General features: G+C 34.5%; 9 protein-coding genes across 11 annotated transcripts; 3 read left to right on the forward strand and 6 right to left on the reverse strand.

Moving 5' to 3' along the window:
• The first annotated feature begins 2,480 nt into the window (after positions 1 to 2,480).
• On the forward strand, positions 2,481 to 6,136 carry LOC109165604 (oxygen-dependent coproporphyrinogen-III oxidase, chloroplastic-like). The gene is made up of 8 exons (XM_019314447.1): positions 2,481 to 3,202; positions 3,293 to 3,368; positions 3,699 to 3,793; positions 4,342 to 4,425; positions 5,135 to 5,222; positions 5,392 to 5,516; positions 5,598 to 5,696; positions 5,784 to 6,136. The coding sequence occupies exons 1-8, from the start codon at positions 2,627 to 2,629 to the stop codon at positions 5,850 to 5,852; spliced, it is 1,212 nt and encodes a 403-aa protein (XP_019169992.1). The 5' UTR covers positions 2,481 to 2,626; the 3' UTR covers positions 5,853 to 6,136.
• A 25-nt stretch (positions 6,137 to 6,161) lies between these two features.
• LOC109165603 (CTP synthase-like) lies at positions 6,162 to 12,565 on the reverse strand. The gene is made up of 22 exons (XM_019314445.1): positions 12,254 to 12,565; positions 11,934 to 12,120; positions 11,101 to 11,180; positions 10,529 to 10,615; positions 10,328 to 10,378; positions 10,073 to 10,190; positions 9,930 to 9,986; positions 9,704 to 9,768; positions 9,514 to 9,597; positions 9,332 to 9,382; positions 9,158 to 9,220; positions 9,019 to 9,065; positions 8,822 to 8,891; positions 8,665 to 8,727; positions 8,063 to 8,152; positions 7,942 to 7,980; positions 7,611 to 7,838; positions 7,441 to 7,526; positions 7,274 to 7,322; positions 7,085 to 7,165; positions 6,905 to 6,998; positions 6,162 to 6,787 (listed from the first exon to the last, which is right to left on the reverse strand). The coding sequence occupies exons 2-22, from the start codon at positions 12,049 to 12,051 to the stop codon at positions 6,612 to 6,614; spliced, it is 1,797 nt and encodes a 598-aa protein (XP_019169990.1). The 5' UTR covers positions 12,052 to 12,120; positions 12,254 to 12,565; the 3' UTR covers positions 6,162 to 6,611.
• A 46,860-nt stretch (positions 12,566 to 59,425) lies between these two features.
• Positions 59,426 to 63,127, forward strand: LOC109165767 (leucine-rich repeat receptor-like serine/threonine-protein kinase BAM3). The gene is made up of 2 exons (XM_019314686.1): positions 59,426 to 62,295; positions 62,590 to 63,127. Exons 1-2 carry the CDS (start codon positions 59,700 to 59,702, stop codon positions 62,928 to 62,930), a joined length of 2,937 nt encoding a protein of 978 aa, XP_019170231.1. The 5' UTR covers positions 59,426 to 59,699; the 3' UTR covers positions 62,931 to 63,127.
• A 7,564-nt stretch (positions 63,128 to 70,691) lies between these two features.
• On the reverse strand, positions 70,692 to 72,340 carry LOC109165611 (plasma membrane-associated cation-binding protein 1-like). Of its 2 annotated transcripts, XM_019314454.1 has the most exons (5): positions 72,210 to 72,340; positions 72,018 to 72,133; positions 71,840 to 71,929; positions 71,646 to 71,730; positions 70,692 to 71,292 (listed from the first exon to the last, which is right to left on the reverse strand). In XM_019314454.1, exons 2-5 carry the CDS (start codon positions 72,126 to 72,128, stop codon positions 70,937 to 70,939), a joined length of 642 nt encoding a protein of 213 aa, XP_019169999.1. In that variant the 5' UTR covers positions 72,129 to 72,133; positions 72,210 to 72,340; the 3' UTR covers positions 70,692 to 70,936. The 2 variants fall into 2 exon arrangements, with proteins under 2 accessions (XP_019169999.1, XP_019169998.1); XM_019314453.1 differs by having other exon boundaries at positions 72,018 to 72,338.
• Positions 72,341 to 83,775: 11,435 nt separating this feature from the next.
• LOC109165610 (galactan beta-1,4-galactosyltransferase GALS3-like) lies at positions 83,776 to 85,883 on the reverse strand. The gene is made up of 2 exons (XM_019314452.1): positions 84,503 to 85,883; positions 83,776 to 84,370 (listed from the first exon to the last, which is right to left on the reverse strand). The coding sequence occupies exons 1-2, from the start codon at positions 85,699 to 85,701 to the stop codon at positions 84,025 to 84,027; spliced, it is 1,545 nt and encodes a 514-aa protein (XP_019169997.1). The 5' UTR covers positions 85,702 to 85,883; the 3' UTR covers positions 83,776 to 84,024.
• Positions 85,884 to 94,109: 8,226 nt separating this feature from the next.
• Positions 94,110 to 95,736, reverse strand: LOC109164779 (DELLA protein GAI-like). Its single transcript, XM_019313328.1, has 3 exons — positions 95,592 to 95,736; positions 94,699 to 94,954; positions 94,110 to 94,500 (listed from the first exon to the last, which is right to left on the reverse strand). Exons 1-3 carry the CDS (start codon positions 95,734 to 95,736, stop codon positions 94,110 to 94,112), a joined length of 792 nt encoding a protein of 263 aa, XP_019168873.1.
• Positions 95,737 to 98,270: 2,534 nt separating this feature from the next.
• On the reverse strand, positions 98,271 to 101,831 carry LOC109164780 (serine/threonine-protein kinase pakD-like). The gene is made up of 7 exons (XM_019313329.1): positions 100,773 to 101,831; positions 100,502 to 100,617; positions 99,617 to 100,414; positions 99,194 to 99,521; positions 98,863 to 99,016; positions 98,650 to 98,767; positions 98,271 to 98,573 (listed from the first exon to the last, which is right to left on the reverse strand). The coding sequence occupies exons 1-7, from the start codon at positions 101,829 to 101,831 to the stop codon at positions 98,456 to 98,458; spliced, it is 2,691 nt and encodes an 896-aa protein (XP_019168874.1). The 3' UTR covers positions 98,271 to 98,455.
• Positions 101,832 to 105,598: 3,767 nt separating this feature from the next.
• LOC109164612 (peroxidase 7) lies at positions 105,599 to 107,089 on the forward strand. The gene is made up of 3 exons (XM_019313131.1): positions 105,599 to 105,862; positions 106,129 to 106,474; positions 106,558 to 107,089. Exons 1-3 carry the CDS (start codon positions 105,620 to 105,622, stop codon positions 106,962 to 106,964), a joined length of 996 nt encoding a protein of 331 aa, XP_019168676.1. The 5' UTR covers positions 105,599 to 105,619; the 3' UTR covers positions 106,965 to 107,089.
• A 7,422-nt stretch (positions 107,090 to 114,511) lies between these two features.
• Positions 114,512 to 116,112, reverse strand: LOC109164613 (transcription factor MYB86-like). 2 transcript variants are annotated; one of them, XM_019313132.1, is made up of 2 exons: positions 115,780 to 116,112; positions 114,512 to 115,542 (listed from the first exon to the last, which is right to left on the reverse strand). In XM_019313132.1, exons 1-2 carry the CDS (start codon positions 115,907 to 115,909, stop codon positions 114,680 to 114,682), a joined length of 993 nt encoding a protein of 330 aa, XP_019168677.1. In that variant the 5' UTR covers positions 115,910 to 116,112; the 3' UTR covers positions 114,512 to 114,679. The 2 variants fall into 2 exon arrangements, with proteins under 2 accessions (XP_019168677.1, XP_019168678.1); XM_019313133.1 differs by having other exon boundaries at positions 114,512 to 115,534; positions 115,780 to 115,865.
• Positions 116,113 to 142,468: the final 26,356 nt, after the last annotated feature.

Genomic DNA, 142,468 nt, shown 5'->3' on the forward strand with positions numbered 1-142,468 from the left:
TTTATTCAATTTTAAGGAGATTTCGCTAAAGTGGAAGAGAGATAATGATGAGAGGGAAGGTTTTTGAACTTCGACATTGGTTTTTGGTCTCTGAAGTGGGCTATACCAAAACAAAGAAGCAGTGTTGTTGGGCGCGTTAACATACATTGAGGCGCCTAGTCGGGTGCGTTAACATGCATATATTTTTTACAAATTTTACTTTTCAATTTTTTCCCGATCCCTTGCCCTTCCCTCTCATCTTCTCTTTTCTAATTACACCTGCAAATACTCTTCAAAAATTACAACTATCGAGAATGCTCTAAGAGATTTTTGAATGAAAACTTATACTAAGAGTAGGTTTGGTTCAAACATTAGAATTAGAATGATAATGAGAATTTTTTAAAAGAATGATAATGAGAATCACATTTTGTTAGAATTAGAATTAGAATGATAATGAGAATCACATTTGGTTATCATAATTTTATGAGTAAATATTCAAAATGGTCCCTCGACTATAGCTAAATTCATAAATTGGTCCTCAATTTTCAATTTCAACTAATTAAGTCCTTAACTTTGCAATTTTGACACGATTTGATCCTCCATCTATTTGACCGTTTGTTGACCGTGATCGACGATCTTCAGAAGAACCTTCAGGGGTCGTTTGGTTCACGGAATGTCAGATTACCTTAGGGAATGTTAGATTGGTGGGAATGTTAGATTACTGGGAATGTTAGATTCCTGTGTTTGGTTAAAATTGGAGTATGTAATATAATCCTGTTTGGTTTAGGGTTATCTTCTATACACACTATAATATCCTTAACATATTTTCATATATTTTAATATATTTTAAAATTAAAATAAATAAATAAGATAACGGTATCATATATAATTACATGATTTTAAAATATTAACTAAAATCTTGAACTTGAGAAACAAAATTATTTTATATGCTAACATAACATAATAAAAATTAAAAAATATATAATTACAAATACATACACACATATATATATATATATATATATATATATATATATATATAAAATAATAATAATAATAATAATAATAATAATAATAATAATAATAATAATAAACTAACATAACCAAGGTTATCTTACATTACCTAAGATTTTGAAGGAATCACATTCCCTTCAAAATCCTATGTGGAGGGAATGTGACATTCCTTGGGAATGTTAGATTCCCTAAGATAATATGAACCAAACACCGGAATGTGAGTTTTGGAATGTCACATTCCCTTGGTTATGTTATATAACCTGAACCAAACGCCCCCTCAGCTCTCGTCGGAGCACGTGGAAGCCTCTAGGATGACGTTGCACCGGTTCGGAAACACGTCGTTTTCTTCGCTCTGGTACGAACTCAACTACATTGAATCCAAAGGAAGGATGAAGAAAGGTGACCGGATTTGGTAGATTGCTTTCGGCAGTGAATTTGAATGTAACAGTGCGGTCTGAAAATGCAACCGGAACCTTAAAAAACCAATGATGGACCATGAAATTACATATATATCCTCAAAAATCATAGTCAACAAACGGTCAAATAGACAGATGACCAGATTGTGTTAAAATTACAAAGTTAAGGACTTAATTAGTTGAAATCGAAAGTCGAGGACCAATTTGTGAATTTAGCTATAGTCGAGGGACCATTTTGGGTATTTACTCTAATTTTATCCATGGAAACATTAAAAGAATAAAATTAAATAAGAATTTGATTAATTTAAGTGGAGTTTATAATAAGGACCGAATGGAATTTTTTGCACTTTTAGTCCCACGACTATAGTGGCACTGGCGGAATTGATCCATGACTTTTGAACCTTGCAATTTTAGTCCATGACTATTGTTTTTTTTGCAAAAATGGTCCTTCTGGCCACTTTTCCGTCAAAATTTCACCGGGAAAAAAAAATTCTCTATTTTTATCCGGGTTAAAATTGACATTTTACTTATCTCAAAAAATTAAAAGAAAAAATTGATATTTGACTACATACAATATTACTGGGCTACATACTACTGCCGCAGGCGGCGGAGTACATGTACCACTCCAATGCTGCTGCCGGATAACCTAACTAGCCCGGGGAACGCCACGGCCGCTCCGTCGCTTACTGACAGCCCTGCCTGCTCTAGGAACTCCGCCGCCTGGGGCGGTAGTATGTAGCCCAGTAATATTGTATGTAGTCAAATATCAATTTTTTTCTTTTAATTTTTTGAGATAAATAAAATGTCAATTTTAACCCGGCTAAAAATGGAGAATTTTTTTTTCCAGTGAAATTTTGACGGAAAAGTGGCCGGAAGGACCATTTTTGCAAAAAAATTAGTAGTCGTGGATTAAGATTGCAAGGGTCAAAAGTCGTGGATCAATTCTGCCAGTGACACTATAATCGATGGAATTAAAAGTGAAAAAAAACTCGGACAGAATGTATGCAATAAAATATAGGAGTAATAAAGAAGACAAATATATCCATTGTGATGAAAAAAGGTGGATCGCGGTTGGATATTTGGATTCTCAGTACGCCTTATCAGTTATCATCCACGCCCACCATTAATGCCTTCAACTGAATACAATAGAATAGAATAGACTGTCACAACTAACCGGCCGCTGTTCCCCCATCTCCGGCGACCTCTATCAATAGGAAATGCTTAGCACCGCCATTCTCTCCGCCGCGTTCTCTTCTTCAGCTCCCGTCTTACCACTATCCAATTCCACTGCATTACATTCCTCTTCCTCTGTAACTAGACATTTGAATCTTCCTAGTCTAGCAATCGGTAGCAAATGCTTCAGACCGAATTCGCAGCGTTTGCGTGTCCAGGCTTCAATGTCATCGTCCCCGTTGATCGAAAAGGAAACGGCCGAGGCAGAGCGCCCCCCGACTTTCCTGCGAGAATCTGATAACGGCGCCGGGAATGAGTCCACCACCGTGAGGGCTCGTTTCGAGAAGATGATTAGGGAGGTCCAGGACAGCGTCTGCTCGGCGTTGGAGGCCGCGGATGGAGGAGGCAGCTTCAAGGAGGACGTTTGGTCCCGCCCCGGCGGTGGCGGCGGGATCAGTAGGGTTTTGCAGGACGGGGCCGTCTTTGAGAAGGCCGGTGTAAACGTCTCCGTCGTTTACGGCTTAATGCCTCCCGACGCCTATCGAGCTGCCAAGCCCTCCACCGACAACGGCAATACCAAGCCCGGCCCTATTCCCTTTTTCGCTGCTGGGATTAGCTCTGTAAGTAAACCTTCCACATCCTTAACTTATTAAGTCTCTGATGAAAATTGAAATCAGTTCTAATGTTGTAATATTTTGATTAATCCTCAGGTTCTGCATCCGAAGAACCCTTTTGCACCAACTCTGCATTTCAACTATCGGTATTTTGAAACTGATGCTCCAAAAGGTAATAAGTCTCTTCAATGTAAACATATTTGATGAAGAAACAATCAAAGATTTTACTTTACTTATCAACAACATTTTGAAGTCCACTAGCTATGACCAAAATAATCATAAAGTAGTCTATCTTTTTATATTAGAATTAGAAATTGTAAATAGCATGAAAGCATTGACCTTGAAACCCTAGAGAAACCAGGGATGTTCCTTCAACGTCTTCATGAGTTACTAGAACTAGGCATTAATGCATGATTCCAGAAATTTATTATGATCAGTGTACTTACTTAATGCTTGACCATATCCAAATAATGAAACTATCCCTTATTTATCTTGTGTGCAGATGCTCCTGGAGCACCAAGGCAGTGGTGGTTTGGTGGCGGTACTGATTTGACACCTGCTTATATTTTTGACGAGGATGTAAAGCATTTCCATTCGGTAAAGTGCATATATGAGGATGAATAAGTTTCTTTTTAATAGAATTTGTCACTAAAATTTCGACAAATATCAAATATGCTGTAAGGTATAACAACAGAAAACTAATGTTTCTCTTTCACCTCTTATAATTGCACTATGTGCAACAACTCAACAAGTTGAGTACAATGAGAGAGAAATAGAGTTCAATTTATTTGCATTTAAAAGTGAAAGCTTGTTGCTTTGAGGATAGGGTAGCAAATCAATCAGCTGCATAGGTTTTGTATTTGAAGAACAAACAATTTGTTAGGATTGCTTAGATTTTATAGAAAATCTGTTTAGTAGTATATTTTTACAAGACATCCATCTTCTCATTTTATTTATGTTTTACTCTTTCTTTACTAATTTAATTTTAAATTCTCTATCCTTTAGAAAATTTTCTTAATCTTGAATGTGTCCAGATATACTCTGTAGTTGTTTACCTCCAAAATACAAATGAAATGATACATATATTTCTTTGTATATTCAAACAATAAATCTCTTGAAGATATTGTCATTGGCTTGGTTGTTAGGTTCAAAAAAGTGCCTGTGACAAGTTTGATCCCAGCTTCTATCCTCGATTCAAGAAATGGTGTGATGATTATTTTTACATTAAGGTATGTATTTCATGATCTTGTGCTTGTTTTAAAATAATCGCACCTTATTAATTTCACTATGAAAGCAAATCTGTTATCCAGCAAAATAGTGTCGACATTCATTTGCAAAGTTCTATGAACCTTCATGTATTCGTGTATATATCCTTTCAACTGTCATTGATTTACAAAGTTTGCTTATATGTAGCAATCCATGTTATTCACCTTCACAACAATATTGTTACACCCAACTACCCAAGTTAAGTAGTCCATCTCACACCTGCAGAAAAAAAAATCAATGTTTGGTTATGCATAAGAAATGTGAGAGAGTGTGAATTTTTCGTTTAGGATCCTCTTCAAAAAAACCATCAGTATAATTCTGCTATAGTCAGCATCTTACAATGGCTTACTGTAAATCTCCATAGTGCCTCAAAACTCCAGAAAGAATTTGCAGTGCTGTTGACATCCCTACAGTTGTCAAAAATATTCGATGTCTATTTCTGCCTAAATGACTGAAGATTGAAATCTTAAAGAATGAATGCCTAAATGAATGAGTAGGACAGGACTGAATTGCTTTCTCTTGCCCTTCTGGTTCGATAAATAGGTCTCTGAGCCGGTTTTAAGTAGGAATTAAGACAATCCCCACCATTCCCCTAAAATTCCTTTTCACTGAAAGTATATAAGTATTGTTATATTAAGCTAATCTATGGCACGATTTCAATGTTTTATGCAGCACCGTGGTGAGAGGCGTGGTCTTGGAGGAATATTTTTTGATGATTTAAATAACTATGACCAAGATATGCTTCTTTCCTTTGCTACAGGTAAATTTGCTTGTAAGGACTTGGGCACGGCCTTTCTTTTCCTCAAATATGAGACAAGCTTGCAAACCAAAATCCCATATTAAGTGGTGAATTGAACAAAAGAAATAAATAAAACATGAGATGGGGAATCAAAATTAGCTTTATTTAATTGTGCATTTTTGGATTGCAGAGTGTGCAAATTCTGTTATTCCTGCATATATACCCATTATAGAGAAGAGAAAGGATACGCCATTCACAGCCAGTCACAAGGAATGGCAACAAGTACGTAGGGGACGCTATGTGGAATTCAACTTGGTATGAAATTCAGCTCCAGTTTCTTCAAGTTCAATTTTTACAAGCATTTTATAACTTTAAGTGTTCTACTTTGAATTGAAGGTCTACGATCGTGGAACTACATTTGGACTGAAGACAGGTGGTCGGATAGAGAGCATCCTTGTTTCACTTCCACTAACTGCTAGATGGGAATATGGCCATGTAAGTCTACCTCAACTCTATTCTTTCATCTCTTAGAAATAAAAAGCAGAAATAATCTCAATCACAAGAAATTGCCACCCATTGCAGCAACCAGCAGAGGGGACTGAAGAATGGCGACTATTGGATGCATGTATCAACCCTAAGGAATGGATCTGAATGCTTCAAAACATTTTGGTGTAGGTATGTAAAGCTCTGAGACTGCCTTGTTTTCTCTGCCTGTGACACGGTCAAGCGCTTCTCTTTCTTGATCTTACTACATTCATTAGTTACATAGGCTGATGGAGACATGACCTGTTTCAAAGATAGCTGTAAATTGTTTCATGAGGTGAGGTTAGGTTAGGTTTTGTGATAACACAAAAACACACCTCACAACCAAGATGGATGGATAGAATCAGGCAGGAAGAAACACTTGGATACATTAATATGCTTCATTCTTGATATATATAAAAAAAAAAAAAAAAAAACAAAAAAATTACAGACATTAATACATTATTGGCCACTCAAATAGGATTACATCATTTAACTAATCCCCACTGGGAATGAGTTCACAGTTTTTACATCATATCCAGATCAAGCTATATAAATCAACATATGCAAACATCTCCATCCTTCAAGCACCTAATGTATACTAGAAAGAGTGAGATCAGAAGAACCAACCCCCCTTTTCTGCTGGATATATAACTCCCTTCTTTTCTGCTTCATACATATGGAAGAGCTACAACAGGTTTGTTCCGTGAAAAAATGACCGGAATTCTGCTCTACCTTTTGATTGGGTTAAATGATACGCTGTAAACCTATATCACTCTAGTCATAATATGCCTATACATAAAATAGGTGGTACGAAAAAGATGGCCGCAAAACTGACAAATGGAAGAAACTCAATCTCAAGACCAGAGGCATTCAGCCAGAAAAAGGTCAGGCACGTATTCCTTTACCATTCCGGTATATGCCAGGTTCAAAGGATCCATTTGTGAGCTTGGTTCCATTTACATGAGGCCGGAATGGCTTTTTTGCCGAATTGTTTACAACTCCATTTGGCACACCCTTCTTTAGATGGGCTTCCAGTTGTCCGCTTGCTGCAGCTATGAGTCCTGTTTTAAATGAGACAAGTACGACAATGTTTAGGAAAAAAAGTTGGCCTGGTGTTGTCATTCTGGTACAGAAACACAAGACACCAAAGGTGAGGTTCAGAGAGAATATAGATCTACCTAAGAAGAGAGCGGAAGGTTTTCCAGGTCTTGATTTGAACTCGGGATGAAATTGAACACCAACAAAGTAAGGATGTTCAAGCAGTTCAACAATCTGCAAAACAAAGATATCAAATGCCAACTTAAAACAGCCTGAATAAAGTTAGTCGCCAATTTCTGATTGTATTTGAAAAAATATACCTCCATGCGGTGACCAGTGTCATCTTTGCCTGTAAAACATAGACCAGCAGATTCAAGCTGTTCTACCATTTCAGGGTTTACCTAGGCAACAGAGAACAATTTCTTTAGTAAAAAAGAACCTCATCTGAGCATTTACAATCACTCTCAACTATGCCATAACAGAAACAAAAAGTGAGAAGTGAGATGTACCTCATATCTGTGGCGATGTCTTTCATCGACAAATTTCTTACTTCCATATCTGGCAACAAAATACAATTTTATCATTGAAGAGATAGTATTGAAACAGGTTGCCTTAATCTGTTTTGTTAGAAAATCAAATGCTTTTAACCCCAATCCAATAGAGAAAGTAGACATACAATTTTGCAGATTTAGAGTCTGTGACCTGAAAATATGTCCTCCTAGACCCTAGTCGCATAGTCGCTCCCATATGAGTTTTTGATCCCTGATGATGTAGAAAAAAACTTAGAGTGCTAGAACACCAATATTACAGCAATCACCATTGTGACATAATATAACAAATACTAACCTCTGGCATAAAGATAACAAAGGGATTCTCTGTGTCAGGTTCAAACTCGGTGCTGTTTGCATCTTTGAAACCAAGAACAGATCGAGCAAACTCAATTACTGCGATCTGCATTCCTAGACATATTCCAAGGTAAGGAATTTTGTTTTCACGAGCATACTTAGCAGCAAGTATTTTACCCTCCACACCTCTGTCACCAAATCCTCCAGGAACGAGTACAGCATCTGCACCCTGTGGGGCAGTTCTAAGTAAGCTTTTGGACATACAATTGAAAGCACATAGCCACAAGAAACCATTCCTATAAAGCATGATTAGGCAGTGTAACTGAACAAACCTTCAATAATTTCCAGGCATTCCTATAATTATCAGGACTCTGCAAATAGGAAATGGTTATGAAACTTGACAGATCATAAAGGAACGATTGAAACTGAGGTAGATAAGGTATCTGAAAATACCTCCTTTTCGGTAGCCTCTTCAAGGTCTCCAGCTGGAACCCAATCTATACAAAGTTTCCTGTGGCAAGCAACAGAAGCATGCAAAAGAGCCTGCAAACAATTTTTAATGTTTTATATATTGACAGAAGAATGAGAAAATATATGGAAGTAAACATTTCCTCAAATGTTTGCCAACTAAAAGGAAGATTTAAAAATAGACAGTAGCAGTATCAACCACAAAACAATCTAAATTAGAGTGTTTGTATAGGTTATTGCTAACTGATGAAGAATTGTATTTTGAACTGCTAATTCTTTATACATTTATCTATGCACACACTTAACCTATTTTGTAAAGTTAGCATGCATATATGCAGTAAGAATGAGCAGTTCAAGCAAATCTTCATTTAGGGGGTTGGCAACGCTCGAATGACATTGCATCAAGGATAATAAGTTAATTCACAAAAGCAAGAATAGGAAGACCAAATAGTATTCAGTCAGCAGCTCTAAAGGGCAAACATGCCAAAGAAAAAGGACAAGAAAGGAGAATGAAGAAGAAAGAGAAGATAGTCACACCTTATTGCACTTTTAAATTTCAGTTTAGAAAGCAAAGTTAAGTAACTAACCTTAAGAACAGAGAGATAAGAATCTGAGAGGCCAGTGTATTTTCCAACCATGGCAACCCTAACCTGTTAAGCAGATAGCAGTATAGCACAAAGTTCAAAATGACGAAAACAAATAACGTGGATCTCATTCAACAATAAAGAAATTCCTGGAACATACTGGCTCATGTAACATATCGCAGAGTTTAGCCCTAGATGTCCAGATCTTCAAGTCAGGTTCCTGAGCAACACTGCAGACATAAAAGAAGGAAAGCATCAGTAGAGAGGATTGACAACTAAAGACAACAACTCCTAACTAAAACCAAATAAAAGGAGAAACAGATCCATCACAAAGAGAGTTGAGCTGATTAGACTAACCCTTTAAGGTTCAGAACACGCAACATTGCCTTATGTGCCTTCTGGTCCTAAAACAAGAAAAGCAAAGCTTATGAGTGCTTGATATAACAAAATGTAAAGCAATCATTAAATGTACATTGTATCTTCTGCAATCACTTACTCTTAAAAGCAAAGGAATATGCCAGATGTTTGAAACATCATATAGGTTAATAATGTTCTCAGCCTGGGATTGGAAACAATATTAAAACCTCAGACACACATACGCATAGTCTCTTACAAATGTAAACCATATATACAATCATAATTATGTATATTAAATGTTCTAATCTCATACCGGAACATGGCAAAATCGGGAAAGTTTATCCTTGACATTCTCATCAAGTTCCTGATAAAATAGGAAACCAACATCAAAACCTGATCATGATATATCAACAAAATATGCACAAGCATGTGTTGCTCGCACAACAGTATAAAAGACACACATGGAGAGAGAGAGAGAGAGAGAGAGAGAGAGACCGTTGCGCTGCGGCATGCTAAAATATTTGGTGTCAATCCCAGGCTTCTCAATCCCCTAACACTGTGCTGAGTTGGTTTCGTTTTCTAAAGATTTGAATACAAATACGATTTTCACAATCAGGTGTTCAGAATGTGAATTATTTAAAAAAGCACAAATAATAATAACAGTGAAATGAAAAATCACATTTACCTGTTCACCAACCACATTCAGAACTGGCACAAGGCTGACATGTATCAGGCAAAAGTTTCCAGCACCTAATAAGCACAAGAATTGTTATGTAAAAAGCCAAACCAGCTAATCTAGAATTTACTTTGAATTGGAAGAAAGAGATTTATTTTGGGCAGTAGTACAAGCTATCATTCAAATCTGGAAGCATATCTTCTCTAAACAGTAAAATTCAAGTGCATAATCTTACCAACACGATATGAGAATTGTCCTAAAGCTTCAATAAATGGCATTGATTCAATGTCCCCTGGCATAAGGAGAGGAAGTTCTCAGACCAAGCAATAAAATGAAATAATTCATGGTGCACCATGTGAAGAATAATTGTTAGTATACCTATGGTGCCACCCAGTTCTATGACACAAACATCAGCTGGGCCATCTTTTCCATCAACAGGAATGACTGCTACGCGTTCAATCCATTCTTGAATGGCATCTGTTATGTGAGGGACAACCTAACAAGGGAAAAAGCATATAAAAATAACACTAAATAAGATAAAGCCCTAAACCATGTATTGTATATATATACGTGTGCATATATATATATATATATACACACACACACACACACACTCTAAAAGTAAAAACAAACCTGAACAGTGGTTCCCAAATAATCTCCTCTTCTCTCCTTATCAATAACAGCCTATGCAAAACAAAGAAACAATTTCTCTTATTATTATTATTTTGATAAGTACTCAAATTATTACATGGTCAGCCAAAGAAAATATAAGAATTCAAAGAAGCAATAAACAGTAGAAGTTTCTGAGATAAACTTTTGAGGTTAAGCACATGCCTGGTAAATTTTTCCAGTAGTTATGTTGTTGTCACGTGTTAGCTTAATATCTAGGAAACGTTCATAGTTCCCAAGATCAAGGTCAACCTGAAAAAAGAGAGGGAAAAATGAGAGCAAATGTTTGTGTTTCCATCAAAGAAAAAACATGTACAGAGTATTTTATATTCCCCCCAGGTCACTTTATCCTAGGTAGAGATGAAAGCATGGAACATTCATATATAACCAAACCGAAGAGAAGGTATACACTACTAATTCTGAGTAGATTATATTTTTTAAGTTGAGTCAAGAAGAGTTGTATTATGCCCTCCCAATAGTTGATTAGAATGCGAATTTTCTCTGGATAACAGAACACATCTACCAAGGCACTGCCGTCCAACAAATCAGTGAGCTCCTTTTAGCTTTGTCCCATATTTAAGGGGATCTATCAAGTTAGATCCCACTATGAACAAAGAACTTAAATCTCATGAAACAGAATCAAATTAAATTCGAAACTTTAATTTTCCTTCATCCCTCTCCAAATTTGCATGCATGACATATCTTTACAGTATTCTTAAAAAAGATGCTCTTCTCACCTCACCACCATCATCCAGGACATATACTTCTCCATGCTCAAAAGGAGACATAGTTCCAGCATCAGTATTCAAGTAAGGATCTGAAAAGCCAGGATGGGAAGAAAAATTATGGAAAGCAGTCATAAGGAAAATTTACTTCAAGTTTGAGCTAAAAACAGAGTGTTTAAAGGAAATCAAAGGTGAACAAAGACAAGGAGTACACTTTTGTGGAGATTTTGAAAAGCAATTAGAAAAATATACAGGAAGGAGAGATTTCGTCCCTGGTGAGAGGAAGAACTTATAACACAAAATAAAATAAAATATATGCAGTTAAAATTATTTCATAGCTAGAACAACAAAAAGAAGGAGGTTTTTAAAAAAGAAAAAAAAAAAAAAAAAAAGGTTTCTAGTTTGGGAAATCTTAAAATCTCAGAAAGATTTTAGCAATAGCAAGGGGGAAGCTTCCTAAGTCTTTTCAGAAATGCATAATTTGCTTGAAATGGCGAACAAAGAAAACAGAAAGGAAAAAGTTCTCAAGTCTATACAATTTCCTACTCCACTTTGTGTGGGAGGGACCATAGGGAGGTGGAAAGGCTAAATCCTTTTAATGCATCTTAGCTAACAAACGATGATCTAAAGAAAGAATCCATAATGAAGAAACAAAAATACAACATACAACTCTCCTTCCCTTGTATCAAAGCAAATGAATCAAAAATACACCAAAGAAATTACAGCAGAATATAGAAGCATAAAATGAAATCCCCTTCATCACACAAATATTCTTTTAACCATTTGATTAAGGGCGGAGAAAGGACAGAATACAGAGGAACAGAGAGATAGATAGAGAGAGAGACCAATTTTAATGTGAGTAACTCGAAGTCCGCAGGCCTTAAGGATGAGGCCAATACTGCTAGCAGTGACTCCTTTCCCGAGCCCGCTCACCACACCTCCGGTAACCAATATGTATTTCATTCTCGATCCTCTTTCTTCTCTGTACGTTTTTTTTATTTTTTAAATTTTCCGGTGAACAAAACCCCCTACCTGCAATTCTGCAAACCGACCATTCAACAACCGATAATGGCGATGGAATTCAAATTGCATTTCGCCGCAATAAAGAAGAGGAATACGCGAAACAGTAATATTCAAGAGCTGGAAACAACTCCCGATGCATTACCTCGTAAACCACTGGAGCTGAGCTGAGTGACCAGAGGGGTCAAAAACGGAAAGCGCACCAACACTGTCTGCCACCGGGCCAGACCCGACCCTTATCCACTAAGCTCTATGTTTCCAGGGAGCAGAGACGCAACAAAGAGACGTGTATACACGTGTGCTTGTATATCTATATATATGTATAGATATATGATATAGAAATATATAAATATAAAGAAGGAGAAGAAATGGATATGAGATGAAGCAAATAGACACAGACGATGAAAACGTTGAGAGGATTGAAGAGAGGGAGACGGAGATGGGGAATTTTGGTAAGGCATTGCGGCTTTATATATAACTACTCAGCCAATTTTTTTTTTAATTTCCAACCCCACCCCACCCCCCTCTCCCCACACCTCACTGTACCGTACCCACCCACTCCCATGCGTTTTGCGCGTGTACAATGAACACAATTACATATAATAATAGTATACAATAAAGAAATAAGGTTCAAATTGGCTACTGAATGTAACATGAAAGTGCAATTAGGCAACTGAATAATCCAAATGAATGCAATTTTACCTGATAGTAAGTTACCATCAATTTTAGCAGGTTATCTGCTTACGTGGTGGCTGAGTTGATATTTTTAATAATTTTTAATAAATTTTAATAATATTTTTTTAAAAATTAAAATAATAAAAAAAAACCGATGGGGTGGCTGGCCTCCCCTTCCTTCATCTCCCTTATTAAAATTGATGGTAACTTGCTATCCGGTGAAATTGTATAATAATTTGGAGTGTTGAGTGGCCTAATTGCACTTTTTGAAGTGTTCAGTAGCCTAATTGCGCTTTTTTTTTTTTTTCCATTCAGTGGCCTAATTGTATTTTCAGGTTACGTTTAGTAGCCAATTTGAACCTTATTCCTACAATAAATAAAGGTTCGAACCTCACCGGCAACAGTGTAGAGATTGTGTCTAAAGTAGGTAGATTTCTTGTACACAATGTTATTTGATCCTGTCTAATAAGTCGTTTAGTCACTGTAAATTACATCTTTTCAAATGCTTTATCGAGAGCCCTTGGAGTTGGGGATTCAACCTTTTGATAGGAGAAGTATAGAAATTGATGACAAAAACTAATAATAATTGAGTTAATATAACATTATAAGATTACAAATCATGAATTCATGAAAGTCTGCAATGACTATTCGAAAGAGTTAATTCCAGCAATAGTCATTTGACTATATTGATTTTTCAAAATTAGTTCTCGACTTTTAATTTAGACACTTTACGTCCATTGACTTTCAATTTCTTTCCAATTGAGGTTCTTCTGTTAGATTACGGTAAAGTGGACTTTAAACGAATGGGTAAAGTAGTCATTTCATCTGCCTAATGTATAATTCTTCGTATTTCTTCCTTGTATACGCGACTTCGGACATCAGATTCACTTAATTGCTTAATCCCTAATGAAATTTTGTTCTTCGAGTGAATTTATAGATTAAGCAATTAAGTGAATCCAATGTCTGAAGTCGCGCATACAAGGGAGAAGTACGAAAAATTATACATTAGGCAGATGAAACGACTACTTTAGCCTTTCATTTAAAGTCTAATTTACCGTAATTTGACGAAAGGACCTCAATAGGAAAAAAATTAAAAGTCAAGGGATGTAAAGTGTCCAAATTAAAAGTCGAGGACTAATTTTGGAAAATCAATATAGTCGGAGGATCATTGCTGGAATTAACTCCTATTCAAAAGTATGTTTTGAGTGAAGCTCCCGTCGTAGTTATTACAAGATGGGTACATACTCATCATATGGATTAATATTAATTTTTTTTATTAATTTTAAATGGGATAAATTAATTATAATAAGCATTATATATGTGTGTGTATATATATATATATATATATATATATATATATATATATATATATATATATATATATATATATATTAACATTTATTAAAAAATAATTTAAAATATTATTTGAGCACTAATGGAAATAGTAATAAGGGAAAATGTATATTATATTATTAATGTATTAGCGACATCCATTGTAGTTTTAGTATCATCTATTAGTAGGGTGCTAGAGATTAGCGTTTGTGGTTATGCTAAGTAACAATTTGAAGATTGGCAGAGTTTTTGTAGGTTTGTCAAAGGTCGTTTCCAGAGTGTTGTATGTAAAAGGACAAAAAGGTCAATATTTATATATATGAAATATTTTATACTGCCTATGTTATTTAGCTTTGACTAATAAGGTTTATTTATGTTTCTTTCTCTGATTGCATGGAGTGGTCCTCAAACGCCCCTTCTATCATTTGTAATGTGCTTTCTTTGGATCAGTATTAATGAATTCTATGTTTTTATCTAAAAAAAAAAAAGATTTATTTATGTAAGGTTGGGCAAATTATGATGTGAAATCGTGTGCACCATGCATGGTGCACACGGAACTGGATCCATAATTTCTATATTATAGATCTATAATTTCAATACTATAGATTCATAATTTCTATACTATGAATTCATAATTATTGAACTCTATATTCACAATTACAAAACTTTATGTTTATAATTTTCAAGGTTCATATTCCCAATTGTTGAACTCTGTATTCACAAATCACTGAACTATATATTCATAATTTGATAACTATACAGTTTAAAAATTATGAATCTATAGTATAGCAATTATGAATCTATAGTATAGAAATTATGAATATACAGTTTAGAAATTATGAATCTACAGTATAGAAATTATGGATAGATCAATAGTATAGAAATTATGGATCCAATTCCGTGTGCACCTTGCATGATGCACACGGTTGCACAGCATAACGCTACGTAAGGTTGCAATACTCTCTCATTTTTAAAAGAGTGAATTCCATTTTTGGTCCTACTGTTATAGGGGCGTTTTCAATTTCAGTCCACTTTAATTTTTTTGCCACTTTACAACCATTGTTATTGAATGTGTTCCACTTTTAGTCCACCGTTAATATTTCCGTCAAGAGGCCGTATAATCAAAGGGTATTTTGGTCTTTTTAGGTTTGTCTCTTCTCTTTTAATCCAAGCGCTTCGCCCTCCTCCTCCGATATTCGAAGATGGCTCTTCGAACAACGAGAATGGGAAGCCAAAGCTACATCGTTTCGTTCGTTCCAACATGGGCCAGCGAGGTTTCTTAGGTTTTAGGTTTAATGTTCTCATTTCTTTAGTCAAACATAGTCTTGGATGAGAAGAAAGGTCAAAATACCCCTAGATTGCACGGCCTCTTAATGGAAATACTAACGGCGGGACTAAAAGTGGAACACATTCAATAATAGTGGTTATAAAATTGCAAAAAAAATTAAGGTGGACTAAAATTGAAAACGCCCCTATAACAGTAGGACCAAAAATGAAATTCACTCTTTTTAAAATGAGTCTCACTTCAACATCATCAAATTTATAATTTATTCACTATTTTCTTTACATCCATGCAATACTCTATTGCTTTCAAAAGTGGTTTAATTTTCTTTTAAATCACATTATAATACTAGTATTTTTTATGCGTGATGCACATAAATAGGTAATCAATATTAATACTTTATATTAAAATCTTAAATTTATATATTTACTTTTTTAGGTATCTATATTATTGCAAATAATAATAATAATGTAAAATATTTTTATAAATTTGATATTTATATTTTAGGAAATAACTAACATGTAACTCCAATATATATATATATATATATATATATATATATATATATATATATATTATTATTATTAATGAAGAAGAAGAAGAAGATAAAAAATATATATATGGTAAATGTATATGCATGAACCAAGGACTGTGTGGTCCAATGTCAATGGTACTAAGTTGCTCCCTTATGTGGGAGGTGATGAGTTTGAGCCTTAGTGGATGCGTAGTAGTTTGTATGTGTGGGTATTCCCCTTCTCCTGCCATAAAAAAAATACATGTGCACTATATAAAAGCGGAAATTATAACGGTGTAGGGATATATTTATTCAAAATATTGTATAATATAACTCTTATAAAATAATGTTTTTTAACATTGCGGCGACAAAGTAATAATAAATATACAAAAAGGTTGCGGCAACCTTTTTTTTTTTTTTTACTTTTCAAGCTTGCATTATATGTTAGCAATAGTAATAAGAATTAATTTTCGCCCAAGCATGCTATATTATTTTGCAAGTTCCTTCCTTTCAGATTTTTTCCGTGTAAACTACGAAGTGCATGAATTGCGATCAGCCGCAGATTCCCTTGCCGTTGGATTCGTGCCTCAAGATTCTGTCAGTCCGGATTTTTTTTGTTTGTTTAACAGTTCAGGTCCACCTGACTAATTCCCGTTCACTTTGAAAGCATGGGAGTTACGTTAGCCCAAGAAAAATCAAACCCGAATTATTTCAAAATTTTCCCCCACAAAATGAGTTCATTTGTCACTTAAACTACTCCGTGGGTTTCCTTCCTTTTATGGGAACAGCTTAAGGAGCGATGACATGACATGGCGGGTATAGGGATGGGGGCATGGGGCACTCATGTGATGGTCTTTTGAGGGCTCAACACATTTCGTAGGGTGCAGTGTTTTGTCCAACTATTTATGGGTCGGCTTGCAACTACACCTCCATTCCGGTACGTAAAGTTGGTTATTAAGTTTATCCAAATCCAAATATTATAATTTCAAAAATTACTTTTACAGATTACTTGTTGAAACTAATTTTCAATGGTGAAAATTGACACTACTCGTTTTCTGTTTTACAAATGTACCATATTTACTAGTTTAATCAATCTTGTTGATACCTACTTTGTTTAATAAGTACACAAATTTGTGGCCCTTGACATATAAATATTACTCCATAGTTACAACAAAATTGTGACTTTCTCACAGCTAATTAACAATAGATAATCTAGACTGATTTATATCTTTATGGTTCTTTGTCAGTTATAACTTATAATCAAAAGGTGGGTTCCATCTACATTACACATTTGGATAGTGGCTGAGATTTTTTCGTAATTAAAGTTACATTAAAACTTTCAACACATTTGGCAAAAAACAATGCGAAATAAAATATAATGCTTCGGAGTATAAAATAAAATAAGATTACTAATAATTAATGTTTTCAATTAATACCCTCTGTAGCTGTTATCTATACCTTCAATTCTTGACCTAACTTATGAAACTATCTTCATGGTACTCTTCTTGCCTCCAATTTGATATCTTTCTCTAGTTTTTCTTCTCTTTTTATTTAGGCTATTTTTTCATTAAATTTTTAATTAAATTACCCGATTATATATATATATATATATATATATATATATATATATATATAAAGAAAATAGATTATCGTACTTATTAATTTGACAAGATGAAGACTTATGATGTAGTCTTCTTATTGGTGGAGACATGGAGGACTAAATACCGTTATACAAAAATAAGAAAATAAAATTACGTCTTCACTTTAATAACTACTGTATAATTTTTTGTAGAGTAGTAAACACTTAATTATTACACTTTCAATTTATAGCTAATTATATTATGAAAATAGTAGCTTTTAGGTTCTAATTTATGACTAATTATCTTTATTATCACTTACCGCCCCATTAAAACCTTGTAATTAATTGACGGAATCAACCTATGATGTTAGGACACCCTATGCTACAATCTACTAATGTTATATATGTTTTATAACTAATTATCTTTAACACTTGCCCCCTCAAGGCCTTAAATTAAAACTTTGTAATTAATTGGGCGGAATCAACCTATAATGCTAGGATGTCATAGGCTGCATGTTACTTATACTACATATGTTTTATAACTAATTTTCTTTATCTCTAGTTGTCTAAAATTTTGTAATTAATTGAGCGGAGTCGACCTATAATGTTAGGAGGCCATAGGCTAAGGCTACTTATTATGCTATATATATGTTATATGATCGAATTTTGCACGTGAAACTTATTATAGCATTTGCTTGTTAATAGAGCTGACGATAAGGGTCAGGGGCCTATTCGAATCCGCCATGTGACAAGGATAAACTACAAAGTCTGTCAAAATACGAGCCATAAAATTCAAAGTTCACCCATTTTTTTGGCTGGCGAAGCAGACTAAGCCCGTTTTGACTGCTCTCCTTGTCAATACAATGTTAAACACGAATTAAAGATGCATGCATATATGATGAAGATAGTCAAACTTTGCATGCAATTAAAATTAAACCACAATGCATGCATGTACTACCCCTTAACTAATTAATATTTACGATTCTAATTTTTTTTTTTTTTTTTGGATACAAGAGAAAAAAAAAAAAAACTATATGAATTGAGGCCACATAATATATCAACTAACAATATCCGCCGTAAAAATTAATCTAACATACATCACTTGAGTAATCATCAAACAAACTAAAAGAATTTTTTTAAGGTAGTTAAACCGACCAAATAAGCACTAAGCTAGTGAGACAAGGGATTAGTATTATTAAACACACAAAAGCTAAGAAAACCGATTAAGATCGAGATCTTTAAGATATATGACATACATTATTATTAATACATTATCTAAACAATCTGGATTGGATATTATGTTAATGCAAAGTGAGCATTTGAGTTTTGACATGTATATATAATTGTAGTGGATGAAGATACCATGCATGTGAGAAGCATTATATATATTCAAGTGGGTCCAAGATTAAATAATTGAAAATTAACATTAATATTACAATTAAGCTAAACCCAATATATATATGCCCCACAAGCCCCACAAAAATGAGAAACTAATTTTGTAGCATAGTGGCATTGGCTTGCGCAATGTGAGAAATATAATAGAGAAGAGTTGTGAAGAAAAGGATATTGAATCCCCTTTTTCAACGGACAACATATGAGAACATGGCGGAGATTACGTCCTACTTTTTTGCTTTGGTGTATGAAATCAGCACTAAAAAGGCCGAAAGGTAAAGTTGTGGAAAATTCTCAAATAATGCACACTAACAAACAACTAACATAACACTCATGTGTTTTGCGCGAATAAAAGTTTAAAAAACCTTTTAAATCAATCAGTTCAAAACCACCAAATTAACACTAAATGATTAAATTTCAACTATTAATTAGCTGAACGCATAACATAAGGTAGAGAGAATTATTAAATATTAAAACATATGTCGAGAAAACGAGATAGATTAATAGGCGGCGGAGTATATATAGGTGGAAGTGACTAATGGGGGGAGAGAAGATGAGGGAAGCCAATATGGTCAAAAATGAGCGCTGGCAAAATTAGGGGAGAGAAGGGGGGATAATGCTATCCAAACAAGTTGTTAATTAGATAAAGCAAAACCCTCAAATGGATAAAGTGAGTGGTGCAAGCGAATCCTTGTATTTCAAGCAAACACCACACCCAACTACCAATGCAACCTACGTGGTACCTATATTAACCTTAAAAGTATAAAAATACATGATTTGCAATATATTAATGAATACTCACATTAACATATAAAATTATTAAAGTTGACGGAAAGAAAAATTATTTTTAAAAAATATACTTACAATAGTGACATTTTTTTAAAAAAAATCTTGTGAAAATGTCAGTATCACTATATATATATATATATATATATATATATATATATATATATATGGAAGAGATTAGGTGCGGGTGGTGCTTCTCGTGCGATTGTACGGGTGGACTCACATTAAACATTACACTGGCGCACTTTAAGTACACAACAGACACACATTAAATAGACAAACAAAATACATCCAGAACACAAACTCACGTACCTTAAGCATAAAACTCATGCATCTTAATCACAACCCTCACGCACCTTAAGTTTTAACAACTCACATCAAGTACACACTCAGCACATTAAGTACAAAATTAACGCATTTTAAGCACAAGACTCACGCACTTTAAACACAAAACTCACGCACATTAAGCACAAAATTCATGCACTTTAAAGTTTCAACAACTCACATTAAGTACACACTCACGTACACATTAAGCACACAACTCACGCACTTTAGGCACAAGACTCACACACACCTTAAGTACAAAACTCACGCACATTAAGCACTACACACTCACGCACATTAAACACAAACCTTACGCACCTTAAACACAAGACTCATGCATATTAAGTACAAAACTCACGCACATTAATCACCCGCACAACCGCACGAGAAACATTCACCCGCACTGGAACATTTATATATATATATATATATATATATATATATATATATATATATATATATATATATATATATATATATACTAGTACAAATGATAATAGGGTTTCCAGTGCGGCCGGTGCAGATTGTACCATGTACCACACAGTGTTTGAAAATGCACTAGAAGGAAATGCACAAATGCACCACACGCCAAAAAATGCATCACACCTAATGGTGCATTTTCAGACACTTTGAGGTGCATTTATGCGTACCTAATGGTGCGTGACCGCACGATCGCACAGGAAGCACTGTCCACACATCCTTAGAAATGAAGATGGGGAGTGGTGAGATTTTTTAAATTATATTTCATTTAAAATTATTAAAACAAATTAAAAATTAATTTTTCATAGAGTAACTGTACCGCCAAGGTAACATGATAAACATGTCAATTTTAGTTTAATTACATAAATTTAAATTGTATAATGATCAATTGCATTTTTTATAAATCAAATGATTTAGTTACATTATTTCATTTCATTTTTATATTCAAATCTAAAATCTCAAGTTTCCGTTGATGGCGACGAGGAATGGTCTGGAATTTGAAATGGGAGCTTCCTTGTAATTGACTGAATATCCTAAAGAGGGAGATGTGGGATTATAACAGTGGTCGAAATGGCGGGAAGGGGCCAAAAAGTCCGGGGTGCACACGTGGTGCTGAGTTAGCTACATATCCGCCGGCCGATTCGCGGCCTTGATTGAATCGCCATCGTCGATGAGAGATAAGATGACCTCATTTACTAGCTCCTAAGTCCTAACCTAACCCAAGTCGGTTAGTTCAGTTGGGGACCTCAGAAGATACTGTAACGAATTTTTAGATACTATAACAGAGGTGTGGTCCCCACTTGGACAAAGTTTGACCAGGACACACGTCAATCTAACGTGGCTGCCACATCAGCTCTGACACTGCGATTCAAACCCACCAACCCCCGACCCCACCAAACCAGCCCCCACATGCGTACATGTACTCCACGCCTGTTTCGGAGAATTGACAAAACAATATAATTTAAGGGACTTTTGAATAGTATCAACCAAATTTCAAGATTTTAAAATTTATATAGACAAGTTCTGGATAAAATTAGTTTAAAAATGTATTTTGGTCTAACTTTGTTAAGACATTAATGTGTTTAAGAAATGATGATACTTTCTTCTAGAAAACGTTACAAAAAAAAAAAAAATCATTTTTAAAGCAAAAATACATTTACTCCTATTCTCTAATTTTAATTAATTGTAATGCGTTTGGCCTTAAAAAAAAAAAAAACTAAATTCCAAATATAGGAGAGCCAAACACATTTCTCATTTGACATTATTTATATTTGTGATGTGACATTTTATCACATTAAGAGTAATTATTTGCAGAGCGACAATTATCCGAGAGAAAACACAACATTTACTCCTATTCTCTATTTTTAATTTTCACTCCCACACTTAAAATATGATGTAGACACTTTTACAGGGGTCCACATAAAAAAAAATAACTCATCAGAGCCCGTCACATCAGTAAGCAATCGTTATACCATGCACCAGGACGCACATAGCAATGTGCGCCCCGCGCCTCCCAAAACGGCGTCGTTTTGTTAACTTGTATGGAAAATTAATGCGACAAAAATGTATGTGTATTCAGTAATAAAATTTTGTGTTTTCAGGTATAAAATTCTGTACATTCGAAACAGGAAATTTTTTTCCTTTTAAAAAAGATTGTGTGTTTTCAGGTATAAAATTCTGTGTTTTCTATTATATAATTCTGTACATTCGAAACATTAGAATTTTCAGTTATAAGTTATGTGTTTTCAGGTATAAAATTATGTGTTTTCTGTTATATAATTCTGTACATTCGAAACATAGGGATTTTCAGTTATAAAAATTATGTGTTTTCAGTTATAAAATTCTGTGTTTTCTAGTATACAATTTTGTATATTTGAAATATGAATTTTTTTAAGGAGGTAACAACCGACACGCGAAAAATGTACAAAACCACGTGGTAAACTCTTATAGGGTGCTTAACATTTTCTGGTTGTAAAAGTCAACTCCTCATTTTCGTTTTTCTTTAAAGTCCAAGAATTATAATAGTTAATATAATATTTATTTTGCCTTTTAATTTTAAAATATATGCATGGTATTTCTGAATATGGGATAATGGTTATTGACGTGTCTCAAACTAGGTGAACTGGGAAGTTGCAATTGGGCGACATGACTCATCATATATTTCCACTTCATACTAAATTTTTCTAAAAAAAATAATCGTACATCTTTTTTTAAAGTTAAACCAATTTGAACATAAAAATAAAGTTAGTTAATTTTTTGGCCAATTTAGATAACCCTTTTTTGACTTTTATCAACACTAATAATTTCCAGTTAAGGATTATTTTACTTAAATTATTCTATTTTTAATTTTTGATATCTTAAGTATTGTATATTTTGTTTAGCTTTATCAAATTCAAAAACAAACAAATTTGGTCCTTACTTTTTAAAAATATGACATTGCCAAATAACCAAAGAAGTGATAAAATTGGTATTGCCAAATAACCAAAGAAGTGATGAAAGGGGATTTCTCCAAACTTGCAGACTTCGAGAATGATGATCTTGTATGATATATGTTAGATGATCAACTACTGTGTTTTGTTCTCTGTAGCCATTCTTAACTCAAACATTTCATTTTCTTTTGAATTTTTTTATTACTCGCTTGCATTCTTGCAATATATTTACACTAGGCCTTCCGAACCTATCGCCTCCAATAACCATTCCACCACTTTGCTGCACATGCATTTTTTTTCCTTTTTTTTTTTTTTTTTTTGTGTGTGTTTTATTAGGGTTGAAATTGGCAATTTTGAAACTAAAAATAGTATATTTTAAATAGTTAAATACTAAATTTAATTGATTTTGAACTTATGATAAATAAGTTTTTTAAAAAACAAAGTAATCGAAAAATCAAAACTTGAAAGCAACCCTTTTAAGAATCACATTAAGACTATTAAAAACACTAAAAATAAATATTATTTTTAATATTTTGCCTTGAAATTTTATTTCTTTATTTGTTTTTGTCAAAGTTTATAATGAGAATCTTAATAATATACCTACAAGTGTAAATGCATTATTGACTAAAATGAAATAGACAATTTAAAAAGTATAGGAGATCAACGTGTAATTTATTTTAAAAGGAGAGGGTCTAGGTGTTATTAGTCTAAACTTAGGGGGTCAAATTTAATTATACCTTGATTTCCCTGCCGGTGCAAGCGGAGCTGTGGAATTCAAAAGCATTGAACTAAAGTAATTGCAGCATGGGCCATGAATTATAATTAAAATAATTACTCCGTATTATTTATTATTATAATTTCTTATTTTTCGACATTTTCTTTGAAACTCTAATAAATTAAACAATCTTATCTGAACTTAAATCTTATAAGTAAGTTCAAAAATATTCCATTTGTGACCTAACAAGGAAGAATGGACATGGGGGACCATTTTGGTCCTAAATCCTAATCCTACCACAATTTTAATACTCTATCTAACCATTGGACTAGCAACGTTAACTAGCTGGCCAATTTCATGTCACATATATGTTGTATGGGGATAACATCATGTATGGTGTTTAGTGGGCATCAGCTTTATATCTTGTGACATTATGTATATCTTCTGATATGATATTTTTTTCTTCTTTTATTTTAACTTTTTGTCAGCAAAGCTGACCTAATTAAACTAGTCATTGACCATGTTTGGTAACATAGTTAGTTTATAGTCAATTTTAGTTTGTTTGATCACTATTAAATGTTTGACTGGATTAAATAACCAATATAAGTGTTTGATTAATTAACTTTTTATAACAGCTTATTGCGCCAAAATATTAAAATTCAAAAAGTTGCTCAAAGCAGCTTTTTCAACAAACTTTTTGAGAAAGTCATTTTGCAGGTAATCAGCTATCAGCTAATTTACCAAACATCTTTCTACAATCAACTAATGATATCAACTAATCAAACGCACTAACTGAATCTGCTAACAACTATTTACCAAACGCTCATTATAATAGTCAAACTAATTATAATTTAGAATCACTAAGCTAGTGTAGTTCAAGGTAACCATTGTAACATTATCCTACAATTATACAATTATTATCCACTATAGATTCACATTAGTTCACCATTATTATATTGATATGTTCTCATATACAAAAATAAAACTTTTAAAAAATAACATTTTAAGTTGGTGTTACTCCAAAAAATTGAATTCAAGGTAAGAGAGACATAAAAGGGGGTCGGAAAAGAAAGATAGTTGATAGGAAATCAAAATATTATTATTACTGCATGAAAACTACTATATAATTCTACTTTTAACTAACTATTTTAATCAAACTAAATAACTATTAATACAAAAACTTAATCCTCCTCCAATTGGCCTTTCTTGATGTCGTATTTATTCTTGAATTCTTCTTTTTTTTTTTTTTTTTTTTTTTTTAAACACTTTTAAAGCCACGTACGTATCAATTATTCTACCATAAAAACTTATATAGTTGGTCCGATGATAGCGAGGGTGATTGTAGGTGGTCCAATGGTTGGTGACGATGGTGTCTGAGCGTTAGAAGACGAGAAGAAAAATTTTGAAGATTTTCTTTGAGAAAGGGAGAGATCAGAGGAAGATTTTAAAGAATAAAAGAGGTGTGAATTATTTATATTATGTGGTAATTTTTTCACATATCATAGGCGTCTGTACTAGTTAAGTACAAATGCCTATTCTCATTTTTATTTTTATTTCTTTAAAGATGGAAATTAGGCATTCGCACTAGTTGATGCAGATGTGCAAAGTCTCTATAAAAAGAGTTAATTTCATTTTTGGTTCTACATTTATAGGTGATAATTCATGTTTAGTTCTTTTTTAAACATCATTCTTTGGTCCTAGTATTATTGTGGAATGACCATTTCTGTCCCCACATCAATGAAACCATTTAAATTCCGTAAATTACAAGGACATTAAATTTTTCAATTATTATGAATTTTTTTTTTTAATAAAAATGTAGCAGATCAACCCATTTTGTATACAAAAGATCGAATTGTTATTGTATTTAATGACATTTCAACGATTTTGTTGATAGATGACAAGAAACGATAATGCCACAATAATATTATGATCAAAGGAAGATATTTTGAAAAAGAAAGACTAAAAGTGAATTGACACCTTAAATCTAGAATAAAAAAATATGTGAGTACTAATTTGGTGGAGATTATTATTGAGGCTCCCGTCTCATCCTTGTTCAATGAACAAGGGACTAGCCGGGTGGGATTTGGATTGCGTGAGGGACATCTTTAATGAGAAAGATGCACATTGTTCTTAACATCCCGATAAGTCTGCGTAAACCTCCTGACGTTTGGTCTGGCATTGGGACTCTAAGGGCAACTACTCGATTAAATCTTGTTATTGAATGTTGATCGTAGAAGCTCATGATAATAAGCCTTCGTGAATGATATGGAACCTTTAGTTACCGCCAAAAGTGAAGTTCTTTTGTTGGCAGCTAGCTTCGTCATTCTTGCCAACGCGAGATGCCTTACTCACGAAGCAGGTTCCTTGCACCTTGTTATGTCATATGTGTGGCTAGGTGGAGGAGATGGCTCATCACCTGCTCGTGGAATGCTAGAAAGTCACGAGTTTGTGGTCTAGTTTGGGACTGCCAACATCGCTACATGGTCAAGGTAACATTGTTGATTGTTTTTTTGGTTTACTTGCTAAGCTTAATGATGACATGAAGTGCGAGTTTGTAATGCTTTGCTGGGGTTTACGGGGTAGTAGAAATGACAAAATCTGGAAAGGTGTCCCCTTTGCATGCAATAAATGTGACCCATACGACCTTAACTTATGGCAAATTGGAGGGCAGCGAATGAGGTGGTGAAGGGGAATCCCGAATTGAAAGTTGAGTTGGAGAAGTGGAGGGTGATGTCTTACGGAAGTTTGAAGCTATACAGTCCTTTGATATAGGGAATAATGCAATAGGTTTCAGTTGGGTTTTGCGAGATGACGGGGGCCGTTTCTTGGCTACAAAAGGAATATGCATCTTGAGTAATTACAGTGTCAAAGAGGCTGAGACTGTTAGTATTCCCGCGAAGCTCTTAGTTGGCTGAAGGGAACGGGAATGGCTGATGTTATCATTGAGATAGACTCGCAGTTAGTTTACTATGCTTTATGTTCGGACTCATTTAGTTCTGCTTTTGGTTTATTATTGATGATGTTAAAGAAGCTGCATCCATGATAAATGATGTAGATTTCTGTTTTGTTAAGCGTTCTGTGAATCGTGTGGCCCACATTGTTGCTCGAAAAGTCGTTTCTGTGTCAGGTTGCGAGGAGTGGTTTGGCAATCCTCCTCTTTATCTTGTTGATTGTCTTTCCTCTGATTTAATGCATTAATGGGTTGTTTGGTTCACGAAATAGGCTTGGAATGACATAGCATTTCCAGTAATAGGCATATTCCTTTGTTTGGTAACCACTTGTATTCCCAGGAACATTGTTCTTTGGAATGACCTATTCCCCTTACAAGGGGAATAGAGATTCCTTGGGGGGCACTGGTATTAGGTTATTCCTGGGTTCTCAGGAATAGCCTAAAGTTTCTATTTCCTATTTTACCCCCAATTAAATTTATTTCCTCTTTCACCACCGCTGCCACCACCACCAACACCACCGCCACCAGCACTCCAGCACCGCTACCACCACCACCACCACCACCGCCACCATCGTCGCCGCCGCCGCCACCGCCCACCACCCACCACCGCCGCCGCCGCTACTACCATCACCACCACCCCACCACCGTCATCGCCGCTACCACCATCACCACCACCGCCGCCGCCGCCACCATCACATATTTTTATAAGGGTATTTATGTCTTTTAAAACATACTTCATTTCTCTTATTTAAATCAACCAAACACTGTAATATAATTCCTAAAGTCCATTCATTCTGCGAACCAAACAATATAATACAATTCGTATTCTATTCCTTGCCTATTCCATTCCGTATGGAATAACATTCCTATTACCTCAAAATTCATTCTGTGAACCAAACGTGCGGTAAGTTCTTCTTCTAAAAAAAAATTAGAATAAAAAATGAAATTAAGTCTTTAAATATATATATATATATATATATATATATATATATATATATATATATATATATATATATATATATATATATATATATATATAGGAATATAAATATTGATCCTGATTGAATTAATTTCATCAATATTTCTTTTGTAACATTATCTTCTTCATTTCACCATTATTATATTGTTACGTGGTCATATCAAGAAAATAGAATTTTGAGTGGATGCAATGCTTACTCCAAATGATATAATTCAAGGTGAGAAAGACATGAAGAGTGGGTCGGAAAAGAAAGAGCATATAAGAAATAAACTTATTATTATTTTTATTATTATTGTAGTGAAATTAAATTAGTGTAAAGTTTTACATTAAACTAACTATTTTAATCAAACTAAATAAATATATATTAATACAAAAACTTATTTCTCATCCAATTCGGCTATCTTGATGTTCTCGATGTTCTTGAATTTCTCTGCTTGCACTTTTGAGATCACTTTTTGAGGCCACTTATGTATCAATTATTATATGATATAAGCTTATAACTCCGATCATCTACCACAAATAGTCATTATATATTATCTCAACATAAATAATTATAAACGTCTTGTCATCGATACTACTACATCATCTTTGACTATAAAGACTCCACAACTAAAAAGGAAAGTTATTCAAACTCTACATCCCATCAAATTTTACAACCCCCTCTAGAACATTCCACCATCAACTCTATGAAATATATATTAACTCAAGTTATACCAACACACACCACATTTCAAAAATATAGTTAAACTAGATTTAACTTAATAAAAATTTGGCACACACCTATACTATATACCAATTTTGCTCCTACATTTTTTACTCTAACCAGGGCCGGATTTTAGGCTGTGCAAGCTGGGCTACCGCACAGGGCCCCCAATTTTAGAGGGGCCCCAAATTTTAGAGGTTCAATATTTAATTTTTACCTAGCTAGTTTAAAAATAAAAATTAAAAAGTTTTCAATTAAACTTTAAAGGTTTCATGAAGAGATGGTAAGAATGTGTATTTATTGTATTTTAACTTGGAGGTCAAAGGTTCGAAACTTGCATGTATTAGTTTTAAAAATTATGATTTTGGTAGGGCCACATTTATTTACTAGAACAGGGCCACCAAAACTTAAAATACGGCCCTGACTCTAACCTAGCCGCTGAGATAATCAGTAAATGAACTGTTAATATCAAGATTAGCGTCACGATATTTAATTTCCATAGCTTCCATCCCTCCCAATATTTACTAGTCTCAAGTGCACAACATGCTTAACCTCTTTTAGTTATAGCTAGTAACAAAGACACACTTTTATTTTCTTATACTTATTAATAGTCATTGTCACATTCCAATAATATAATGTTAGATCAATCCTTCAAACTCTCGTTTAATAGCTAATCTAACTGTAAAGTCAAAAATTCAATCTCCTAATTAAGAGTGTTCCTCCAAATAAAAGCAAAACTCTATTGATATTATGATGAAATATAGGAGTTAATATGTTTTAGTTATCTATTTATGTATACTTCAATGCTAATTAACAGCCTAATAGTCTAATACTACATCTGTACCCTACCCTACAGACTTAGCTTCTATAGTATCTTTAAAATTTATGTTGACGAATTATGAAAAGCAGGATCTGTCCCTTGGCTGTGCCGACTGCCGACTACTTTTATTGTGTCTTCTTTTTTATTTTCCTGGTATCATGACATCTGTATGTAATAATTACATTACATTTCATATTACTTTATAATAAAATTTTGTCCATTTCCATTTACAATTTTTTAAAGTATTATTATATTCACGAAATCTAAACTTAATTTTTTTTTTCTAAACGAATAAATAAAATTTTATTCACAAAAAAAAAAATTAATTTCAATGAAAGAGTAAATACTGACGGAGGTCCTCCGACTTTAGTGGCACTGTCACTTTTAGTCCTCAACTTTTAAATCAACCACTTCTAGTCCTCTTACTTTTTGTTTCTAGCCATATATGGTCCTTTCGTTAAACTTGATCATCTAATGCCATTTTCTAAAAGATAATTCAGTCCTTTCATAATTAATTTATTAATTATTATGTTTAATTTCCTAGCAGAATAGTCAAACAATGGTTTCCCAGCTATAAACGTGTATAAAACTAGCTCGTGAACCAAAATGGCGTACAAAAGCTGGTACGAAGGTTGTGCCAAAACAACGTCGGGATATCTCAGTATGACTCGACCAACATAATAATTAATAAATTAATTATGAAATGACTGAATTATCCTTGAGAAACGACATTAGATGGTCAAGTTTAACGGAATGACCATAGATGACTAGAAATAAAAAATAAGAGGACTAAGAGTGGTTGATTTAAAAGTTGAGGACTAAAAGTAACAGTGCCACCAAAATCAGAGGACCTCTACTGGTATTTACTCTTCAATGAAATTACATATATATTTTTTAATTATGAAACCGTGTTTAATAATTGTATAATCCGTGGGGTTGATTCTATGGAATTAGGAAACATCGTGTGAGGTGTGTTGAAAGTGAAAGATGGTCCAATTGGTTTTCATTTTTTCATGACGGCCTCTACTTCTTCCAACTAACCCCTCCACTATCAACTATTACTCATTATTCCATTCACCAACTTTGAATAACGATTAACGGCCTCATTCATCTCGTTATCACCCACCCAATATCTCATGATATGACACGCCCCTCATCTCGTTTTCCGCCTTCAATATGAATTTAGACTTACACATGACACGTTATCAAACTACGAAAATAACAAATTAGTACGGTTGGGGTTCAACCTTTTAAAAGAATAAAAATAACAAATTAGTATTTAGTCTTGACAAGTTTTAAGTTATTAATTGGTTAATTTGTTAAGATTTTCTTAAATTTCATGCCTATTAAGAACATGTTTAATGGTAAATATTAGTATTAATGTAAAATGAACTTTTAAACCAAATTATAAAAATTAAATTTTAAATTTTAAAATGTGAACAATTTTATTACACTTTCTCATATCATGAGATGCACTCTATAGTATTAGTGCACTTAAAGTTTGAGTTATTTACGAAAATATCACTACTATTTTTCTTTCTCTCCTTACTTCAATGTTGTTAGATACTTTCTAAATGGATGACTCTGGTTGATTCTTAAGTTTTTTCGTATAGATTCTTTATTTGATAAAAAATGCTATATATATATATATATATATATATATATATATATATATATATATATATATATATATATATATATATATATATATCGGTTCAGGTAAATTTAAATTTAATTTTTTTATTATAAAAAGTGCAAATATGTACCGAGTATAATTATGAAATGCATTTGATGATATGTAAAGGTACATTAAAGACTGTTACATTGTGACATTTTATTAGATACACTTTAGAGCAAGCTCATAAAATGAAAAACTGAGTATTGCACAATAGAAGTCTTAAGCCTGCCAAACTTTTAGGATTGTAGCATTTCGATTATAAGAAGTGCATGTGTGATTTGAGTTCACATAAACCAAGAGTACGTGATGAGTAAGAGAAAGTAGATAATATTTTTATAGTGGTTTATGACCTCCTTACTTTACTCTTCTCATTTAGTACAAGAGAAAATTTCAATTTTGATCATATGACTATAGGGGCTATGTTAATTTCAGCACCTGATTTTTAAAAGTGTCAATTTAGTACCTTGACTATGCAATTTTTATCAATTTTAGTCACTCCGGTCAAATTACCAGCCAAATTTCGCCAAAAAAATTTAACAATTAAAATAATGAGGGTATTTTGTCATTTCACATCTCTTCAATCATTTTCCCCAGACTAAGCTTCTTTCTGGCGGCAACCACTCCACCGCCGCCGCCCAAAATCCCATCTTTGATACCCTCATTATTTTAACTGTTAAAATTTTCCGACAAAATTTGGTTGGTAATTTGACCGGAGTGACCAAAATTGATAAAAATTATATAGTCATAGTACTAAATTGATACTTTTAAAAGTCAGGTGTTGAAATTAACAAAGCCCCTATAGTCATATGACCAAAATTAAAATTTTCTCTTTAGTACAAGGAGGTTTTACTAATATTTATACAAATACAGGTGAAAGTTAGTCATTCAGACTAACCAAATAAACTAGATTACTTGTTAAAACTCTTTTATAACAATCCTTTGAACAACTTTCGACCCTAAGCTGCACATTCTTTAGTGCTTGATCTTCACTGTCGAGAGTCATTTGTTAGGATTGAAACGGTTCACAACACCAAAATACAATAGTAACTTGAACTGAAAATATTGAGAATAAATTTTAGTGTAAGATTTAAAATAAATCATACATAAAATATGAAAAATTGAAGAAGAATTTTCTGTATTGACAAAATGATATTACAATATGAATTAAAAATATAACTCTCTATTTTTACTCTTTGTATTTTGCTATACTCTCTCTGTATTTCGAATAGAATGATACAGATGAGCTAGAAGGGATGAAGAAAATGAATGAAGGATATTGCCTATTTATAGCAACTCATGTGCCTAGGGACTTGCAAAGCATTAAATGCCTAGAGATTTGCAAGGCATGAAACTTCTCCTGCAACCTTTTCCCAAAGTGAAACCTCATTTCATACCGCATCTCATATCTTTTCCCCAAGCAAAACCTCCTCTCATCGTTTGTCTTATTCAAACCTCATCTCATTCTTTGTCTTATTCAAACCTCCTCTTATTCCTCATCTCATAGCAAAACCTCTGCTCATTCCACATTTTGACTTTAGTATTTACATCATTCACCTGGCGCCAAGAGAGAAGATCTCCAACCTTTACACAAAGGATTGATGAGCGTCTTTTGAAGAACACTGTACTGGAACTAGATGTTTATTTTAAGCTTTGAAGAACTATAATTATTTTTTGTTCATTGGAATTTTTAACAATGAATTCGTTAATCCACTATATCCATCACTTCATGCTAAGTTCTATAAATAGAGTAAAACTCGACCAAACATCCTTGAATTTGCATGTTAGCACCTTCCAAGATGGTAGATATCCAAAAGCTGCTATCTCCATCTTTCATGGTGCACGCAATTGACCATTGGACTACAGTTGCCTTTTAGGTGAAAAGAATGATTTAGTCCTAAAAGTAGGTCCGCGCCATTTATGAACATATTCCTTATGGGCTGTTTGGCTGGATGTAATTGCAATTCAATTACAACATAATTTTTTGGTCACCCGAATTATAGTGTTTGGTTGGAGGGTGTCTCATTTTGTTGAATTGCAATTCATACCCTCCCCCATATGAATTGCAATTCAATGGGGAAAGGAAATGGAAAAAGGAAGAAATTTTTTACCCTTGATTATTATTAGTATTATTATATTATTACCATGGTTGAAAAAATTGCTAGGCGTTCCTCGGGCCCTCGGGGAGTGTCTAGGTGGCGATTAATCGGCGCCTAGATGCCCATGTATTTTTTATTTTTTAAAAATTTATTTAAAAATTTTAAAACTTGATAACTATAAACTATTTAATACTTTAATAGTTAATTACTAAAATATTAAATATTAACCTAAAAGACATATAAAGTTTGAACCATTTAGGATAATTTCGCTCAAAATGATGTCGTTTTGAGTGAAATAACTCATTTAAAAAAGATATGAACAATAGCTAATCGGCCGACTAGGCGACCTAGTCGGTGCCTAGGAGGCCTATGCGGTCAGCGCCTAGACCATCTTTTGTGGTGATACGTGAGGTGGCCAGGCAGCGCCTAGCGTTTAGGTGTCGATTAATCGGTGTCTAGGCGGGATTTTTGCAACACTGATTATTACACAAAGACATTTGAGCCTTTATACAACTTCTTTTCTTCTCATTCCCAATAATTTTATTTCATCCCTAACAAATAATGTAATTTGAATTCCTATTTTATTCGATTTTTTTTTCCAATCAATTACAATTCATTTGCACTCTAATCATTCATTTCAACCAAACGCCCTATTAGGTCCTTTAAAAGATGTACCAACAACTCTTTTTACACAAGACTATCATTCATTCCTTGTATTTACACCTGCCAATCGTACTTATTATTGAAAGATTTGGATCTATTGTATCATTAGTGAGATGTTCATTGTTTGAAGGAAAATACTAGATGTACCTCCAAAATCTTACTCTCAATTTTTATTTCCATTTATGTCTAAATTTGATTAGAGGATGAAACAAAGAAATAGATAAACATCATGGCCTCCTATAAAATTGAGCAATCAAGGCATGCCAAATCATAGGGAGTATAAAATGGGAGTATAAATTGGAAGTACATGTAGAACTACTCTTATTACTCTTATTTGAATGTTAAAATATCTACCGATTAAAACTTCTCATGAATGATAATGCTCTATTGTTGATAGCTTATGGTACACATGAGATCTGTTGAATTTTTCTGTCGGATGATCTCCTAAATAGATTCTTTAGAGGATGAGTCCCTTTCTATTGGGCAAACAAGGATCTTCCATTTGAGATCTGTTGAAATAGAAATTCAGTCGGAAATCGAAGTGCAAATAGTGATAATATTTAATTATTTATAACGAAAAATTACAAAAAACTTAAGAAGTCTAGTCGCCGTTTATTAATTGAAAATTTCTGGAAATTTTCGAAAATTAAAAAATAGAAAACAGAAAACATGTTTACTAACACAGTTTTCCATTTTGAAAACTGAAAATAATTTCTGAAAATTTTTGAAAAACTGAAACACACTTAAAAACTGTTTTCAAAATGTAAAACAGAATCATCTATCATCTATTTAGTTATATGTCACTATAACCACATTACTATGATTACATTCATTATTATCTTATTTAATTTACTTATCACTATCTTCTACCTTTTCTACTTACTTATTTAAACATAATTTATTTGCTTACACTTTAAAGTTAAGACATTATATTATTTATATTATCAAAATTAAGAATTAAACTCTATATAATGTTTTAGATTTTGATTGAACTCAATAGATTAGTTCGAATATTTTTAATTATGTTACATCATAATACAAGTTCGGTTTAGATATCGGATATTGAAATCTCACATATATTAGAATTCAAAGTAAAAGTTATATATTCATATACATGGCATTCAAATGAATATATCCAAACAAATATTTTAAATATTAGCTCAAAAAATATTACTCCGTAATATTATCTAAACTAAATTTTAAGTGATAACTAAAAAATTAAAAAACAGAAAACAGAGACTAGTTTTCTGTTAGTAAGCAAGTTTTCTAAACACAAAACAAAAAAGGGAAAATAAAGAATGAAAACTGAAAAATTAAAAAACAGAAAACAGAGAACAATTTTCTGTTAGTAAACGGATCCTAGCTTCTTAATTTACATATACCAATATCATCAAAATCTAATACAACAACAGTCCTAACTTATTTATATTAATCTATCTATTTTCAAACTATTGCCAAACTTAATTCTAATAGTACAAAGAAAATGTCGGCATGAAAGTTAATTTAGATAATGCTATAATATTAAGATTATTAGTGGTGCGAAATAAGATTATGATATCCAGTTAGTAAGTAGAGTTCAAAACGCGTTTGAAAGGTAGTATATTGTTTGAAGATAATGAAAAGTACTGTCATAATTTCAATTTAGACTTCATAGTTGAATTGATTAGCGAATCCAAAATAAATTCATGAATTTTAATTTAATTTACTAGTCGTCACAAGATACATAGTTCAAATCCATCCTATCAATGATTTAAAAAATAAAGTATGCATACTAGTCAATGTTGCAAAAATTCTGCCTAAGCGCCGCCCGATCGCCTAGCATATCACCATAACCGATGATCTAGGTGGCTGGCCGGCTAGGCTGCTTAGGCACTGATCACCTAGGCTTCCTAAGCATCAATTAGGCTTCCTAGGCACTGACTAGACCGCCTAGTCGGCTGATTATCTATTATTTTTTAATAGATTATTTCACTCAAAATAACATCGTTTTGAGCGAAATAATCCTAAATTGTTCAAATTCTAAATTTTTTTAGGTAATATTTAATATTTTAATATTAACTATTACAGTATTCATAAATAGTTTATAATTATTAGTATTTAAAAATTAAAAAAATAAACATATTTTTAAATAATAAAAAATAAAATAAAAAATAGGAGCGTCCGATGAACGCCTAGCGATTTTTTTAACCATGATACTAGTGTACAAGTAATTGGAGAGATGTCTACAAATTGAGCACATATTGCGATTCGTTAAGGATTCAATTTGTATTTAGCTTAATTTGTACTTAATCCATTCCCTGACAACTGGTACAAATAGTTGTACGTAGTCGGCGAACTTTTCTTACGTACCACATCAACTTGCTTCTGCGTGTTAAAACAGTAGACTATGTACAGAGTGAAAATATCAGAGGACTAGGAAGAAGACATTGTTACTTTTTGTCCTAAAGTAACATGGGTTAGTGTTTAGTGGAGATAATGACAAGGTAGCAAATTAAATGTGTGAGGAATATACAAATTTGATTATATATATATATATATATATATTTTGGTTCCTGTGAGAACATGTCTTCCTGTGCGGTCAATGCGTCATACACCATTAAGTATACATAAATGCACCATACAGTGTTCGAGAATACACCAGAATAAAATGCCAAAAAATGCACCAGACAAAAAAAATACACCACACATAATGGTGCATTTTCGAACACTGCGTGGTGCATTTATGCATACCTAATGATGTATGCCGCACTGACCGCACGGGAAGACCTGTTATCACAGAAACTTGATATATATATATATATATATATATATATATATATATATATATATATATATATATATATAGTGAAAGTAAGAATGTTCAAAAGAAAAACGTCATTACGGACAAACTCTTGCCTCTAATTTAGTTGGAATTTGAAAATATGAAGGAGAGGGCATGAGACTCTTATTTGAATTCAGAGTCAAATTTGTCATATTTAGCTGCCTCGTCCATTAGTCACAATCCTCGTATTTATAGTCAATTTGAGACATAAAAAAAAAAAATACGTATGCCATTAAACAAGTTTGAATTAAGAAAATTAATACTTTGATTTATTAAATGCTGATGTGACGAGATGAGATTGATTGCAATAAGTTTCTTAAAGCTACATAGTCATTTCCACCTCACATCGTTTGCATTGAGTACAATTTGGAATGCTAACATTTAATACAATTAGTCATATCTTTTTAATTTACGAAAAAATGCATAACCGCTATTAAAGGTGTGGTTTGAGTGTTATTCGCTTTGTGATCTTTGCTGACAAAGGACTAATCAACATAAGACAAGAAGATCAATAGGCTAGCTCTTATGGAGACTCAAACTTGAAATTTTGTAATTACCAACTATCCAAACCAATTGCCCGATCAACTTAATTGGAATTGACCGAGAATCAATCATATCTCACTACAATCCAAGGTGTAAAAATGATTGCAAATAACATGGCACATGGTCAATATTAAACACTACCCAAATAAAAAGAAAGTCAAATTTACTAACCAAAGAATATATAGATAAATTACTGAAATTCATAAGTATTTAATTTATCAACAAATTTCGTAGATAAAATATTGAAATCTATATGTATTTAATCCATTACTAAATCTATATCTATTTTGTTGTTTTCTTATAATAATATTATATTATAAATCGACCCTAAAAAATTCCATAGTCCAACTCAAATAGTAATCCACTAAATATAGTCTAATATTTTCAAATTCTTGCAGTCACGTACACATTTTGTTTGTTCCCTAAAATTTCTTCAATTCCTGTCCGGATAACATTGGGATGGTGACAGCTTACGACCGGATCGGAGCGTGCACCATATTTCAAAGCTCCGTGCAATGAGAGCGCAGAAGCTAATTAAGGTCGACGTCGGATATACAAGTTTGACTACACCACAGGGCGTGGCGTGGAATTGTCTGCTCAAAATCCTTTGGGCGGCGGCTAATGTTGTAATTAAGTTGAAAATAATATAATGTTGTACCCAAACAGTGAGTCAGTCTCGGAGAAACCTATGTGGCCGTGACTCACTTTATCCGATCCTGTCATGTCGGCCCCGCCTGTCTGTCTTCACTCCCTCTCCCTCGCCGCTGACAACTACACCGTACCGGACCAAAACTTTGGGATTATTAATCTTAGTTCACGGTTCATGGTCACTGCGTGTAAACGTGCCCACCGGCACTGCTTTATTTGATGATCAAATTCTTGTCAAAATAGAATTGAATTTCTAGTAGTATGGGGGGGTTGTATTTGAGGCAGGTTCAGTGTCCGTCGACCGGAACAACTAACAGAAGTACACGACACCATGTATATATGTTGTTGTTCTCCAACTTTAAGGACATTCGGTTTTGGAATCTTTTGTGTGAGTTTTAATGAATTCTGAATCAGTCATGTCCAGGTGAAGCCCGGCCAGCCTACACCCTCTCCCACGACATGGCTAATGCAAGCCGTTGTGTGCATTATTGCGTACTTTACGTTACGTTGGTTATCACTTAAGGTCAGATAGACCGGACAAATCAGTTGGTTCTTGAATGATAAATTATGAACAAATAGACCGTAGGTACTGTCCGCTCATATAATATATAAGACTAAGTCACATTGGTTTATGTCTCTACTATTATGTAGGTCGAGGTGCGAACACCCTTTGGACAAGAGTATTCGTCTTTTTGACAAGAATTAAAATGAGATAGTTATTTTTATTTACAAATAGTAAAACTCTAATCGGTCTAAGCAATGAATGAGTCTTTGATTTGATAGAAAATTAATTATAGCATGTCATGTCAAAGTATTTTTGCTTTTATAGTAATTAATTTTATCATACTATTTTTTACTACTTTTGTCAATAAATTCCTTAGAATTTGATAAGAGTAAATACTCAAAATGGTCCATCGACTATAGCTAAATTTACAAATTAGTCATCGACTTTTAATTTCAACCAATTAAGTCCTTAACTTTGCAATTTTAAAACAATTTGATCCTTTGTCTATTTGACCGTTTGTTGACTGCGCTTTTTAGGATATATATATAATTTCATGGTCCATCATCAGTTTTTAAGGTTCCGGATGCATTTCTAGACTGCACTGTTACATTTGAATCCACTGCCGACGCTGCACCCCATGCCGGAGAGATTATAGCTTTTGATAGATAGATCGCCAAAGTCCCTGGAGTGGCTCTTCGAGAAAGCCGTGACTCCAAGCAATGTAGGCAAGCTGAACTGGCTCAGGATCCCCAAGCAGCAAGCGAAGAAGCACTTCCCCCATCCGAAACGGCGCTGTCACCTCCAAGAGCATTCTCTAAGCTGAACCGGCTCGTGATCCCCAAGCAGCAAGCGAAGAAGCACTTCTCCCTCCGAAACAACGATGTCACATCCAAGAGCGTTCTCTTGAACTTTGCACGTGAAACTACACATATATCCTCAAAGATCGCGGTCAACAAATAGTCAAATAGATGGAGGACCAAATCGTGTCAAAATTGCAAAGTTAAGGACTTAATTGGTTGAAATTGAAAGTCGATGATCAATTTGTGAATTTAGCTATAGTCGATGGACCATTTTAGGTATTTACTCATTTGATAATTACACTTATATGATGGGTTACACTAACACAGTAAATGTCAACTAGTTTAAAAGTAAACTAAACTATTATATTATACCCAATAACAACTAAGTATTAAAGAGTATTAGATTTCATTTGAGGCGTTTGGTTCAGGTTATATAATATAACCATGGTTATATTTGTTTGGTAATATAATATTCCTATGTTTAGTTCAGGTTATGTAACTTTTTCAGGGAATGTCAGATAACCCCTGCATTAAGTTTTTAGCTATTAGAAGGGAATGTGAGATACCCTTCAATTTCTTAGGTAATCTCACATTCCCTTGTCTTATTACTAATGTTAGACTTTGGACGTTTTAATCAATTTATCTTATTACCGTTGTCTTATTTATCTATCTTAGTTTTAAACCAAACATTGGAATCTAACATTTCTAGCAATCTAACATTCCCTAAGGTAATCTAACATTCTGTGAACCAAACACCCCTTAAAAAAATTCTTATCAACTCATTTCAGGGAAGGTGAACTCAATACATTGCTTTTGAGAAATGATAATAATCTTGCTTAGATTGTGTGATGCTAGTCTGTAATAGTCATTTTAATTGAATAAGAAAAATGTGATACAATTATATAAATTTTTTATATTATCTAATATAAATTTAATTAATTAAATAATTAATATCAAATCAAACGATCAATAAATAATTCATACATTAAATGTGATATTTGTAAAAAAAAAAATACATAATTTAATATAAGGTTTGAATAAATGAAATAAAATAACCTTTAAAAAAATTAAATAAAATAACATTTCCGTATTTGTGACCAGACACGAGGAGTCGAGGACGAGGGATTTGTCCGTTATATTGGCAGTTTGCCACGTCAGGGACACGTGAATTTTGATATTAGGCATGGCCCACTTGACCTTTGACTATTCCTTATGTACGGTTCTTTAGTGGTGGCCCAACTCTTGCCGACAAATTCATTCTTAATTACGATTAGTATACGCATTAATTGAATGTGGTACTTAATTAACAACAACTATCCACCAATTTTCCATAATTTGTTTTTCTTTTGTTTCACAATATATACGAGAATAAAATATCCATTAACATTTAAATATGATTTTTTATCTTTAAGTAAAAACGTTGCAAAAGTGATAAATTAATTTTTTTTTTAATTTGAAACCTTAATTAAGATTCTAATTTTTAATCTCTTACGATTTATATTGGGTGTGATTTGTAACATGTTTTAACTAGTTAACTATTGAATCAATGGACGACCTTTTGATTTAGCATTTAGTTAGTCCAATCATACCCTCACTCCCATTTGCCCCATTGACAATCATGATTGTGTGGCATTGTTATTTGCCATCAAACAAGTTATCAACCACTTTACCTTCAATTTTTATTTTTATTTTTCTTTTTATCAACCACTAACTATTGATATTCTATGTGAAATCTAAATCTCAACATGTAATAAGGGTTAATGAAGGTAACATTCATTTATATATGTTTTTATTACCTTTTTCTTTTTTATAAATTATATTATTAGAGTTGTACTATTTATTTTTTAGACAAAAATACTCTTACGATTATAACTTCCATTAAAATTAAACAATAGTTTACATTAATAACAACAACAACAACAACAACAACAACAATAATAATAATATTATTATTATTATATATTATTTATTTATTTATTTATTTATTTATTTGATAGTTCAAATTTGATAATCAAAATTTACTATTTTAATGAATTGCAAAAGATAATTGGAATCTAAAGGTTTAAATAATTTCAACATAATTACTATTTCATATTGTGTACAAATTTTCGTGCATTGCACATATCATATGCTAAGTAAGAGATAAGGGTCAAACATTGATTGAAAAACATGAATAGATTTTTTGTTTTTAAATTTTTTTTTTTTGGATAGGGGCAACTCCAAGGAGAACCTAGTGCTTTAATTTAGGGCCAAATGTTGATCGATCTCATCAACGCTATTAGCCTATAGAGTAGGTTCCAACGAGCACGGAGCCACCTTAAACAACTTTAAATCACGATTGAGACTTTTGAACTTTTTTTTTTTTTTTTTTTGAAAACACTCTTAAACTATTTAATTAAAAAAAAGTTATAAATAGATACTTGAACTTAGAGCATCTCCATAAGGGTGGGTCGTTTTTGCTAAGTTTTTTTTTTTTTTTTTTTTTTTTTTTTTTGGCTAATTCATGTTCGGCACAATATTTTAGAAGGAAAAAAACATCAATATATTTCAACTCGTTTACCACTAATATTACTCTTAAGAATAAAATGTACTTCGACCCATTTTATTTGTCATACTAGGAACCTTTATTTGTGACCATGGGTAAATGGTCAAAAAATGAGGGGTACAAATGAAAATGAGTTTTCTGTTTTTTTTTTTTAATTTGAAAAAAAACATACATCAATAATATTAATCATCAATAAAAATGGTCAATAATATCAACCACTTAGATAAATTTGTCAGGATGACTAGATGATTGTCATAATTAACGATTTAAGGACCACATGGTGATCGATTTTAATATTTTAATATTTTTTATTTAAAAAAATGGATGGCAAAAATGTTTTTGATAACCATAACTATCACATGCACTTGGCAGAAACCCATAAACATATGTTTTTGGTGAATTTCAGAAACTAATGATGGGTTTTTATCAATTGGTAGAAACTCATATTTTCGTTCGTTCTTTCTATTGGCATTTTTTTTTTTTTGAAAGCCTCTTCTTCTTCTATCCTAATTCTTTTTATTTTTTATTTTTTTTACCCCCGCTATATATAAAAGAAGTATTTTCTTTAAATTAAATCAAAATTTCTCACTTTCAAAAATTTTCAAAATTTCTGACTATTTTTTAGAGATAGTAATAATGGTTTGAAATTGGTAATTTTTCAATCATGTGTTGCTATTTTGTAGTTTAACTATGGCTAATTTTATTTTCGAATAAGTTTAAAGGCGTATTAACCCACGACCATATCCTTAAAATAAAAATTAGGGAAGAAAACTTAAAATAAATTAGCAATATTTCCAAATTATCTTCTAAAATGATAATTGAAGAATTAGGTGCACTGGAAGAATATAGGGCATAAAAATATCCAGAAAAAATGGTAAAAATTGAAAAGCTGCTTCTAGTCCAATTGTTTAATTAATGTTAAAATCCAATAAAGAAATATTTAAGAGAGAAATATTGTGAAAATAAATAATACTACACGTAACAACGCATTTCTAACTTCTTTAATCTTACAACTTATTAAATATTAAATCTTATATTCAATGCAATATTTGTTCAAAAAAAAAAAAAATTCAATGCAATATTAATAATTATCTGTATAGCGAGTTGCGACCTAATCTTAATATAGTACATGCAGTCTTAATTGTCACAAAAAAAAAAAAAATTAATATAATAATATCTAAGGTAATCTTAACATGTATGTATATAAATAAATTATGAAATCTTGTTCCGAAAAGAGTAATCGAGTGGATGGAGCATAATTTATGTACCATAATATCACGAGTTTGATTTTATAAATATAGCATAAATGGACTTGGCACTTGTGAGTTGTGACCCTTCCCTTAAATTTGAAGTGTTTAGTCATAATGGGAATTTAAAAGATGTTGGTGTAATAGGTTGCAATGGTTGCTTCTTCTTGTGTTATAATTTTAATATTTTCTTCTAATTTTACCCTTACTGCATATTATCCTAATTTACTCTTTTTTTTTTTTTTTTTTTTTTTTTTTTTTTTTTATTTACAACTTACAATTATCTTTTTTCGTTACTTTTAATGTTGATAAAATAAGTTAGGTTGTTTTTTTTTTTGTTTTTTTTTTGTTTTAATTCTACTATTCTCTTCTGGTCATTTTTATTATTCTACATTTCTGTTATTAGTTTTATGTTTTCAATACTTTCATAACCTTTTAGTCTATATGATTATATTTGTCATTGTAGGAAGAAAACAACACAAGTAAAAGTTATACAGAGTATTACGTAAAACGTGACAACGCTAGCTCAACACAATCCACCATTAAAAAGTAACCTAACACATGTTAAAATGACATGTCTATCAAAAAGAAGTAGGAAGTAAAACCTTAATTCATTTGGCCTGCCCACATTCATAAGCTCTCTCGTAATGCCATGTTTTCTCTCAATTTGTCCATATAGTTGAGAGAGAACAAATTGAACAAGAAAATAATACAAAGACAAATTGAGGCCATGCCACGCGACCCATATCAACAGACAATAGAGCTTGGATATATACCAATATATGTTGTACAGAAACAGAAATCGAACAATGAGGATACAACAATTTCAAACAAATATAGGAAATGGAATGTTAGAAAAATGTGTAATTAAATTTTATATATATATATATATATATATATATATATATATATATATATATATATATATATATATATATATATATATATATATATATATATATAAACTAGCTACTACTCTACTAGTGTCAAGAAAAACATATTATACTAATAAATAAAAAAAGAATAGTTAACTCTTTGTGTCCAGTGAGGACGCTATTTACTCTTTGTGCTTCAATAGGTTTATCATATTTGACCTCTAACTATATCTCCACCTTCACAAAAATAACAGAAAAAAAAAGTTAAAATAATAATAATTATAATAAATGAAGGACTTACATATTTTCAATAATGTTCTACTTTTTCAATTTTTATCAATTCCTCAAGATAAGTTTAGAAACCTTTTTATTATATGTATTATTCTTGTGAATTATAAATAACTTACTCCCTTTTACTCATATGTTATTTACTTTGATAAGCCAAAATTGTATTGTCCAACAAAATATCTTTAATACTTGTAAAACATATAGAAAGATAATTATTTAATTAATGTATAATATATGGTGAAATGTTAGGTTTTGAACTAATTTAATTGACCCAATAAAGTAATATTAACAAATTCGACTCATTACACTGATCCATGCCTAGTAATCCAAATTTAATTTGTTGACATCTACACCTTATGACATTTAATGTTGTTGGCAATTTGGCATGCCAATTCAAGTCTGGAATTATTGCTATTGCACGAGAAACGAGATGTCATCTTATATATCTTAGTGTCATTGGTCCTATAATTATGTTTAATTTGATTAGGCTCATAGCATTATGGGATAACATTAATTAATATAAATGGTAGTTCTTCACATTATATCCAAATATGAACATTTGTATTGTTACTCTGCTACTTTAACTATTGACATTGGTACTCAAAGATTTGATTTACCAAACACTTAAGCAATAATAATAATCGTGTTATCCTAACCACCATACAAAGTTGCACTATTATTGACCTTATATATTAAATAATATATTTTATTGTGACCTATTTACGTACTATAAATTAGTACCATAAATCATTGATCAACTAAACTTATCAATATCAATAATCTACTAAACAAACACCTAAAACGAAACAAATAGTGATAACATTATAGTTAATTGAGTGTACATGTTTGGCATATACATGAAGACATCTTAGGATTAAAGAAACTACATCTATGCTTGATAATGTAGCTTTCTCCTCTGTTAAGCGATCTGCGAATCATGCTGCCCACCTTCTTGCGCGGGGATCAAGTTGCGGGGAATGGATTGATATTTCACCCCTTTCCTTGTTGATTGTTTGTCTATTGATTCAATGAATTAAGTTCTTTCTTTCAAAAAAACATGTATTTCCTTCTCCCACAAAGGTTGAATCTCCAACCCCAAAGGTCTCCCACACCTATCTGACAAAATATTTGGGAGGATGTAAATCACAGTGACTTAATGGCTCAACAAACATGGTCAAATGCTGGTGCGCACAAAAAATCTGTCTACTTTGAGCATAATTCTCGCACTGTCAGTGCTGAGGTTCGAAACGTATTTGTATATAAACGTAGGTAGTGAAAGAAGGAGAAGGTTGTAGTGTATATGTGGGTAGGTATATATATATACGTGTAGCTAGGGTGGAAAGTAGAGAAAATGGTAGAATTAATGGGGCAAGTGGGGAGGGGTTGGGCGGTCGTCTGGTACGTCCGGTTGGTTTAATTGATACGTTTATGAAAGGGACTGAGTAACTACCGTTACCTAACCCTATTTTTTCACAATTGGAATAGTTATACTGCATGTGCTATGTGGAGCCAATCCATGTGGATACTTACCCAACTTCAATTCTTCATGCATCACTCAATCACATTATAACTCTTTCACTTCTTCTCAATTTACCGCAGTAGAGGTGTCTGAGTTTGGTATATATATATATATATATATATATATATATATATATATATGCTACTAGTTTTTCTTATATTGTAGCAGTAACCATTTAATTTGACAATTGGTATAAAAACATCCAGGTACGTAGGTGATGAGAGTTTAGTATTCTGCAATTTAAACGTGACCTGTTTGTATAACAACTTGATTTTGAAACATCATCAAAATCAGAAATGTATGTTTTATTAAACACAGTTTCATATGCTAAAGACTTTGTGGTCGAACGGTATTGCTGTGGCCTCTCAAATGAAAGGTATGGACTCTAATATGATAACATGATGCTAGACTTGGCTCCCTAAACCGCAACGCAACAGAAACGAAGGACTTGTGTACCTACAAGTTTCATTATTCTATGTATTTTAATATGTATTTTTCACGAATCATCAATATCCATAAGTCTCGGCGGGGATGGATGGGATTTTGATGGGGATGGAGAAAGTGACAGCAATGTGCAAAGCAGGGCAACATGGGAGAATGCAAATTGGAATTGAATAGTTTCTTGCTATAACGGCCACATGCCCTAGAAATAGACCTAGATAAACACAAAGTGATGTGTTTCTAAAACGAGGAGGGTTGCCAAATATTATCCGAAGATGCTTTGGATAATGTCCCACATATAAATTTATATAAAGCCAAGGAATCTTCCTTCTATCGCACTACTGACATCGCCTATGCTTATGAAATCATCTCCGCTTGTTCCAACATAAATGTAGCATGATGTTTTTTCGATTTTGACGTCTGAGTACTCCTTTGCCAATTTCTCCTTCACCGCATTTACGAACTTCAATTCGTTACAAATTATTCTAACGTGTCTGACTAGATCATAACACATATTTCAACTAATCGATCCATCAACTATATTTGTTAATTTTTCTTTAGGCACACAACCATTTCAACGCTCTATTCTTGTTATAAATAGAGTTCGGGTTCGTATAAAATTGCCTTTCGATGATAATTAATCTCCCAATCCTTATAAAAAGGGGGTTACAAATGAGCAAAATTAATATATAGTATTGTGTGTGTGAATATATGTTGCCTATTACCTAGTTAGTAATGGATAGTTGTAGCCCATATATATACTAGAATGTTGGGCTTCCAAACCTAAGTCCAGTAAGAAGCAGAAACAAAAAAGAGCAATCGTTATATCCTACACCACGGCGCACATAGCACTGTGCGCCGCGCGCCTCCCAAAACGACGTCGTTTTGGGATAGTGTTGGGAGGCGCGGTAGGAAGTTGTTGAGAGTATGTGTATTTGTTCACAACGTTATGTGTATTTGTTCACAACGTTATGTGTATTGGTTCATACAGTTATGTGTATTTTTTATACAATTATGTACATTTTTTTATACAATTATGTACATCCGAATCAGAAAATTTGTGTGTATTATGTTAAGAGTTGATGTGTATTATGTTAAAAGTTTATGTTTATTATGTATTATGTTAGATTATGTGTATTATCTTTTAAAAAGAGTATGTATATTTTGTTATTTAATTATGTACATTCATGTATAACATTATGTGTATTCTAGTATAACATTATGTACATTCTTGAACAGCGGGTTTTTTTTAAAGAAAAAACTACTGTCATTCACTGGGGCGGGAAATTTCAAAAAAAAATAAAATAAAATTAAAACGACGTCGTTTTGCATCTGGGCGCATAGTGCAACGCGCGGCGTGGTGTAGGATATAAATTGCCAAAAAAGAGGAGGAAGTATAGTGGGTATAATCATCAATTGTTATACACTGGACCATGATCCACAGTGTTAGGTGGACCATGATCGTCAAATGAAATTGTAGTAGAATTAAAATGATACTCCAATATTGTTATAATGGAACTAGTGTGTGAAAAATAAAACTAAGAAACATAGCTCATTTAATAACATATATTGTCAAATGAAACTGTAGTATAACTAAAATAATATTTTAGTGTTGTTATAATGAAACTAGTGTGTATGAAAAATGAAACTAAAATTCAGAGTCATACAATAACATCTAGTGTCAAATGAACCTATAGTGTAATTAAAATAGTACTTTAATATTACTATAATTAAACTAGTGTGTGTGGAAAATGAAACTATAAAATAGAATTCATGAAATAATGTATATTGTTAAATGAAACTGTAATAAAATTAAAATGATACTTTGAAAAATAGAATAATATTGTCAAATGAAAGTCTAATTAAAATTACTTCATGGACCACACTGCTACATGCATGCAGCATAGTCCACAGTAAAATTCAATTTGTTGTATAATCATGAGGCCATTCAAACAAAGTTCATGCAGAAGTGGAGTTGGACCTAACATTATTGGATAATAATTTGACGCTTATTGGGCCGGCCTTTTTCTAATTCATGTTTCTGTATGGGTTATTTATCCCAACCATGAGCTCAAGGGAAGGAACTAAAAGTGTTGTGATGTGCACTAATAAGAGACTTTGACTCTTTCTTTTCAGATAGGAAGAGCCTTCCTCAAAAGTCAAAACAACATAGAAATGATGATCTTCTATTTATAGAGAGAAGGTTCTCCATTTATTTCCTTTAGCTAGCAATGTGGGACACTAATAAACTGATAAGTTGTTTATTGATCATGTTTTGTCTCATGTTAAGCCTTTATTTTGTACTTAGAATGTGAATATTGTGTTCAAAAGAACTCATATTTGTTTTGTTTGCGCATTTAGGTGCAATTTCTCTTGGTCAAAGCAAATATGAGTAATTTTCATGCATTTGCACGTGTGTATAAGTAATACACTAACAAATAAAAGTAATGCCTTAAATCATTGATATATGCTCAAATTCTTGAACCAAAGTTTATTTGAAATTAAAAAATAATAATACAATGTCCAAATTCTAAATTCTAAAATATTTTAAAACTAAAATATTCTAATTATCCATATTTTCATTAGCATCCTTAAAAAAAAAAAAAAAGTACAAACTCTAGCTTGGAGTCTTGGACTCATTTATAGATAGGTTTGGTAACTGAAGAATAGCATGCCTTTTATACTCACAAAGTCATCTGATCTTTTCCAACATATCAAATTTTTATTTGTCATCGTAATATTTGAAAGTATTTATTGACAAAAGACAAATTTGTTGTAAAAAAAAAAAAAGGTTTTTAGCATGTTTTGAAGTTAATTTGTTCATTATATTCTAAATGATTGCAGGAAAAATAACTACTATAGTAGGTGTATCTGCATGATTGAAGTTACGGGTGAAACTGAGCGATTAGAATCAATGACTAAATCAAGAAAAATCACTATAGTTGAGGATTAAATTGGATAAAAACACTATAATAGAATATTAACTTGGACAAAATTATTATAGTCATTAAATTGGGTATTAACAGATCAGGTGAAATTACCCAGTCATCTTAACAGAGAACTCAATTGAGTAAAATCATCAAAGTCGAAAACGTAATTAATTAAACATAAAAAGTAGTTTAGAAAGGACTAAATCGAAAAAAATTACTATAGTTGAGGTTTAAATTGGGTATTAAGTCATTAGATATAATATAATGGTGGTGTTGAACATAGAAGTTGACTAAAATAATAGTCATGATTATTGTTAGGCCATCCGTAGGGTTTTCATGTATTCTTTTTGGCACCTCATGAAGACACGAAGTGCAGTGTTTTGGGATTATTACGTGTATAGAAGGTGTTTGAGTTTAAACTGTCCACAGTGTCATAATTACTTGTTTGGCGGACAAGATATCTCTCATTATAATTTTGCCGTGCATGTTATCTCACTCGCCATCATCATCACCATCAGATAGTCAATTTAACTCATCTATTTACACATTCCTTCTTCTAATGAATATGCATGCATGTGATTGTTAGACATTATATTGTCATATCATTTGATTTGATTTAACGAAAAATCAACTACATAAAGACATGCTTTAATTTGAATGAAGTTGATCTTATGATCCAGAAGCAAATATGTGCCTGACCCAATGTGTTTTGGTAATGAACATATCGGGGTGTCAAGTTGGTCTAGACGGGCTGTCTGTCATAAGATAATAGTTGGGTGTCAAAACACCCCTCCCTTCCCCCCTCTTAGAGCAATTAATGTACCTTGTATAGGCGGAGCAAGAGGGTACATGCCAATCCCTCGGCATGCTCTTCAAGTGTAAATTGTGGGTTCGGCGGTCATGGTAATTGTGCCAAGTGTCCTAACGACATCCATGACTTGATGGGACGTGATGTGACCATGCATTCTGTCCTGTACTGTGGGCCAGCTGTTACTGAATGTGTCTAGTGTCCAACTGGTTTAATTACCTTCCCAACTTGATGAGGTGATTGGGAAATGATTGCACGCATCAAGAGGTAACAATGGTGTGCAATTTGGTCGGGAAATACGGTCAGTCCCGGTTCGGGTCGTATGTGAGTGCGCCTAACGAGGTCACGGGGGTATGATAGTGGCTCTATAGCATATATTCCATATCACTTAGCGGGGGGCGGGGAGCTAGGTACTAGCAAGGAAATAAACTAATTGTCCATAACTGACTTGACTAGAACCATAGGCAATTCCAAAGAAGAGTCAAACTTGGAACAATCATGTGATTATCAAGCTAACTGTCTGGCCAACTCCTATATAAGGATTAGGCCTTAACAAGTTTGGTTCTAGTTTGACGAGGCTGGTTGGGCTAGCTAGGTGGTTGTCTGTATGTATACTTAGCTGGTGTACGTTTTGTTTGGTGTGATCTGATCTATTACTATATATACAAAGATTAAGTAGAGGGCTGGCTAGCTTATACTCCTCCATTATTACTAGTTCTGGTGCTGTTTAATCAGTGCGTTGGCGAAGCAGAATATAATGTTGATGGAGATATTTCTGGAACGTAAAAAGTAGCAAAGTGAATAGATGAGAGATGGAGAAATGGGTTGACAATAATGAGTAAAAAGTTTGTAGGTGTGGTAGAGAGAGTGTCCCAGTGGAGGAGACAGCGATAGATAGATGATGATCAGATCACCCACTGCACTGCCCGCACGCACCTTCAGTTTCATTGGATCTCTCATTATCTCTTTCATGGAGTGCAGTAGACAGACTAGTGATACCTAATTAATTATATTAAAGCCACTTTAAATTGGATGGATCGGATATAATGCATATATGCAATGCAATATAATGCACATTCTTGCCAAGCCATATCAAATCCTGCTATTGCAAGCAGCGGAGTCAATGTCCCCACTGGAATTCGAAGAATTTGTGATCTCCCAAGTGAGAGAGTCATAGTCATGCAGCTTAACTAAAAGGTCTTTAGCATACTTGCATTTAAACTCATCAAACTTCAATATTATTATTTCTTAGGAAAAGAGTCAAATAAGCCCTTCGAACTTTAACTTAAAAGTCAATTAGGCCCCTAAACTTTTAAAGGTGCAATTACACCCATCAACAATTCATTTAGGTGCAATGAAGCCCAAAAACAAGTTAATGACCTGCTATCACAGGTCATTATGGTTCAGGCCACCTTCCGGCGAAATTTCTGACAAAAAAAAAAAAGAAAAAAAAGTGACCGGCGAAATTTCTAACAAAAAAGTGACCGGCGGCGACCGTTCGTCGGTCACTAATCACTTTTTTTTTTTGCTGGAAATTTCGTCGGTCGATCGCCGATCACTTTTTTGTTTTTTTTTTTTGTCGGAAGGTGGTCTGAACCCTAATGACCTGTGACAGTAGGTCATTAACTTGTTTTTGGGTTTCATTGCACCTAAATGAATTGTTAATGGATATAATTGCACCTTTAAAAAGAAGTCTACTGTACTGAATCGGAAGTCCATAAAAGATGAGGATGATTAACAGGCTAAAACTGGTGCGGGCATGCAATATTGAAGGGGTCGGTTGCTTTTAGATGATGAGTCTGAGTCTGAGTCTGAGTCTGAGGTTCCACTACTACAAATCCTACTGCCATTTCCATAGTGAGGTCATAGCTGGGATATATGGTCACCTATCCATACCCACATCAAGTGGGACCACGTACTATCACTGCTCCAGCTTCAAACATCCTAAGTAGTGATATTATGTTAATTGTTAAGACACTGATCTGATGATAATTTCTCTAGGAGGATATGATGGTTTCCTTTGTGCCGTGCTATGATAAAATCTTGCAACCACTCCACGAGACTTTACAATAAATTGTGAAGAGGTATTTAATTAGGTTGGGATCAAATTAATCTCTTCCACGGGAAGAAGAACAGGGAGGGGAGAGAGTAGGAAAAGGTAGACTAGGGAAATATATATAATAAAAATATAATAAGGATCTTTTGTTAGTCTTGGAATATGATGATTCCTATAAGTTATTTTTTAAATTTTTTAGTGTTTGGCTAATAACGTGAAGGCAAATAATTGAATGAGAACGTCTCACGAATTTTTGTTCGTGAGACAGGTCAAGTTGTAGACAACTGTCTATGTAAATAGCACATATTTCAGTTATTAGTATTACAATATTTATTATTTATATTATTTATTATTAGTAATAATAAATTTATCCTAAATAGTATCATCATAATTTCATATATATAATTAAGTATCACAATATCTATCATAATTAATAGTTTATTTTTAAGGAAAAATTGCATCTTTGGTCTCTGAGTTATACCAAAATTTTGATTCAGTCCCTGAGTTATGACCATATCCATTTTTAGTCTCTCAGTTATGAACGAAGTGGCGCATTTGGTCCACAACCGTTAAAACTGATGGAAAATTTTAAAAATATTTAAAATTTGAGGGGTAAAATAGAAAATTCACATTCTATTCTCCTTCTTATATCAATACCACTTTCATAACATTAATTTTTACTTCTTAGCCTCTTATTTCAAGATTGTTCAATTTTAAAAGAATTTCAATAACTTTAGTATGACTTGTTAGGAACCTGGCTCTCGTATAACAAACTTAAGTCTTAGCACAAACAAAGAAACACTTGATCATTGTCTTCAGACGTTTGAAGCAGACTATCCTATCAATTTTCAATTTTCTTTACTAAGCAACAAAGGTAATCAAACAAGAACTTTTGATATACAAAATGATGTCAAATTTCTCAGGTTGCTTTTATGAGAAATTAACCAACGGAATAACTTGAGAGTTTTAGTATGTAAAAGTTTTTCATATGCAACAGTCAATAATCGTTTCTTGAAGTTACAAAAGTTTTAGAATTTTCATAAGTGAGTCTTAGGTTCCTCATTCATTACTCTGGTCTTTAAGAAGACAGAGGAGGTGATGTGTATATATATAATATAATTTTCATATGTTGTCATGATATACGATTCTTGATTAAGTTACTGCAGAGCTTATGAAAGAATTTTACGTACTAAAAATCTCAAGTTACTCCATTGGTGAATTTTCATAAAAATAACTGAGAAATTTAATATCTTCTTGTATTTCAAAAGTTACGGTTTGATTACCATTATGTTTAGTAAGGGAAATTAGAAACTTTTAGAATGGTGTGTTTTACATACTTGAAGACAATGATCAAGTGTTCTCTTGTTTGTACTGAGTCACGGGTTCCTTATACGAGACTTAGGTTACTAACAAGTCATACGAAGATTATTGAATTGCTTTTAGGAATTGAAGAACCTTGAAATAGAATGCTAGGAAGTTGAAAATAATGTTGCAAAATTGGTTTTAATATAAAAAAAAAAAAAAGTGAATAACATGTGAATTTCCTACTTTACCCCTAAAATTTTAAATATTTTTTTAATTTTTCCGTCAGTTTTAACGGTTAGGGGCCAAATGCGCTACTTTGCTCATAACTGAGGGACTAAAAATGGATACGGTCATAACTCAGGGATTGAGTCGTCACTACCATTATAACCCAGGGACCAAACTCGCCATTTTCCCTATTTTTAATTCAGATTGGTATTAAATATTCTACAATAATAAGTATTATAATTTTTTTCATAAGTAACATTTCACATATAAATAATATTACAATATTTATATTAGAATGACACTTTGTAAGTATCACAATTTCATTTATAAGTATTACAATATTTATCATTAGTAACAATCATTTTGTCCTAAATAGCATAACAATTTTACATATAAATATTGCAATATCTATTATAAGTAACAGTTTATTTATTTCAAATTGGTGGTTAAATTTTCTGTAATAACTAATAATTATTATGATTTCTATCATAAGTAACATGCAACTATCTTAGATTCGACCTGTTCTCACACAAGTGTGGCGAATACTCATTCTAGTTTTTTTTTTTTTTTTTTTTTTTTTTTTTTTTAAGTACTCATTTTTAACTCACCCTCAGGTTTTGCTCTCCGTTTGAATGGTGTCAAATTGGCTTATTGCTCCACCATCTATCTAGTTATTATTTAAATTGGATCGAATTAGTTCAGCTAACATATGGATTTGATCGAGCTGACCAAATCAATAAAATCTTGAGCGAGGACAATTTGACACTTATAAGTAACCGGTTAAAATATTGATTAGGCTGGAGCGGATTAGACCAAACAATAAAACTCTTGGCTTGGCCTACCAAAAAAAAAAAAAAAAAAAACTAATTATTGTTCTTCAATTTAGAGTTGCTACATTTGTTAAGATTTAATTCACTATCATGACATCAAGTGGTAGGGGACTGACCAAATGGTTTGTTCCATTTACAAGGATGGGGATCAAACCCTCAACCTCATGCTTAAGGGACGAGGTGTTGAACCACCACGCTAACCATGTCGGTTTAGGCAATGATATTTTCATCCCTTCAATTTATTATTTTTTTTTCCAATGAGTTAAATTCAGGCAAGGTCCCTTAGCTTGTCTTTGGTGGCAATTCCAAATTTAGTCTCACACAATAATTTTTGACATTTAACAACCCAGGCTATCATATTTTGGACACTTATGGTTTTTCCGATAACTTTTTCCAATGAAACTTATTTTAGGCAAAAATAATTTCGTCACTTCAATTTTTTTTTTTTTTTCCGTTTTCTATGCCGGTTTTTTTTTTTTTTTTTTTTTTTTCAATTTACGTATCTTTAGCTATGGATTGCAAAATCTCATTCACCCCACTCTTGTATTCTTCTCCTTTAACCCGGGCCCAAATCGCCATTCGTTAATGGTGATACCCAATCAGCTTTAAAAATGAACCAAATAGAAAAAATAAAAATTTTCTAATTTCTCATCCAAACAGAAAATAATTGTTTTGTGTCGGTCAAAAACAACAACAACAACAACAACAACAACAACAATAATAATAATAATAATAATAATTTAGAAAATAATTTATTTTTAGGAAAAACATTTTCCATGTTCCCAAACAAACCCTAGTATGTTTGGTTCATGGAAAACATTTTCCTTAAAGTGGAGGAAAATGTTGTTTTCTTGTGTTTGGTTCATGGAATTCATTTTTCCGAAAAAGTGAGATGGAATGCCTATTTTACTATTGTTTCCTTTTTTTAATTATATTACTTTTATTAATTTGTAGGGGCATATAGGTCTTTATACTCGTTATTCCTTACAATTCCAAATCTAACCAAACAATAGAATTAGTATTCTCAGTAATTCTTTTTCCACCAACCAAACAATGAAATTCATCTTCTTAGTAATTGTTTTTCCATGGAATTTCAATTCTACTTCCCATAAAATATTTTCCACGAACCAAACGAGCCCAATCGGATTCATCTTAAGGAAGACCCCAAAAATATATTGAAGGGCCGGAAAATGATCTTTATATAATTTATTATTGGCACAAGTGTCAAATAGGCTCATTTACTACTGCGAAGTGCTCAATTCCCATCACGAACTAAATTAAGTGTCAAATAGGCCCATTTACCCGCTAAATTTGTTCAATTAACTTTTTTTACAGGTTACATATTTATTAATTATTAATAAATAAATAAATAAATAAAATAATTAATTTTAAAAAAAAAATAATAGCCACCGGCTGTTCGGCGAGGACAGCCGGTGGCTATTATCTTTTTTTTTTTTTTTTTAATTGAACAAATTTAGTTAGTAGATGGGCCTATTTGACACTTAATTTAGTTCTTGGTGAGAATTGAGCATTTCGCAGTAGTAGATAGGTCTATTTGACACTTGTGCCTTTATTATTTTTATTTATTTATAGCTAGATAGACTCCAACTAAAGTTTATTTAAATATATATTTTTTTTTTGAAAGCAAAGTTTATTTAAATATATAGGTTAGCAAATTATCTGTGTTTTCAGATGTCAATACGACATTATGTGTCATTGTTACTGCCAATCGGATTCATCTTAAGAGTTAAAAGAGACCACAAAAAAGTGAAAAAAAAAAAAAAAAAAAAAAAAAAAAAAAAAAGGGATCGGGAAAGAACTAGGAAACAGTTGATCGATATCTGGGAAGACATGCATAATAACATGGAAATCTTTTATTTTAGTTTTTCAGATTTTGAGTTTTGACCCTTTAAAAGAATTGAACCAAAAACGTGTTTTCCAAAATGCGATTTTAAATTTTTAATTAATTATTAAGAAACAACTTTAAGCCAAGCACCTTGTAGTCCAATTGGTAGTTTGAAACCAAGTTGAACTCTATCAAGGAAGGGTTGTGGGTTCAAGCATCTTGATTCTTAATTATGAACATATACTACATTCTAATAGAGTTAATAATATTTAAAAAAAAAAACAATTTTCTAAAAACTTTTTATTTATTAAGAAATGACATGAAAATGGTTGTAGGCGAGTTTCAAAGAGATGGATATGAAATATTGTAACCAATCCATATACATATTAGTACATTTTTTATAAAAATATCTGATGAAACACCCCCAATTCTGATTTAAAAGCTCTCCAATTATTTTGAGTACATGGTTACGCGGATATCTTTTTTTTTTTTTTTTTTTTTGATAATGTTACGAGGATATCTAATGTTACCAAATTGCATAAAGAATTGAGTTTACATACCTTGATATGACCTTCAAAGATTACGTTGTAAAATGAAATTTTCTTTCGTTAAAGATAAAAAGAAATAACGTTGTACATATGAGCGTGTTCTCTTCTTTAGGAACTGGTGGGCCAGGAGAAAATCAAAAGGGAGAAGAGGCCAGGGGTGAAGATGTCATGTCAATCATACGTTAAAACTAATAATAATGCTGCTGGATCATCATCATCCATCCGTCAACGACATAGTAAGCAAATATTGCGACAATCTCCCTGCTTGCGACGACTCAGTCTACTCGATCTCACCCAACATCTATTTCCATTATCATCAACTATGATACAAGTTTGATTTAGTCTTAACAAATATGCATCATACTAGACAACCCAACCGAGTTAACCAGACAATTAATATCGACTCTATTATAAGGTAGTATTTGTTTTATACTTTTGTTAACTGTTACTGAATAAAGAGTCAATACCCTATCATCGGGATTTGATCCTCTGAATTAAATTTCTTGGTTTGATCGAGCTTATCAGCTATAAATAACCTAGGTTGGTTTGCCTCATTGTGATCCTTTGTCAGCTACAATTACAAGGTGAACTTTACCTAAAGCACACTTTCCCATAATAGTTGTGAGCTTTTTTGCAAATAAAAAAATAAAAAAATACATCATAGTATCATACTATCATGCACATAGCCAATACTGTACTCAACTTTTATAAAATCTAATACCATGGTTAGTACTCGATTTTAGTGATTTTATCATATTAGTTAGTTCTAGATAAATAATTGTCATATTTTGATCTTGACTTTTATGAAACGTTACTTGAAGTAGCAATATTAACGCATTGGTGCCAATCACTTCCTATTACTAGTTAAATTTTTTTACCAAATATTAAGTTTAGTTGTTTGGCATGGTCAAATCAACCAAAAAAAGACTAATCAACCATTTTCCATATACTCTTATTGTATGAGCAGAGTAATGTAAAGAAGACAAGCCTTTGGTCACTCATGTTGGTAAAGACCATATGTGTATTGATTTCAATAGAGTTTCAACCCTTATTACAATGCATGAAAGTGATATTTATAAACTTTGGTTGTTTCTAGCCAATAAAAGATATGGAGTATTATTTAAGGGGATTTAAGTTGGAATTTTAGAAAAATTTGTCGGTATTCAAAGATCAAAATAAGTTACAATAAACCTAGCTTGTGCATTTACCAGGTTAATATAAGATGGACTAAGTTCAAATTTAAGGAAGTTACAACAAAAACCACGCATCTACCATGTTAATTAATATAAGACAAAATTGATGCAGATCAACCAGGCCAACCTTCATTCTAAGTACGTTTGAAACAAGTCTAAGGCCCTGTTTGGTAAAATGGCTGTTAGCTGATAGCTGTTAGTTGTTAGCTGATTGTGTTAATTAGAGGGTATAAATAGTTGATAACATTAGCTGATTGTAGAAAAATGTTTGGTAAATTAGCTGATAGCTGATAGCTGATAGCTGTTTAGTATAATTTCTTTTTTCAAAAAGCTAATTGAAAAAGTTGCTTAGAGTAGCATTTTGAATTTTAGCCTTTTGGAGTTGCAAAAAGCTAATTAACCAAACATTTATATTGATATTTTAACTAAATCAAATAATTAATAGTGGTCAAATAAGTCAAAATATAGGCCAATTTTTTACCAATAGGGCCTAAATCACCTATTTGTAGCTTACTCGAACTCGAGTTGTGGCATTATCGTTGAATTTCGAGGGACTGTGATGTTAACCTGAAGAGGTTAATTACATTATATGTTTTCCAACAAATTTATAATTCAAGGGACGACATAGCCACCTAGGTTTTAAACTTTGTATACTTAAAGATATATATGATGGATACTTTATATTCCCCTCATATTTACAAAATAAATAAATCTGCTGGGCTATGTTCAAAAGCTCGAATTCTGAATATCTGACGCTCAAAAAAGCAACAATGCTGATCTTTGAATCACCACCCAGCAAAGTAAGGAATCAAAATGCTGCAAACTAGTGGAATACCTCACTTCTTTTTAGGTATTTTCCTACCTTAATTAAACAAATAACAGAAGAAAAAGCTGTATGATATGCCTTGCAAAATCAAAATTTATATTAATTAATATATGATTATAACATTTTAATTAGATTAAGAATCCCACAGTCATAGCCTTAATCGATTGCTTTGCTTTATCCTCAGCCGCCTGTCTTCATTAAAATATACACAAGTACATTCCTCAACATCCCCTATTATTCCATTTAATCATTTCTCTCTTATATATTATTTTTATTATTTAAAAGAAAAAATGTGGGCATGCACCTTTTGCTTTTGTTTGAAGTGGTCTAAAGTGAGATGGGCTGGCTCCCCAAATGCTTCTTATTTTCATGCAAACATAAAAAGAAAGCAAAGATGGTCGAACCAAGGCATCTGTCCCCAGCTTTAAAAGAATAAAGCTAAGGAGAATCACAGTGAAAGATATAATACACATCACTTACTATTCCTATATCTACATACTATACTTGCCACTATCACTTAAAGCTTCTGTCCTCACATAGTTAATTTAGTAACTTTTAAATAGTAAACGCGACGAAAAAAGATAATCGTCTAGTCATATACTCCCACAATGTAAGACCAGAGATCTTTTCTTTTTATAAATAGTCTTTTTAGCTTTTACCCGAAGTTGTACATTAGGTAGACCCTAAACCAGTTTAGGCTGTCTATAATTGACTGATTCAAATCAAGGAGGTAAACCGACCTATGTTTACGTTGCCCATATTGGTTCAAACTCACTGGAACACTACTGGAAATTATTCCCTCAAGTCGAAACTCTTGTTCCGACCATTTTTGGTATCCGAAAAAACCATTGTTGCTATTTTCGACCACTTTTTGCTTTCGACTTGATTTAAGATCACTTTCAGGTGGTCGGAAATTCCATAATTTCCAGCAGTGGAAGTTGAACTTAGAACCTTGTGGTTGCCGAGCCAGCAGTGTGATGGATAGTTTTAATTGATGGGTAAATGAGTAATTTGAGGAGGGAGGGAGGGAGGAATGGTGAGTGAACTGGTTGGGGTCCTGGATGGATATGATCTTTATGCGTATGCATGTTAACTTTGCTTTTGCTTTTTTCCATTGATAAAGTTAAAGATGATGAATCCAAAATGCACAAATGGGAAAGAAACTAGAAATAATATGGAAAAGGCAAAGCAACAAATCAACAGCATCCAAGGCCTTAGCTTTCCACCACCATTCTTGCTTCTAATTCTTCTGCTATTATCATCAGATAACCTCATCAATGCACCAATTCTACTTCATCAACCCAGAAAAACCTGCTTCTTTTCTTCTTCTTCTTCTTCTTCTTCAATATTTCTGATACCAAAAACCCATTTTCTTTCTCAGTTTTCATCTTCCACATGGCTGCTCTCACTCTGCGCCTACTCTTCTTCTTCTTCTTTCTTGTTTTTCTCACCTCAGCCCATGACAGTCTTTCTGCAAGAAGACAAGCTGCGGTTCTGGTTTCTGTAAAACAGAGTTTTCAAGCCCCGGATCCTAGTCTGTCTACCTGGAATCTCTCGAATTACATGGGACTATGTAATTGGACAGGCGTGACATGCGACGCGTACAACAAATCAGTAGTTTCGTTAGATGTTTCCAACTTGAACCTCTCTGGTCCTCTGTCGCCTGCCATATCTGAGCTTCAGAGTTTGGTGAATTTGTCGGTGGCAGGGAACAGCCTGTTTGGGGATCTCCCACTATCAAACATTTCTGGTCTCAGATTCCTCAACATATCAAACAACCTGTTCAGTGGATGTCTGGACTGGGATTTCTCCGGTCTGCCGGAGCTTCAAGTTCTGGATGCTTATGACAACAACTTCTCGTGCCCGCTTCCGGTTGGGGTTACTAAGCTCACCAAGCTCAGGCATTTGGATTTCGGGGGGAATTATTTTTCGGGGAGGATCCCTCGGGGCTATGGAGGGCTAAATCAGCTCAGGTTTCTGTCCCTGGCAGGGAACGATTTGTTCGGGTTCATACCTGGGGAGCTGGGGAATTTAAGCAGCCTAAAATGGCTTCAGCTTGGGTATTACAATAGGTTTGATGGGGGAATTCCAGGGGATTTTGGTAGGCTTTCCAATTTGGTTCATTTGGATCTTTCTAGCTGTGGCCTGGAAGGTCCAATTCCAGGAACACTGGGAAACCTGAAGAATTTGGACACTCTTTTCCTGCAAACCAATCAGCTTAATGGCTCAATTCCTCCCCAGCTGGGAAATCTGGGTAGCTTGAAGTCCCTGGATATCTCCAACAATGCACTCACCGGGGAGATCCCGGTTGAATTCTCGGCACTCAAACAACTCACCATCTTGAACCTTTTCATCAACAAGCTCCATGGCCAAATCCCTGAGTCCATTGCAGAGTTGCCCAAGTTGGAGGCTTTGAATCTTTGGAGGAATAACTTCACTGGCTTCATCCCTCCAAAGCTCGGGCAGAACGGTGAGCTCATCAAGCTCGATCTCTCCACCAATAAACTCACTGGCCAGATACCAAAATCCCTCTGCTATGGGGAAAAACTGGAAATCTTGATTCTGCTTGACAATTTCTTGTTTGGGCCTTTGCCTGATGATCTTGGAAAGTGTGAGACTTTATCCAGAGTCAGGATGGGGCAGAACTACCTGAGTGGACCGATACCGGATGGATTCCTCTACCTCCCAAAGCTTACACTGGTTGAATTACAGGACAATCACTTCACAGGAAGAATTGCCTTTGAGAAAAGCACAGCATCTTCCAAGCTGGAAGGCCTGAATCTTGCGAATAATCACTTGTCTGGCGATCTCCCAACCAGTATTGGAAACTTTTCGGGTTTGAAGAATCTTGTGCTAAGTGGGAACAGATTCTCCGGCCAAATTCCTTCTGAAATAGGCTACCTGAAGGGAATCTTAAAGCTGGATATGAGCAGAAACAACTTCTCCGGCACCATTCCATCAGATATCAGCAATTGCCCTTCCCTCACTTACCTGGATTTGAGCCAGAATCAGCTCTCAGGTCCTATCCCCATCCAACTAGCCCGAATTCGAATCCTAAATTACTTCAATGTTTCCTGGAACCACTTGAACCAGAGCTTACCTGAAGAGATTGGCTCCATGAAGAGCCTAACTTCTGCAGATTTCTCCCACAATAACTTCACTGGCTCTGTCCCTGAAACCGGGCAGTTCTTATTCTTCAACTCCACTTCCTTCACCGGCAACCCTTATCTCTGCGCCTCCTACCTAATCCCCTGCAACTCTTCATCTGATTTACAATCCCAGGTCAAAACCCAAAGCAGCAAATCCAATGTCCCTGCAAGATACAAGCTGATATTCGCGATGGGGCTTCTGCTATGCTCCCTGGTTTTTGTCGTCTTCGCAGTGATCAAGACAAGGGAGGTTCGAAAAAATTCCAGGTCCTGGAAGCTGACAGCCTTCCAGAAACTGGATTTCGGGAGCGAAGACGTGTTGGGATGCTTAAAGGACAGCAATATCATTGGGAGGGGAGGGGCCGGGGTGGTGTACAAAGGAACAATGCCAAATGGACACAATGTGGCAGTGAAAAACCTGGGAATCAGCAAAGGCTCAAACGACAATGGCCTGTCTGCAGAGGTTCAAACGTTGGGGAAGATTCGACACAGGTACATTGTGAGGCTGCTGGCGTTCTGTTCAAACAAGGAAACCAATTTGCTGGTTTACGAGTACATGCCTAATGGGAGCTTAGGCCAAGTCCTCCATGGAAAAAGCGGCGGGTACCTGAACTGGGAAACCAGGCTGAAAATCGCCATTGAAGCTGCAAAAGGCTTGTCTTATTTGCACCATGATTGCTCCCCTCTCATCATCCACCGCGACGTCAAGTCCAACAACATCTTGCTTGATTCTGATTATGAAGCCCATGTCGCAGATTTTGGACTAGCCAAGTTCTTTCACAACAATGGAGCCTCAGAATGCATGTCTGCAATCGCCGGCTCTTATGGCTACATTGCTCCAGGTAAAAATTTAAGCTGATAGTTGGATTGCACGTTTATGTTTATATATTATATAACAGCATTAAGTAAGTCACTGCTGGAAATTATGAAATTTCCGACCACCTGAAAGTGATCTTAAATCAAGTTGAAAGCAAAAAGTGGTCGGAAATAGCAACAAAGGTTTTTCCGGACACTAAAAGTGGTCGGAAGAAGGCTTTCGACTTGATTTAAGATCACTTTCAGGTGGTTGGAAATTTCATAATTTCCAGCAGTGAGTTTATCTTATTGTTATTTAACTTAACATGAAATTAATGCAGAATATGCGTACACACTGAAAGTGGACGAGAAGAGCGATGTGTACAGCTTCGGAGTGGTGCTGCTGGAGCTGATAACGGGGCGAAAACCGGTGGGGAATTTCGGGGAGGAAGGGATGGACATTGTTCAGTGGGTAAAAGTGCAGACAAAACGCAGCAAAGAAGGGGTTGTGAGGATCATAGATGAGAGGCTAAAGAATAATGTTCCAATTGAAGAAGCCATGCAAGTGTTGTTTGTAGCAATGTTGTGTGTGGAAGAGCAGAGTGTGGAGAGGCCAACCATGAGGGAGGTTGTCCAAATGCTTGCCCAATCCAAACAGCCCAATACCTTCCACATTCAATGATCACTTTGTTAATACAAACCACTCTTTTTAATTAGTCTTGTTTAATCTTCATCTTTCAATTAATCAACTCCCAGATTTTGATCTCATCTGTTGTGGCTTTTGTACTGTTGGATTAGTTTGGTGCAGTGTGAGGGTATGGATAATATGTATAAAAATGATGACTATAATAATTATACATTTCTCTATAGTATTAGAAATAGTCAATTACTCCTTTTGGCAGTGGCTGTGGTTTCCTTAGTCACCCACAATAAAAGATCAATTACCCAAGTATATTGGTGTTAATCATCTAAAACTGCCTTGTAAACGCAATTATTATATCATTGATCAGAGTTCACCTTGCATTCTGGACCCTGCTGGTCCAAAATAACATTTAAATTATGTACTCGCAGTAAACATGTTATTTACATTCGGTTAATAAATTATGCATCTACTACAGTTAACATATTATGTGTTTTAGACCTTAGTTAATAATTATGTACTTGTTACAACTACTAAATTAATATATTATGTACCTGCGGTTTACATATTATGTACCTGCAGTTAACCTATTATTTATCTACAATTACTACCTATTATATACCTTCAATTTATTTATAAGTACATAATCAATTAACTGAGCATAAATAATATGCTAACAATAGTCTGCAGCTACATAATCTGAATGTTGTTTTAGATTAATGTAAACCGTGGTCCATGGTATAATTTGCCTTCTAAACCTAGCAACACTGGCAAATTATTCTGTGGACCTGTACTAAAAAATACACAGTTTATATATTGAATATTCACAATTTTTATATACTAATTACTAAATGTTCACAATTTACATACTGAATATTCACAATTTACATATTGAACATTCACAATTTTATATACTAAGTGTTCACAATTTACATACTGAATGTTCAGAAATTGAATTGTGAACATTCAGTATATAAATTGTGTATTTTGACCCGGGCAGGTCCATGGCACAACTATTCAGACGTTATGCCATGGAACCGTGTTCACCATTCATGGTGAACACGGTTCTAACGGTGTTAATACACCGTTATCTTTCTTTTCTTTTTTTTTTTTTTTCTTTTTTTTCTTTTTTTTTATTTTTAATTGCGTGACTTTTCTTCTTTATTTTCACATTTTGCGGTTTCACTTTAATTTGAGGTGAACAAAGATTTCGGACATTCATAAATTATGAATTCATGCCTGCACATTCACTTTGGAACCATGCCTACACATTCCCGTCCGAAATCACGGACATTCATAAATTATGAATCCATGGCTGCACATTCACTTTGGAACCATGCCTACACATTCACTTTGGAACCATGAGATTATGAATTTTCTGTTATAAGATTATGAATTTTCTGTTATGAGATTATGAATTTTCAGTTATGAGATTATGAATTTTCTGTTATGCGATTATGAATTTTCTGTTATGAGATTATGAATTTTCATTACATTCATAATTTCGGACATTCATAAATTATGAATTCATGCCTGCACATTCACTTTGGAACCATGCCTACATATTCCCGTCCGAAATCACGGACATTCATAAATTATGAATTCATGCCTGCACATTCACTTTGGAACCATGCCTACACATTCACTTTGGAACCATGAGATTATGAATTTTCTGTTATAAGATTATGAATTTTCTGTTATGAGATTATGAATTTTCAGTTGTGAGATTATGAATTTTCTGTTATGCGATTATGAATTTTCTGTTATGAGATTATGAATTTTCATAAAATTCATAATCTCATAACAGAAAATTCATAATTTGATCAAACGCGCGCCGTTAGCTCCACATCCGTGAAATATTTTTTTTTGGCCTAAAAACAACGTCGTTTTGCCTTGTGTTCACCATTCTCGGTTAACACGATTCCATGGCATAATTTGCGACAACTATTGAGCAACACTATATTGGGCCTTCTGAGGACTATAAGCAGTTAAGCACAGTACTGGTCCATTATAAGACAGAAGTCCAAGTTAAAAGACGGGCCAACCTCTTTTGTTTCCTTTACCTTTCTTTCCTCTGAGGTGTTGGCCCAACCAAACACCGTCAAACTGTTGTTTTTTAGTTATCGGCTCGTCGTTTGCAGAGCAAATTATGTTCGGCATACAGATGCAAAAATGACGTCGTTTTGATTAAAAATGTGTATTTAATTTAAAAAAAGAAATCAGTTTCGATTCCCGTTAGCAACATCATGTTGTGTATAATTTCTAAATGTATAGTTATGAAATTGTGGATGTATAGTTATGTAATTCTGGATTTATAGTTATGAAATTATGGATGTGTAGTTATGCAATTCTGAATGTATAGTTATGAGTTATACAATTCTGGAATTATAGTTATGAAGTTATGGATGTGTAGTTATGCAAATCTAGATGTATAGTAATGAAGTTATGGATGTGTAATTATGCAATTCTGGATGTATAGTTACGCAATTATGGATGTATAGTTATGCAATTCTGAATTTTTTTTTTTTTTAAATCGACGTCAAAACGACATCGTTTTTGCATCCGTGTGCACCACACACCATAACCACTTTGGTTTGCAGCACACAGAAAAAAGAATGTTTTGTTCTTGGGGCTGTTGAGAATATAATAATATAATATAATGAATTGTAATCCAGAAAGAGATGAGAGTGGGTTTCAACTTTCAATTCCGTCCGACCGGAACTCCCCGACACACCACATGGTCGGACACAGCTGGAGCCCCCTTGGCACGTCCCCTACCACTCACCATATGCATGTCTTTCAACTTACTAACAATACTGCATTTAATTCAAGGGTCCTTTGCTCGTTATATGTATACACCCAGTCCCAAACCTTCTGAATTGGCTGTAGGCTGTCAACCTTTTGTGTACACTTCAAACCAAGTCGAACTTGTAACGTTCTGGTTATCAGATCAACAATCTGATCACTTAGTCGTTTCTGTTACATTATAGTACTGAAACGAGTCAATGCTCTCACTAGAATTTGAATTTGTGACCTTCTATATGATCGAAAGAACCACAATTATGCGTTCGACCATAAAATTTTTAGTCCTCTTGTAGTTTTCTTTAACTTTTAAAACTTTTATTTTTCTTTTTTACTTTTTAGTGTATGACCTAATCTATTTATATGTATGTATGTGTAACTTTCAAAATGTTGGAGATATGCATGGGTACCTACTCCGGCCCCCTCTATTCATCCAATCATCCCCACCATGATTATTTAGTTCAGTTTGAACATGTATACTACAAGAGTTTTTCTTTCAATTTTTTTTTTCCTTTTATTAAATTTTAAAATTATTTTTCCGCTTTAAATATTGTTAAACTATATATAATTTTTAGAGTAAATAATTTTTTTTTAAAAAAAATTGAGTTTAACAAGCATAAAATTTCTCTTATTATTACATTAGGAAAAAATAATAATGAATAGTCCCGAAAGGGATAACCGAGAGATTAAAGCATGATTCTCATATTAGAAGGTCAAGAGTCCAGTATACACTCTCGAGTAGAGACGAAAGATTCTTTTGCGTTGAGCCCATTATGATTGTGTGGTGCTTTCATTGTATTTGGTAAATTGGTATTGAGATTTGAATTGGATCGGAAATCTTTATTGTTTAATTTGTTGTTTGCATTTTGTATAGTTGGATGAGTTGTACCGATTGCGACTAGTGGACAGCTGATATAACATCCTTCTCCCAGCAAGCTACCAATTTCAGATATTAGTAGGCCATTCTTGGCCTGCAAAACATTTTTTTTATATAAAATAATAATAATAATAATAATAATAATAATAATAATAATAATAATAATAATAATAATAATAATAATAATAATAATAATAATAATAATAATAATAATAATTTTAAAAAAAAAGTGTATTAAACAATTTAATATTTGTTTCGATTTTCGTAAATTAAACATTCTGTTAGTTAAGGAAATTAACCCTTTTTTTTGCTATGGGGATTATTTATTGCAAATTAAAATTGATTAGTTGTTTCCTCAGTTGCACCAACTTGGACCATTAGGAAGCTATGTTTGTGGAATATGTGATTTGTCAAGTGCTTAGATCATTAATTCTTGCGTGTGGGAAATCTTGTTTGGTTTGATTTGCCTTTTTATTTTATATATGACCATTCTCACCTTCTTTAATTTTATAACAATTTTGCATGATGGAGAACTTCTTAGAGAGTAATAACAATTTCTCTTGTTATTATATAATATATTATATTTAAAAAAAATTAACTTAACATTATACTTTATCCTAATTTTATATGTGTGAATTGAATTTTTAAAATCCTAATTAATTTTACATGATTAGTAGATAACTGTTGATTTGGTTGTCATGTGAACTTTTTATGCTTAGGATAGGGATTTCTTTAAGACCATCGCCAATAATCTTCTAAGATATTAAGAGGTCATCCCTCATATTAGATAACCACAACTAACGTCAATAAGGAAGCTAGATAACCATAACTATTGTCTGCAATGAAGGCAATTACGACCGCGTTCGTTTCACAGGATCAAATCTAGACTACAACAAAACGATGCTTGTCATTATATTGTTTTAAAACATGCAGACGTATAACATAACTAGTTTAAGGGGTTATTAGGTGGAGTTTTTTTTTTTTTTTTTTTTTTTTTTTCAGGTATGGACCCAATTGCACTATTCTGTTAACTTAGAGAGTTTATTTTATTGATTATTGATATTGTTTCTAAAAGTAAAATTAATTTGACTTACTTTTAAAATGATAATTAAAACTTAAATTCGTGATTAATTGATATAGATAGATGGATAGTAAGTGAAAACTCCGAATATATATATATATATATATATATATATATATATATATATATATATATAGACACACAAACACATATAATGGTATTTAATTTTTAAAAAAAATCATTATAAAATGATATGATGATAACTACTAAAAGAAATGAAGATTCTGATCTAAACTTATTATATCACTGCCCCAATGATTCTTAAACAAATGTTAGTCTTTGAATTGAATTTTCAAAAGATTTTAGCTAGATTGGATAAACCTCTAGCTAGTGATTAGGGTGGACAAGTAACTATGGATAATGATGTACGTACTTTTTAAATAACACCAAACATCAAATATTATATTGGATCCATCCAATGTTTTTTGCAAGTAAAAGCATGCATGATATGTAAGTTTATAAGGTGTTGCTATCAAACATCAAGCTTCATCATATCATCTTATTTTTGTAATAACTTGTGATATACACACGCAAACATGCATTACTAAAAAAAACAAAAAAAAAAAAACAAAAAAAAAAAAAAACAAAAAAAAACAAAAAAACAAAAAAAAACAAAAATAATCCCTCCCAAAAGGAGTGGTCAGATGAGTGATGCATGATTTTCGTATCTGGGGTCACGAGTTCAATTCTAAAAAATTAAATACTCACTTGATTGAGCCCGTTGCACATGGTCTTCATAGTGCGATTTACCTTTCTGTGTGGGTTGAAGGGTCATACACAAGAGAATGGTTGACTCAATGCATACCCTCCGATAGTAAATACAATTTGCTCGCACGGACTTAATTCATTGGTTTAGTAGTCAGTATTTGAGATAAGAGACCAAGGTTCAAATCTCAACAGCGAAAGTGTAGGAATTATATTCAAAGTGATCAAGATGCATTTGACCCTATGTCCCTATCTCCTCCCAAATGCTCTGTTAGAATTGGAGATTTAACTTTTTGGGATAAAGTTTTCCTAATCACCCAAGAAAAAAAAATTAATTATATTCCTCAATTTTCTAACATCCACTTCCGACATACCAACATGACATTAATGAACACAAGCCTACGAAATTAAGTTGGAGATGTACCATTAGATATGTAAGTAAATTCGTCAACATTAAAATTTCAAAAAAAATAAAAAAAAAAAAATTGATGTACAAAACATCGAAATGTAATATTTTCAAATAGAAAAAGCATTTTGATTTTTTTTATGACAGAAATTGCAGTTATGATTATTTAAAAATTTCAACAGCCTAAATTTTTTTTATTCCAATATTTTTTACATCTCATATGTCAGCCGTGTGTTAAAAATGTTCAATATTTTCATGTTCTAAGTTGCTCATTGTTTCATTGTGCTCACATGAGTTATCAAACTTTCTTGTGAAGTCAAATTCGTCTGTTCTGATCTTTTTTTTTTTTTTTTTTTTTTTTTTTTTTTTTACCATACTCGTCTCTTATGTTTATAATAACTAGGTGAATTTTGTTATCATCAATTCTTTGATTACTCTTACTTTACCACCACACACCACCACCATTGAATACAGCCAAAACTTATGTTGCATTGCATTTTAAATAAAAGTTGTTATATTCTAAACAAAACAATAAAAATGTATTTTTGGGTATATAACAATTAAAATGTTTAAATATACAATTCTACTCATTTTCTGGAAAATGAACCAAACACACAAAAACAGTTTTCTGCATGCTGTGCGGCCAAACACGGGAAAGCAAAATGTTTTCTAAAAAATGACTCATTTTTAAAAAATTATTTTTCATAAGTCATTTTCCTGTTTTCCAAACGGACCATAAGTAGAAATAAGAATGTTAATTTGTCTCATTCCTGATGGGGAATCCGATTTCCATCGCGTCAGGGATAAGGATGGGATGAAATTCGAGGAAACAGGACAAGGATGAAGCTAAGGGGATTTTAAAATCCCCGCCGATGAGGACTGGGACATGGGTGTGGAGAGCACACACTGCCCCACCGTGTCCACGATTATATATATATATATATATATATATATATATATATGTGTGTGTGTGTTTATTTATTTATTTTAAATTTAGTGTGTGGTTATTATGTAATTCCTACTCATGTCTCTCTCTTTAATTTCTTTTTTTTTTTTATTTATTTATTTGGATACATAGAATGCCTATTTTAGTGATATGAATTAATTATTAAATGTTTAGTAGTACTTTTAAGTTAGAAGACAATTAGGTGAGATATATTCCTTTAAATTTATTTTAATTTTTCAAAATAAATTAACTAACTAAATAGGCCAAGTGAAAACTCTCTGTCCGCGAATTAATAATACCCGCAAGAATGAAAATATAGAATTTTTTTACCATCCTAGTGAAAACTAAGACACTTTCTTAAGGGTGGGGGAAGGGACAACCTCATTATTGACAACCTTAAAATGTAACTTTCCTACCTGTAAATTAAATCAAATATTACAATATTTTAAATCAACCTTTAGAGACTAATACAAATTACATAGTATGTTGCACAAAATCCAAATCTAATACCCCCTATGATCTGAATTTTGATTCATAATGCAGTGTATATTTTGTTTTATTAGTAGTTTGATAACACCAACTTCTTAATATTGATAAGACCTTCGTCAAATGAACTTAAAAGAAATTTCATAACTAAAAATCATGAATTTAAATCTCACTGAAAATGTCAGTAAAACTAATTGAATTTTAAATTTGTTTCACTGATCGAATATATTTAATTTTTTTTAAAATGAAAAACAGCTTCTCATTTGTTAGTGAATGAAGTATCTATCTGTAGATGAAAAAATGTTACGGGGTATTATGAATGCGATTATGATGTCTAGAGATATTCAAATTTGAGTTCATTTTATTAGAATTATTAGTACAAGTTTTTTTTTATGTGTCATATATTTAAAAGGAAAACAAAAAAGTTACATATACAAATATATAAAACAATTGGAAATAGAGTTTATGAACCATAATCTTAATTTAAAGGGATTTGTACAAAATAATAATTTGATGAAGCATTATAGTACACAAGGGAAGAATTCAAGTACCAAAGGAGAAATAGAATTTATATTATACATATATATAATCACGAATAAATATAAAGAATAATAATTAACAGAGTACAATGTTTTGTCTTCTCACAACACAAATTGAATCTTTTTTTCTTTTTTCTTTTTTTGCACAAAAGTCCCTTCCCGGAGCAAATTAACAGTTTGATGACTATATTCACCTGTTGCAACGATCAAGCTTTGGGTGGCTCGGCGGCGGGTTCTGGTTTCTCTTCCGCCTTCGGTGGTTCGGCGGCGGCGACGGCGGCGGCGGGTGTTTCTGTAGCCGGAGCAGCCTTAGCCGCCGGTGGAGCTTCAGCCGCCTTTGGTTCTTCCTCAGCGGCCGCTGCTATCTCCTCCGCTTTCACCTCAACTTCCCTGCTTGTTTCTTCCTTCGCCTCCGCCGGCGCCGGCGCCGCCTCCTCCTCCTTCTTCTCCTCCACCGGGATCAGCACGGACACTTTCTCAAATATGAATAAAACCGGTCCCGACACGTACGCCGGCCCCAACTTCGTACATGCCTCGCTCACCGCCTTTGATCCCGGAAAATCTTCACCACCATGTCACATACAATAATTATTATATATTCAAGCTAGTTATTATTATTACCCATTATTGAATGACTAGAAAAATTCGCAATACGAATATATGCCCGGTATGAATCTATAACCTTGTAATATTAGCTCATAAAAGAAATCAACTTAAATCAGTCTAGATTATTCCTAACTGATCAGTTCAAATTAAAAAAGGTCAATAAACTGCTTTTATGCAGGCATGGCTAATATATTTATAAATATGAGTAACTCACTTATCCTATACTGAGTATTATAATAACAGTACTCTGATATAACCTACTATAGGGTAAGAACAGTTTAATTAGAGCAGTAATAAAGGAAGTATTACCGATCTTGACAAGCTCATCCAGGAGCTTCTGAACAGCAGCTGAGTGCTTCTTCAGCCCGGAGTCCTTTGGCTCTTTTACCAAACCCTGTTTTTTTTTACAGCGAAAGATTATATTTGTCAGCAAAGAATAAATCTTTCTTGTTCTTCAAAGGAAAAACAGTTGTTTTTGTATGGATTAAGGAAAAAGTGGTGACCTTTATCTCAGCGGAGCAAGCTTCATAGACTTCGATAACTTTGGGTTGAAGTTCAGTCTTCTTGTCTTCAAACTCCTTCCCATACTGCTCCTGTATTCATCATCATCATCATCAAAAACCAAACCAAATCAAAACAAAACACTAATTAATCTTAGTATATAGCTAGAAAGATAGATACCTTGGAGTCATCGAAAGCCTTGCAAGCCTCAGCAGCAGCAGCCTTCTTGGGGCCGTTCTTGTCGAAAACCTTCTTGATCTTAGGGAGAACCTTATCTTTCCAGTAGTTCATCTTCGCTATGGATGATGATCAGATCAGAAAACTGAAAGAAACTATGTATATATGCACTGTTCCTGTGGGTAGATAGCTTACAACAACGTAACAATGGCGGTTCAATCCTCAGCTCTCTCTCTGATGTTTCTTTGATTGTTGGGTCGTTACCATACTGGCAGCTGGCTTGGTTTTATGATGTGTGAGTGGGCCCGCTATCCTACTCAGCAATACTTACAAAAATCGCCACTCCAAATGACCAAATGCAAATTAATATGTGCAATTCACGATTATGCCAACTGTCTGTCTGCTCCCAACTTGCGCTGTATTGTTCTCCTAATTAATCTTTTTTCCATAAATTAAGAATGATCTTTGCTTGCCAGCAACAATATTCATTTTTATTGTGACCGTACCCTTCGAATTAAATTTATTATGTATATAAAATGTCAATCATTTTAGACCATAACACCTAATAAAATGATGTCCGGACCATTCAATAATACCATTCAAATGATATATCACAATATATTTGGTAGACTGCTACAACCTAATTCTTTGTGAAACACAATTACATTATTTGATTAAAAGAAATTGCAATTTTCTTCATTTGTGGAATTAAAATTCATAGGATTCTCCTATGAATTTCAATTCGATGGTGGACGGAAAGGGAATATATATATATATATATATATATATATATATATATATATATATATATATATATTATAACATTACCCTTGATTATTATTATTATTATTATTATTATTATTATTATTATTATTATTGAGTATATAACCATTAATGTGCAATCCAACTATCAGCTTAGACTTTTAGTTGAGATGGAGCACATGTTTTAATTTGGTATTAGAGCCCTGACAAGGGTTATGGGTTCGAAATTTCAACGTCACCTGATAATTAAAAAAAAAAAAAAAAAAAAAAAAAAAAAGAAAGAAAGAGACTACCGCCCACATGTTGAGTGTATATATAACTAAACAATATAATATAAATTTTTAGTAAAAACATTTTAGTTATTTTATTTCAATTCTTACTAAACAATATAATGTAATTTTTATTTTATTTTATTTTTTACGAAATTACAATTCATTTTTTCCTTAATTCGTTCATTCCAACTAGGGTGAGGGACATAATAGGGAGAAGAAAAGGGAGATAGGGTGACAGCTGGCAAGGGGTCCATTGAAAGGTGGCAGTATTGAAGGTGGGGCCCAAGGTGGATGGTGATCTGTAAGAGATCCATTTTGTTTGTCGCTTGAAAGCAATAAGTACAATTGGCCATTGGATGCTGAAGAGGGAGTTAACGGTATAAACTTCACCGTTTGGGCTTGGCCTACTCACGTGGCTTCGCTGGTTCAACAATTTCACGCCGTCAAGCCCCCCCTCCGCTTTCCCATTTCTCACTCACACCCTGTTCTTCGCTGTATTTACTCACACTGCCACCAATTATGATCTGGAATTTCCTTTTATTTCCACTTTTACCCTTCTCACCAATTTTTAATTAAGACCACGAAAATGACATTTTTATTATTAAATTATATACAAAAAAAATTTTTTTAAAACATTTCTTTTTGTTCTTCAATTCTCAATTGTCTAATAAGTAACTTTTTACTCCGCTCAATTGCCTATACATTGGGGTTTTGTGGGGGCTTTTTTTAAACACAAACTTAATAAAATTCAGGACAAAAAAAAAACTCACATCACAACAATTGATGAACAAAAAATGTAATTTTGCAAATGATTAAAAGACAAAAAAAAAAAAATTGTGATTTCATAATTCAGAGACCAAAGTATAATTTTGTTTAATTTAAGGAAAAAAAGTGTCATTTTCTCATTGAGAAAAAATGACACGCTATATATCGTTCAATTATACAGATGTAATAAATACAATGGTTAATCATTGATACATCTATTTTTTAGTTCTCGATAGTGGAATGGTGCTTTTGGTTTGCAAATTAGTAGATTACAGAAAAAAATTATAGTGAAAATGTGATGTAAATTATTACTTGAAGGTGTAAATTAACAACTCAGCTAGTTACTTGGAGTAGTAGAATATTGATACTATTAGTAACGTTAACTAATAGGGAATATTAATTATTAGTTGGTTGAACAACGTTGCATTAATTAATAGCCATGAATCAATCATGCATGCAAGCTTAATCAATCATTAGAGTGCTAATTTGGTTTCTTAGGTAAGCACATGGGATGATTGTAATTTCGATTTTTGTTGAGGGAAATCCGACAAAATTGGTCCAAGACAAGAAGCACCGATTTGTTAATATATGATTGGTGAATAAAGAGATTACTGAAACAAAATTAAATTTGAAATGTAGGTTTGAAAACATGAAAAATGCTTTTAGAAAATTAATTATTTTTTGATTTTTTTTTTGTGTATGACTAAAAGTCATAAAGTAAATTTTTTTTTTTTTGGCTAAAATAAGAATATTACACTTTTTTTCTAATTGATTCTTTTTTTTTTTTTTAACATCAACTTTATTACAAAGTTATTTTTCTTTATAAAGTATTAATTATTTATAATGATGATAATTGATAATTATTATTATTTATATTAAAAACAAACATATAAATTGCTCCGTAAAATTTATAATAGTTATAAATATTAATTATTATAATAAAAAATGGAAATAAATATTTTTAAACTTGTAACATATTATAATAAAAAATAAATATATAAATTGATAAATATAATAGATATGAACTAAATAAATTGAAGAAAAAAATTATTTATATTGAGATATGACTGGGTGGAATTAATATTTTTATTGTTTAGTTTAAGGTGGGTCGAGTTATATTTAATTAAATATTGATAAATGTAATAACTCTAAACAAAAGAATTGAATAACAAAAATTAGTTTTTTTTTTTGGTCATGCGGAGGCTAGCTCAAGTTGTAAACCACCTGACCTAAAGTCACCACTCCAGTGACATGAGCTAGAGTTGACGAAAGTGTGGAGATGGATCCTTTGTGCGCAGAAGTGTGAAAATAGATTCCTTGTACACAGAGTCAACCGCAAATTATGCTGTGCAACCGTGTGCACCATGCATGGTACACACGGTTGCAAAACGACACCGTTTTACTATGATGGAGTAACGGTGCCATTAGTGGCACCGTTTAACTCCACCAATCAAATAATTATTATTTTTTTTTTTACAAAAACTTCAATCGACATGTAATTATGAATATATAGTTATGCAAGTCTGTATATATAGTTATGAAATTATGGATATATAGTTATGAAGGTATGGATATATAGTTATGAAGTTATGGATATATAGTTATGAAGGTATGGATATATAGTTATGAAGTTATGGATATATAGTTTTGAAATTGTGGAGTTATATAATTATGAATGTCTAGTTGTGAAATTATGAATATAAGGATATGAAATTATGAATGTACTGTTGTCAAATTATGAATATATAGTTATGTAATTCTGGATATATAGTTATGAAATTATGCATATATCCTACTGTTTGAATACGAAAGGAAACCTCCTAACGCCGTTAACGACAATCAGAACGAGATTTTTTTTTAATGAAACGGCGTCGTTTTGCATGGTGCACACAGTTGCACAGCATAACGATTGACCAATCGTTATGTTGTGCATCCATGGTGCATACGGATGCCAAAACGACGTCGTTTTATTAAAAAACGCGCGTCTCCCCTTTAAAAAAAAAATTCAGGTTCGCTTCCCAGCAACAACATTATATTGTTCATTCATTCTGGAATTTTAGTTCATAGATTATGGAATTATAGTTCATTGATTATGGAATTATAGTTCATCGATTATGGAATTGTAGTTCATCGATTCTAAAATTTTAGTTTATAGATTATGGAATTTTAGTTCATTCATTCTGGAATTTTTAGTTCATAGATTAGATTATGGAATTATAGTTCATCGATTATGGAATTTTAGTTCATATAGTGTTGCTGGGAATCGAACCTGATTTTTTTTTTTAAGGGAAGACGCGCGTTTTATTAAAACGACGTCGTTTTTACATCTGTATGCACCATGCATGGTGCATACGGATGCACAGCATAATTTGCCACGATTGACATGTAATACATTGGGCTTGTCCCCTGGATACGGCCCAATTCAAAAACCCAATCTTTGAGCTGCATTTCAAATCTATGATTTTCCAATCGCCCAGCTGTCCATGTTGAAGAAATATCGGGCTTATCACCTGTAATACCCCCCCCCCCCCCCAATCCAGTGATCATTTGGACCGCACCCAAGTTCCAAGGAAAAAAATAAAATAAAAAGCCCTTATATGCCATGTAGCAAATGACAATCATTGTTGTGTGGATCATGATATATACAAATTATGTGGATAATATTTTGTATACTGTAAAATCATGTATATTTAATACAAAAATAATGTACATTCAATTCAAAATAATGTAGATTGTATTCAGGAGATGTACATTATTTTATATCGAGTATACATTATATTATATAATGTACATTCAGTACAAAAATAATATACATTGAATATATTAAAAATGTACTTTTTGTTATGGTTCACATAACATTTTGTAGACCATGGTCCACACAATAATTTGCCGGCAGATGGAGGGGTTAGTCATGTCAAATTTGTTTTTGAAAAAAAAATGTTGGAAAAATGGTAGAGGGGTTAAAAAGAGTAATACTACAGCGAAGAACACCGGAGTGAGTTTTGGGTCAGTGTTGCCTGGGTAGCGGCAAATTATACCGTGCACCAAGGAGCACAATGCATTGTGCATCTTGCCCCAAAACGACGTCGTATTGTACATTTTTTTGCATGTATACTGTTAATCCCTTAAAAAATTTCATGTTTTGAATGTACAGAATTGTATAATAGAAAACACAAAGTTTTATATCTGAAAACATAGAATTTTTATAACTAAAAATCCCCATGTTTCGAATGTATAGAATTATATAATAGAAAACACAGAATTTTATACCTGAAAACACAGAATTTTATAACTGAAAGTTCCCATGTTTCAAATGTACAGAATTATATAATAGAAAACACAGAATTTTATACTTGAAAACACAGAATTTTATACCTGAAAACACAATCTCTTTTAAAAGGATAAAAATCTCTTATTTCGAATGTACAGAATTTTATACCTGAAAACATAGAATTTTATAACAGAATACAAAATGACGTAATTTTGGGAGGCGCGGGGCGCACATTGCTATGTGCGCCCTGGTGCACGGTATAACGATTGTTGGGTAGCATATAGGGTCGTTTCATTAAAAATAGAGGTCATGTCTACTTATAAAGACAAGAAATATAATTCAAAAAAAAATTTGAAAAATAATAATATAAGATCTTTATAATTGAAGTAATTGAGTCCAAATCAATTTAAATTTTATGTTATCCTATATTATATAACAAAAATAAAAATATAATAAATTTTTTTGTCTAAATATAATGCATAAAATTCAACAAAAAAATAAATACAATACAAAATTTTATTTAAAAATTACATTTTTAGTGCATATTTAAATAAAAAATTATTTATCAAAATTTCAATATCAATTCTTTCTAAAATTTTATTTTCAATTACAATTAAGACTAATCTATGGAACGTTATGATGTGCAACCATGTGCACCATGCAAGGTGCGCACGATTCCAATTCATAATTTCTATACTGTAGATTCATAATTTCTAAACCGTAGATTCATAAATTAAATACAGTAGATTCATAATTTCTATACTGCAGATTCATAATATCTGTACTGTAGATTCATAATTTCTGTACTGTAGATTCATAATTTCTAAACTGTATAGTTATCAAATTATGAACATATAGTTCTGTGATTTGTGAATACAGAGTTCAACAATTGGGAATATGAACATAAAAAACTATGAACATATAGCTCTATAATTATAAACATATATTTATAAAATTATGAACATATAGCTTCATCACATCTTCACAAATCTAATGCTGTAGATTCATAATTTCTATACTATAGATTCATAATTTCTAAATTGTGCGATTGCGAAGAGAAAATGGAATGTTTGAATGAGAAAGGAAACCGTCTAACGCCGTTAACGGCAATGAAAATGATTTTTTTTTTTTTTTAAATTTGGAACGACGTCGTTTTGCAACAGTGTACACCATGCATGGCGCACATGGTTGCATAGCATAATTTGTTCTAATCTATTGATTCGAAAAACATATTTATCAAGTATAAAAATAATGACTTTAAATATATATTACTTAAAAAAAAAAAAAAAAATTGGCCCTGTGCGGTCGCCCTGGTAGCGTACATAGGAGTTGAGTTTTTTGTTTTTTTTTGGCTCTACAAAGCATCTGGTAGGATGTAAATCATGGTAACTCAGCTGAACACAGATGTTAGACCTTTGCTTACTGCACACAAGGAACCCCTCACTTTGAGAAGTTACTCTCACACTGCCGCTAGTGAGACTGTACTAGATCCCTGGTCATTCTTCCCAAACTTCACCACCAACTGAGTTGTCCATGCAGATTTTTTTTTTGTGTTTTTTTTTTTTTTTTTTATATATACGTAGTAGGAGAGATAAGAGGGAAAGAGAAAAAGAAAAAAGAGGAAAAAAAATAAAAATAAAAATTGATCTGACAGTTAAAAAAAAAAAAAAATTTACTACCTAACGTGCAAGCCGACATGTGCAGTGCACGCGCCCGGCTGGGGGTATGCTATGCGTAAAACACGCACAACGTCCTCTCTTTTTTGTATTTTCTCTCTCCAGGTGGAGCCCACAAAAAATCACCTTACAGAGCAACCTCACTTTTCTCTCTCTTGCCTTCTCTCTTCTCCATATCAACATGCACTGTTCCAAAACTCAATAAAATGCATTGATGTGCATGCTCTAGGAGCTTCATTTAATATTAATACTCATATTTTATTATTATTATCTATTTTATACTTTTAAATATATAACCATTCATTTGTTTGTCTGTGTGTGTGTGTTGGGGGGGGGGGGGGGGGGGCGGGGGGTTTCGTGCGGTTGTGCGAAGGAACGCACCTTGAGTATTAATTTGGCGCACTTTAAGTACACAACTCACGCACATTAAGCACATACAAAACTCACGCACCACGAACCTAAGGTTTTAAAAATGGTTCACTGTAAGTTTCACACAACTGACGCATTTTAAGCATACAAACCACGCACCTTAAGGACGAAAACAACGCACTCTAAGAAGGAAACTCACGCACCTTAAGTTTCAACAACTACTCACATTAAGTACAAACACACGCACCTTAAGTACAAAACTCGCGCATCTTAAGTAAAAAACGCACGCACCTTAAGTACAAAACGCATGCACCTTAAGCACAAAACTCACGCATATTAAGTTTCAACAACTACTCACATTAAGTACACAACCCACGCACCTTAAGCACAAAACTCACGCACGTTAAGCACAAGATTCACGTACCTTAAGTACAAAACTCACGCACATTAAACCACACGACTGCACGGAAACTTAATTATATATATATATATATATATATATATATATGTGTGTGTGTGTGTGTGTGTGTGTGTGTGTGTGTGTGTGTGTGTGTTGGAAAAATAGCATTAAAATGGCATAAAATGACATGTTAAGTGGCTATTTTGTGGTACAATTATCAGTGGTGTCCACTTCCGATTTGGATCGGGTCAAAGTGGATTCGGGTTTTTCGTAATGAGACGAAGAGATTGATATATTGTACGCTCAAAACGGATAATGGGTGAATGAGATATTCATTCTCAAAGTAGACCCATTGAGTTGGAAAATGTAAGGGAAAAGTGAGTTTTGTCCCACATTGATTTGGAAAGAGGATTTCACCCCCCTTTTATACAAGAGCTTTTTTAGAGCTTGTAGAATTGTATAGCATAGAGGCTCTCTCGCGCGGGGGGGGGGGGGGGGGGTGCAAATCAAATTCCAACTAGAGATGACTGATTCAAGCCCAGCCCGAGCTCGTGTGCGCCTGCACCTACGGGCACGAATGTCGTCCGGAAATTGGCTGGCCTTGCGGGCCGACTTGCGGTATCAGTTTTCTAAGCCACTTGACAGCTAGGTGGCCGAGAGCAACGCGAGGTTGAACAACACACACAACACAGAAAATTCTGTTCTTCCCAGCTCCAAAACTCTGCTCCTACACCTTTCTTGCTACTGTGTTTTGCCCGTGCTCTAGTTTGCCGGGTTCGTTCGTTTGGGTGCTCAAACGTCGAACCGTTGTACGTTTTATCCTGGGAAACCTAGGCCACAACGCTCCTAGCACTTTTGGGAGGTGGCAAATAAGGTTTTAAGGAAAGACAGGCACTTTGCCTAACTCGTACATTTCTTTCTTTCTTCTCCTTCTTTCTTGTTTTGGATTATGCTTTTAAGCAAAAATCCGTTCTTTCTTGTTAAATTGGAATTATAATCTAAGGATTATATTTTCTTTTGGTTGATATATATTGGTATATCTTTTTCATAGATATACATTTATATATAACCGTTGGGTCCGTCTTATATATATTTGTGTGTATATATATATTTCGGATATATATATTCAATAATATTTTATATATATTTCGTGTGTATATATATAAATATTATTTTACGGATATTAAATCGATTGTGGTTCATTATCTCCAACAATATATATATATATATATATATATATATATATATATATATATATATATATATATATATATATATATATATATATATATATATTATTCTTTTATAATAAATTTAAGTTAATATCACTAAATTATAAAACTTTTGATGCCTTCCCGCAGCTGTTATACACTAACTATACCAAATATAAATCATTACACTCTTGCCCACTTCCCTTCATGTGAGCCCCTCTTTTTTTGTTTTTCTATATTCTTGTGTATTATTTTTATTAAATATTACTTTTTTTTTTTTAGGATAATATTACATTTTTCTATTAATTTCATTCGAATTATAAATAGTTTTAACCTCCTTTTGTAACTTGGTGCTCCCATCATGACGCCACCCACCATCGCTGCCGGAATTGATGCATCTAGCCGTTCAAGTATTACTACTATTCAATATCTGTCCTTCAATTATTTCCTCTCTATATTATTAATTAAAATAATAAATTGGAACCAAGAAAAAGAAAAGATTTTTTTTTTTTTTTGGAAATTAAGAAAACGATAATACTATAATAGCAGTTGCACTACGTTACTAAATACGGAGTATAAATAAAGCAAACGAACGTTGTGATACATCGGATGCGTAGGTAAACAAAGGGGCCCACAAGGCCACCACACGACACCCGTCAATCTCCTATCTGATGGGGACCACGCTTTCATTTTCATCCCGACTCACCAATTCAATATATAATCGAGACAAATTTCGGACTAAATTTACTGATTCAGTAGATAATATTTAAGAGAAAAGATTAAGGTTTGAATCTTAGTAACAATAAAGTTAAATGCTCTATAGAATCGTAGTTGGAGATTCAACTTTTTGAGAAAGGAAACAAACTAAATCAAATTAGTTAAATATTTACTTTAATAATCATAGGGTTTTAAGTTTAATTTCTTTTTAGAATTTTTTGTTACCCTTACCTTCTTAGTTTGAACTGGTCTGTTATAATAATCTAGGTTAGTTTACCTGGTTAAGGGTACAATGCGAATTTAATTCAGAATGCATTTTTTTTTTTTTTAACTATTACTTGATGGTGTGTATTATGTAAACACTACTCTTGTATAATATTTCGCAAATCACAGATGAGAAGATAAGAGATAAACTGTGTTAGGTGCACTAAAAAGACCTAGTGCAATGGTTTCGAGCGAAAGATGTATTGACAATTCAATAATTAAATTCGTGATCTTTAAGTACGAGAATCACAGTCCATTCATCCAACCATCCAAAAGAAAATAATTTTCAATAGACAGATGCAGGTGCTTTCAATGTCTATTTAATATATATGTAGGCAGGGAACTGACTGCTAGAATCAAATGCAACAGCGGTCTGTTGCATTTTGCCCTGAGAGAGGGAGAACATAGACATAGTGCATAATTTTTTTTATTTGACTAAAAATGTCATTCTTGATTTCTGAATTATATTGACATCTCCATAATTAATTCCCAATTTCAAAAATTTTTGGTTGATATCTCATTGGTATCAAATATTAACCCTTGGTGGGGTGCTGACTCCAAGTAATATTAGTATTATTATTATTATTTTGAAACAATTAATAATAATAATAATTATTATTATTATTATTGTTTCAAAAAAATAATACTAAATTCCCAGCTCAAAACAGAGACTCCACATCCGTTCCTGACTTCCTCTGGAACATTCAACACAAACCCACATTGAAAGAAGACAAAATAACATTAGTCCGACATTATCAATATTTCATTTCTTGTTTAAAAAAAAAAACAAAAAAAAATAAAAAACGAAATTCTCTTGTTTTAAAATTTCACATAATATTGGTGAGGTAAATCACGCAAATTCAGTAGTTTCTTAAGTTAAAAGATTAGATTCGAATATTTACAAAAAGCCTACCAAATTAAATGTAATTTTTACATTAACGCTGTTAAGATTCAATCATATGTTTTTGTTACAATCTACTATCCAATATCTCATTAAACGGTTTGTGATGACATAATATTTCATTTGTTACATCATATAATTCCACACCACACAATCATTCAACTGCACTACTCTTTTTTTGTTTTCTTTCTTTCTTTCTGTAAACAGCTTTATCCTTCCTACTTTGAATTTATATTACAAATATCTCCTCAAGTAAATGTTACTGTCATCATCCATAAACTTTATATTTATTTGTCACTGCTAAAATAACTAAATAAATTTCTATAATAAAATAAAGTGAGAAAAAAAAAGGTGACAGAATTCATACATTATTATCCTTGCCTACAACGCCAAGAATGCTTATCTTTCAATTAGGTTATTATTATAAATAATGAAAAGCCCTTTACCAAACAGTACAGTTTAGTTATATTATGATGACAAATCCCCCAATGCCGTCCACTCCTCTCCGTGACCCACATGTCATGTTTTGTCAACCAACTTTGCAACGTGCCCAAATTATTCATACTTGTACAACTAGAAAAGTTTAAGCCACTTATTTCCAAAATAATCACACAAATTATTCATTTTCTCATGCACCCACCAAAAAAAAAAAAAAAAAAAAAAAATAGACATTACATATTATTTTACGTAATACCAATTAAATTTATACGTTTAAATTATAGTATTGTTTTTGTTTGCACAAATAGCTCTTCATTTGTGAATACGTGATAGATTATGAGCAAGAATAAATTTAGTTTTTGATGTTATATAGATTAACAAAGTAGTTTTTTAATAGGAATTAACAAAGTAGTTTAATGTTTGATATTCCTTGATTAATACATGCAATTCCTCATCCACAAACAAAGCATCAAGGAGATTAGGAATCAATAGTCATAATTAACAATGAAGAATCAAAGAATATATGATATAAGGTCTCTATTCAGTCACTTTTTCTTTCATTTCTTTATTTTCTAAAAAGAAAAAATTAATAATTCCATCACTTTTATGTATCAGCCACCGCACTTTGGGGTGGTGAATGGGGACAGAGGTCCCCTACACCGACACTAATCAATCATGCCAGCTAGGCATGCGAAGAAAAAATTATTAATAATTATATTAAAATAAGATTACTTTTTGAAAAACATAAACAAAGAATATAATATCCTACAATTTATGGATGAATCAAAACGGCGGTATGTATTAGAGCTCTGTCCGTTTCTACTCTATTCCCAACTCTGAAAATTTATATCATACACAGAAATAAACAAATAACTATACCCAAAAAAAAAAAAAACAAAAACAAAAAAAGGAAAGTGGAAATAAAGATTGGATTATTTTGGGGCAACATAAGACTAAAATAAGGTTATTGGCGTGTTTTCTGCAGCCTAGGCCCAATGGTTTTGAGTTCGAATCTTTTAACGGCGCCGGCAGCGTCCCGCATTGTGGTGTCCAGAACATACGGGATTCCGTCAACGGTGAGGCTTGTCGTGTTGACCAGTTTCCGGCAGGGTTCCCGCCGCTCGGCGATTGTCCCGTGGTAATGGAAATACATTATTTGCCCCTCCGTTTTATGCGTCGTCTTCCCCACCGTGTTCTGCGACATGTGCACCCCTGTCGCGAATACGTTCCGAGGTTGCACGGCGTATTTCCGGTCCCGTCGAATCCCCCTCTTCACGTCCTTGTACACCAGCTTCTCAAACCCCCATTTTCTGCAATTCAAACAATATTATATTACCTTAGAGTGCTGTCTCTGATACATGTGAGAGCTAGAACAGAATCAATTTATTCACTGAACAATCAAAGACTAGTCAATACAAACTACTAATTTTAACAATATATACCTGAAAGTTTTTCCGAAATCTTCACGGAGACAGAGCTTGTTAGACATGGGCATTTGCTCGATTGTGAACTGAGAGTAGCCGGAGAGAGAATCGAGGACGGATTTGAGAGTGCTCTTCTTGGGGACGAAGATGAACTCGTCCACATCAAAGAAGAACATCCATTTCGCCTGGAATTTGTACCTATGCAAGCAATCGTTGACGATAAGGAATTGATTGTGATAGTATCCGTCGAATCTTTCTTGATCCCTAATGTCCTGTAGCGTGACGTAGCCTTTCTCCATCCACGGCCGCAGAACCTCCATCACGGCCGGGTGGACGCCGCCGGCGTCGTGGATCACGAAATGCGACTTCTCGCCCAGCATTCTGACATGGTACGCCAGCCATTCCCGGACTCTCTGAGGATTCAGATTCCCGTACAGAGATGACCCACAGTACAGGTAATCGTACTTGGGCTGAGACTGGAATGATTTAGTGAAGTTGGAGAAATCCCGCGGCGTTTCCACGACGGCCTCGAAGGTGTCGGTTGTGTTGAAGTTAGTGTCGCCGCCGCCGTTGGTGGTGGCGTGGATCAGGAGCTTGCCGCCGCTGTCGGCGTCGCCGACGGGAAACGGGAACGTGCAGTTCACCACCACCGCCGTGTATATCCGGCCGTACCCCCAGTCAGGGAGAATCTTCTGGCCGGCGACGGAGAGGGAATCTTGCGATTTATCCGCCGGGACCCACTCGCACTCGTAACTAGGCTTTCCGAAAACGTGAAGCGGCTTAGAAGCTAATCCCATGACGGCGAAGGTGTTGTAGCCGCCCCTGTAGGCCGACATCAAAACAAAGTTATAAGCCGCGGAGCCGACCCCGCGGAACCCCCGTTTCACGACGCCGTTTCCAAGAACCTGATCTCTCTCCACCGCCACCCGCGGCGGCTGCAAGGCCGCGACGGTGGCATTCGAGACAGTGAAGTTGGACTGAAGGGCAGCGGAAAAAGACACAGCCGGCGGCGGGTTGGAAAGGCAAGAGCGCAGATCGGCGGCGGAGGAGAAAGTAAACCGAGCGGGGATAAACTGAAGAATAGTAATGATTGAAAAGAGGAATAACAGAGCCGTAAGAAGGATCTTGAGCTCCGCCGCGCAGTTCCACACCACCCCGACAAACATCTTCCTCTCACCGCCACCGCCACCGGCGCCGCCTTTCTCCTTAAACAACATTCTACGACACCTCCAATCCGTATTATAAAAGCTTTATCTCCAACCTCTAGAAGATCAGAGGAAGGGGAAGAGGAACAGGGCACGTAGAAGAAAACAAAAAAAAAAACCTGTCTTTCTCAATAATAGTGTATGGGTTGCATTAGGAATATGAAGAGCAGCTAGCTGTAACGCTGTAATGAGAATATGGAGTGGCTAATTGAAGGTGGTATTTGATGGCGGTTGGTGGAGGTGGCAACCTCTAAATAATTGTAAAATGGTCAATTAAATTGTGCTGGTCTTGTGCTTGGATACAGTTTAAAACCTCAGCTTCCTAGTATCTAATTAAATTAATCACAATATCGGGTACGAATTTAGCTCAATAGTTCAGTAAATCTTATTTAAGAGAAAATATAAAGGTTCAAACATGGACAGTGGAGATTATGTCTAAAATAGACAGATTCTTTATGCACACGACATTTGGCCATGTATGCTGAGCCATTGAGTCACTATAATTTATATTTTTCAAATATTCTGACGCGTTAAGGTGTGAAAGGGTCTTAAAATTGGGGATTTCATCTTTTGGGGAAGAAAATTAATCACAATTATCCATTTTAGGTTTACTTCACTATACCATGTTATATAAGACCAATGAATTTAAGTATTTAGCAACCAGAACTTACTGTAAATGTCAGATCATGTTGACCCAAGCTTTACCATTCTATTTCTGTTCATTATTATCTGATAAATAAAACTTATATATTTCGGCATTATTTTTAAATTATTAAATACAAAACGAAAGTACCAAAAAAAAAAAAAAAAACAAAAAAAGTTTTATAGTAACTATATTTAATACTCCGTCGTAAAAACTTTTTCGCATATTTTCTATAAGTAGAATGAGGCCTGGGAAGTATCATATTCTATTTTTAAATTTGAATTTCAAACTTAAGCGTTTTACTATTTTTATCAAGAGATTAGTGAAAAAATTAATTGCAAGCAGATATGTTTAACTGGCTTATATATCTGTAAATATTTATACACGGTCAACAAAAGAACTAAATTCATAAATTATGGCTTTTTTTTTTTTTTTTTTTTTTTTTGGAATAAAGGTCAAATAGGCCACCCAACTGCACACCAAATTGCAATTAGGCCATTGAACTCAAAAAGAATGCAATTGAGCCATTGAACAACACAAAAAAATGCAATTTAGCCCAAAATGACTTGTTTACCTGGTGTAGCAAGTTACCGATTTTAAAATTAATTTTTTTAAAATAATTGTTAATAAATAAATAATTAAAATATTTATTAAAAAAAAACTGCCGGAGACGGACCTCCGTCTCCAACCATGGAGACAAAGACCTTCGTCTCCATGGTCGGAGATGAATTCGTCTCCGGCCATGGAGACAAAGCCGGCCGGAGACGATTCGTCTCCGGCCGCAATTTTCTGTTTTTTTTTCTAATATTTTAATTATTTATTTATTAAAAATTATTTTAAAAAAATTAATTTTAAAATTGGTAACTTGCTACTCTAGGTAAATAAGTTATTTTGGGTTAAATTGCATGTTTTTGTGTTGTTCAATGGCTTAATTGCATTTTTTTTTTAGTTCAATGACTTAATTGCACTTTGATGTGCAGTTGAGTGGCCTATTTGACCCTTATTCCTTTTTTTTTTTTTTTTTTTTTTGGTTTTTTTTTTTTTTTCTTGGTAGAATTTGAATCTTGCAATTTGTGGTTATTAGCAAAGTAAAACTGATTAACATAATTTGAGTTCATTGTAGTTAAGTATAATTGAATTTCCTTTTTTCAATAATTATTTCAAATTGCATCATGGCCTAGGTTCATATTACCTCATGAACATGGACGGACTGACCCATGTGCATAAAAAGAATACAGTACACAAAAAATTCAGGTATATAAAAATAATATTACATATTCATAAAAAGGATACATGCCAATTGATCAATTGTCACTTAAACATAACACTTTTTATTTCTTTTGTAAAAATAAAACAAATATATAAAAGATTTCGTTCAAAATATTTTTCATTTAAATATTTTAGAAGATACTTATATTGATATTGTTGAGCATATAGTATATATAAACATAAATGTGCAATCCAACTTAAGTTGTTAGTTGAGATGGAGCATATGCTTCAATTTGGTATCAGAGTCATGCCAAAAGTCATGAGATTGAATCTCTGCGTCACCTGATTAAAAAAGTGTGCATATGCTTCAATTGATTTTTTTTTTTTTGATATATCATTTAATATTTTGTGATGAACTTCACATAGTAATTTTATGGAGATATAGTAATGAACTTATGAATTAACAATGATGTAACGATTTTATGTACCTACTCAATTTACGTACATATAGATTTATTTAAAAAAATAAAAATAATATATATCCATTGATAAGTGCCAAAGATGCTATGTTTATAGGGTGTTTATTAGGCATATTGTGCTATAATTAGAGTCCTTTCGGCCTAATTCATGTTTAAATAACTTAAGTTGATAAAAGTTGGGTTTAAGGACTAATTCTATTTGGCTTTGTAGAAAAATAGCAAAGCATTGTCATTTTCAGGGCATTTCGGCGACACTTCGGTAATCGGAGCATATCTCGAGTTAGGAGTGTCCAAATAAGGTGATTCAAGTGGTCATGGAAAGACAACTTCAAGGGCTACAACTTTGGTGAAGGCAAGAAGGCAAAATCCCAGCAGAAGAGCACAACGCAAGTCACAACGTTCATTGTGATGTGCGTTGTTAGGAAACAGAAAGTACAACGAATTTCTCAACGAACGTTGTGGAATTAGTTGTGAAGCCAGCGCGGAAATTCCAAATTTTCAGCCTATTTAAAGGCTTGTAAAGGGATTATTTAGGGATATCTCTTTTAGCTCTCTTACTACACTTTCATTTTAGCTCTCTTAGATTAGATTAGGGTTAGATTAGATTTCCATTTCATCAATTAGAATAGAATTCAATTGTTCTAGCTTGAAGACTACTTGATCTACATTGCTTCATGGATTACAACACTAGAGATCAAAAACTTGGGTGACATTTCTTCTCCTTATTCATATTTCATATCTAATGTGTGTTTGTGATCTATTGATGATTATGTATTGCTAGAATTCTAGAATTTGGATTGAGATTGGATTTAGATTGTGCTTTTATGCTTTGATTGAATGACTGATGAGATTGGATGCTTGAATGACTTGTATGACTATGTTGTAGAGGTGTGTATGATTGACCTCTCTCCACTGAGAGCTCCAATGGAGAGAAGGGTGTGAGAGTTGGAAATGAGCAAGAGATTTCCCTTCTCCTTAGTCTTACCCTTGCAATTCCCGGTAGTTCGGGAAGGAGACGGTAGACCGCCCACCAACCGTTTGATAGAATGTCTCACCCGACGTAGGGATCGAGAGACTAAGTCCTACGCGGCTTAGTATTAGGTGCCTTAGTTCTCCCTTAGTCTAGCCTACTCTTGCATCTCGTTCTTGACTACCGTTATACCAATGAAAGCATGATCCCAATTTCAATCTCGTCCAAATCCCCGTTTTATCTTCTAGTCTTACTTACTTTGTTTAGTTTAATTTTTTAGTTTTCCCATGCTTGCACAAACAAATTACCATACTCTCCTATCTAGCACCTAGCATATCTTGTTGACACATTGTGACAAAGGATTGTCTTGCAATTTACTTGCTCTGAACTGGCCATCCTTGAATTTGACACTCCGGAGTTCTACCATTCCCGTTTACACTTACACACATTTCCTCTCACTCAAATACACAAACATCATCCATATTGTATCATTTAATTAAGATATTTCAATAATAGATTTCTAATGATGTATTTTGTAAACATTAATTGTGTTTGTACAAAAAAAAATAAAAAAAAAAAAAAAAAAAAAAAAAAGAAGAAGATAAAAATAAATTTAAGTTAGGAAAAAATAGATATTCTTCCCAAAGTTAGGAAAAAATAGACATATATTCTGTGCATGTAGCAACATACACCATTCCTAAATTTTAAAAAATTGAGATTTCATTGAGTCCCGTTGATATTTTAAATTCCTCATTAGTCATTACTGGAAAAGGGAAAAAAAATGCATTGAGACAACATTGACCTCGTATGTATTTATTCTAAAAGAGCATTTAAATAGAGGATGATTTGCCATTTTTTGAGCATGTATTTATTTTAATTGACACTCAAATTTTGAGGATTATGAACACAAATTTAATCGAGGAAAAGTTGAAGATAGAGACCAAAGAAGAGAGTGGGTGGGGGTTTATTTATTCATTTCTCTATTTGTTGTAAAATTAGAGAATAGTGGTATAAAGTGGTTCGCTCAAATAGAAGGTCATAGGTTCGATTTTCATTGGAACGGTATTGACTCTTTGTATTTCAGTAGGTTGTGAATGTAGTAACAGACACAACATTGTAACAAAGTCAGGAGTATTAAATTTAAAAAAAAAAAAAAAAAAAGAACATGTTGTTATCCAAATTAGAGAAATGACTAGTGAATGAATTATTTTTTCTTTTTTTTTTTCAGTTTTAAAATTTTCATTTTTTAAAAATAAAGACCTATTTTTTCAATTACTAAAGGAATATTTAGTTTTTTTTTTTTTTTTTTTTTTTTTTTTTTTTTTTTTTTTTTTTTGTCAACATGTATTTCAGCATATTCTGATTCCGCACACAATCATAGTCCTCCTAATCATAATTCCTTACCCCTTTTCTTTTAGCAATATTATTATATTCACCCACTACCCTCCACCGCAGCCAATAAAAAAAAAAACACAGAAAAATAAAAGACAAAAACCAAAACAAAATTGCGCTCTTTGAAAAAGTTAATGACTAAATTTTATATATATAGTTGATTTAATTACACTATGTTTGTTTGTATGTACATAAATTTGCAACAGAAAAAGATAGGCAATCAAACCACTGGAGCAGTAAAAATTAATTCATTCTTCCCAAACTAGTAATAATAAATCCTACGAATATAATGGCACGGACCAGACATATTTAACTAGTTCAGTCGGAAGGACGCCAAGCTCTTAATGTTGTGACCTTGCTTTTAGGACATTAATCTAGTAAATAAGAAAGTACACTTAAAATGTGCTTCTAAGACTTAGTTGAGTTTAATTTTTATTACGAATATTGAAGGTTTAGATTTGATTTTTTTTTTTTTTTTTTTGTGTGCATAAAAAGATACATTTTAGTGTTAAATCTCGAAGCTTGATTGACTCAATTTAGAGAAACGTTAAGTGTCTAAAGTTTTACAAGATTTTTGCAAAGACAATTATGAAAGAGAAGGAAGAGAGAAGAGGAAAAAAAAATGTTGACAAGAATTTTTTGAAAAAAAATTAAATAAGAGAATGTACGCGTTTAGTTGATGCGTGCATTTGTCTAACGCACACATACACTAGTATCTTTTTTTTTTTTTAGGAATAAGGGTCAAATAGGCCATCGAACTGCATACGATAATGCAATTAGGCCATTGAACCTAAAAAACCAACAATTAGGTCCCTAAACTAATCAATTTCAAACAATTCTTCCAATTTGAAGGTTTCCAACAGGTCATCTCCCAAATTAATTATTTTTTAAAAAATAAATTTTAAAAATTAATTATTTTTAAATTATTATTATTTTTTTTTAAAAAAAAAAACCTTCCTGTTTTTTTTTTTAGTTGAAATAATTAATTTTTAAAATTTATTTTTTAAAAATAATTAATTTGGAAGGATGACCTGTTGAAAACCTTCAAATTGGAAGAATTGTTTGAAATTGGTGAGTTTAGGGACCCAATTATTGGTTTTTTAGGTTCAGTGGCCTAATTGAATTATCGTGTGCAGTTCAATGGCCTATTTGACCCTTATTCCTTTTTTTTTTTTTTAAGCAATGGGTCCCACCCAAAAAACTTGAACTTATAGGAGAAAAAATTTAAAATTGTGTAAAAACTCCATCCTCACCGGTTAAAAACCTCAGCTTAAGTTTTTTCATACGAAAATCCTCTCCAAGCAACTTCTGTTGGGGATGCTCTTATTTTCTCATAGATCTAAAGACGTATTCGGTATTCCTAAGGTTTAGGACATAATCCGATGACACTGGATTTTTTTATTTTTATTTTAGGAAAATACTACATGTACTCTCTTTTTCTACTCACAACTTGTACTTTCTCACACAAAATCTTGAGGTAAACATTTGTATTGGGTCACACATTAAAAAAGTAGCATATAAGTGTCCGCCACATCAGGAGTAAAATTTACAGGGTGTTTGGTTGGAGTGAATTTAAATTTCATTCCCACTTAATTCCAACCTAATTCCAAAGGCCACTAAATTCCTTTGTTTGGTTGGAAGGAATTGCAATTCTACTCATTTTCATGGAATTAAAATCCCATGCCCCCCTTGAAATTTTAATTCCATGGATTTTAGGAAGAAAAAAAAGATAATGATGAGACAAATTACCCCTCCCATTTTTTAACCTAAAATTGATGCCTGCCAATAACAATGGACATTTTGAACTTTAAACTATTTATTCCCTTTTAATTCCCATGTATACCAAACATTAGAATTGAAATTCTCAGTAATTTTATTCCTGTAAACCAAACACTGGAATTTAAATTCCCACTTTATTCCCAGTAATTTCCATGTAATTGCAATTCCTTTCTCACGTAATTCTCTCTCTCTAACCAAACGCTCTGTTAAGGAGTATGATTTGAGAGTCCATGTAGTAGAACTCTTTTTTTTTTTTTTTTATCAATTTTGTTTGGAAATAATAATAATAATAATAATAATAATAATAATAATAATAATGACAGTTAAAAGTGGTCATGTTTTGGTGTTGAAAGGTGAGGTGACACCTAACCAAACATTGTGTACTTTGTCGCTTTCTATTTGCTTTGGTATACTGAAACAAGTGTTTCTTGAGATCAATTAAAGCTACTCCGGTTGACTATTTTTTTGGGAAATACACAATATTATATTACAATTTCAAAACTGATGAAATTAAATTTCATAAATAATAAGACAAATAAATACCTAACCTATAAACATTCAAAGTGAAATTAAGTTTTTTTTGTTTGTTTGTTTGTTTTTTTTTTTTTTTTTTTTTTTTTTTTTTTGGTGGTTGTGTATTAACCAATAGATTAGAGTCATACTCTGAATGTTTATCACAATAAAAATAATGGTTAGTAGCATCAAGAAGACTGATATATACTAATTTTTTTTTTTTTTTTTTTTTTTTTTTTTTGGTTTGAAAACACCTTTTCTTCTTATATTATTTATTTGCTTTACACGTTGAGAAATGTGTAAATTTATGAGTGGGTAATAATAAATAAAAAAGTTTATAAATTTATAGAAGGAAATAATATATTTTTCATTCATATAAAAAAAAGAGATGATATTTTTAGTCCATAAGTTATATATATGGGCTATGTTTGGCAAACATAGCTGAAAAGGTAGTTGAAAGCTAAGAGGCTATAAGCTAGAAGCCGAAAATTGAAGAGTTGTTAATTAACTAGCTTGATTATGCTTAAAAGTGTTTAATAAAATTAACTTTTTGATAAGCTGATAAATGTAAAAAGACTAAAAAATACATTTTCATAAAATTTAAATAATGTGATTATTATATTGTTTTTATATTATTAAATATATGAGATATATATTAAATTAAAACAAAAAGAAAAAAGTTTTAAAATTGATAAGGGTAAATGACGTCATTTATTTATGAACTGACGATTGGAGTTAGAACTTTAAAGGAGTTGCTGGACGATGAAGCATTGCAAAAGGAGATAAATAAAAATATAGGAGAAGAGAAAATGCCAAAACGATTTTAATTGAGCCGGGTAAAAGATGTCATTTATTTAAAATATAAGGATAAATATGGAGAAAAAAAAAGTTAGAAAGCCCCTAATTTATTTTTGAAACGCTACCAAAAAGAGCTTATAACTTATTAATAATAAGCTCGGCCAAACAGACTGTAAAATCAAAGCTTATGTTGTTGGAGGTATAAAATTAAGCATTTTTACTTTTTTAGTCTTGCCGGAAGGAAATTATTGAATGATTAACAAAAAAAAAAAAAAACAATTAATGAACCCTAAATTTGGTAAGATCTGTTTAGTCGTTTGTATAATCTTCTTCATTTTACAAAATATTTTGACCAACTTATATTATTCCAAGTTAAAAAAAAAAAATGTGAGAAATAATCAATTTTGTAACTATTTTTTATTTTAACGTTAAACTGATTTTCACATTTTTTAGGAGTAAAGACATTTTTGGTCCTAGACTTATAGTGGCACGGACAATTTTAGTCTTCTTTAAAAAAATCAAACAATTTGTGGACACTGTTATTGTGACAAGGACAATTTTGGTCCTCCGTCAATATTCCCGTTAAATGCTCCGTTTGAGAGGGGGTAATTGTGTCTTTTCAACATTACCCTCTTCATTAAGTGCTCTCAATCCACATAGAACTCATACCCCGCTGGGGAGGGCCTATCCCGGTGAGCCAAAAGGGCGGTGGGTCGGTGAGTCTGACCGCCAAAGCCTGCATAAGCGCCAGCCACTGCATCCCTTGCTTCAAGCTGAAGTCGATGACGTGGACTCGGCTGCAATCCGTGAAGGTCTCGAGAATCGCTTGGTTAGCCGTGAAGTGCGCGAATTTCAGGTAGAGGCATGTCTCGTAAAAGTGCATATGGAGGTCGTCTGTGTAGGAGGATTCCAGGGTGTATTGTGGTTTCTCCACCACTAAAATCAGATCCAGCTGAGGATTTCTGTCTTTGGTATTACCGAAAATAGCATCGCCTGGAATCACCCTCAAATCATCATCGGAAATCCTCCTATTACCATTTTCGTTGTGCTTATTACTGGAAAAGCTTAATATTGGAAGATTCGCCGGTGAGCATCATCTCATCGCCGACAGCGCTACAGGAAGACTGCAGGGAAAGCACGTCGAAATTGGGGGACGAAGAGGAGGCGTTGAACTCGGAGAACATGCTTTGGATCCAGCCGGTGAGATCAGAAGGGTTGTAGTGAACCGTAGAAGACGAAAGATGGGAAATCCCGTCTTCCCGACCATCTCTAGCTGCTCAAGCTTTTGAGCCACGTCTGCCATATCCGAAGTCTTCACCTTGTAGCCCAACACCGCCAGTAGCTCATCCATTCTGGCATCCAGCGGATGTTCTTCCCAAATCTTGCCTTTACCCATTGAAGACCTCTCCACCTTGGGTCGATCGCGTTCCCTCTTCATTCTACTCTGTGATTTCAAAGAGTTGAGAAATTTACTGCGGATTTCTGCTCAACAAAGCCAGATCATTTCATGTGAGTTCCTAAGCTTTTCAATTTCTAGGTTTTTGCTCTACAAAGCCAGATTATTTTCTCTAGTTTCTATGGATTCGAGAAAAAAAGAGTGTTTGTGACAAAGGCGCAAGCTTCAAGATAGCAAAGAGAGAGAAATGTTGAAAAGACGCAATTACCCCTCTCAAACGGGGCATCTAACGGGAATATTGACGGAGGACCAAAATTGTCCTCGTCACAATAAGAGTGTCCACAAATTGTCTGATTTTTTTAAAGATGACTAAAATTGTCCGTGCCACTATAAGTGTAGGACCAAAAATGTCTTTTACTTTTTTTTTTTTAGTTATGAATAAAGTAAGTCAATTAAAGCATTTTGTAGGAAGAAAAATACTAAAAAAATTGATAAAAAGATTTTTACAAAATTAGTGCTCATGCATTTTTCCTTTAAACAATATTTGTCAAATAAAACTAAAAACACAACATAAATAAATAAAAAATAATGAACTAATTTCACACCACATATATGATATATATAACTTAAAGCACTAAAAAAAAAAAAAAATACTATTCCCTTTGAAAATAAAGTAGGGGAAACGTGTTTACACACAAAACACGCCATGCTGTCTATCAAGACCAAAGCTGGCCATGAGAGCGAGTGACGCTTCTCCATCTGGCTGCAGCCTGCCGTCAAGCTGCGCTATTGCGCCAATCTTCCTGTAGCTAGTCACAGGGATGAAGTTTAGGAACAATGGCACAAGATTGAATCTCATCAGCGACATTGTGGAGTAACTAAGTGAGGAGGACTCAAAGGTCTAGCTTCTGTATTCAGCTCAGTTACCATGATTTACATTCTTTTAAATGTTCTGTCGAACCGGAACATGAGACGCTCTTGCCTCTTGAGATTGAGAATCTTTTGAGAACAACATATTATGACCCTAACTGATAAATGATTGCAAAGATATAAATTAGACTAAATTGTTTATAGCTGATTAATTTTAATTAAGAAGTCTAATATTTTACTTTTACAAATTAAATTTAAAATTTTATAATTACTAAATTAACCGTGTGACTGACGTGATTAGAATTGCCTTGCAGATGCCTTCTTTGTTGTTTATACCTTACGATGGATTAAGGCGGGTTGACGGTGGAAACGATCTGAGTGGTCTTACCCTCCTTTATTACAATTATTAATCCATACCATTGAAATTTGAAATGATTGATAACAATAAAGTTTTAATTAGTGTGATTATTGTGAAATGACTAATCAACTTCCATTATATATTTATGAATTAATTGTCGGATTTGTATAGCACGAAACACGCGTACGATAACTTGTTCTCGTTATTCAACTCCTTTCAACTTTGAACTCCCACAAGATATTATGGATGGCCACATCTCGTTCACAACTTCTTTGATTTTTTATTTTGAAAAATTACATATTATGAGCAAAGCCAATCACTAAATTTAGCGGTGTCAATACTATATTAACTTATTTTTTTTCCATCTATAATTGATAATTCTCTTATGAAAATCAAGTTTTGACAAAATCACATTGTTATGTAAATATTTTATTGGGACCTACATTAAAAATGTAACTTATCAGAACCTGTCACATAAAAAGCAAAATTATAAGAGTAAAATTTGAGACTACGTATACTAAAACTCATATTGAATATAATAGTAGTGCAATTCGTAGATTACCGCTTTCAACATCGGAGTGGGTGACACTGTCTGACTTTGAGTTTGGTATTTCAGTGAATACAACCTCACATGTCCCCATTACGCATTCAATTCAACCATTCTCAAAACTTGAAAGTGAAATCACATACTGTACAAAGCTAGAAGAGTACGTGATGCTGTTTATCTTCTCAATTATATAAGAAGACAAATTCAACAGCTGTTCCTGGCGTCAGGTTAGCCTTAACATGTAGGCAGTATATGCCGTATTTAGAATAAGAGATCAAAGTTAAATTTTGATAACAATAGTATAAAAATTATGCGTAAAATATGCCAATGCCTTGTCTACACTGACATTTAACTTTATCTATTGAGCAATTGAGTTACTGTGATTTGATTTTTATCCCAACTCAAATCATAGGCGGCTGAGCTTAGTTTTCTCTTGGTTTTCCTTCACTTTTTTTTAGCTTAGATTAGCTTAGGTTTACATTTCCAACTCATTGCCCAAGCTTGTAACAAGGATGAGAGGGGATTTAACTTCAAATTTCACATCATTTCAATAGAGAAGCTTTTCTTTCCCTTCTTTTATTTTCTTATGGAATGTTTATGCTTTACCCTTATACTTTTGTGTTCTTTAAGCTATTGAATCATGAGTAGTTAGTTTATGGGCTTGAGATAAAGTTGTATTATCTATATTGATGCTTTATTTATGATTAATGCATAATGGGTAAAATTCTAACCTACGGTTCATGTGTTTATGAGTGTGTTTTGTTTTAATCTGGTTAATGTTTGGTGTACACATTCATTAGCATGTATTTGGGGGATTATTTGTCTTAACGAGAATTGAGTGATAAATCCGAGCCACTCCTTGCATAACCTAATTTCCTCCCATGAAAATAGAAGAAATTGGGGGCTTTAGATGCTTTATGTGCTTGATTGACTTGGAATTGATACACTATGAGAATGAGACAATTCTTTGTTCTAATCATTGTTTATTTGGTCACGGAAGTGGTGTTAAACTAGGATACTTACCTGCATTCCCGTTTGATTCCTTAGTTAGTTGTTCTCCCTAATCCCATAGGTTCTTGAAGCATAAGATAATGTCCCCTAGCTTGAGTAGTCATATTTCTTTATTTCGTGTTTATCTCTCTTTTATATGTGTTTATTTCCTTTCAAATACTGTAGGCACACAATATTAACCGATTAAGATTTGATGACCATGTATTGTATTCACAAATTCCTTATACAGTTGTTATGTGTTTGGACTTAGAAACACAATTTATATTCTAGAAATTCACAATTTCAATACTAAAAATACACAATTTATACGCTGTTTAGGACCATGATCTATCTTGCACGGTGAACCCTGGTCCATGGTGTAGATCATAGTCATAGTATAATGATTGTATTTACAAGAGATATTTGTATTTTTAATAGTTGATGATTAGATCTAATTGATTTTGAATTCCGGGAATCAAAAGTGCATTGATAAAACACAATAGTTAAGGGATTAATTAAAATTAAAATGTACCCATATTTACAAGAATCAAAGTGATAAAAGAAGAAAAAAAAAAAAAAAAAAGACAAGTTGTAGAAATTGTTGTTAGGGGCAATGGAGAAATTAAGAATGATTTGATTAGTGTAAACCAATGAAGATTAAGTGTATTTTTATGTGTCAGTCTGGTCTTTTCCAACAACCTATTTGCTGGACCGAAATTAAAGTTAAAAATAATATATACAGCAACAATTAAATCTAGAGAAAGCTCATCATCATATATTCATATTCCTTTCCATATATGTATATATAATTCGTCCTTAGCTTCATGCATCCACGCATGCACGCACAACGTCCATGATTGGAGCTTGGCATACGGGGCACTTCCCATCACCCCACTGTAACTCCTGGGCACACTTGTAGCACGTGATCATATGTCCACATCTGAAAACCGCAACAACAGATAAAGTGTTTCTGTCTCAACTAAAAGTTTAAACTAATAACGGGACTGCAGAATTACCTGTAAAGTAGAGCATTGACTACCATCTCGTGGCACATAATGCAGTTCCGTTTGCTTTTGCATTCATCAACTTTGCTTTTGCATTCATCTTCGCTGGGGACCTTTACGTTATCTTTACCTGCATTGAAAGGATATATATGATATTTACAATAATCTGGGATTATCAAGTTGGTAATCAGGATAATTGTGTATACTGGGATAATATAAGCTTACCTAACTGATTAAACGCGGATACAACCTCGTCCTTGATCGAATTCTGTAGTTTCACTTGCATGTCTATGCAGCTGATGAGTGCTCTTCGTATTTCCGACATCTCTTGATGGAGTTGCTCCATGTGTCCCATTAGTCCATGTATGAGTTTCATTTCCTATAAACACAGCCAAATTCGTCAGACTGTTGACTTAATAATGATAATGTTACAATTAAGTTTGATTCCCAGCCAGAACGTCGACCTATTGACCCTCTTGATTTAAACTGGTCCAGTAGGTTGATTGTCTTTTGACGGCTAGGGTTTGCACATACTCGGATAGTGACAGTAACTCACATTTTCTTGGGAGAAAAAGGTGGATGATTGGAATTGAGGTAAAGCGGTTGATGCCATCTGATCATAATCATCCCTAATGTCACATTCTTGATTATTGCTCCAAGTTTGGGTGGAATCGTTACCATCTCCATACTCGTCCTCTTCTTGACAAGTTTTTCTTTCTCCACCACTCTGAACTCCCTCTTCCACTGCCTTTTCGCCCTTGTTGTCAGTCACTTGTTTCTGTATCTCATGGTTCTCTGGGGGTGATTGTTTTTGCGAACGAGTCATCATGAGTTGATCTATTTTGTCTCGCAAACCACCTGAAAGAAAATTGGAAACACTTTTCCTGCACACACATATGTATATACAGTAGTAATGAACAAGAAAATTAACGTCTCTTATAATTCAATTGGTATCAGAGCTTAGGTTGTACATACTTACCTTTGGAGCAGTTGTTGTAAGTCATTATTGAAGTAAGGGTCAAGCATCTCTTGATATCTTGCTTGCCTGAGATCTTCCCATTCGCTGCGTGGGCGGGAAACATCATTAATCCATTCATGGCTGGCCTCCTCCTCATTAGAAATTACTCGTTTCTGGACATCTTCTTGATGATGATGATGAGGCTGGAAATGGAGGCGTAGTCGATCCCATCCGTTGTGTGTGTGCTGGGAAAAGTCTCTTATCCAGCCCCAGTCGTTTTCATCCCAATCGTTCGTCCATTCGAGGCTATTCCTTTGTTGTTCTTTCACATTACTCCCAGTTTCTTCACTTTTGCTACAGGCTGAAGGTTTTGTTGTTTCTGCCGCAGCTTCTGTTAGCTCAGGGATCACTACCTGCAACGCCCTTTCAGCCTTGCTGGGTTTCTTTGAACTCTCTTTGGGACTAATATTTGAGTCAGTTTGTTGACAGTTTTGGCAAACTTTAATTTGATCAGATTTGGTAATGTCTTTGCTGCATTGATTTGATAGGTCAGTTGTGGCTTGAGTATTTATTGTTTCCACAGGCGGCCTTGTTTTCTCACCCGCTTCGCGACCACCTTGTTGATGATGATGATTCTCTTCTTGCTTTGATGTTGTTGAGGCATTAGTATTATTCTCCTTCTTCTCTTTCTTCTCCCTCTCCTTCATTGAATTTTTGCGCTTGCAAGTGGGAATTGCAGGTCTACTATTGCAGGTGTCTGGGCTGTTGCTGCAGTCAGCTTCTTTGGAAGTTGGTTTTGAGTCTGTTTTGAATTTCTCCCTAAAATTTGTATCACCTTAGTTGCATTATATATATATATATAACAAGATTTACGTGGTTTGAAAAAGTGCTTGATTATTGAGATACCTGAGATGCATTATAGAGGACTGAGTGCATTTGATTGATTGAGGCGACATGCAATTAGTGGGTGCTGAATCTTTCACTTCCGTCTCGCGTCTTAGGAGCTTAAGCTTCAACATAGCCTGATGGATTTTGGAGTGAAGCATAAGAAGATGGATATATAAATCTCCATTAAAGTTAACTGAGAAATGAATTGAAGATTTTCAACTAAAAACTTAAGCTGATAGTTGGATTGCACATTAATGATTATATGCTCAACAAGAAATAAGAAGTTGACCTGAATGCGGCCTTTTTGCTGGAATTTGGATACGGCTTTGCGCCCTGAAATACTTTCGAGCTCTCTCACTCTTTCTCGCTCCATTTGCATAAGCAAGTCGGTGAACGCCCGGCGGCCTCTGATCTTGCGAGGCGACGAGGGGATGAGAGGGCATAAACAGCCGTGCTCCGACGCGGAGGTTTTGACACGGGGCAGCGGCGGCGCTGCTTCATTCATTGCGGCGGCGTTGGCGCTGGTGTTGTTGTGGTCGCGGTCGTGGCTCTCTTCGCCGCCGCTGGAGGTGAGTTTCTTGATGATGTCTATTACCCTCACCCTCTCGCTCTCCGTCGCGTCGGAATCTCTCCCGCGAATCGACGGCGGCGCGCTCATCACCCGCCGATCCGATTCCCAGTCCGCGAACGAAGAGTCGGCGTCGTTCGTGGGCGTGTCGGTTCCATCCGAGGATTCATCGCAGGCCACGGAGCTGGCCGGAGCGGGAGGGATCTCCACGTTCTCCGATAGCAACGTCGCCGCCGAGTTAGTTCTGGTGGAGCAAGTGGAGGAACTATTGGTCAGCTGCGGCTGCGGGGTCTTCTTCTCCGCCTCGAAATCTTTCCATCTCTTCACGATTGAAGACACCACCCTCTGAGCCTCCAACCCTTCATTCTCTTCTTCCCTTCTCCCCGACGACAACACTTTCTTCCTAGCTCTCTCCCAATTCTCAGAACCACTCTTCCCGCCGCCGCTCTTTTTCGGGCTCTTTTGATCTTCTGCAGCATTACCATTACTATTACCATTATCATTACTATTACTATTACTATTCCGATCGTTATTATTATTATTATTATACTGCGGTTTATGAACCCACAAGTCCGTGAGGTCCACAACCTTTTCGTCGGCGTCGGCGTTGGACTTTCTCGGATCGCCGGAAATACAAGAATGCACCAAATCCTTGAGATTATCCGGGAAAGAGTTGGACCCTCCAGAACTGCAACGCTCCCGGCGGCTGTGATTCCTCATCACGCATCCAAACGAGGCAGGTGAAGAGGAGGACGCGACTTCCACTTGAGAAGAGGCCATTTTATTTTTCCCGCAATTCAAATAAACAAGAACAATTAACAATGGCGGATTTCCAGGGAAGACAACGACGACGATGAAAGGATATCAAGAAACCAACCCATCGCCGGGTACGCTTCAAATAACAAAAAGACTGAAACCGGAAACAAGCTAAGCTAAATAACGCTACCTAAGAATCCATATATTCAGAGCATGCATGCAGCGAATTAAAGTTTAATTTGTGTAAGGTAAAGGAGGAAGACGATATGATATGATGCAAATTTCCCTCAAACTAACATTCATTCATCAACTGGAAAAAACTGGCAATTAGGAATTGGATTAGAAGAACCTAACGTTAACTGCCCCATTGTTGTTGTTTGTCTTTGGATAGGATTGGAAACTAACATTGGAATTGAACCTACGCCCTAACAAACTGGGATAAACTGCATGCAGAGATGGATTCAGGGATAAACAGAAAGAGAGAGAGGTACAAAATGCCGACCGCTCAATCTTCCTCCGATCAATTCGTGGTAGACTCTCATGCAAACACACGAGGATACAATTTGAAATTTATTTTTTTTATTACTTCCCTTTGGTGGATGAGAATCCAATTCGGATTTCTCATTAACTTCTAACTTTTTATATTTTTCATAATCTTACTTTATAAATACTTTTACTAAAAATGTCCATTCTTATAAATGGTAAGAATTGAATGATCATGATTATTATTATTAATTTAGTCAACTTAAATTCAAATTTTCAAACCGCTAGACTTTCAATTTTACTAAAGACTTCGAAGATTAAGGAATAAAAGTTTAATTTATTCTAAGATCGAGAGATATCCTAACTATTTGGTATGTTAATTGTAGCGGTTCATGAAAATAACATGTTTTAATTGACGTCAACTGACACCAACTTTATAGTCAATGTTTCAACCTCCAAACCTTTAAGCGGTATTTATTTTTGGGATAAGGGTTAAATAAGCCTTCAAAATTTTTTAAAAACAAAAAAACAAAAAAAAAAAAAAAACCTAATTAAAAAAAAATAAAAACTTATCGGCAAGTTTAGAACGGAGAAGCCAAATGACTTCTCCATCCGTTACAGAGAAACTCGCAAGCTACTTCGTCCATGTCGAACTGGATGGCTCCGTCCAGTTCAACATGGACGAAGAAGGAATGGTAGCTGCTACCATGACATTCTGTTTTTTTTTTTTAAATGTTAAATATAATTATTTTGATTTATTATTTTAATAATTTTTAAAAATATTAATCTATGTGGCATGTGACTTGAATGTAACATGTTATCATAAGTCAAATTAGTTAATTGTACATTTTTAATAAGTGTCAATGTTCAATTGAATGTTTTTTTAGTTTGAGAATCTAATTGCATTTTAGGGTCCGTTTAGAAGGCAAGAAAATGATTTCTGGAAAATGTTTTATAGAAAATGAGTCATTTTTCAGAAAACATTCTCCTTTCCGGTGTTTGGCTGCACAACGGAAAATTGTCTTTGTATGTTTGGTTCATTTTCCAGAAAATGAATAGAAAATGATCAAAATTGTATACTTCAATACTTTTTGTTTTTTTTGTTTTTTTTTTTTTTTTTAATTTTATACCCTGATGTGTTCTTCTACTACTTCTTCTTCCTAAAATTTTATGCTCTATTGTTCTTCTTCTTTGACTTCCAATTCAGAAAATAGAGTAATTCAATCAAAACAAGTAAGCACATGAATCCAAAACAACTACTTCCATTTCTACACAAATCAGAGCAATTGATTTCACAAATCAAAAATAAAATAAAATACTGAGAAATATTAAAAAAAATCAAAAATAAAAAACATCTTCATCACCGGCGAGCCGGAAACCCGTTCTCACAGGTTTCCGCAGTCGGAAACCAGTGAGACTGGTTTCAGTTCTCATTGGTTGATGCGGAAACCAGAGCCTTTGGTTCTAATGCAGAAACTAGTGATGAGGAAGTTTCCAGTGGAGTTTTTCTGGTGATGGTCTGATGAATTTGTTGGTGGAGCTTGTTCTTGAGTTGATGGAGGCGTGGAGATGGCAAGTGCTGCGTCTGAATGAAGATGGAAAATGATTTCCCCCCCAAAAAAAAGGGGGAAGTCATTTTCCGAAAAAGTGGGGTAATTTTCTATTGACTTTGAGTTATTTTCCTTTGACTCCTATTTTCCTTGCCTAGCCAAACACCAAAAATCTGAAAAATAATTTCCAGAAATCATTTTTCGAATTTTCAAACACACCCTTAGTATATAATTGGAGGGTCTATTTGACCCTTTATCTCTTTGTTTTTTAAAGAAACAAATTTTAACGAAAATTATTATCATTTTAAAAAATTGTACATTGAAGTTAACATTGACGTGAAAATTAATATTTTGAGAAATGATAGCGAATGTACATTATAAGTTTGAACTCAAACTTAATAGCTTATTTTATACCTCGAGATTGATGGATGAAGTAAATTTCGAGATATGTCTTAATTGACTTATCTACCAAATGAATGTACATTATTATTGGAAATTTTAGCAAAAATGAGATTTTAAGTGGCAATTTTAGGGAACAAATATACACGGAGCCCTCTGTCAAAGTGCATTCTGGTTCTTCGTAGTGAAGCGAAAAAATTGATATATTGTACACTCAAAATGGATAATGAGTTGATGAGAAATTGATATTCAAAGTAGAACTATTTGAGTTGGAAACTGTAACCTTTTTCCGAGATTGGAATGTGGAGTGAGTTTTGCTCTAGTATATATACAAATGAGACGAAACAACCACTTCGAATGAAACAATCGCAAATTATTGTATGGCCGGGTCCAAATGTTCACAATTTACCTTTTAAAAATTCACAATTTGTATATTAACATATATGTAATTGATTACTTTATTTTGTATTCACAAGTTCCTTTCAAATACTACAGTAGTCACACAATATTAACAAAAAAACTATTATGTATTTTGACTTAGAAACACAATTTATATTCTAAAATTTCACAATTTTAATACTAAATATACACAATTTATACGTCATTTAGGACCAGGATTTATATTACAAGGTAGACTATGGTCGATGGTATAAAAACTCTAAAACAATCACATGTGTTCTAGTACATACCCTTTGGGTTCAAGTGATCTGATTCAGATTGGCCCAGCTTAGCGAGCAAGCAAAAATAGCCCAAGAAGTGTGTTTCCATGCAAGGAGACCAACCCAACAACAATGGTCTTACCATGAAGGTGCAATTGTGCAAAGGTGGACTTTGATTAAGAATGAGTATAAAATCTTTATTGTTAGTATTAAGTTAGTCAAATAATTTACTTAATAATCACAATATTTAAAGTTTGAGTTATATTGAAAACAATTTATTAACCTTTTGATTTAGATGACATAGTTATGAATAACTTAGATTATTTTACTTCCTTTGGTCCTTTAATGACTTGGATACTGACTAGGTATAAAAATCGACTTGGATACTGACTAGGTATAAAAATCGTTGGGATATATACTCACCAAGACTTGATAGAAGCAGATGGAGATTCTCAATCAATCCTTGGAATATAATATTCATTTCCTCCTTCATGGCAGCACGTCATGCACTTCATGACACCGATAAGAAGGTGCTTCTCACGTATTACTTTCCCATTATCAGTTCACAATTACTTAATTAATGTTTGACCAAACTATAATAATATGATATTTTAAGCTAAGGTAACCTGAACGTACTGTATATATACACCAAGAAACCTCAATAACGAACACGTACAAAAATACACCAAACTAACTGGGCGGGAATTAAGTGTAAGTGAAAATGAAGGGGTCTTGTATCTTGATCATCAGCTTCCTCCTCATCCTCGCAGTTGTGACTGCCTCGGCGGATGAAGGCACGCCGGCCGCCGGTTTCATCGACGACGTATTGTCTTTCAACTACTACACAAATAGCTGCCCGGAGCTAGAAAAAATTGTGCACAATGTTCTCAAGAAGTGGATCAAGGAGGATTACACCCTCGCCCCGGCACTCATGAGGTTGCACTTCCATGACTGCGCCGTTAGGGTAAATTAATTGCTCTGATACTAAATTAAAATTTCATTTAGAGCTGTCTAGCCAAGTTATTCAGGCTATTGTTAGTTTGATAATTACAAGGTTTCAAGTTTGACTTTTTATAAGGTAGCTCATTAACTTTCTTGATTTGAGTTGTTCTGTTCAACTTACCTACTACACATCCTCGATTTTCTCGAATAGTGACTGGTTATTTCTGTTTTCCTCGTCATCCAAAAGAATAATAAAATGTTACATTGATAATGAAATGTATGGTGTAGGGGTGTGATGGTTCCATCCTATTGAACCATGAAGGAAGCGAGAGGAGTGGCAATGCAAGCAAATCATTGAGGGGATTCGAAGTAATCAACGACATCAAGAAAGAGGTGGAGAAGAAGTGCCCCAAGACCGTCTCCTGCGCCGACATTCTCACCGTCGCCGCCAGAGACGCCACGCTCGCCGTCGGAGGCCCGTTCTGGATGGTCCCCTACGGCCGGAAAGACGGCCGCGTTTCCCTCGCCAAGGAAGCAGACTCCATGGTTCCCATGGGGAAAGAAAAAATCACAGATTTAATCGAGTTCTACCAATCCAAGGGCCTAAACATCCTCGACTTAGTCGTCCTTTCTGGTCAGAAAAGTCTAAATTGATAGTTGGACTGAAAATTTATGCTTATATATAATTTTAATTTGTTTTTTGGTCTTGGATTATAGGAGCACACACGATCGGGAGAACATCCTGCGAAGCGCTACAGTTCAGGCTGTACAACTACAACGGAACAAACGGAGCAGACACGACAATCAATCCTCGTTACCTAAACTATCTCCGAAGGAAGTGCAGATGGGCGTCGGAATATGTGAATCTTGACGCCGTTACGCCCAACACGTTCGACGTTCAGTACTACAAGAATCTGCAGAATGGAATGGGGCTTTTGAAGACGGACCAGTTGCTGTACTCCGACCAGAGAACGGCGCCGCTCGTCGCCGCCTTGGCCTCTCAGCCGTCGGTGTTTGAGCACCAGTTTGCGGCGTCCATGGTCAAGCTTGGCAACATCCAAGACTATGTGGATGATGATGGTGAAATTCGAGTTAACTGCGACTGTGTCAATAAGAATTATTGAGTTTTGTGTGTTTTATTTTGTCTTGGTTTTAATTTTTGTTTCCTTTTTGTAACTTTTAAAAATATTTCTACTACAGAAATTTTGATATGACCTTCCAAAAATATGTTGGTCTGTCTTTGACCAGTTTCAAAAAGAAGCTTTTTAATTTGGATAATAAGTTGGCTACTTTGATTGAGTGTTTTTATTTATTTATTTTATAATTTTAATTTAATGGTTGATATGACCTTCCAAAATTGGTGTGTCTTAAGCATTGCCACAAAAATGTAGGAAAATATATTATTATTTAAAACAAAAAGCTAGAAAAAAGGAGAATATTGTTTTACAACATTTGGTACGTCGGGCTTGATGCAATAAACTGGAGAGTGGATGGGAGGAATAAAGTGGAGTGAATCAGCATTATTGCAATCCGCGTTTATTCTTGTTCCACTTTGTACCATAAAAATGTGACACCTGGTGTAGTAATAACTAGTAAGCGTTAATATTAAGATCCTATCGAATCAAATTTATAACATTGTTGTTACTAAATTAATATCATAACTTACTTGACTGAGGTTATTTCTTAAACTCAAGCATTTGACATTACAAAATGTTGTGCGGAAGTTTGGAATGTCGTCAAGTTTAAACATCCTAAACTAAAATGTGATACTAACTATATATTACACAAGTATTATACAACATGATTGAAAGTCATCATAATATCATCATAAAAGCAAGATTTAAAACTAATTCTAATGCCACGCAACTATATGGGGGTGTTGGCAATTACAAAAAGATGATAAGTGCATTCTTAAAAAGTAAAATTTTAGATTAATTTCATTTTATCTTTAGTAGCATTGACACTACTTTTAGTCTTGTAGTATAAAAACAACATTATATTAATCCCTCGATTATTCTGTCTTCACTATTTTTTATCGTCCATCACAACTTCTGAAAAATATCCATTGAAAACAAGGACAAACTCATAATTTCTTAACATCCAGCTCTAATTTATACCTTTTGTAATCTTATAAACTTAAAGGAAGTCATAATTTACACTCTATTCATCGTGAAGGTCATCATCTTCATCATTAAGAATTGGTTGTGATGAATATAAATTAATGTTCTTTCTGAGTTTATACAATTCTATAAAATGTATAAATTAGAGTTGAATTGTGAAAAATTTCTAGTGTGCCCTCATCCTATCCCTTCCTTTTTTTTTTTTTTTTTTTTTTTTTTTTTTTTTTTTAAACCCCAAATCCTATTCCTAACAAATTAAAGATTTGCAAAAAATTATAGTAGAGGACAAAAAGTTGTGGAACTGAAATAGTCATGGGACTTATATTAGTTATTTTAATAGTCAAGGACTCAAGCACCAAAGACCGATGACCAAAAGCGAAATATATAATTAGTCCTAAATTTTTATATAATATCTTGATTTTATTGAAAAAAAGTAATGCAAATAAATACAAACTTCTTACCCAACTTTTTTCATCTTAGAACATTAAAGTAGGTATAAAAAAGAATAAAACTACATGTAATATAACTTTTACTTAAGGTAAAAAAAAATAAAATGTAAATGTAGTCTTCACATATGACCATAAAGTTTGCTATAACATTTGACCATGCAAATCCCTCTCTCTCTCTCTCTCAAACGCAAAATCAGAGAGCACGATATAGAACAACGTTAAAGTAATTCATCCAACTTTTCCAAACTTTATCATCACTTTCAAGATCCCTTCCCCGGCATCTCTCATCTTACTCACTCTCTCCTTCTCATCTCCAAACAACCTAAAAATCTCCATCGAATTCATAATAATTAGTAGCTTCGGCTCTGATCGATAAGCATGGCGTTACCACTCCAAAAATGACTTCTAAGACTCCCATTTCACTCGCCCTCCTCTTTCTCATCATCGCGGCGGCAATGGCGGTGGATGAACGGCAGCACAGTCTTGCCCAACCTCAATTCAGATCCATGGAAGAGAACCCTCGGCTAGTTGGCAGAAAGGTAGTAAAGGTTCCCAGTAATATTTATCGTTCCCCGGCGGCGAGATTTGCCTGGGGAGATAGTGGCTTGAATGCCGGCGCTCATGAAGTTCCCAGTGGTCCAAACCCTATTTCAAATAGGTAAACCGTAAACATTACTTCATCTTAATGCGACCATGCATGCTTAGTATTTGTAATATGATGTATACATTATAAGCCTGTGTTAGATGGCGGCTCAGAGGATCAGTTCAATATCTCACCATTGAAATATGATGTTGGCTGTTACGCAAGCATTTTCGACCTACTAGTTATAACTTTATCTCAACAATTGGAACATCAATTTATAGTACAGAGATGTGAAGTTGGCACTGGCTTTTTGTTGGGTGTTTTTGAGCAGTTTGTATATGTATGTATGGATCTTTTTCAAAGGCAATCATTTGGAGATTAGTATTTTATGTTTGTATAGATTGATCCGTATTCAAGTGATTTTTTTGTGATCATCATCATATGATTTAATTGGTACCCTCATCATTTCACTCAAAAAAAAAAAAAAAACAAAACAAAACAAAAAAAAACAAAAAAAATCAAATTATTATTATGAATTTCTCATCAGATATACGAAACAAAATTTGATTGATAATTAATTTTTTTTAAAAATGTTTTACTATTGTCTTTTCCTTTCCCCTAAACAATGAAAATTAATTGTGTGAAAAAAAAGTAATATTTCAATACCAAATATAACCATATACTAATACCTTTACTAATAAAGTTACGAAAAGAGTAAGTGAGTGAATTGTATTATATACGTGATCCTCATAGTAAAAGGTTCTGAATTCGAATCTTGCCAACATTATTCCAATCAAACTATCATTACCGAAAACAATTCCATGCTTATTAATGCAGATGATTAAGTTGATACCAGAACCAGAGACTGATCTCACTTATCCAAGAGCGGATCTAGCTGCCCCCCTCCCCCGCTCCTACCCCTTATATATATATATATATATATATATATATATATATATATATATATATACATACATACACGGTAAACTCTATAACTAGCTACTAAATATACATAAATTTTATTTTATTAAAGGATGATCTAGCCTAGATGATAAGGTATATGTTAGTGTCATAAATGTCATGGGTTTAAATTTCATTTTTTGGCTTTTTAAATATTAATAGTGAGATTATAATTGTGATTTATGAGATTAATTTCTAATTCTAATTAGGTTATTATGTATTTGTAATATTGGGGTTCTTTTTTTTTTTTTTTTTTTTTTTTTAAATATTAGTAGTGAGATGAGTGATTTATAATGTAACTTCTATTGGAACTATTATATCTAATTAATTATGTTTCATATTTTATTTTAAATTTTTTATCGCGTTTTAATGTTTTATTTAATCCCTAGTCAACAATATTTATAGTTCGGCCTCTAAGTGTTTCGTTTTTTTTTTTTCAAAACATTTCATTAGTTTTAATTTTAATATTTTGTCCCACTGAAGAAGATTTTTGGATCGGCCATTGCAGTCAGCCAGTCACCTATCACATTAATTGTTAAGAATTTTAGTAAAAAAAAAATACAGATCAATTTTATAATTATTATATTACAGTTTGTAATATTTATAAAATTAACACAAAACCTTTTTCTCCTTATTTTTAAGAGGTCTCAGCCATTGATCTACCCAATTGGATGGATGGAATCAGATCTCACTTTTTATCTAGGAGTTTATTATCACTTGAACATTTCCCCATATATATAAGATTGTGATCAAATGAGAACTACCCCTCCTGTAAGAACTGCTAACTACCTATATATTGTGCATCTTGTAATGTATATATAATTGTGCAACCGTTGATACCTTATTGTATATTCGTGCATAACTAATTGTGCACTTATAAAACATTTATCAAAATACACTGTAAAATATTTTCAATAAAAATGTAGTAACATTTTTATAATTATTTTATAATTATAGTTATGATTGTGAAATTTATAATGTCTAATTGTGTAATTAACTCATTTAATAATCTTGCTCCTATATATATATATATATATATATATATATATATATAACTTTTTATGGGGAGACTCCCATGCATGATGCATGCAGTCAAATACAAAGTGAATTTGAAATGGTCCCTTTTTCACTTTTATTCTTCCTTTTCAATTTTTCGGATGGCCTAAAAGAGGCAACGACAGCGGTCAAGAAGAGCTGCTGGTTAAAAAAGTGAAGTCCGTAGAATATAATCATCAAAAATATATTGCGCTATGGTGGTGCCAATTGATGGGCCCTTACATGGTGCGATAAGACTGCATGCAAGCCGCAATTTATATCCTACACCACCGGCGTATATTGCACTATGTGCCCAGATGCAAAACGATGTTGTTTTAATTTTTTTTTTTTGAAATTTCTCGCCCCAGTGAATGGCAGTAGGCTTTTCTTTAAAAAAAAAAAAACCCGCTGTTCAAGAATGTACATAATGTTATACTTGAATACACATAATGTTATACATGAATACACATAATGTTATAACAAAATATACATACTCTTTTTAAAAGATAATACACATAATCTAACATAATACATAATAAACATAAACTTTTAACATAATACACATCAACTCTTAACATAATACACACAAATTTTTTGATTCGGATGTACATAATTGTATAAAAACAATGTACATAATTGTATAAAAAATACACATAACTGTATGAACCAATACACATAACGTTGTGAACGAATACACATAACGTTGTGAACGAATACACATAATCTCAGCAACTTCCTACCGCGCCTCCCAACACGACCCCAAAACGACGTCGTTTTGGGAGGCGCGCGGCGCACAGTGCTATGTGCGCCGTGGTGTAGGATATAACGATTGCATGCAAGCGTAGATCAACAATTATACTTTGGACGCCATCCACAAAGCTTGTAGACTATGATCCAAAACAGCAGACACTATAATGTATTTAAACTGACACTGTTTCACGTATTATTTTTAATATATTATCAAATGAAACTGCAATTGAATTGAAATGAAACTGTAGTTGTGTTGAAATAAAATTGCAATGTATACAAAATGAAAAACTGAATAACAATTTCACATATTTAAGTGTGTATTGTCCAGCGAAATCGTAGTTATATCAAAATGATACTGTAATTGTGTTGAAATGAAACTGCAGTGTATATTTGATGTTTGGACCACAATACATTTTGGACCGCGGTCCACAGTATAATTTGCTAAGCGTAGATAGGGCCGATAACAAAATTAAAAAATGCATGTGCATTGTTTTTCGTGAAAGGTTATATATATATATATATATATATATATATATATATATATATATATCACTTCATATATATTGTACGAAATAATTATTGGACATCCACAATGATTCTCATCTTTACGGACTACGAAAAATTATTGCGTGAATCATGGTTTACAAAGTTGTGTGGACCACGGTCCAAAACAACTACATTTTGAAGTTAAAAAAATTCCATTAATCAATAACAACCTAACGCTTATGTGTTAGAATAACATATATTGTCAAATAAACATAAAATGTAATTAAAATGATACTTCAACGTTACTATAATGAAACTAGTATGTGCACGGACTTTATACTACTAAATGGACCATGGTCCATAGTAAAATGTGCCAATTATATAGGACTTGGACTAATTTGAATGAAATATGCATATTTCGGGCCAATTGCATATGAAGAGAAAGTGCTAAATTGAAAGGATTTTAAAAATTATGTGGGTCAAATTGCAAGAGAAGATTTTCAATTTAGCTAAAGATGAAATTTTAATCTTAGCTCCAGTTCTAGGAAACGGATTGGGCTGAGTTAAATATGCCCAAGAAAAAGCATTATCTGATCTACTAGGAAGTAGGAACAGAAGTCCACGTAAATGGATAAGTCCAAAACTAAGTATACTTATCAATCTTTAAAATCACTCTGAAAATGAGATATGGATCCGATCCATTTCTTATATCATAGATCAACCCGACCCAGGAATATAAAAGATATTCGTTAATTAGCGGCAAATTATGCTGTGTGCACCATGCATGGTGTACACGGTAGCAAAAACGACGTCATTTTGATTAAAAATGCGCGTCCGACTTAAAAAAAAAAAAAACAGTTTCAATTCCTGTCAACATCATTATGTTGTGCATAATTTGAACTATTTATCCAGAATGAATTAACTAAATATCCAGCATGAATGAAAAAAAAAACCAGTTTCGATTTTCGTCAACGACGTTATGTTGTGCATAATTTGAACTATATATCCAGAATGAATGAAAAAAAATTCAATTTCGATTTTCGTCAATGGCGTTATGTTGTGCATAATTTAAACTATATATCCAAAATGAATGAACTAAATATCTAGAATTTTATTTTTTAAGTCAAACGTTAAAACGACGTCGTTTTTGCAACTATTTCACCATGCATGGTGCACACAGTTGCACAGCATAACGACTCTTAATTAACGGTGTTGATAGCTGATAGCTAAGTTTGTTAGTAAATAATTGATATTTTTTTTTTGAAAACAAATAATTGATATTTAATTGTATTAATAATTGTTTTGACAAATTGATAGTATTAGCAGTTTGTAGTGTTCGAAAAATTAGAAGTTTATTATCAACGAGTAACTAGTAAAATTACTTTAAAGGACATTGATATATTATTTTATTTATTGAACTATCTTTAAATTATTTTTAATTTTAGGTATAAATTTTAAAATAAGTTTATTTTAATTATTATTGTTGTTGTTTTCACCATTGTTATTTATTCTTTAAATTATTGTTCTTGTTTTTAATAAATAAAAATAATTCAATATTAAAAATGTAAATTTGAATTAAAAATTGAATATCCAACAACTATTAAAGTAAATTAAACTTTAAAAAGAAAATGCACTCAACTGATATTTTTTAAAAAAAAATTTAGGTTATTGTCATCAATAAGTTAAAAAATTGTTTACCAAAGACTCTTTAATTTTGTCAAAAGAGTTAAAAACTTTCAAATAAGTCAAGAGTTGGTTGATATATAAGCTAAAAATTTTCAAATAAGCCTAAAATTGGTTGATAAGCGCTCTTTACTTTTTTTTTTTTTTTTTTGAATGCTACTGGCTCTATTACAATGTAGTATTTGTTCATAAACGCTCTTTACTTATAATTTATAATATAGGAAATTTTAAAATGTAGACACCCGTGCCAATGTACACCGCGCATTACCATCATGTACCGTACGTGATTCTATATATGGTGTATTATTGGTAATGATTTATGCAAAATCTAACTATAACCTTCTTGATAGGTTGTAATGACTAATGACATAAAGTTAAATTCGACCCTCCAAACTCACATCCAACAATTTACCATCATATACTACGACATAAGAATAGCTTTATGGGGAATACTTACATTTAAAACCAACATTGGGATACTTGTATAGCACACAACCAGGCTGTTCACTTCGTAAGTATAAATACGCAAATTAAAAATCATATAATAATATAATCCAACAGTGAATATATAGAAGCTTTTAATTTTGAATTGGACGATAAGAATGTTGATGCTCTCGACCGATAATCCCATTATGCTCTCCATCTAAAATTAAAGAAAAGAATGCAGTAGTTTTAGCATTTTTCTAGATTTCGTATAACTTAATGTATACACTTACATAAACAAATCAAAGCTGCGCCTATGAACACATATAATTCTCGATCAGAAATCATCATCAGCAATCCCATGCAATAAGTTGATCAATCGGATTTACATTCGAATACACCCCACAAGGCATCAACGCCGCATCCATGAACTCAAAATCAAAGTTCGACGCCGCATCGAACATGTTTTGTCCGCCATTATTGAACTCATCACTGTTAACCTTGTACAATTGCTCCTGTTCCTGTCGTTCTTCTTGCGGCTCCGGCGGCTCAAACCCCTGCGCCGGTTGAAACGTAGTGTCGGTTCCAAACACGGCGCCGTCGTTCCCGGCCATGATTCCGAGCCCCCCGGCGGCCGCCGCAATCAGGGAAGAAGTAGTGCTCTCCATTGAAGAGCTGCAGCTTCCGAAATCCATGATGGTGGTAGGGTTTTGGTAGTCGAAGGTAGTGGCGAGCTGATCATTCGATGTGGGAATCATCATAGTGTTATTAGTGTAATCAGGTTGGTGGAAAGGGGGATTAATAATGGAGGAAAGGGCAGCTTTCATTCCCATGGGAATCACCTCTTTAGTAGTGTCTATGGTGAAAGTTGAAGGGGATAGTTGATGATGATGATGATAAGAGTTGTTGTTGTTGGGTTTGGGTTTGTGATGAATCTTGGATTGATTTGGAGAGATTGAGAGAAGATTGTGGGTGTTGGGATCTAAGCCTTGAGCAATAAGCTTCTTCTTGATACAAGAATTCCAGAAGTTCTTCACTTCATTATCAGTCCTCCCTGGCAAATGTTTCGCTATCTGCGCCCATCTGTTCCCCAGAATCCTATGAACATCTATGATTGTCCTCTCTTCTTGCTCCGTAAAAGACCCCCTCTTTAGATCCGGCCTCAAGTAATTTATCCACCGCAGCCTGCAACTCTTCCCGCACCTCTGCAACCCTACACACAATCATAAAAAACCTTAAAAACCCTAAAGAGCGAGTTAACACCCAATTTAGTCATCGACTATAATAATGTTCCTAAACTTCAATCGTTTACCCAATTGGGTCATCTATCAAACTTTCTGTCTGTTAACGGTTAGAATCAAATCAAGAAAAGTCAATATATATAGTTGAGGACTGAATTGGTAAAATTAAACCAATATAAGATGATAAGCTGAGAAAGTAATTAAAGCACCTGAAAGTTTAGGCACAGCGCTCCAGCAGCCATGGCCATGGGAGGTGATGTGTTGAATGAGTTTCTCATCTTCTTCGGGAGACCAAAGCCCCCTCTTAACCTTCTGTTTGCTGCAGCAGTGATGACCCATGCCTGCCCGCCCGCCCGCACTCAATTATCCGATCACCACCACAAGAGTGGAGCATCTATATATATATATACACTGTGGGCGGCTTCTCTCTCTCTCTCTCTCTGGTATTTACTTCTCCGGGTAATCATATTCTCGTACAATACTCCTACACATACAAACACGCACAAATAGAGAGAGAGAGAGAGAGAGAGAGAGAGAGAGGGTAGAGTTTTTCTGTGTTGTTTTTCAAAATAATGTTATACGTGTGTGACTTAATTAGATGAAGTAGACATGTTTCTTTCTGTTATTTTAATCAATGGAGAGAGGTGATGGAATATTAACTTGGGGTGTACTCATGAGAGGACCACCCCACAGCTCTCATTGAGTGCTATAACAGCTTCAAAGCTAGCTATGTCTTCAACCATTCCTCTCATCTTCATTATCACTCTTCTTTCACTTGTAAAATAATTAAACACTATCAAATTAACCACTGGGTTCTAAGTTCGACCCCCTATAATAACGATCTATTAGTCTTTTTGGTTTGATCTAGCCAATTATGTGCAACGTAAGCTGGTCTAGTTCTTTGTGGTCCTTTGATAGTTAAGGTCACAAAGTAACGTTTCTCGTTAAAAAAAAAACACTATTAATGTACCACTTATTGTTAGTAATGATTTCTAATTGTACACACATGCATCATCATATCATTATGTATACAATTATACAATGATACTAGATAGTGTCAATTGACCCTATAATTTAATTTTCTATAGCGCCAATCAACACTAATGTTGATAGTATATAATTGATTTTTTAAAAAAAATACATTAGATTTTTTAACTTAGGTCATACTGATCTAAGTCCTAGAACCCTGCTCCTATAATGATATTTGCTGCAGCAATGACTATTAATGCTATAAATATAATAAACAGTTTGCCAAATGACTTCTACTCTACTTTGCTGTCTTGTGCACATCCCCCAGTGTCAATTTTTTGTTCCCCAAAAGTAACGCATTGAGCCATGAGATAAAGACATGCAAATTCACCAACATGTTCAAATAAAAAAGATTTTAATTCTAAACCATAGTTTGGAGCAATTGATAAGTACGATGTGTTGTTAATTACGCATTTAAAACATCTAAATACATGGTTGGAAATTATGGAATTTTTGATCACAGAAAGTGATCTTAAATCAAGTCAAAAGTTTGTTTCGATCACTTTTGGTATCCGGAAAAACCTTTGTTGCTATTTCTGACCACTTTTTACTTTTAACTTGATTTAAGATCACTTTCAGGTGGTCGGAAATTTCATAATTTGCAGCAATGATAATCAAAATTATCATATCAAAATTAGACCACCCAAATTTAAATATAGGAAATTAAATAGGCACCTTTTGTTGTTTCCTTGCCATGGATATTTAAACTAGATAGAAACGGTTCATGTGAGAACATATGTCTAAGTGATAATATGCAAACTCGTAAAAGTTCACACTACTGAAAATTATAGAATTTTCGATCACCTGAAAGTGATCTTAAATCAAGTCGAAAGTCTTGTTCCGACCATTTTTGTTATCCGGAAAAATCTCCTTAGTTGCTATTTCCGACCCCTTTTTACTTTCAACTTGATTTAAGATCACTTTCATGTGATCGGAAATTCCATAATTTCCAGTAGTGACCATATGCAAAATTCAAAAACTCAAGATTTACAGCCCCTAAACTAGATAATGGTCCAGGTTAATATGGCACATATGAAAAATATATTTTTATAAAAAAATATAAATTAATTATGTGAAGAAGAGCGAGAAAAAGAATATATACAAACTCGTGTATCTAGCTAACTTGGTCCCAAATCACCAAACATGTATAATAAACTTTTGGCTAATATAGTGAATAGAAAAACGAACTGGCTTGTACATATCTTCATCCAAATTAAATTATATTATTATTCTAAGTTTTCTTATTGGTTTGAAAAATTGTGGTCGTACGTGCGATTTGTATGGACAAACAAAACATAACCCTAGTACAAGAAATGTCTTAACCATATGGAGGTGAAAGGATATGATAGACACAGCATATATTATATGGCTGTCAAGTGAAATCATTACAACAACTAAGCAATACCAAATATTTAATACAATTTTAACCTACATCCAAGCAACGACATTTCATATTCACGTATACGCATTATTTGTCCCAAATATATGCTTACCCATCTGGCTAGGTCAAAAAGAGTATTGCATACACACAAACCTTTACATCTACATCTGCGTGTGTATATCTTACTACTGAAAACCTTGCAATTTTGATCGTTTAAATTGGTCGAAATCGGTAGTTTTCAGCAGGAGCGGATCCAGAAAATAAATGTTAGAGGGACCAGCATTATAACAAAAATTTACAATGGCAATCAACATCAGTACCGATCATACATAATATCACTATATATATATATATATATATATATATATATATATATATATATATATATATATACATAATTATACTATGTATTATTGATAATAGTTACATAACGATTCGCATTGATGTCAATCGATACTTTATAATTTTTCACATAACACAAAATATATGCAATAATAATCTTCCGTGTCACTCTTTTATCAAATAAAAGTTGTCAATTATTTTGTTGGCAACATTTTTTTTTACATAATTAATTAATATTCATTTTACTAATTAATTTAATATTTCAAAATTTGAGGGATGAGGACGAAACTCAAAAGTATGACTTAAAGAACCAATATTAACATTAGTTTTTTCCAAATTTCAACACTAAGCTTTTGAATTAGCAAAGTTACATCCTAAAAGTGTAAATAGATAATAAAAATACATAATAACTAACTAATTTATTACATGATTTATTTCTTTTTATTTGTTAAATTAAATTTGGACTTTAATATATATATATATATATATATATATATATATATATATATATATATATATATATATATATTTGGGCTTATATAATATATACAGAGTAAATATAGATTTTTAAAAAATAAGGAGGGCCAAAAGAGAATTTTTTTTCTCTCCCAATATAATAATATTAGTCTATTACAGATCACCAGTTAAAGTGGTCAAAAAATTAGATCAATTAGGTCATTCGCATGTTATTGACCCTAATTTTTTACCACTAATGATTGGATAAAAAAATTAATAATAAATTTAGTCATGATAGTTTTTTTTTTTTTTTCTTTTTTACAACTAGGACATTCTAGCATAAACCCAGTTGGGTTTCTAAACTAGGTTTTTGCCAGAAACGTTTCTACGTCCAAAAAACACACATACACACACACTTCAGCCACCCGCGCTCTAGTAAATTTTTTTTTTTTAAATCCTATAAAATTTTCTTCCACTTTTTTTAGTGTCTAGACAAAAATTTATAATTCTTCAATAGCATGTAAATCTTGCCACACAATAAAGATTCGACTAATTAAGAGAGTATTGTGTTAGTGCATTAATGAATTACGTTTCAACCAAGCTCAACAACGTAACAACACATGTTTAGTCCGTGCAGAGAACATATATACCACACTCACAATATGTGATAGAAGATTCAAACTTTGATACTTATTCAAATAAAAGTTGTAGATGCAAATTAACTAAACCAGGCCAAAGGGTTTAAGGCATTGGCGATAATATAATAAAGTACAGGATTCCAAGTTTGACTTCTTAATGGGGTTGCATCTTGGCCTTTTTAGTTTGAATTGATCAGTTATAAATAATTTAGATTGGTTTACTTATTTGTAGTTCTTTACTGCCTAAGATCACAAGATCATACATGTTTCACCTAGTAGATGATATGTACGTTTAAGTAGCAGCTAGGCTTTTCTGATAAATCAAAGTAATAAATATTTTTTTTTTTGACACAATCAAAGTAATATAATAACGTAAGAAAAAGGAAAAGTTTCCCAATTGGATGTTGCCGACGAATAGGGAATTTCATTAAAGTATTGAGAACGTTATAATGCCTTTACTGGGGGGTAATGATACAAAAATGTTACCCTAACAAGAAAAGAAATGTGCTATGGGGTTACGTTTGCTGTTTAGGGGAACCTACTGCATTATATTGTTAAAGAATAAGCATAATTATATGTTAAAAACAGAATAAATATAACTATGCCATTATGTGTTAGAGTAATGGGGTATGGTAGGGTTATGTGTTAAAACTATAGTTAATTGAGTATTATAAATTGAGCATCATTTAAGAATGCATAAGTTTTTTTTTTTTTGTTTTTTTTTTTTAATTTTGTTAAACTGATGAACAATTTTACGAGGGGTTGTTGTTATATGCTAATTTAAGGTACCTCGCAACACATCTTGGGTCAGCTAATTGTAACATGTTATATCAAGTATCAACATTAACCATAAGTGATGTAGTATATACAGAGGTATACTCTACAGGGTACGGTACTAGGTCGGTTCCGGGTTCGGATCCTTTGCCTAACTTAGTCGTTGGAGTAGTAAGATCCCGGTATACGTGACATTGGGTCAGAGATGTCCGAAATAATAGCTAAGGTGTAGAAATAGCCAAAAGTCATCTCTGACAGCAATAAATGTAGTATTTATAGCAGTAGCGAGGGAACAGGTTCCGGGCCGGCGGCATGTGTAGTTCGTGGAGACCATGCACAGGTTCCGGTCGAGGCCCAAGAGACCTTGGCCGCGTGTCACGATAATCCTGAGCACACCGCACCACGCCATGATCGAGGCACTAGTCCGTCGGTCAGACCAAGATGGGTCGGTAAAACTGAGATCGTGAAGCCATCCCCGAATCTAACCTTCGGTCAAGCCTGGTGGGCATGGAAGGTCGGGAAGGCATACTCTCAAGGTCAGCGGTGATCGGATCGAGCATGACCCGCATTGGGGGTCCGAGACTGACCACCGTATAGGCATAATATCCGGGAATAATCCCCTTTTAATTTAGTAAATTCTTTTTTAGATACAATATTGACATCCCTAGCTACCATTGTAAGATTGATCTGGATGCGGTTTGAATTGTACCCGTAGAGTTTGACTCTTATTACTTCGATTGGGCCAAAGTTTAGAGGACAAAGTCCAACATTTTGTCATCGAAACGTGACGCTGATTGTTATACATGTATAAGAAAATAAAGTTGCACATTCGCTACTAGTTATATCTTTTAATGTAGTGATAAATGCTTGATTCTTACATCCTCCTGTAACCTTGTAGTTGTATTAGTAGCCTACTTACCAACTATTCGGTACGGTTAACTTTTAGTAAAAAAAAAAAAAATTATTCTTCTACATAAAAAGTTTGTCTAAATCATTAGATTTTTACCTTTCTGTTATGGTTAATGATAACTTTGTACAAAGATCTTCCCATCATTATATTTCTTGCAACCCCATTCCCCCGGGGCCCCCTTCAATTCCCTCCACTCTCTTCCTTTGTATGACAAGAAAGAAGTGGAGCAAAGTTGCACCACAAATGTGTAGGAATTGAAAATGGAGACTTTTTATTTTCTTTTCTTCACTCAACCGTTGCTTGGAGAGTCTATTTCTTGGTTTCAACGAAGAAGGTGATGATTGGGTGGGTCTGCTTTCATGATTTTGCACCCTCTCATCCTTCCTTTTTCTCCCCTAAATTGCCTCTTTTAATTTAGACAATTTTTCATTCTTTCTTTTGAGGAAATCTCGTGAAAAAGCAAATGATCTAATGGAAAGCACATTATATTCTTGATAAGGCGTAAATCGATTCCTTCTAATCATTCAATAGAGATGTAATTGGGGATTGTGATGAATATGAGTATACAAATTATGAAAAGAAACACAATTCATTATTATATATATATAGTTTTATGATAGACATTGTTATTAAGTGCAAGGTAAATAATAATACTTCAAGGGCAACGCTAATCAAGTTAGATAGGCTTGTTACTAACAATATTTCAAATTTGACTCTCTATGAAAATAACTTATTGGTTCTTGGGGTGAGGATCCCAAGGTACACACATTCCGGTAAATTAAAGGAGGCAACCGAACTCCAGCCAAATTGATCGAGTTGTTGGCTTGGTTACCATAAGATCCCAAATTTGACTTCCACTAAAAGTGACATATATATTGACTTTCTTAATTTAAGTCAATCAGTTATGAGTAATGCTTTGCGATAATATTATTTTCTTAAAAGAATCCTTAGCACATATTTTTTAAGTGATAAGTTGAAATGACTAAATTTAGGGTGTGTTTGGTCCATGGGTTTAGCTATCAAGAATGAGAATCAAAGTGATTGTTATTGTTTGCTTGACAGGTTTCTAAAACATTACCATGGGATTTGATTACCTCCTTAATAAAAAAAATTCATTATACTCCCTAATAAAATAAGGTTTCGATCCATTATTCCTCCTTAGGCTATGTTTGGCAAATCTAACTGAAAAGGTAGCTGAAAGCTAAAAAGTTATAAGCTATGAGCTGAAAACTGAAAATCTGTTAAGCTAGTTGTTATGCTTGAAAGTGTTTGGTAAAATTAACTTGTTGGTAAGCTGGTATGTAAAAAGATAAAAAAGGATATCTTCATAAAATTTAAATTAGTTTGTTTACATATTAAAATTTAATATTTTATCTTTAAAAAATTAACATTTTGAAATAAACCTATTAGCATAATCATGATCTAGCATCACATAATGAAGTAGCAATATTGTTGTGAATCTCCTTCATATAATAATAATAATAATAATAATAATAATAATAATAATAATTGCAGTGTAAATTAGGGATAAATGAGAAGAGAAAAGAATTTTAATTGGAAAGACAAATGATGTCATTTCTTTATTAAAATAATAAGGACAAAGATGAAAAAAAAAAGTTAGGAAACTACTAGCTTATTTTGAACTATGTAGTGTTTCAAAATAAGCTCTTATTTTAAGCTACGAGCTTATTTTGGAAACATTTTACCAAACAGAGCTTATAGCTTATTAGTAGTTCCTAAATAAGCTCGGTAGACAAACTCTTAGTTTGGATGAATGTTTTTAGATTTTTATTTTTACTTTTTTTTTTTGTTCATATTGGTGCTTTGGATGTCTTTATATTTGAACCAATTGTCTTAATTTTTTGTTCTTATATTTTTAAAACCTTTATTCCCATTATAGGATATATGATCATACATAACCAATCAACAATATTTGTAATCATTTCAATTCCACCCTACAATCAAACATGCAAAATTATTTCACCAAAATTCATTACCATTATCAAGTATTTGATTCCCATTTCGATTCCAATTCTCATGTGCGAAGCAAAAAAACCCTTAATATTTTTCAAAATCTTTTAAATTCGATTGCCAACCGCCTCTCTGTTGGTAAAAGTTAAGATGATTAGAATATACCCCACCATTTTTTGTGCACCTATATGCTTGTTAAAACTTAAAAGAGTTTATATAGGCTAAATAAACACTTTGTGCTCATATGGTATGTAGTGACCTTTTTTATGTGAGAGATCATGAGATTGAGCTTTAGTGGAGGCGTTGTTGACTCTTTGTGCTTTGAACAACAACCAAATATTTATATTAATTTTTTTTTTTTTTTTTTTTTTTGGTGTGAACCACACATTGTGGTTCGGGTCTTTCTCTGTCCGTTTAACGGTCCAAGTCCACCCAATTTGCTCTGAAAGGCACAGAAGCTGGCCCAAAGGGAATCATCACTTGTGGGAATCGAACCCGGATTATCCCGGAATTCTCCCCCACAAAGAGAGCTCATTTGCCACTTGAGTTACCCTATTGGGTTATTTATATTAATTTTTTAAACCAAGTCAAACCATTCATAGTGATTAAATAAACTAAACTTGATTGATAAGCTAATTATTTTACCAAACAGGGTCAATAACTTTAAACTGATTAATCTAATTACAATTAAGTTTATTTTATATTACAAAAATATTGAGATTTCTACAATATTATTTTATTTACCACCTTTCTAAAATATATGTTCAGAACGGATTGTACCCAGTTATTATATCGTAAACCATAGTTGGTCCACATTATTTTTAGTATACATTCATTTTTAATACATTAAATATTTATTTTTTAAATATACATTTTGAGTGTGCTAATAGTTCATTTTTTAAATAAAATCCTCAATACGTTAAAATTGAACATTTACTAATGACCCATATTACAATGTGGACAATAACCCATAGTATAATTTGCCGAATTTTACCTGCAGTCCAAAGGTGAAGATATAAGACATTTTTTCTAAGCCATATCAACCTAGAATTTCCAAATTTCATGTGTCAATTCCTCCCAAAAGTTTATGATTTCAATTGCTAATTATCTTGTCTACTATGTCCCTCCTTTTACCTCGCTTTAATTATTTTCCTTTTTCCGACTTTGCGTTCTTGACCATGTACCATAAATCACTTACTCATACTTTAACATATGGAATAAATAAAAAATAATAAATTTGATGATTAGGAGGAAAAATAATTCAAGGGTTATATTGTACGTGTGTATTAATGATCTTCAACAAGTAATTAAAGCGGGTGAATAGATTTTTAAAAATATTTTTTAAAAAATATTTTTACATACATATGAAATTTTATTACAATTAAAATTGTTAAATTATCACTAAGATACGTGGGTATTATGTCGAAATCTTAATTTAATCGTCTTTAAAAATTATATTTGAGTTTAAAACAGGGCGAAAATTGTAGTACTCGTTGCAATTTGGTTTGAGAATTATACACATGTTAATTTGAGCTCCTTTTTTTTTTTTTTTTTTTTTTTTTTTTTTTTTTTTTTGAGCTTATTGATAGTTACACACAGGATAGAAATTAAATAAACTCAAGATGTAATAATTTATTTAGGTTAATTTGCACTCAACATTATTTAATTACCTCCGTTAATTTCTAAATAAGTAATCATTTTTTCTCCGAACCGTGATTGAGTCGAAAGGCAATTATTATACTACTAGTTTTTTACGCGCATTGCGCGATTGAGATAATGCTCAATACTTTTTTTAAATAAGTACTTTAAAATATATTAAGGCAAGATAATATTGAAATTGTTCATGCATAGATAATTGAAGGTTGAATTTGCATATTTAAATAGGTAATTCTTCTCCCAAAGCTTGAGTCCCCAACCCCAAGGGCCCCCCACACTCCGACCCGACAGAGCATTGTGGGAAGTTGTAAATCACGTTGACTCAATGGTTCAGCAGACAGGGCCAAATGCTGATACACACAAGGAATCTGCCAACTTTGGACATAATTCCCGCATTGCCGCCACCGAGGTTCAAACCTTGGTCTCTTCTCCCAAATACTACCCACTAAATCATTGAGCTAAGCCCGTGCGGGTTAAATAGGTAATTCTAAGTTTACAAATGCAAGATAATATAGTCAATATTGATTATAATTGTCAATAAAATAATTGTATAGGTATGGTTGAAACCAAATAGGGACATAAGGAGAACAAATAAAAATTAGGGCATAAAATATTAAATATATTCTAATATTGTTTGAGGAGATTCTGACATTATGATTTGTGGTTAAGTTCTATTAAGACTTTAATATTATAATTAGATTAATAGTGTAGTTATAATTTTATATTAGTTTTAATATTAGAATTAGACTAATGGTGAATTAACGGAAAAGTTAAATGGATAATCATATAATTAAGGATAAATTAGAAAATCTTAAAAGAAAAAAATTAAAACCTGAACAATATGAACCATTCATTTGATTTAATAATTTGGCGGTCATTTTTTCTACCCAATGTTAATAATTAAATAAATTCGCTGGTCAAATCCGCTAGTATAATCCGCTAACGCTAACCGCTAACGCTAACCGCTAACTGCTAATTGTCAAACAAGGACATTGCGAGGTAGTTCTCACTTCAATTTGTTGTGTGATTTGAATACTCTCTTTGTCACAAAATCTCTCAAAGTAGTTAATATGGTTGGCTTTATTAATTATATTTTTTAATTTTTTTCATGATATTAATAAAATACTTGGTAAATAAATACATAGCATTATTTTATGTTATAACTTTGATATTTAATTAGAAAAATAGTGCGCAAAAAAGATAATAGATAATGTAGTGAATATAATCAATTGATGAATTTGAATGTAAAAATTTTTACATTTGAGAAAAATAAAGACAATATAACTAATGAAAATATTTCTTTTAATTAATTTATTGATAATTAATAATTTGTTTTTCACTGAATAAAGACATTGTAAGGATAATGTAGCGAATATAATCAATTAATAAATTTGAATATAAAGAATTTTTATATTGAAAAAAATAAAGACAATATAACTAATAAAATTATTTATCTTATTTAATTGATTGATAATGAATAATTTTTTTTTGAATAAAGACATTGTGGACACATAATTCTAAATTAAAGAAATGCATATGTATTATTTTTTGTTGTAACTACTAAATTATTATTTATATAATTTAATAAGAGTAAAATAGAGTACTAATTATGTCAACTTTGATTGGGATGAGGTTCGAATCTAAGACCTTTTTTTTTATTGAAATCAATGAGTAAGTTAACGGTGAACTAACGGCAATTCTTAAAATTTTAACGGAATTAGTAACGGTGTGTGGGTATTTTAGGAAATTTTAGTGTAAAATTCAAATCTGATCAATCTTTTAATCAATCTAAGTCATTCATTTGATTAAAATCTGTGACCGCCATTTTTTCTACCCATTATAGGCCTAACTCTCTTGGGCTCTTATTAGTATATATATATAGTAGATAGATATGTATTTTAAAATAAGAAAAAAATGTTAGGGTCTGTTTGGTACAAACATTGAAATTAGAATGATAATGAGAATTAAATACTTGATAATGGTAATGAGTTTAAATAAAACGAGTCACTTTGTTTGGTAGTAAATAAGAATTGAAATCAAAATAAATAAATACTTATTTAAAAAAAATATAATATATATATATATATATATATATATATATATATATATATATATATATATATATATATATATATATATATATGTAAGTATAATACATACACACATATTTAATGCATGGACAATGACATTTTTTTTTATTTTTTTCTTCCTTATTTTTGATTCCATTGTTTAAAAGTAGAAGAGTAAAACTGTACAATAATGAATTTTGTAATTACTAAAAGATTTGAATCATGTAGTATGATAACAAAAGTAGACAAATAAACACGATAGTGACCTATCAAGACCCATAGTATAGGGCAAAAGTCCCCAACCAAATGTCACCTTACTTTACCCTCCATAATTTGCTTTGTAATGTTTATCTTTTTGTGAAATTTTTTGTATTCGTCGGTTAGTCATGAATTGATTAACCTCATTACGAGTTAAACTAAAAATAATTTAATAATAAAATACAAAAAATTCAATCAAATAATACCCCGTTAAAGAAATTTAGGTAGACTCAATGTAATTTGATACGGAATTTTTTCTTTATTATTATTTATTTTTGTACTGATTTTGATATAGGTCGTTACTTTAAATTTTTTTTATAACTTATATATTGCAACCTTTTTCTAAAATTATCTCATAAGTTTTACATCTTAGCGTGCCATAATTATTTTTATTAGTATAATGAAAATTAATTGTCTTTTTTTATTTAAGGAGAAAAGAGGAGTTATAGCTAAATTTTCATTAATAGCTGGATCAATTAAGATTTTTGACAAATTCATTAGTATAAAGACCAAAGCCTCATTTATTAACAAGTAACGACTAAAAATGATGAAACTTATAATATACAAATGATTGAATATACTATTACACTATAATTTTAGGGAGAATTGATTTTTTTTTTCCTTCAAAATGTGTCCCTATCTTAAAGAAAAGAATTAGGATATTCATAGTCATACAAAGCAATTAAATCTTTTTTTCAACCAAAAGAATGCCAAATGGTAGGGAACAATTAATATTTTGTCCATTCTTTTCAACTTTCTTGTACCATAAGCAAAGATTTCTTTCATTTCCATCATAATTGCTTCAATTTTTTTTCCATATAAAAACGTGATAAATTATGCTAAAATTTACAAGAATACTGATTGCAACCCTTACTTTATCTTACTAAATTTTAAAATCAACTGTTAAGAATTGAAATCTAGAAGCAATGGAAAATCTCAGCCAATTTATTTAAGGGGGGTCGGATAAGACCATAGTATACAAAGTTTTATCTTCTAAGTGACAAGAATCTTAACACAAGTTATAATCACAAAAGATCAGTTAAAATCAAATTAAATATTAAAAATGTATATTGCATTCATGGTCTACACAATAATTTGCAACCTACATAAGAAGTAGGGCAAATTAGCCCAATAGATAAAATTTATTTTAACAGCTTTACATGTGATTCTGACCGTATTTATTAATTTACATATCAATCAATTATATTATACTCTTCCTTTAAAGTATACAAAAGGATTTTTTTTTTTTTTTTAAATTGAAGTATAGAAAATTAGAAAACTATAGATCTCCTTTTTTTTTTTTTTTTTTTTTGGGGGGGGGGGGGGGGGGGGGGCGGGGGGGTCCCTTCATTTCTATTTCCCCATTGTCCTCTGCTCTTTTAGTTTCCTTTTTCGTATAAAGGGGAGGAGCTGAGAGCAGATAATTAAGGAAGAAAATGATGTTTCTTGCTCAAATTATTTACAGTGTGTGTCTTTCATAACACTTCATTATGGCTGTCTTAGCCACTGAGTTTCATCATCATTATGGTTAAAGTCTTTTTCAACCACAATTTTATTTCATTTTACATCTATTAGATCAGAGATCAGTCATGTGTCTTCTTAACTTAAAAGTCATATGTGAATGCTAGCTAATTTAAACGGTATCGATATACGTATGTACATATACATATACATATAAATATACACCGGGTCTAAGTATTTAATTTGTTTGTTTGAACTTTAGAGATAGTAGATTAGTAAGGTTCTTATGATTTGATTTTAAAGATTGCGCTTATACCTTTTGATAATATCACATTTATTTACAAGAATAGAACCACAAAAATTCAGAAATTGACCCAAAATATACACACATACATACAAGTTTGACTTAGGCGGATATATATAATATATTCCATTCACAAATAAGTATAGTAGCATGATGGAGTCAAATATGGGCTTTTTCTGCATTGTAGAGATTCTTTAGTAGGGCATACACTGTTGGGAAAAGGAGGGCATATGATCATGAATGGGAAAATTCTTGGAATGAACTGCAAAGTGGAATTAGATGTACATTTTCTGCCGACAATTAGTGTAATTATCTCACTTTAATCTTTTTCTAGGCTCAAAAGTCAAAAGCTGCAATCAGCTTCTTCATAATACTCACTTGACATAATCTAGCTAGCACTCTGATCTTAGTAAAGCATCTCCATCAGTGTTTTTGATATGATTTTTACACGATTTTTGAGAGAAAAAAAAAATTGAGAGTGTTACAGGAGAACAAGTTTTGATCTCATTTGTGAGCCTCACCTAAAAACAGAATAAATCTGTCAGGTGTGCGTGAGGCGCACCAGGATCGCCCCATCGGGCGCATTAATGCTATTTTTTTTCTTTAGATTTTGTTTGTTTGTTTGTTTTTTTTTTTTTTTTTCCTTTTTTCCTCATCTCCCATCTTCTCTCTTCTACTTGACTTCCTAAAATATTGTGCAAAAACTAAACAATTGGAGATGCTCTAAGGTCTGTTTACTTTAAAAACGGTTTTCCCTTTTTTAATTTTTCAAATTTAATTCTATGTTTTCTATTTAGAAAACTTTTTTTAAGTTAAGTTTAATTTCGAGTAATTATTAGATCTTATATTTAAAATATTTTTGGATATATTTGGTTTAAATAGTTTACAAATAATTTTTACTTTTAATTCTACTATATGTAAGATTTTTAAATTTGATATCCGAACCAAATTTATATCCTTATATAACATAATTAAAAATATATTCGAACTAATAACCTATTAAGTTCACCTATAATTTAGTTTAGATAATATTAATATTTTTTGAGTTAATATTTAAAATATTTTAGAATATATTTGATACTGCTAATTATACGTAAGCAATATGAAGTAACTCGAGACCAATTAAAGCAAGTAAATGTCTTTATTGATCACGGTAAAAGCCCTAAGTACAATCTACTTGGTTGCTCTGAGTACCGACTGACTGCGGTTGGGATTCTCTAACAACAACCTATCGATCATCCAAAAGTCCCCTACACTGTAGCTACTGTGGGTATTTATAGCCGCTATGCCGGGGACAGGATTCCAGCCGTTCGGCATGTCCTCCACGTAGCCACCACGTGTCGTCCTCCCGGGTGCCCTGTCTGTCGTCGTAGAGAATCGCCACGTGTCTTTCGTCAGCTCTCTCGCCAAAGGGCTACCGCTCGGCGGTCGACACCGTCGCTCGGGCAACTCCCGGTCGGCCCCCGACCGGGTTCTTCTCAAGGAGCCCGACCTGTTACCTGCAAAGACAAAGAGAAAAAGACAAAGGTTTCTCGGTCGTGGTGAAGCTATGTCGGTCGGGATATTCCCTACCAAGAGCTCCCCAGCCCGGGCCTTTTTTATCGTCCGGAAAAAATGGGCCGGGATGAAGAAGCCCAACCGTCGGCCGCTAAACCGACCGGGCCAGCTGTCATTCCCTTCTCCGCCACGTGTCGGCCACTGCCGGCCTCTGCGACTGCAACCGTCGCCTCGGAATCAGCGCTGGTCGTGTCACGCAAGTGGATGATTTTCCCGCCTAAATGCTTTCCTATAAATAGGCCCTTGAGGCCTCCATTTGAACTTTCCTCAATCCACTGAAGCAGTCGGTACCCTCAGATAGTCCCGAGCTGAGGACCTTAACAAAGTAGTCGAGCAAGGAAAACTTCAAGCTTTCAACCGCAAAGTTCCTCCATTCGGTAAATTCTCGACCCCTCCCTTTACTTTGCGCTTTCATTTATAAATAGAACTGATAGGCCAACTGACTGTCCCGGACGTCTCAAGTCCCTTACTAACCCCGACCGACCTTTAGGTAGATCGAAATGACGGATTCTGACAGCCAGAACGCCTCGATCGCGGACTATGACGAGGAGGTCGAGTACCTCAGCGAGGAGGTGGACATCATGTCCTACTCCCCAGAGGTCGAACGACGACCACAGCCCACTCCCGACCCAGCCCCCGAGCCAGCAGGGTCATCAAGCTCGTCAGGGGCCTCGGGGTCGAGCTCCAGCGGGTCGGGGAGCGAAGAAACGTCCACGAGCGGACGGACACTCCCGGACGAAGGCGCTAGGGAAACGCCCACGGGGGTAATAGGGGATTACCCTCGAGCCGAGCATGAGGGTGGAGACCGGGCCAACGAGGCCGAAGGGGACGAAGAAGACCCGACCGGGCCGGCGCCGACGGGCGGGGACGGGTTCGCATTCCTCAACAGCGAGAGCGTTGAAGGCCAGAAGAGCTTGCTGACAAAAGGAGAAGCAAGCAAAATCGCGGCAACTCTTGCTGGTCGGGTCGAATTCGATACCAGCAGACAGCTCGGAAACATCATCGAGCGGCACCAAGGGAAATGGATCGGGCTGCATTACGATTCGCTAATGGCCCCGATCACATTCCCCTTTTCCAGCCTTCTTACCGCATTCTTGGGCTACTACCAAGTTATGCCCGGGCAGATTTGCCCGAACGCGCACCGAATAATCGCGTGCTTCCCCCAGATCTGCCGTCGACACGACGTGGCCTGCACCATGGAACTCTTCAACTTCGCCTACCAAGTGAAGGTGCTAGCGGCCGCGTACGGGGGAGGTTTTCTGATGATACAATCCCGAGCGGATAGATGCTCGATCGAGGGGCTGCCCGGGAACAACCGGGGGTGGAAGAACCGGATCTTCTCCGTAAAATACGATCCGTGGATCCTCCCGGTCGAGAGGGTTTGGAGTCAGCGTTTTCGTCGCCAAGTCACGCCAGTCGAGACCCCGACCCTCATCGATGCCGTGTCCAAGATCTCGGGCGAGATCTACGAATACCGCATCTTCAAATCGCCCGAGTGCTACGAAGCGGCCCGGCTCCCCATCCGGTCTACGACCAGACCGAGAAGTACAAGCCCGAGCCGGCAGGTGTAACGATCGCACGGATGCCCGCTCGGGGCAAGAGGAAGGGTAAAAGCTTGAAGCTAACTTCTTTCCCGATCCTTAACATTTGTGCGTACATTATTTATCGTCCCGAACTGACTAACTTTCTTCTTTGTTTGCAGCCATGGAGTTCGGTGACGAAGATGCCCCCCTTCCCCCGCCCGCCAAGATCTCCCTTGGCGGCAAGAAGAAGGCAAAGGCGAAGCCAGCCGGGGAGAAGGAGATTCCGACGGCCCGACCTCGACCGTCACGACGGCGGAGGGCTTCGTCGTTGAGCCGACGGACGTCTTGGTCACCCGGGTGGAAGTCGCCCGGGGAAAAGAGAAAGTGCCCGAGCAGGGCGTGAGGGAGGTGGGCGGCATGAAACGCCGCCGTGAACAACGCAGCCCGAGCCCTTCGGTCGGGCGAGAAGGGGCCGCTACGTCCATACTGGCCCGGATCGGCAACGCCGGGCCAGCTAAGGAGGATTTGGGGAAGATGACCCCGACCCAAGTGGCCGAGAAGATTGGCTACGATCTGGCCGAGGTAAGCTCTTTTCCCTTAACTCTCTTTTATGTGCAAGTGTTTTCGACCGGGCTAACGCCGAGCATCTTCTTGTACTGCAGATTTCCCGAGCGGCCCAACTCCTTCAAGGTCGGGCCATGCTGGCCGAAGAAGCCGACCACCACAAGAAAACGGCCGCTCGTCGCTTGAAGGAAATCAAGGACATCCAGGCCGAGCTGGAGAAGGCCCAGAAGGGCCTGAAAAAGAGCGAGGAAGACCGGGCCCTCGCCGAGAAAGTCGCCCAACGGGAGATCGGGGAGGCGAAGGAGCTGAAGGCCCGGCTCGATAACCCGAGCGAGCTGGTGCAAACTGTCTTCAAGGACAGCGAGTCGGGCTCAGCGTTTCTCACGGCGGCCCGGGGAACTAAGGTCGGAGAGGACCTGATCGTCTCCTTCGGCCGATGGGCGTTTAAGTCCGGGTAGCGCAAAATGCTGGAGTGGGCCCGTACCCGGTTGGAGCAAGCCCTCGACGGGGAGGATCTTCAGCTGGTCCTGTCGGCTTTACCCCCGGACCTAGCCGACCCCGGCCCCTCCCCCTTCGCTCCCAAGGAAAAGGCGGCCGAGCCTGGGGCATCATCAGCGGCCACTTCAAGCGGGAAGGAGGCGGCTGCCGGAGCTCAGGGATTGAAGAAGTAGGATAGGCTTCTTCTTTTTTTTTTGTAAAAGACATCGATCGGGAGCCCGGTCACGAAATTGTACCGGGCACTCCTTTTGCGATTAATAAATTTCTTTTTTTGCGAAGTTGCATCGTTCGTTTTCCTTTCTAGTTTTCCCCTTTTAGTCATGCACATGCCGACCCTTAATGCTCGACCTCATGGCCTTTTGGCCCGGCCCTGCACTACTCGATCCGTCCAACGCCCGACCTTATGGCTTTATGGCCCGGTCGTGCATCCGAGATTTCGACATCAAACTGGCCAACCTGATCGGGTTTACCCGGTCTCCAAGCCTTGTCAAAATTCTTGAAAATAAGTAAGCCTCTACGGTCGGGATACTTCCGAACGACGGGCCTGTAAATACTTCCTTCATCCCAGCCCCCACACTATTGTGCTCCCATGGCACGAGTGAGTGCAATAGTGGACAAGAAGTGATCAGATCGGGGAATTATGCTGTGTGCTCCTGGCTTCCCCGACCGGTGGCGTGACTCGAATGTCCGCCGATGTGGAGCGCGTTTGACCGGTCGATAAATTCGCCCGGTCGGTATAGCTTGATAAATTGATCTGCGTGCACTGAAGGTAAAGAAAATAACCGACCGGGCCGCCGCATGCAAGCGGTCGAACAATCACCGATCGTATATACATTAAAACCTTCCCGCTCGCAGGCGGTAAACAAGTATTTACAATCATAAAGCTTAATTACAACCGACGACCGGGACCTACTCGCAGGTCAAGCCCCCACTTCGTCCAAAGTTACAAAAAATAAGCTTAATGCCTAAACATAACGAGGTGCTCGGAATTCCAAGTCCCCTCGATTACCCGACCAGTTGTCGTCTCCAGCCGGTACGTTCCCGGCCGTATGATCGCACTGATGATGTACGGCCCTTCCCAGTTTTGAGCTAATTTTCCGCCCTCCAAAGGCTGACTGGCCTCCCTTCGTCGTAGAACATAATCTCCAACCTGAAAATAACGAGGGTTGACCCGAACATCTTTAGAACTCTTAACTCGCTTCTGATACTCGGCCATGCGCCGAGCGGCTAGCTCTCTTTTTTCTTCGACCGCATCGAGGTCTACGGCCATCGCATGCTCATTCTCCTCCGCATTGTAGGTTCTCTCTCGATCAGTCGGGATCCAAGCCTCGATCGGGAGTCGGGCTTCAGCTCCATAAACCAGGGCGAAAGGGGTCTCCAAAGTAGCTTCCCTCGGGGTCGTCCGATAAGTCCATAAGACATATGGCAACTCATCGGCCCAACTACGACCAGCCGAGTGTAACTTCTTTTTCAGACCTTCCAAAATCGTCCGGTTCGCGTTCTCCACTTGACCGTTTCCCTGAGGGTAAGCCACCGACGACCGGACGTGAGTCGTCCCGATCGTGGCCAAGAAGTTCTGGAAATATTGGCTTACGAATTGGCGGCCGTTGTCGCTGATGAGATGCACGGGCACACCAAAGCGGGAAACCACATTGCGCCAAAGAAAGCGAGCACATTGCTGAGAGGTAATCGTGGCTAAGGGCTCGGCTTCTATCCACTTGGAGAAGTAATCAATGGCGACGATCACGAACTTTCTCCGACCAGAGAGCTGAGGGAAGGGGCCCAAGATGTCTACCCCCCACCTAGCGAAAGGAATTGCGGTCGTGACCGGCTGATAGAGGGTTGCCGGTCGTCCAGGCATCCGGGCGTACAGTTGGCACGTCTCACATTCCCGAGCTAACTTTTCACAGTCTAGCTGGAGGGACGGCCAATAGTACCCGATCAGCATGATACGACGGGCCAGGGATCGGCCTCCTTGATGTGAAGAGCAAATTCCCGAGTGCAGTTCCTTCATAACTATATCGGCCTCAAATGCGGTCAAGCAACGCATCAGAGGGCCTCAATACGACCGCCTGTAGAGACGACCGTCCAAGACTTGGAACTTTGGGGCTCTCAGCTTGGCTTTTCGAGCACGCTGGGGGTCGCCTGGGAGTCGACCGTGCTCGAGATACTCCTTCAGATCGGTGATCCAATTGTCTCCTACCGGTTGGATTGGATTGACCGGTAGGCGATGAATGCTGTGTCTCGGGATCACCAAAATTCGAGCTATCTTCGACATGTGTTCCGGGGCGTCTTGAGCCAATTTAGATAAAATATCTGCGTCGGCATTATCCAATCGGGGTATGTGTCGGACGGTATACCCCCGGAACTGAGCAAGCTTCTCCATGGCAAGATCCCGGTAAAGCTGCAGACGCTCTCCATTGACTTCATAATCCCCGAGAACTTGCCCGACCACGAGCGCGGAATCTGTCTGAGCTCGAATGTATTCAGCCCCCAAGTCCCGAGCGCGCTGTAAGCCGTTAATGAACGCTTCGTACTCGGCTTCGTTGTTGGTCGGGTGGAACTGGTACATGAGAGCAAAATAGACCTTGAATCCTTCCGGGCTTGTGACCACCACTCCTCCTCCTGCCCCTTTCTTGCTACTTGACCCATCTGTAGCCAGCGACCACCACTCAGCCTCGGGATCCGCAACCTCAGGAGACCGGGTATCCCGGGCGGTGCACTCGACCAAGAAGTCAGCAAGAGCTTGACCTTTAATAGCCGGTCTCGGTCGGTATTCGATCGCGTACTGGGTCAACATTAACGCCCACTTGACGAGGCGACCGGATGATGAAGCAGTTCGGAGGACTGGCCCGATCGGCTGATCGGTCAACACGCGAATTGCTCGACATTGGAAGTAGGGAGCCAACTTCTTCGCGGCAACGTATAAGGCATAGACGACCTTCTCTAGCCGGGAGTACCGGAGCTCGGGACCATGTAGCGCGTGGCTTACATAGTACACCGGTCGCTGGACCCCTTCCGGATCGGTTCGGCACAACACTACGCTTACTGCACGATCGGAGACGGCGAGGTACACGTCTAGCTCTTCTCCGAGCTCGGGCTTTGAGAGCACGATCGGTGACATGAGATATTCCTTCAGCTCATCAAAAGCCGCTCGACACTCTTCGTCCCAGACGAATCCATTAACCTTCCGCAATACCTTGAAGAAAGGTAAAGCGCGCTCGGCTAGCTTGGAGAGGAACCGGCTGAGGGCTGCCAACCGACCGGTCAATTGCTGGACTTCCCGAACGGTGGAAGGTGGCTGCATGTCCAGAATCGCTTTTACTTTGGCCGGGTTAGGCTCGATTCCTCTCTTGGTCATCATATAGCCGAGGAACTTGCCGGTCTGAACCGCGAATGTGCACTTGGTCGGGTTCAGCCGCAACTGGTACTTCCTCATGATCTGGAAGCACTCCCGGAGGTCCCGAGTGTGGTCGGACCGGTCCCGACTCTTGACCAGCATGTCGTCGATGTAAGCTTCCATCGTTCGGCCCAGTAGGTCGGCAAAGAGCATGTTGACCATCCTCTGGTAGGTCGCTCCTGCGTTCCGGAGGCCGAACGGCATCACTCGGTAACAATACAGCCCATCCGGGGTCACGAAGGCTGTCTTGCTCTCGTCTTCATGGTGCATCATGATCTGATGGTACCCCTTGAAGGCATCCATGAAGCTCATTAACTCGGCCCCGGCCGTCTCGTCGACCATCTGGTGAATGCTCGGTAGAGGATACGGGTCGAGCGGACAGACCTTGTTGAGGTCCGTGAAATCGATGCACATCCTCCATGCTGGGGGCTTAGGAACAAGAACGATATTTGCCACCCACTCGGGATAGACCACCGGACGGATGTGCTCGATCGCCGCCATCTTTTTGACTTCCTCCCTGACAAATTCGCGACGATCGGAGGAAAGGTGTCGTGTTTTCTGCACGACCGGCTTGGCTGCGGGATCGACGGCTAACTTGTGACAGATGACCGACCGATCGATTCCGGGCATGTCTTCGGGCCCCCACGCAAAGATATCAGCATACTCCCGGAGTATGGCCAAAACTTCCGCTCGAAGCTCGGGGGTGAGGGCTCGGCCAATCTTGATCCTCCTATCCGGGCGATCCTCAGATAGGGGAACTTCTTCTATTTCCTCGGAAGGCTCAGGCTGCTCCTTCCGTTCCTTAGCCTCCTCTTTGGCTATGGTGTTCACCCGGGAAGATGGACTGGAGTCACGTCTATTGACCGCTCGGCTGTAACACTTCCGGGCGGATTGGACATCGCCACGGACCACGCCGACCCCGTTAGGGGTGGGGAATTTCATACACAGGTGGGGCATAGAAATTATCCCACCGATCTTCATAATGGCGGGTCGGCCCAAGATAATGTTGTGGACGCAATGGAGGTTGACCACAACAAATTCCAGCTCCGTCTTGATCGACTTTGGAGGCGCGCCGATCTCGACCGGGAGCGTTATCTTCCCCTCGGGGTAAATAAGAGCCCCGGTGAATCCTGATAGTGGTACACCGACCGGAGTCAGCTCCTTCCTGTCGAGGCCAAGCTTCTCGAAGACGTCCAAGTAAAGGACGTTCACGCTGCTGCCCGTATCCACCATAACCCTTTGGACGTCCGTCCCCTTAACGTCAATCGTGACCACGAGCGCCTCTATGCCGTGGTCGCTGCTGGTAGGTTGGTCCTCGAGGGTGAAGGTTATGGGCTCCATCTTCTGCCTCTTCCCGGTCTCCCGGGAATCCACTATTGCGACCGGGCAATTAGTCCGCGGTCGGGAAGCATCTTCCAGCCCACCAAAAATGACGTGGATGGTAGGCTTTCCAGACGGGCGGCTACCGGACGGAGGGTCAGGGTCCCGTCGGTCATCATGACGATCGTCCCTTCGATCGTCTCTTCGGTCCTGACCTGACCGATCGGAGCGGTGATGAGAACGCCTATGATCTCTCCGATCGGTATTCTTCTTGTTGTCCTCTCTCTTCCCCACACACTTGTCCAATTTTCCCAGGTTGAGCAGATCTTCCAACAATTGGCGCAAGTGGGTACACTCCTCGGTATCATGCCCGGCGCATCGATGGTAAGCACAGTGCTTACTCTTGTCAGGGCCGTCTCGATCGGGATGGGGGAGTTTGATGAGATTGCAGGACTGGGCGTATTGCATGGCCTCCGCTGCGGATTGGTTCAAGGCCGTAAACTCGCCAGGCCTGGTGCGGGATCGGGGATTGTCATCTCCCGACCGATGCTCCGCCCGGCCGGCCGGTTTACGGGACGAAGAGCCGACCTCCTGCAAGCGCTTTACGGCGTTCGCCTCACCGGCGTTGGCGTAATCTGTGACCCTCCGAAGGGCCTCCTCGTAACTGGTCGGGGGGTGTAGGATGAAGTCCTGATACAAATGCCCCGCCCGGAGAGATATGTGAAGCATGTGGGTGGCGGTCGCATCGTCCATAGGCTCGACCTCCCCGACCGCTGCTTTCCATTTGATGAGGAAATCGGTCAAGCTTTCCCCTTCTAGCTGCTTGGCCTTCTCGAGATACATGTAGGACTTCCTCACCACTTTGGAAGTAATGAACTTCCTCACAAATTTGATCGCCAGGGTCTCAAATTTATCGATCGACCCCGGTTGCAGGGTACGGAACCACTCTGCCGCCCGACCGGTGAGGGTTGAGTAGAAGGCCCTGCACATCACGGCGTCCGAAACGCCCTTCAGCATCATGTTGCTGAAAAAATCATTCACGTGGGCCTCAGGATCCGCCCGTCCGTCATAACTCTTCTCTCCAGAGACCTTTAAGTCAAGTGGGTAAGGCTGGGCCATTACCGCTGCTGTGAAAGGCGTCTGGTGCAAGGTCGATTGGTTGACCGGGGGTGTTGCAGGGTACGCATTCCTGAGCTGCGCAACTTCCGCCTGGAGGTTATAGAGCAATCCTCGGGTTTCGTTGAGCTCGGCGGCTTGAGCGGCTTGGGCTGTATCCCGAGCACGTCGCCGTCGGTGAGATCTCGACCCGCTATACCCAGATGAAGCCTCCTGACTAGCCTCCTGCATCTGTACGTCTTCCTGCCCGCGGTTCGGGTCTTGGGGTCCCAAACGCTGGCGCATCTCCGGTCGAAGACGATTAAAAGCTACCGCTCGGGCAACTTCTTCAGGGTCCTCCGCTTGGACGGCCTGAGCTGGTGCCTCCATCGCATCAGCACCCCCCGACCCCAACCGCGAATGAGCCGAGCGTCGAGCCCGGGATGCGGACTGACGCTGCGGCTCTACCTGTGCGGTCGGTTGTACTGGAGGGGCGGCGGCTGGAGCTGTATAAGCTGGCGTATATGGTGGATAACCAACCGGGGGAGTGTAGCACATCGGTTGGCCTGGCCAATACCCATACGGTGGAGGTGGGACCGGGTATGGATACTGGGCGGGATACATCATCGGCTGCTGCTGGTATGGCAGACCGGGTGTTGGGTACCCCGGTTGTATGTAATTCACCGGCTGCTGGGCGGCCGGGTATGCATTCGATGGATGCGGTGGTGAGAGGTTGAGGTTGAGGTCCATCGTCTGACCTTGCTGTTGGGTAGCATAGTGGTCAGAGGAGCTCGCCGCATCCGCCTGGTCGTCGGCAAAGTTGTTGTGTGCCCACGGATACATGTCGATATAGAGACCGGGTGCTCGTCAAGACGTTGGTTTCTTGCACGGGTCCCCATAGACGGCGCCAAAATGATACTGCTAATTATACGTAAGCAATATGAAGTAACTCGAGACCAATTAAAGCAAGTAAATGTCTTTATTGATCACGGTAAAGGCCCTAAGTACAATCTACTTGGTTGCTCTGAGTACCGACTGACTGCGGTCGGGATTCTCTAACAACAACCTATCGATCGTCCAAAAGTCCCCTACACTGTAGCTACTGTGGGTATTTATAGCCGCTATGCCGGGGACAGGATTCCAGCCGTTCGGCATGTCCTCCACGTAGCCACCACGTGTCGTCCTCCCAGGTGCCCTGTCTGTCGTCGTAGAGAATCGCCACGTGTCTTTCGTCAGCTCTCTCGCCAAAGGGCTACCGCTCGGCGGTCGACACCGTCGCTCGGGCAACTCCCGGTCGGCCCCCGACCGGGTTCTTCTCAAGGAGCCCGACCTGTTACCTGCAAAGACAAAGAGAAAAAGACAAAGGCTTCTCGGTCGTGGTGAAGCTATGTCGGTCGGGATATTCCCTACCAATATTCATTTGAATTATATATATATATATATATATATATATATATATATATATATATATATATATATATATATATATATATATATATATATATAATTTTTACTTTGAAGTCTAATATATGTAAAATTTCAATATCTAATATCCGGACCAAACTTATATTACGATATATAACATAACTAAAAATATTTGAACCAATAATCTACTGAGTTCAATCAAAAACTAAAACTTGATGTAGAGTTCATCAAGTTTTAATTTTGATAATGTGAATGATTTCTAAATTTAAATGTAAGTAAATAATTTATGTTTATATAACTAAATGCAAGTAGAAAAGAAAAAAGATGATGATAAGTAAAAGAATATGATAATGAATGTAATAATAGTAATGAATAAATATGTACGCAGATAATAGTGAGAATGTGACTATAATGATATATAACTAAATAGATGATAGATGATTCTGTTTTCCATTTAGAAAATAATTTTTACAATTTTTTAAAAATATTTTCTGTTTTTAGATCAAAATAAAAAGCTGTATTAATAAATATGTATTCTGTTTTCTATTATACAATGAAAAAATGGCGAAATTTTCTAATTAGTAAACGGAATTAAACCTAAAAGTTTGAGAAATTTACTTCTTGATCGCCCCGGAAAAGAGAAGGTGATAATTTTTAGCGGCATACTATCTTGCAAGAAATACTAGTTAGTTGTTGATAGGATCGTGAATTATTGCAGCTGTTTTATCATACTTTAGTGGGATTTGAAGTTTTTTCCCTGATGACTATATAGGTCAGCGGGTCAAGAAGGGTGTGCTTGCAGAGTAACTAATTTTGTTTGTATAAATGTTTTCATTCCCTTCTTTTTTTTTTTTTTAAAGAGAAATTATTTAGTTATTTGTTGTCACATCAACAATAATATATAGTGATATATAGTAGCTAGACCAATTCGGTTATTATTTAAGAATCAAATTATGTATCATTGCAACTATACCTTCCTTCTTGATATTTTGTTGGTTGGTTGATATTTAACACACACACACACACACACACACATATATATATATATATATATATATATGTATATGTATATGTATATGTATATGTATGTTAGTGATTATATATGAGAACTACCCTCCCCATAAGTCCATGAGAACTAATAATCTAGTACGGTGCACTTAAAAAAAAAAAAAATTATGGATAAGATTAATTTGGAGAATTAAAAATGCACGTGTGCATATGGAACAGTATGTTGTGTGCATATTAAGCATGTCCCTATGTTACACAAAACACATGCTTAATATGCACTCATGCTTAAAATACACACAACAAAATGCTCAATATGCATACACACATTTTTAATTCCTCAATTAATTGATCTCATCCATAAATTTGTATTTTAATGCACCAGATTTGTTCTCATTGATTCATGGGGAAGGTGGTACACACAGGGAGGGAGTATGTAACAAAAATACAAAAAAGAACTATATTAATAAAAATAGAAATATCAAATTGTGAATTTATGACAATATACTATTTTGGTGTGGAACCATGAGATCATGACAAATTATACTATGAACCATGGTTCACATGGTAAGGTAAACGATTTACATAATATACATTTTTAATATATTGAGATATATTATCTAATAGTATATCAATTCGATCAAATAGTGTATCTTCAAATAATGAAGTACAAAAATAATACACATTCAGTATATATTAAAAATATATCTTATATTAGTGATCCATCTTAAAGAATAAATCATGATCTATGGGATAATGATTATGAGATCATTTAACCCTTTTGATTTTTTTTTTCTTTAGTATGTAATATCAAGAATTTGTTTTTTCTTTTATGATTCAACCAAAAAGATATCGTTTTTAGATTCATGATAAGATATTAATTTTGTTTCTGAGGATAAATAATCCTCTGCATCCAATGGGATGTAAGGATGTTTAGAAATATATAAAAGATAATATAATAAATATATGTAGCCCTATAGCAGCGTGTAACTTCAGAATTTCCAAATCGTGTCTTGTGAGAATAATGATTTAAGTTACGAAGAAAACAGTGTAAACAGTCCATTTCTGAATTCCATACACCTTGTCTTTGTTTCTTGAACGACTGATTAAACTCAAGCTAGTGTGTGCTACACTATACTTATTATTATTTTTATTGAAAAAAATATTTATAATAAAAAAAAATCATTATCCATATATATTAAAAATCTGCAGTAACAATTACTTGATTTAATGTGAACAAATTTAAACATAAATATAAAAAT

Source organism: Ipomoea nil, unplaced genomic scaffold (genome assembly GCF_001879475.1).
Source record: "Ipomoea nil cultivar Tokyo-kokei standard unplaced genomic scaffold, Asagao_1.1 scaffold3069, whole genome shotgun sequence".
NCBI classification, from domain to species: domain Eukaryota; kingdom Viridiplantae; phylum Streptophyta; class Magnoliopsida; order Solanales; family Convolvulaceae; genus Ipomoea; species Ipomoea nil.

Coding starts and splice junctions, on each gene's coding strand:
- LOC109165603 (XM_019314445.1), bottom strand. CDS start 12,051: ATGAAATACATATTGGTTACCGGAGGTGTGGTGAGCGGGCTCGGGAAA. Junction 10,616..11,100: donor TCCTGGATGATGGTGGTGAG/GTGAGAAGAGCA, acceptor CTCTTTTTTCAG/GTTGACCTTGATCTTGGGAA. Junction 7,527..7,610: donor TTGTTATCTTTATGCCAGAG/GTTAGTATTTGT, acceptor CTACATCATCAG/GGATCAAAAACTCATATGGG.
- LOC109165610 (XM_019314452.1), bottom strand. CDS start 85,701: ATGTTGTTTAAGGAGAAAGGCGGCGCCGGTGGCGGTGGCGGTGAGAGG. Junction 84,371..84,502: donor GATTTCGGAAAAACTTTCAG/GTATATATTGTT, acceptor TTTGAATTGCAG/AAAATGGGGGTTTGAGAAGC.
- LOC109164779 (XM_019313328.1), bottom strand. CDS start 95,736: ATGTCGCTGATGAGATTCAATCTTGTGCCATTGTTCCTAAACTTCATC. Junction 94,955..95,591: donor CGCTCTCATGGCCAGCTTTG/GTCTTGATAGAC, acceptor TTTGTTGAGCAG/AAATCCGCAGTAAATTTCTC. Junction 94,501..94,698: donor CCCATCTTTCGTCTTCTACG/GTTCACTACAAC, acceptor AAATGGTAATAG/GAGGATTTCCGATGATGATT.
- LOC109165611 (XM_019314454.1), bottom strand. CDS start 72,128: ATGAACTACTGGAAAGATAAGGTTCTCCCTAAGATCAAGAAGGTTTTC. Junction 71,731..71,839: donor CTTGCTCCGCTGAGATAAAG/GTCACCACTTTT, acceptor AAAAAAAAACAG/GGTTTGGTAAAAGAGCCAAA. Junction 71,293..71,645: donor GGATGAGCTTGTCAAGATCG/GTAATACTTCCT, acceptor ATGGTGGTGAAG/ATTTTCCGGGATCAAAGGCG.
- LOC109164780 (XM_019313329.1), bottom strand. CDS start 101,831: ATGGCCTCTTCTCAAGTGGAAGTCGCGTCCTCCTCTTCACCTGCCTCG. Junction 100,415..100,501: donor TCCTCTATAATGCATCTCAG/GTATCTCAATAA, acceptor TACAAATTTTAG/GGAGAAATTCAAAACAGACT. Junction 99,017..99,193: donor CCTTTTTCTCCCAAGAAAAT/GTGAGTTACTGT, acceptor CTGTGTTTATAG/GAAATGAAACTCATACATGG.
- LOC109164612 (XM_019313131.1), top strand. CDS start 105,620: ATGAAGGGGTCTTGTATCTTGATCATCAGCTTCCTCCTCATCCTCGCA. Junction 105,863..106,128: donor TCCATGACTGCGCCGTTAGG/GTAAATTAATTG, acceptor TGTATGGTGTAG/GGGTGTGATGGTTCCATCCT. Junction 106,475..106,557: donor CGACTTAGTCGTCCTTTCTG/GTCAGAAAAGTC, acceptor CTTGGATTATAG/GAGCACACACGATCGGGAGA.
- LOC109165767 (XM_019314686.1), top strand. CDS start 59,700: ATGGCTGCTCTCACTCTGCGCCTACTCTTCTTCTTCTTCTTTCTTGTT. Junction 62,296..62,589: donor TTATGGCTACATTGCTCCAG/GTAAAAATTTAA, acceptor AAATTAATGCAG/AATATGCGTACACACTGAAA.
- LOC109164613 (XM_019313132.1), bottom strand. CDS start 115,909: ATGGGTCATCACTGCTGCAGCAAACAGAAGGTTAAGAGGGGGCTTTGG. Junction 115,543..115,779: donor CGCTGTGCCTAAACTTTCAG/GTGCTTTAATTA, acceptor GATTGTGTGTAG/GGTTGCAGAGGTGCGGGAAG.
- LOC109165604 (XM_019314447.1), top strand. CDS start 2,627: ATGCTTAGCACCGCCATTCTCTCCGCCGCGTTCTCTTCTTCAGCTCCC. Junction 3,369..3,698: donor TGAAACTGATGCTCCAAAAG/GTAATAAGTCTC, acceptor TCTTGTGTGCAG/ATGCTCCTGGAGCACCAAGG. Junction 3,794..4,341: donor ATGTAAAGCATTTCCATTCG/GTAAAGTGCATA, acceptor CTTGGTTGTTAG/GTTCAAAAAAGTGCCTGTGA.